This window comes from Tamandua tetradactyla, chromosome 7 (assembly GCF_023851605.1).
Source record: "Tamandua tetradactyla isolate mTamTet1 chromosome 7, mTamTet1.pri, whole genome shotgun sequence".
In the NCBI taxonomy this organism is placed as follows: Eukaryota; Metazoa; Chordata; class Mammalia; order Pilosa; family Myrmecophagidae; genus Tamandua; species Tamandua tetradactyla.
In genome coordinates, this window is record NC_135333.1 from 75,324,666 (window position 1) to 75,437,834 (window position 113,169).

General features: G+C 39.2%; 1 protein-coding gene and 2 pseudogenes across 2 annotated transcripts; 2 read left to right on the forward strand and 1 right to left on the reverse strand.

The window, feature by feature from the left end:
• The first annotated feature begins 22,822 nt into the window (after positions 1-22,822).
• On the forward strand, positions 22,823-59,686 carry DDX47 (DEAD-box helicase 47). 2 transcript variants are annotated; one of them, XM_077170115.1, is made up of 12 exons: positions 22,823-22,925; positions 23,561-23,654; positions 52,422-52,610; positions 52,835-52,906; positions 53,110-53,228; positions 53,827-53,898; positions 54,036-54,152; positions 54,712-54,858; positions 55,415-55,552; positions 56,496-56,566; positions 57,558-57,687; positions 58,964-59,686. In XM_077170115.1, exons 1-12 carry the CDS (start codon positions 22,842-22,844, stop codon positions 59,093-59,095), a joined length of 1,365 nt encoding a protein of 454 aa, XP_077026230.1. In that variant the 5' UTR covers positions 22,823-22,841; the 3' UTR covers positions 59,096-59,686. The 2 variants fall into 2 exon arrangements, with proteins under 2 accessions (XP_077026230.1, XP_077026231.1); XM_077170116.1 differs by lacking the exon at positions 52,835-52,906.
• Positions 34,896-36,673, reverse strand: LOC143691529 (natural resistance-associated macrophage protein 2 pseudogene; annotated as a pseudogene).
• A 122-nt stretch (positions 59,687-59,808) lies between the features above and the next one.
• On the forward strand, positions 59,809-61,905 carry LOC143691531 (translationally-controlled tumor protein-like; annotated as a pseudogene).
• Positions 61,906-113,169: the final 51,264 nt, after the last annotated feature.

The following is a 113,169-nucleotide window of genomic DNA, read 5'->3' on the forward strand; positions in this document are numbered from 1 at the left end:
TTTTAACAACATATAGTGACCTAATATTACCCCTTTTAATCACATTCAAATGTTGTTCTAGTTGCTAGCTGCCGGAATGCAATATACCAGAAACAGAATGGCTTTTAAAAAGGGGAATTTAATAAGTTGCTAGTTTACAGTTCTAAGGCTGAGAAAATGTCCCAATTAAACAAGTCTATAGAAATGTCCAATCAAAGGCATCCAGGGAAATATACCTTGGTTCAAGAAGGCCGATGAAGTTCAGGGTTTCTCTCTCAAGTGAGAAGGTGCATGGTGAACACAGTCACAGTTTCTTTCTCATCAGGAAGGGCACATGGTGAGCGCCGCGTTATCTGCTAGCTTTCTCTCCTGGCTTCCGGTTTCATGAAGCAACCCGGGAGGTATTTTCCTTCTTTATCTCCAAAGCACTGACTAGCAGACTCTCTGCTTCGTGGTGCTGCAGCATTCTCTGCTCTCTCCGAATCTCCCATTCTCCAAAATGTTTCCTCTTTTATAGCACTCTAGCAAATCAATCAAGACCCACCCAAATGGGTGGAGACACATTTCCCCCAATCCACCCTCACAACCACTCTGGATTGGGTTACATCTCCGGGGGATGATCTAATTACAGATTCAAACATACGGTATTGAATAGGGATTATTCTGCCTTTATGAGATGGGATTTAGATTAAAGCATGGCTTTTCTTGGGGACATATATCCTTTCAAACCAGCACAGATGTATAATTCATTGGTGTTAATTACATTCACAGTGTTGTGCCACCATCACTACCATCCATTACAAAAACATTTCCACCATCCTAAACAGAAATTTTGTGCCAATTAAGGTTTACCTCCCCATTCCCTACCCCCACCCTTGGCCTGGTAACCTGTATTCTAGTTCCTGACTCTGAATTTGTTTTTCTAATTATTTAATATCAGTGAGATCACACAATATTTGCTCTTCTGTAACTGGCTTATTTTACTCAACATGATATCTTCAAGTTTCATCCATCTTGTCACATGCAACAGTAGTTTATTCCTTTTTTTTGACTGAATAATATTCCATTGTGTGTATATACCACTTTTTCTTTCTTCATTCATTGGTTTATGGATACCTGGGTTGCTTCCAACTTGTGACAGTTATGAATAATACTGCTATGAACATTAGTGTACAAATATCTTCTAGAGTCCTTGCTTTCACTTCTTAATATATATACCTAGCAATGGGATTGCTTGGTCATATGGTAATTCTATACATAACTTTCTGAGTAACTACCAAACTGTCTTCCATAGTGGTTGCACCATTTTACATTCCCATCAGCCACAAAGGAGTGTTCCTATTTCTCTACATCCTCTCCAAAATCCTGTTGTTGTTTTTTTAATTAAATTTTTTTTTATTAGGGAAGTTGTAGGTTTAAGGAGCAATCATGCAGAGACAGGGGCAAATGGCAACTTAGTGAAGTTCGTCCTCCAGAGCAGCAAGTAAATAGGCAGGAACGGTACAGGATAACTACTGGGACTAAATCAGCAACCGACACACAGCGTACACCAGTCTGGACAAGCTGGACTGGCTGAAACCCCCCCACAGAACTGTACGTCCCCCAAGCTGGGGAAGCTGGTGCCCCTCCCACACAGGCCCAGCAGGCTGGTTCTCTGAGGGGAAAGAAAGAGACTTTACTAACAGCAAGGGCTTAGCTCAACTAGCACCATTGCAGAATTAATTAACAAATTCTGACTACTGAAAATAGAACCCCCAACACAGAGAAACCTGGAATAAGCATTAAAGGTACTTGTGTTTTTGCCCCAGCAAAGAGGGGGCAGGGCTGATGGAAAAAATAATTATGATTGCCCCAAGGCTTTTTGAGTAGAACAGCACAAAATACTGCAAAAGGGCTGGACCCAGGGTTCCAGGGGAATAGGATAGGTCAAGTTCACCCCTGCTCCGTGGAACAGCTAGAGAATGGATGGGAAGGCGAATGAGATGGAGATTCCAGGGTGTAAGTAACCTGGGAGGGTCTTCTACACCACGTAAGGAGCTCCTGGTTAGAAAATCTGAAGAATTGAGACTCAGAGAACTGGAGACCATCCAGCTGGTAAAAACAGCTTAACGCACCCCTTCCCAAGTGAAAACCTGGAGCCCTCAGGAGTGCACAGGTGGGGAAACCCTGACTAGCAATGGTCTACCTCTGTGTCCCCCATGCTGCACCCTGCTCCTGTGCTCCAAGGTCTGCCTGAGCTGCACCACATAGCTACGGCCCACGCATCACACCTCTACAACCCTGTGACATGCATCCCAGACTCAAAGGCACCAACCTAGCACCTCCAACATGTGCCTGTATTGCAACACGTCACTGCACTGTTGTGCCCCGCCTCCTACCCCGCATCCTGCTCCACATCCATCTCCTAAATGCAAAGCTTTAGACTATTGATGGAAATCAACTTACAAAGTAAACCAATCAAGATATTTATATGCTGTGAAGGCAACAGAAGATCACTAAGCATATCAAGATGCAGATAGATATAGCCCTGCCTAATGACCAAATTAAAACACCGGAGGAGACACAGACTTTGGAACAACTAATCAAAGATATTCATATAACTCTACTAAATAAAATAAGTAGGGTGGCTAATGATATAAAGGAGATCAAGAAGACACTAAAGAGCATAAAGAGGAATTTGAAAGATTAAATAGAAAACTGTTTTCTATCACAGAGATATCTGTGATAGAAACGGATGTCTAAACAGACACCTAAACAGATATCGCAGAGATTAAAAGATGCTGTAGAACAAATTAAAAATAAACTAGGGACACATAACAGCAGATTTGAAGAGGCAGAAGAAAAAATAAGTGAACTAGAGTATAGGACAACTGATTTCCAACACTCAAAATAGCAAATGGCAAAAAAGATTGAAAAAATTGAATTGGATCTCAGGGAAATGATGGACAGAACAAAGCACACAAATAAAAGAATCATCGGTGTCCCAGAAGGAGAAGAGAAGAGTTAAGGGCTAGGAAGATTAGTTGAGAATATAATGGGGAAAAACTTCCCAACCCTTATAAAGGATATAAAAAGCAATCATGCATAGGGCAGGGCAATGGTGGCTCAGATGGCGGTATCCTCATCTGCCATGCTGGAGACCCGGGTTTGATTCCCAGAGCCTGCCCATGTAAAAAAAACCAAAAAACAAAACAATCATGCATAAAATATAGCATTCCCTTATACCACTTGTGCTGGTTTGAAACTGCTGTGTACGCCAGAAAAGCCATGTTTTTATTTTATTTATTTATTTTTGCACCAGCAGGCACTGGGAATTGAACCTGGGTCTCCAGCATGGCAGGCGAGAACTCTGCCTGCTGAGCCACTGTGGACCACCCAGAAAAGCCATGTTTTTAAATCCTGATTCAATATTGTTGGGTCTTTTTGATTAAGTTGTTTCCATGGAGATGTGACCAGTTGTGGGTGGGACCTTTGATTAGGTGGTTTCCATGGAGATATATCTCTATTCATTCAAAGTGGGTCACTTACTGGAGTCCTTTAAGAGGGAATCATTTTGGGAAAAAGTTACAGAGCCCATAGAGAGATCATCAGGAGACCCAGATGTTTGGAGATGCAGAAAGAAAATGTCCCTGGGGAAGCTGCTTGAAATCAGAAACCAAAGACCCCAGCAGATGCCAGCCATGTGTCTTACCAGCTGACAGCAGCATTCTGGACCCATTGGCCTTTCTTTAGTCAAGGTATCTTTCTCTGGATGCCTTAGTTTGGATATTTTTATGGCCTTAAAACTGTGAACTTTCACCTTAATAAATTCCCTTTATAAAAGCCAACCCATTTCTAGTATATTGCATTCTGGCAGCACTAACAAACCAAAACACCACCCCACCATCAACACCTTACATTGTTGTGGAACATTTGTTACAGTTGATGACAGCATTTTTTAATGATTATACTGTTTTTTTTTCACAGTAGCTACCTTTTTTGCAATTGATGAAACATTATTAAAATCATACTGTTATCTATCATCCATAATTTACATTAGGTGTGTTTTTACCCCATATACTACCCTATTATTAACACCTTGTGTTAGTATCATTTATTTGTTATAATTCATGAAAGAACCTTCTTATACTTGTACTATTAATTATAGTCCATTGCCTACAGTAGGGTTCACTGTGCTGTGTAGTCCTATGCTTTATCTTTTAATTTTTAGTCTAATAATGTTTACATTCTAAAGTTCCTTTAACCACATTCACCTCTATAGTTTAGTGTTGTTGATTATACATGCAATAATGTGCTGCTATCACCACATCCATTTCCAAACCTTCACAATCAACCTAAATAGAAATTCTGTACAAGTTAAGCATCAACTGCCCATTCTCTAACCCCAATCTATCTCCTAGTAACCTATATTCTTGATTATAACTCTGTGAATTTGCTTATTATAATTAGTTCCTGTGACTGAGCTCATACAATATTTGTCCTTCTGTGTCTGGCTTATTTCACTCAACATAATGTCCTCAAGGTTCATCCATTTTGCCACATGAAACAGGACTTCATTTCTTTTTACAGGCGGATGATATTCCATTGTTTGTATATACCACATTTTATTTATCCATTCATTGATTGATGGACACTTGAGTTGCTTCCATCTTCTGGCAATTGTGACTAATGCCAAAATGAACATTGGTATGCAAATACCTCTTGGAGTTCCTATTTTTAGTTCTTCTGGGTACATGCCTAGTAGTGGAATTGCTGGATCATATGGTAGTTTTATACTTAGCTTCCAAAGGAATCCACCACACTGTCAACATCCACAGCAGCTGCACCAATTTACATTCCCACCAGCCATGAATGAGTGTTCCTATCTTTCCACAACCTCTCCAACACTTGTAGTTTTCTGTTTTTGTTTTTTTTAATAGTAGCCACTCTAGTACATGTGAAATGATATCTCACTGTGGTTTTGATTTGCACTTCAATAACTTGCTATTAGGAACTGATAGCAAGTTATTGCTGAGGATCTAATCATGTACTTTTAGCCATTTGTATTTCTCTTTGGAAAACTGTCTCTTAGAGTCTTTTGCCCATTTTTAAAATTGGGTTATTTGTCTTTTTATTATTGATTTGTAGGATTTCTTTATAAATTCTGGATATTAAACCCTTATCAGATATGTAGTTTTGAAACATTTTTTCCCATTGAGTAGGCTGCCTTTTCACTTTCTTGAAAAAGTCCTTTGAAGGACATAAGTTTTCGGTTTTGAGGAGGTCCCATTTATCTATTTTTTCTTTTGTTGTTTTAGGTGTGCTTTAGGTGTGATGTCTAAGAAACCATTGCCTACCACAAGATCCTGAAGATGCTCCCCCACATTTTCTTCTAGGAGTTTTATGGTCCTGGTCCTTACATTTAAGGTTTTGATCCATTTCCAATTAATTTTTGTGTATGGTATGAGATAGGGGTTCTGTTTCATTCTCTTACATAGGGATAGCCACCCCTTCCAATACCATCTATTGAAGATACCACTCTGTCCTAATTGAGTGTACTTAGTTCCCTTGTCAAAAATAAATTGGCAAACAAATAAAAAAAAATCAATTGACCATTGATGCTAGAGTCTACTTCTGAACTCTTGATTCAATTCCATTGATCAATATGTTTTTATGCCAGTACCATGCAGTTTTGACTACGGTGCTTTGCAACATGCTTTAAAGTCAGAAAGTGTGAGTGCTCCAACTTCATTCTTCTTTTCAAGATGTTTTTGGCTATTCAGGACCCCTTACTCTTCCAAATAAATTTGATAATGGCTTTTCCATTTCTACAAAGCAGGCTGTTGGGATTTTGATTAGGATTGTGTTAAATCTGTAAATTATTTTGGGTAAAATTGACAGCTTAACAATATTTCGTCTTCCAATTCATGAGCATATGTTTTAGTTTGTAAAAGCTGCTGGAATGCAATATACTAGAAATGGAATGGTTTTTAAGAAGGAGAATTTATTAAGTTGCAAATTTACAGTTCTAAGATTATAAAAATGTTCAAATTATGGCAAGGCTATAAAAATGTCCAAACTAAGGCATCCAGGAAAATATTCCTTGGTTCAAGAAGGCTGATGATGTTTAAGGTTTCTCTGTTAGCTGGAAAGGCATATAGCAACATCTGCTACTTTTCTCTCCAGGCTTCTTCAACGGCTTTCCCTGGGGTGTTTTTTATTTTTAAATTTAATGTGAGTCACTCAAATCCCTGAGACATTGCCCATTTTTTTTCCTATTCTTTACTCTATCTGTTCTTCTCTCTGTAAGATTTTGATTGTCCTGTATTCTAGCTTGTTGTTTCTTTCTTCAGCCTGTTCAAATCTACTGTTGTATGGCCTGGTGTATTTTAAATCTCTTCTATTGTGCCTTTCAATCTCATAATTTCTATTATTTTTCTATTTATACTTTCAAATTCTTTTTTATGTTCACACAATGTCTTCCTAATATCTTTTATCTTTTTAGCCATATTTCCCTTCATTTCCTTGAATTGAGTTGGGATGTTTGTTTGAACTTCTTTGATAAATTGTTTCAAATTCTGCATCTCATCTGAATTTTTAATTTGTTCCCTTAACTGGGCTATATCTTCCTATTTCTTAGTATGGCTTGTAATTTTTTTGCTAATGTCTAGGCATCTGATTATCCTGATGGGTTTACTCTGAAGGTGAGATTCTCCTTGCCTAGGTTTTTATTATTGATTGGTTTTGTGTTAAGGCTCTTCTTGATGCTTAGTCTGCTTCATTCTAGACCTTTAGAACATACCATGTTTGACTGATCAGAGTTTTTCAGCTCTTTTTCATTTGATTCTCGCCTTGCATGTGTAGTACAATTTTTGAGTTTGCAGTTTTTGTGCAATTGTTTCAACCTCCAGGAAAATCTTCCTTTCATCTGTTCCTTCTCTGGGAATCTTGATCTCTTCTGTTTGTTTTTGTGCAGGGTTTTCTCCCTATGATTTGTTTAAATTCTCTCCCTCACTCCCTGTCCTGGCTCCCTATGATTTGTTTAAATTCTCTCCCTCACTCAGTGCCCCATTTTCCTTGCAATTTTCAGTACTTGGAACCTCCTGTTTTACAGAAGTTCAATTTCATCCCCCCCTTTTGTCTCTCCCTGAGGCTTTTCTGCCTCCAGTTTCTTCCCCATTAGGGTATCCCACCCTGGGGAGCCAGATAGGGTCAACCCTGAAAGGTGGGCCATACCAGTGAAGTCCATTTGCATTTAGGTGGTCCAGACAACAGAAATTGGATTGAGTAAGTGCACCACTTTCCACCTGCAGCTCCTCACTGCCCCCTGCCTTGGAGACCCTTACGCATGTGATACTTTCAAGCAGCTTGTGTTCTGCCCTGGGTCTCTGCAGACTTGGGACCTGGTGCCTGGATATGTGTGGGGTTCCAGCATGCTACTGTGAGTGGCCTGAAGTCTGTGATTGTAGTGGGAGGAGGGATTCTGGTCTGTCTGTCTTTGAGGGACTCCCAAATGTGCGGGATCAAATGAGGTGAGGGAGTGGGACTGGTCTTCAGGAATGGCAATTTCCTACCTGATATTTATCTTTTTTCTGCTCTTCAGCATTTGTGGAGTTTTTCTCCAGCCTCTACTGTCCTCCAGAGTTTTAAGAAATGGGATTTGTCCTTTTATTTGCTGAATCTCTGGGGAAGTTTTTCCAGGGAATGTCTTATATTGCCATGTTGATGATGTCACCCCCATCCTGCTTTTTTTTTTTTTTTTTAATAGTAGCCATTCCAGTGTGTGCGAAATGATATCTCATTGTAGTTCTCCTTTGTATTTCCCTATTGGAATGATGTTACGCATCTTTTCATGTACGAGTTGGTCATCTGTATATCTTCTTTAGAAAAATGCCTATTTCAAGTCTTTTGCCAAACTTAAGAACTGGGTTGTTTGTCTTTTTGTGCTATTGAGTTATAGAATTTCTTTATATTTTCTGAATATTAAACCTTTATTGGATATGTGGTTTCCAAATATTTTCTCCCATTTTGTAGGTTGTCTTTTTACCTTCATGATGAAGTCTTTTGATGTATAGTAGCTTTTAATTTTGATGAAGTCCCATTTATCTTTTTTTTTATTTCTTTGTTCATGCTCTTGGTGCAAGGTTGGTGCCTAACCCAAAGTCCTGAAGAGCCATTGCCTAACTCAAAGTCCCTAAATTTTCTTCTAGGAGTTTAGGTTTTTATATTTAGGACTTTGATCTATTTTGAGTTAATTTTTGCCTATGGATTGAAGGAGTGGTCCACCTTCATTCTTTATATATGGATATCCAGTTTTCCCAAATGTTTTGCTCTTTCTATAGTTAATTACCAAACCATATTTGCCTGTGCACAAATTAGTAAGTTTGAAGAAAAGGCAAATATTTAATGATTTTCATCTCGAATGTTTAATATCAAACTATATGAATCAAATTTTATAAAGTAAGAAACTCATATATGGGAATTCCTTTATTTTATAGAAGTCAGACTTCCAAGAGTCTCAACGCCTTTGAACACGATTACAACCTTTGAAGTAATTGAAAGGAAACTTTGAATTAGCCATATTAGCTTTCACAAAACCCCAATACTAGAGAGGCCGAAAGGGAGGGTGAGGGGCAGCATGTACATGAGGAAGGCAAAGCTTTCCAAGAAATCTCCAGGAACTTCATTGTGCAGGTTGCTGGTCTTCACCATGCAAGGCAGGCTGAAAAAGGTAGAATTTTAGCTGAGAATATTGCTGCCCTTATATACGGAGGCATGTGTTTCTAAAGAAAAAAAGGAGGGCAGTCATTGGGTAGGATGTCCAGCAGTCCAAACAAAAAGCTTATTGTGGTTACTGCCGTCAGCCTAGAACTACTGCCCTATAGGTCTTGCCATCTAAGTGGCAGGTTCTGAGTCTCTACCTTGGAAAGTTTCCTGAGTCTGGATGTTGCAGTGTTAATGGCAAAATGGCTATGTTTGCAAGATCCTGACTGTTTGCAAAGGCCAGCCAGAAGCTGGGATCATATCTTTGCTGAAGCATATGGCATGCTTGCTGTTAACAAGCGTCCTTTTAGTTAATTGCAATAAATCTCTCCTCGCTGAGTTGACAGGAGGCTAGGGTGCTACTTTTTGCTCCTGGCAAGCTCATAAGAGGGAAAGCAAACCCTGCTGTGGTCTGGACTAGAACAAATCGTGGATCCTAAGATCTGGAAACAATCCCTTAGCAACCAAAGAGTTATTAGGAGAGGAGAAATCATACTGATGCAGCAAGACCCTTTCAGAGGCCAGGAGTGAAGATTAGGGTCCCTCAGCACCCGGATCCTGACTGGAATTAACACTGGGTTGTTGAGAGAAGGCCCTTCAAATGTTGCTTTACAGATAAAGCTTGTTATATGAAGCTGCATCTGCAGAAAATGAAGTTTAATCCAATTTTGCATTTTCAGTGTAACCCCAGGGGTGGGAGTGCAGGGCAGGTCTGTGACCTCATTTGCCCCAGAGTGTTAGCAATGAGTCACAGCCAAGGCCTTAGCCTCTCTAACAAACAGGGGCAGTCATACCATGGCTCGTTCCAGCATCTGTGCACATGTGGTTGCCAAGTTTACCAAAATAGTTGTAATTGGGAGAAGCTGTTAGTGCCTCAGATCTTTCCTCTAGGCCAAAGATTTCTCCTTCTGAATTCCCTCATTAACATGCAAACATTTGCTTCTGCTGTCACTTTATCATTAAAACTGCAACCTTAAAACACCCTTGAAGATAAAATCCAATACTATTCTTGGGACTTAAATAAAATGGCATTTAGATAATAAAGATAGAAAATAAATGTGGCATATTTAATAATAACAATGATAAACTAACATTTACAGAGAACTTACTAGGTATAGTTCTAAGTATTTGACCTATATGATCTCATTTACCTTGTAAAAGTCTTATGAGGCAAATACTATAGTTTTTCCCATATTATTAAAGAAAGTAAGAATTGAGAGGTTTCACAGCTAGCAGGAGGCACACAGGATTCGCAACATGGCAGCCTGGCTCTAGAATAAAGTTCTCAGCTACTCTGTTAGAAGTATATTCCTGACGCAAAATAACAGCTAATGATAGTAACTACATTAATCGTAACAAGCTGATGAATATAATTCTTCTAGAAAACGTTTATTGAGTACTCACCTTGTACCATGTACTGTCACTTGTGAGTAAGATACACAGGGCTCTACCTCTCATGGCACCAAGTAGCAATCTAGGTAGGATAGCCTTATGCCAGGAGAAATTAAAATGTAGTTTTTTTTTTTATTTATTTTTTATTTTTTTATTAACGGAAAGAAAAGAAAAAAAAAAAGAAATTAACACAACATTTAGAAATCATACCGTTCTACATATGCACTCAGTAATTCTTAACATCATCACATAGATGCATGATCATCGTTTCTTAGTACATTTGCATCGGTTTAGAGGAACTAGCAACACAACAGAAAAAGATATAAAATGTTAATATAAAGAAAAGAAATAAAAGTAGTAATAATAGTAAACAACAACAACAAACAAACAAACAAACAAGCAAACAAAAACAAAAAAACCCCTATAGCTCAGATGCAGCTTCATTCAGTGTTTTAACATGATTACTTTACAATTAGGTATTATCGTGCTGTCCATTTTTGAGTTTTTGTATCTAGTCCTGTTGCACAGTCTGTATCCCTTCAGCTTCAATTACCCATTGTCTTACCCTGTTTCTAACTCCTGCTGAACTCTGTTACCAATGACATATTTCAAGTTTATTCTCGAATGTCCGTTCACATCAGTGGGACCATACAGTATTTGTCCTTTAGTTTTTGGCTGGATTCACTCAGCATAATATTCTCTAGGTCCATTCATGTTATTACATGGTTCATAAGTTTATCTTGTCTTAAAGCTGCATAATATTCCATCGTATGTATATACCACAGTTTGTTTAGCCACTTGTCTGTTGATGGACATTTTGGCTGTTTCCATCTCTTTGCAATTGTAAATAACGCTGCTATAAACATTGGTGTGCAAATGTCCATTTGTGTCTTTGCCCTTAAGTCCTTTGAGTAGATACCTAGCAATGGTATTGCTGGGTCATATGGCAATTCTATATTCAGCTTTTTGAGGAACCGCCAAACTGCCTTCCACAGTGGTTGCACCCTTTGACATTCCCACCAACAGTGGATAAGTGTGCCTCTTTCTCCGCATCCTCTCCAGCACTTGTCATTTTCTGTTTTATTGATAATGGCCATTCTGGTGGGTGTGAGATGATATCTCATTATGGTTTTGATTTGCATTTCTCTAATGGCCAGGGACATTAAGCATCTCTTCATGTGCTTCTTGGCCATCCGTATTAAAATGTAGTTTTGCAAATGGCTAGTATTTGTGAAAAACAATGCGAGTGTGGTGTGAAAGTCATCAAGCTTCAAATTTGATCATAAAAAACTCATGCACAGATTATTTTGTGGTGCTGCCCCAGATCTCCTAATTTTGACAAATTTCTTGTGAGCAGGACACCTAGAGTAGAAGACCGTGATTAGAAAGAACTCTTTGTTCACTTCTGATGTGCTAGGACGAAAAGTGTCATCAGAGAGAGAGCACAGACATGAATAGTAGTTTAGCAGGCCTTTCCAGATCCTATATAAAAAACTCTGGTAAATGAAACTTCTTGAGTTTTTTGCATCAAAACTACCACTAAGCCTGTTTGGCAATTTTCTTCCTGTCAAGGGTGTGTACTCATATACTTAGTAACTATGGACTAAAACTGTTGAGGTCTGTGGGTGAGTAGATAAAGGTGAGCAGTAAGACTTTGGGTATCATAAAATTATAAAAAATAATAATGCCTTTTCTGATGATGACTTGTTTTTAACTTTGTTCCCTGAGGTTTTTGGCATAGTAGAGACAATTAATTCTTTGACATTCATTCTTTCTAACTTCTCTATGGCATTTGACATATTCAAACCCTAAAACACACTTCTCTCTTGAATTCTGTGACACCAGCCCTTCTTTTTAAATGTCAGGTGTTTCCTGAGCCTCAAATCTAGACTGCTATGTCCTCTCTCTCCATTTTTAGTCTTTCACTGAGCACGTCAATTCCCAGTGCTTCATCTGTCCTGGATTGGATGCTCAGATGTATGAAACTAGCTCCAAAGGACTTTCTTTGGTCAATTTGAATTTTGTGGGTATTTGATGAAATGAAAAAAAAAAAAAAGGAAGGTGAAGATCAATGACTGGATAAAGGAGATTTCAGGAAGAAGGCAGAGAAGGAAGTCGTAACTGTGTGCCTACCACCTGTTCCTCTTGTTGGAGCGTGATGCTTTGATTTCTAAGAGCAATCTGTCTGTGTCTCTTAGGCAGGCTTATCGCATGGTACCTTATTAAAGATATTTGTCCTACCTCAAGACTCTTAAGTACAGAAACCATATCTCAGATACCATTACATCTCTCCACAGTGTCTCTGGTTCCTGCAACAGGAGATTATCCATAAGCATTTGTTAAAAGAATGAACAAATGAACAAGTACTGTTACTGCTGAAAGATCAAGTCAGATGAAGAATTGGCCACCATTGGGTTTAGCAACATAGAGGTCATTCTGATGTTAACAAGTGAAGTTTCAGTGGAAATGGGGTGGGAGGCAAAAGTCTTATTGATGTGGGTTCAAGAGACAGGAATTAGGGTGGGCCATGGTGGCTCAGCAGGTAAGAATGCTTGCCTGCCAAGCCTGAGAACCCGGGTTCAATTCCCAGTGCCTGCCCATGTTAGAAAAAAAAAGAAAGAGACAGGAATTTGAGGCAGCAGCTATGGATGACTCCTCTGAAGAATTTGTCTGTAAGAAGAACAGAGGAGGGGTTTGGTAGCTGGAGGGGGATATGGGATCATAAGAAATAGGTTTGAAGTTGGTGAGAAATAATTAACATGATTTATATGTTTAGTAGTAGAAAGGGAAAAATTTATGGTGCAGGAGAGAAAATGATGATTTTAGAAAAGCATCCTTGAGTGAGAAGGGATGGATTTAGCCCAAGTGCACAGGGGAAGGGGTTTGCCTTACCTTAGTAGGAACACTGATAGCACATCATCAAGAACAAGAGGGAAGGTGGGTAGGTGGTAGGACTGGTGGTGGGAACTTATGGAAGTTCCCTGCATTTTCCAATGGGAAGCAATGTCATCAGCTAAGAGTGCTGATGGGAGAGGGGGTTTGGGATGTTTGAAAGGAGATGTTTCATAAAGAGGGAAAGTGAACTGCCTAGGGAAAAGCCCTAGGACCACCAGGCAGCACAAAGGACCACACAGAGGAATATTTCCTTTTGCAATGAGGTAAGGACAGTTTGATAAATGTGTTTTATTTGAATTATATACATATTTTGTTTTATTTGAATTATATACATATACATAATTTGGGAAACCTAGTTTATTTTTCTTAGCAGAGCTATCTAGTTAAGTTTTTTTTTAAATGTAAACAACACAACTGATTCCAGATAGTTAAGCAGAAACACATATTAAAGCCTATTAGGAAGATCACAGAATCTTCAAGAAGGTGAAGTTAGGCTTGGGGCAATGCAGTTGCAAACTATACCCAATCCATGTTGTGAGATCAGTGCTTCAGAGAAACTCCCCTGCTGCTGGCAGTAGAGGTAAATGCCTCTTACTGCATGTCTGACTCAGAACTTTTGCCACTCCTGCCCCTTTGAGCTGGATACCTCTCCCAACTCCAGGGTCCACTTCCTCCAGTTGCTTTTTTCTGAACTAATCTCTTACATGGTTGTGCCTATTTATTAGAGTGCAAGTCACATGTCATCTCCCTAGATGCAAGGGAGGCTGGGCTTGGTTTCTGCTTTAGGGAGTTGAACTTGTATGGGGAAAATTTGCCAATCATTAGAAAGCTGCTCAAAAGACTTTGGAAATTGGAACACTTATTCACTGCTGAAGAGAATGTAAAATGGTACGGCTACATGGAGGACAGCTTGACACTTCCTCAGGAAGCTAAGTATAGAGTTGCCTTAAAATTGGCAATCCCACTACTTGGGATATGCCTGGACCATCTGAAAGCAGGGGCACGAGCAGACATTTGTACCCTGTGTATCCATAGTGGCATTATTCACAGTTGCTAAGAGATGGAAACAACCCCAGTGTTCACTAATTGATGAATGGATAAACAAACTGTGGTATATACATATAATGGAATATTATTCAACACTAAGAAGGAATGAAGTCCTGATGCATGCGACAACATGGATGAACCATGAGGACATTATGTTCAGTGAAATGTGTCAGACACAAAAGGACAAATATTTTTATCATTTCAGTGTTAGGAATGAATTTTAATATGTAAATCATAGACAAAAAAACATAGATTATAGGTTACCAGGATATAGAATGAAGCTAAAGAATGGAGAGTAGTTGCTTATTATGTGCAGAGATAATGGTAGCATGTTATTGTGAGATAGTTAACAGTGCTGACTGGTGTGTGAGTGTGGAGGGAAGGGGAAGTTTAGAGTCATGTTTGTCGTCAGAAGGAAAGTTGGAGGATAAAACATGAGAAGGTATAACACAGTGAATCTTGTAGTGGACAATGCCCATGATTAACTGTACAAATATAAAAAAGTTCTTTCATGAACTAGAGCACATGTACGACACTATTATCAGGAGTTAAGAATTGAGGGGTATATGGGAATACATGTACCTATTTTGCAAACTATGGACTTTAGTAACAGTAATATTTTAATACTCTTCCATCAACAGTAACAAATGTATTACCACACCAGCACTATGGGTCAATCCTATGGGGGCTTAAGGAGTATGGGAGGATTAAGACTTTCTTTTTTATTATTATTTCTTTTCTGGAGAAATGAAAATGGTCTAAATTTGATCATGGGGCTGTATGCACAACTATGTGATGATACTGTGAGCCAGTGATTGTATACTTCAGATGGTTTCTATGCTGTGTGAGTATATCTCAATACAGTTGCATTATAAAAAAATAATAATAAAAGAAAAGATGTTGGGCTATCTCCAAGCATTAGAAATGCCCAGGTTAACAGTTAATGTTTTATTTTATTTTACTTATTTATTTAGGTATTGCAACCCTTTAAATATCAACCTCATTAAACTTAAATTCACATGCTTCTATTTTTAAATGTGACCAGAAGATACTTTATATCACATGTATTAATTCACTGTGACATAGGTATCTGGATTGCCAAAGAATTTAATAAACATCTCCATTTCTAATAATATGTTTTAAAAAAAATTGTGTTCGCATTTAACTACACACTTGTATAAAAGGAACATGAAACAACCGGGAAAACAGGAAATGAATCAAAGCTGCCTTTTCCTTTATTATCCACCCCATAGTATGAACTGACCTTGAAACTCTAGACTTTGTGGTTTTCTACGTAAGGATTACAGCATAACATTTGAATTTCCTGCTTGTTGTTGACTTTAGGTTAACCCCACTCCTTACATTTACACCCTAGAATACTATTTGTCTTGTTCATTGTAATTCTCAGCTGATTTTGGGGGGTACTGGACCAAAAACACTCTTGTCTGAAGATCCAGGATGTTGTGAACCCTGAAGTTCCAGCAAGGTTCAAGGGGCCAAATGACATGCAGATTTGGTGGAGAAGTTTTTCCTGCCACACTCCCACACACCCTGGCCACGCTGAGCTGCCTTTAGCACTGCCTACAGGGTGGTGCCCACCACAGGAGAGGTTTCAGCTTTGTTAAATTACTGCCCTCCAAGGTTGGTTTCTCCTTTTTTTATTTCACAATTAGAAACTCCCTGTGATCTGTACAATTAGTAAACAAGCTCTGGGGAATTATTCACATAAAGCACATTCATAGGTGATTAATATGTAAACTAGTCTCATTCATTCACTGTACAACTAGTCATTGAATGCTAGGCCCTGAGAATTGCAGTGGTAAGGAAATAAAATAATAAAGTTTATTCTGGACTATCATTAGTGATGAAAAGGGAAGAGAAGTAGAGGGATCTGAGATAAAATTTGGCAGCAGAGTCTAGAGGACTTTCTTGTGGGTTCTATGTAAATGCTGGAGGAAAGGAAGAAGTGAGATGAAGAAGTGGCAGGGGAGGGGTGGGAGAGAGGTTTGATAGTCTTCTGGGTTAGAAGAAATGAGGGACTGCATTTTCCCAACTGTTGAGTGTTTTCTTATCCCTTGCTGAGGTTAACTAATGTGTTCTGGGAAAGCCCTCTTGAATACTTCTACTTATGGATCTTTACACTCCAAGTCTGAGAAAAGGTACTGGGAAAGCTGAGGTGAGAGGTGGGGAGCTGAAGGTTGGGGAAAATGTGGAGATGCCATGATCTGGAACCTGGGACCCAGCAAGGCCTTAGAAAGAAACCAGTGGGGCCACAAAACTATAGTCTCTGTAGATCCCTGAGTAATAGGTAAAGGAAGGTAGGATGCCAGCTCTGATTTCATATACACAAATGTCACATTTTTTTAGAACAGAATAAAAAGAAAGAAAGAAGGGCAGATTATTCCAAAGATATCTACATTTTCTAAACCAGGAGCAGCTGCATGCATCATAATGTACAGGATACATTGGATGTACAATATGAGTACACTTTCAAAATGCTACTGCTGCTCTCAGAACTGAGCCTTTGGGAGGTGGCTAACCACGAGGTGAGGCATTGTGTACTCTCTAATTCAGACAAACTCTGTGCTTCTCCTTGTGGTATGAAGTCTCAAGATGGTTCTTTTTTTTTTTTAATAGTGAAAAATAACATATATAGAAAAAAAGCAATAAATTTCAAAGCACATCACAATAATTAGTTATAGAACAGATTTCAGAGTTTGGTATGGGTTACAGTACCACAATTTTAAGTTTCTCTTTCTGGAGACACTGGAGACTAAAAGAAATATCAATATAATGATTCAGGAGTCATACTCTTTTATTAAATCTTCTCTTTTATAACTCCACTTTCTCCTTTGCTTTTTTTAAATTATTTATTTTTAATTGATGTACATTATATATTCACATACCATGTAATCATCCAAAGTGTACAATCAATGGTTCGCAGTATTGTCAAGATGGTTCTTAATATTTCAACTTCATAGCTCATTTAACAGAGCACTGGGTAGAGCTGGCATTGAACAATTATATGTGGAGTCAAAAAATATATTTTCTAAGTAGTGTATTGTTTGTTTTCTTAAAAAAACACACCCCAAAATATATATTATGTGTATGTATTTGTATATATGTATGTGTGTATTGTGTGTATAAATCAGTCAAACAATAAATGAATAATAAATAAAAAGAAGTATGGAGGGGAAAATCCAGGTGCTACGGTTTTAATGTTCATTGGGAGAATCCAAGCCAATTATCCACACAAAAGACTCTGGGGTGGGTAGTGACTCAGGAGACAAAATAAATTGGCTTAAGCTAATCGAATATTTTCAAAGCATAGCACTGATATTTTCATTTCCCTTCACCATATTAGGAATAGTATAGTAACAAAACAGTTTGGAGGTGAAAGTGAGGGCTGTGGAGGCAGATTGCCTGGGTTTACATCAATAGCCATTACCTTCTGAATGGCATCTAGTCCTCCATCCTTCTGCTTGCTCCTCTTCAAATGTTTTTTTAACTATGTGAATGGTTCTACTACCTTTCTACTTGCTCAAGTCATAAACCTAGGAGTCATTGACACATCACTGGTCTTCATTTTCCATGCTGAACCAATCATGAGGCTACATCTAACTTCTACACACCTCTTCACCTCTTCTCTCCAACCCATTGCCACTACTTTGGCCCAAAATACCGTCACCTTTTGCTTGAACAGCTGCTAAGTGATCTTTGTACATCCCACACTCCTACCCAATCCTTTCTCCAGGGAGCCAACAGGGTGATCTATTCAAATGCAAATGTGGTCTTGTAAACCTCTGCAGAAATCTCACTAATGGCTTCATGCCCAGGTCCCCAGCAAGGCCTGTACAGCCTTGAATAGTCTCTTCTCTACTTCCACTTCCTACTGCTTCATAAATCATGACCTTATAGCCTCTGTAAGCGCCATTTGATTTTTCCCATTGCAGGGCCTTCTGGAGCTTCTTTCTGTCTGTAACCCACTTCCTACTCCCCACCTACTTAGTAAGTGGTACTCAACTTTCAAGTCTCAGCTTAAAGGCCACTTCCACAGGGAAAATGTCCATGATTCGTAGGGAAGATTAGGCCATACCATTGTACATTGCTCTAGCATCTTGCTTTTCTCCTTAGCAGCATTCATCTCACTTTACTCCACTTGATTGTGAGAATGGTTTATGTACATCTGTATGTGTGTACGTATGTTTGTATGCATTTATTCATTTTTTACAGGCTCTCTCTTGTGCATGGATATTGGTTTCATGAAGACAGGGACTATTTTTGTGTTGCTCATGGATGGATTCCTAATGTCTGGCCAGGGCTTGACAGTGTTTGAGAGTATTGGTTGTGTAAACAAAGAAGTAAAAACAGGTTTTCTGTATTTTAAAAACTTTTAAAATTAAAAGAAAAACAAAAGAAAAGAAATCAATCAGAACAGTTATCTTTTTCCCCCATAGGGGCAAATTGCTTAGATATCTGAATATTTTGTGCTTCAACTCTCTTTTTTTCTAGAGTCCATATAGACCATTCTGTTCTTTCTCTGCCCTCATTGTTGTACCTATGTCCTCTCTTCATTTGAACATAGACATTCATAACAGGGTTACACATTATAAGTCTAAAGACAATTTTCCCACTGATTAAATGTTATATTAGTTTCCTCTCGATGGGTAAAGAACACTTTGTTGTGAGCTTTCTCCAAATTTCACCACAGTGTATGTGACTTCTAGGAGGATTTCATGCAGAAACTGATATATAACCGATTCTTGTTGGAATCCTCCACACATCCTCACTTCTAGATTTGAGGGCCTATTTTACTTTTGGCCAGGAGCCACTAGTATGCTACCATGCCCCTACCCTACAGCCACTCAGTGTTGGTGGCTTGTTGATGGCTTCACCCACATTCCTCGTTCCTTTGCCTTCTCTGTCAGGCAAAGAAGGCACAACACTTAGTGCCCAGGAGATTTTTAGAGGCCCAGAAGCAAGGTGTTAATTTCTTTTAAAATCGAAAGAAAAAAATTGAACTTTAAGTCAAAAAAATGTTTTAATAGAGAATACTAATATATTTGTCTTTGCATCAACACAGTTGTAAAGCAAAATTTTTAATATACTTTTATGGAAGAAAGGACCCACAAAAGCAAAAGTGCCTCTGGCCCTTGAAAGCCTTTCAGGTTAAGAAGGCTTAAGTTATTTGTATCCCTCCCTCTGGAGCCAGCCAATTGTTTCAGGTTTGCTTTCCTCCCCTCATCATTTTGCATGTTTAGTTTGGATTTCCTTCTCAACCTTTCCTATTGTTCTGAAAGTACAGGATATGGCATGACTCTGATACTAGAATGGACCTCTCTTATTTCCACCACCAGAACATAAATATCCAAATTGCTCCAAACCTGGTAGGAATAGTCAAAAACAGACAATTCTCCCAGTTACCGAGGGCTTTCCTCTTTGGAACCCACCTGTGGTTACCCTGTTGTTCTGTCCTAAATCTTGTCATCAAGGTGGGTGCTGGGTGAAGACCCAAACCTTGCCGGCATGCCCTGGACCCAAGGATGGAGAGAGCTGCTGCTGGCGTCATTGGAACACCACATCCTCTTTGCATCTGCTGATGCCTTGGGGACACTGGCACCAGCGGAAGTTTTAAAAATAGCCGATGTCTGAACTATTCAAGAACAAACAGAAATGACTTTTGCTTAGCTAAAATGAACAAGGGTTTTATATTATAATAGCAGTTTAGTATTTAAATCAGTTTTCCAAATTCAGTTTCCTTCGAAAGCAGCATCAGAAATTTTATCTTATGGAATTAAAATATTTCCCCCTAGAAAGTTTACGTTTATGTGTATGTGTTTTAAATCTGTAACACATTTTAACAAGAACTTGGAGTAAAGTTCTATATTATATAAAATTGTATACAGTCCTTCCAATTGTTTCCATCTGGGTTCCCCTTTCAAGATGCTTCTCTCTGCCTCTCCCAAACCCGTCAGTCATGTTTCTCATCTCTCTGCACCTTTCACTTCCCACTCCACTCTCCTAAGTGAAATCAGGGAATAAGTCTAAGGGAAGTGTTTTAGTTTCCTGGCTGCTAAAATAAATATTATACAATCGGTTGGCTTAAACAGTGGGAATGTATTGGTACTCAAAGTTTTGAGGCTAGGAGAGGTCTAAAATAGAGCTATCAGCAAGATAATGTTTTCCCCTGAAAACTGTGGTTCTGGGGTTGGCTGCTGGTGATTCTTGGTCCCTGGCTTTTCTGTCACCTGGCAATGCACATGGTGATGTCCTCTTTTTACCTCTGGTTCTGTCCACCTCTGGTTTCTTGATCTTCTCATGACTTCCCTCTCTGTTGTGCTCTCCATAAAGTGTCTAGTAATAGAATTAATACCCACTCTGATTCAGTTGGGCCACACCTTAACTGAGGTAAACTCATTGAAAAGCCCTATTTACAATGGGTTCACACCTACAAGAATGGATTAAGATTAAGAATGTTCTTATTCTTAATAAATACTTTAGCAAAATAAATACTTTAGTGGCTTCTCTGTTTGTTTTTACAGACAAATCAGTTTGGTAGAGGAATTTGGAGTTTGTGCAGAAGACAGCTGCTTGTGATCGTATTAAATGATGTTCTCTTCAGTAAAAATAGCGGCCTGGGCCTCCAGAGGCTTGGCTTCCAGTCTTCTGTCTTGTTACTTTGCTAGTGTGACCTTGGACATGTTTCTTTACCCTCTGGGACTCAAGTTCTTCATGTGTCAAATAAGAAGGATAGAACACAAGTTCTCCAACAGGTCTACAGGACAGAGGACAGGAAGAGGAAAAGTCAAAGCTAATTTAGTACTTAGTCTTTGGGATAAATCGACTTCCCTTTTCCCCAGTGTATTATTCACTTTGGAGATGACTTAGAGTTGCTTAATTCCCAGTCCAAGGAAAACAGAGAGGGAACCATGAGGGAGATAAACAGAAGGCTGGAGTGCCTCAGAGTGCCTTAATACAAGCGTGTGCCTGTGAGTACCTGGTAGAACCAATTTCAAGGAGACCTGTTTTATACAGAATGTCTTCTTACCTTTCCTTTGAGTTGGAGTGAACTTATATAAATAAAATAAAGGACTCAGCTTATTCTGTAGGGGTGCAATCTCAAAGATAGAAAACTTCATTCCCTAAAGAAACAACCAGTGAAGTCCTTTCTGCTCTTCAATGTGCCTGAAATCCCAACAGTTTCAATTTATCCAGGCAGTATTTATTGAGCATTTATTCTGTTTCCGATACTGTGCTTAGAACTGGGGACATGAAGATCATCTCTTACCTCCTCACTGGTCTCTCTTCCCACTCTTTCCTCTCTACAATCCATCTCCATATAGTAGGTTAGAGTGATCTTTTAAATATGCAGATCATAACACTTCCCTGCTCAAAACCCTGCAGTGACTTTCCTTCTGTATTTAGGATAACATTCAGATCTCATACTGTGAGCTACAGGGCCCTGCAGGGTCTGGGCTGATTCTGCTTCTCTGACCTCACTCTACCCATTTTGTTGTGGAAAACACCACAGTGATTGCTAAATCAGGGACTTTTTTTTGGCATGCTGGTGGGGTGGACCTTAGGCACACTGAGTTGAGTTCATCATATTTCACAGGATAAGGCACATTATCACCAAAAGTCTCCTTGTTAGCTTTATTTATTCTGTTTTACCCCCAATTCCTCACTCCCATTCTTCCCCCTGAGCAAGCATTCTAAAATTTTTAATGTGTATCTTCTGTTTTTATGTGTTCTTTTATTTCTAAATTTATTTTATTATTACTGTTATATGTGTTCTTGCAGAGCGTGTCATCTCGTGGGTGTTAGAACACCATACCTGAAAGAGAATAAATGTTCACCTGATTGTGGAGAAGAAAATAATTTATTCATGATCTTGAAAGAATGGGCAACAGTCGAAAAAAGGTGGCTGGCTGGCCAAACAATACAATGCCACAGGTTATTTATATCCTAAGCTTAGTTCACAGGCCCATCTCCTGTTTCTCTGATGATTGGATACTTCAGAAGTTACTGCCTAGCCGAATAGTCCAACTAATTCAAATTTCCCCCGAAGGTTCCCCCTTTTGATTACGCTTTACATTTCAATGACCCTGGCCATCATTTATTTAAACTTTGTTTAAATTTCATGCCTATCCTAGGCTTACGTCAGAGGCGCTTTCCTTCCCTGTGCCATCTTGTGTGAAAGCTAAACTTAATTTTCTTACAGTGGCATGTAACTTAAATGTACCTAATATATTTAATTATATTTTATACTTTTCTCAGTCCTAGCTTTTGAAATCTAACCATATTGCTATGAGAACTCATGGTACATACACATTTTGTCTCCTATTTTTTAATATATTCTTTTTATTACTTTTTGTGGAGTGATGTAAATGTTCTAAAAAAGATCACAGTGATGAATACACAACTATGCGATGATATTGTGAAGTAATGATGGTATCTGTTGGATGGTCTGTCAGTGTGTGAAGATATCTCAATTAAAAAAAATAAAAGCCTATGGTTAGAAAAGAGAGGAACACAACAGGTGAGAAAGATAGGGGAAGAGTTTTAAAAGATACCTAAAGGGCCCTGGTCAACAAAAAAGGCCCTTCTGCTCTGGCTCAATTCCACAGGCCACTCGTTTGCGTCGATCCCTGACTATTTTAACTACTTTCAGCAAGGCCCCTCCTACTACTAAACCTCTAGGCGGCGTGGGGAACACGGCGGGAGCTAAAACTACATTTCCCAGCACCCCGCGCGCCGCAGACCCATTTCCGGAGATCGCGGGCAAGATGGCGGCCTCCGGGGCGCACGATTCTCCGACCGAAGCTCCCCAGCCTGTGGAGGATGAGGAAATTAAAACATTTAAAGACCTGGTGAGAATAGATGACGCTGGCCTCTCTTTGTACAACTGTCACTAAGCTCAGGCGGGGCTCGGTTGCCTTCGATTCCTGCGGTACAAAAGTAGCTCGGGGCCTAGCTTAGATTTTCCCCAGAATTTCAGAGGTTTGGTTGCGGAAATAGCGCAGCCGGGCTCTGAGAACCCTCTTTTGCCCTTTCCTGTACTTTGGTGTGTGACGCTTGTTTTTCTCCAGGAAGTTATATTTGTGGCGAATTGATCTTTTTGTAGCTTGGGTTTCGGAGTCGAATTAACTACCTTTGAATTCTGATGACAGCCACTTACTAGAGGCAACGTTATGTCTCTGTTCCTCAATTTCCACATCTGTAAATTGGGGATAATAATAAGTGCTTAACTTACATAATTTTTGTGGAAACTATATGAGATAATACATATAAGGCTCTTGGCTTTTCCCCTGGTAAGCAGAAAGTGATAAGGCTTGAGTACTGATAATTAAATAGCATGTTTTCAACAGGCACACAATAAATACCTGTTGAATCAAAGTGAAAGGGATGCACATGTTACAGGGTGGCCCTGAAAAAGTCATTTAAGTACGAAGGAGGAGTGTGTGTTGTTCCTTGCTAAGATGTATTTTTTTTTTTTAATTCTAAGGGTGTGACAGATGTGTTGTGTGAGGCCTGTGACCAGTTGGGGTGGGCAAAACCCACCAAGATCCAGACTGAAGCTATTCCCTTGGCCTTACAAGGTAGGGTGAAATTAATTTTGTGGCCTGGGTTCAGAATCAATAGGAGGTTATATGCAATTAAATATTTTGAGAGCTATTGCATGCATAGTTCAAGTGAAATAAAAATAAGGTCACTAAAGATGCAAACTGTTGGCTTATTGGCATTAGTAAAAGTCAGTCATACTACAGTTTCACTGAGCTTACTTTCTGTTTGAAGGGATTTGTCTGTCACAGATACACATTTTAAGGAAGCACAGGGTTAAAGTGTACTATCAAGAAACTAGTCTAAAATTATGAGTGCAGACTTACATAAGGATGCCTGGAATATATATTAGTGTCTAGAAGAGTTGAGAGTTTTCTATTTGCAGCATGTTTATCAGATTTTCAGCGTGGTTGAAGTGCTGATTGATGAGTAGTGAGACTAAAACTAACAAGATGAACTTTAAATAGTAGAGATAAAGTCCTTGTCTTAGATTCTCCAAATGTCAGTTTTAATGGATTAGTGTGGGTAGTAAAAGAGAAGACTCATCAGTGTTCTTAACTGAAATTCCTTAAAATCCTCAGGGACAGTGAATGTAATCTTAGCCTCATTACTTTCTAAGAGGAAGGTGATATTTTAAGGGTTCTTTTTCATTTTGAGAATCAAATGAAAGTAAACGATTCCCCAGGAAAAAATGCATAAATACATCTACATAAAAATTTTTGCATATAATTTCAGAATTGCCAACCTGCCCCTGAATTCCTCTCCTGTGAGTCCCAGGTTAAGAACCCAGGGCTGATTCTTCAGAGAGAAAGAATAGTGCTTTGTGCTGGCTAGGACACATCTAGAATATGAAGCTTAGGTCTGGGGACAAGTTTTCAGGAATCCTCAGAGGGGCAATGGGTGTAGGATCAAAAATAGTCCCTAATAGTTAAAAAAAACTTAGTGCATTTGGATTGGAGAAGAGAGAGTGAGGGGGTACATTATGACAATTGGCTTTAATGACTTGAAAACCTGTTGTGTGGAAAAGGGATTAGATTTTTTTGTGTGTAATTTTGTTCACTTCTTCCATAAATAGTTACTGGGTATTTGATGTAAACATAAGACACTGAGGGTGAAGATCTGCTTTCTCCAAGAGCTTACAGTCCAGTAAGAAGATCATTTTAAATTTATTACAAGGTGAAAGGGACATAAGAAAGTTACAATCAACATCCTGAGGCAGTAGAAGAGATTAATTCTAATTAGAGTAGATTAAGAAGATTTTTAAATTTTTTTTTTGGCCAGAAAGGTAGAGAAGATATTTGAGCTGAATTTTAAAGGCAGAATAGAATTTAGACATTCAAGTGTGATGAAAGGGGAGATCCTACTAGTTATAGGGAACAGCATGAAAAAAAGCCAAGGGGTATGGAAAATATGGGGCAAATTTGGAGACCTGAAAGTACTTAACATAGAATGTTGAAAAAGTTTCGTAAAATGAAAGAGCTTAGGCTGAGAAAAGGAATTTTGTTTCTGCCATAGTCAGTGGAACACCTTTGGAAAATTTCTTAGCAGAAGAATGAAGTCCTTAGAGTTGTAGTCTGGGAGATGAGTCTGATACTTGTGTAAGATAGTTTAAGCATGAGAGACTGGAGAGAGGGAGGCCAATTAAGAGGTCATTGCAGTGATTTAATCAGTGAGTAATGGGTAAGTTGTTGATGGTCAGAATGAAAAAGGAAAAATAATAGAAAAAGAATCAACATGATTTTACAGCCAATTAGGTAAGTGGAAAGCTTGAGGTGAGGAAATCTAAGATTAGTGCATGTTTTTCAGCCTTTGTGTTTAGGATGTATTATTGGTGTACCACTAATATAAAAAGGGAACATTGAGGGTGCAAAGGTAGTTCAGTCATAGAATTCTTGCCTGCCATGTAGGAGATCCAGGTTTGATTCCTGGTCCCTGCACCTCCCCAAAAACAAGCAAACGAGTTAAAACAAACAAACAAATTCAACAAATAGTGCTGCTATAATGGGATATGCAAATGAAAAAATAAAGAAATGTGATCCTACCATGCAGCATAAAAAAAAGGGGGGGGGGAGCACAGAAGGAAAAGTAATCTTAGGAAGATGAGTTCAGTTGAAAATAATTGATTTCACCTATCAATGGGATAGAGTTGGAATCTAGGGATTGGAACTTTATTGAGAGGTCAGGACTGGACATAGAAATATAGTTATTTTATCCAAAGAGAGGGTATAGCTGAAGTTGTGGAAACGGGTGAGGTTGCCAAGTGAGGAAAGAGACCAAGAGCTGAAGGAAAGGAGAAACAAGTGGCCCAGTGGATGGAGGAAAATTATGCAAGTTCAGTTTCATGTTAATTAGGGAAGGGAGTGTTTCAAGGAAGAGATAGTGAACACTTTCAGAAGTTTAGAAGATTAAAGACCATATGAAGGCTAGTTGGGGAAAGATATATCAACCATATCAGTTGCTTTCAGATAGCAAGTGAAGAGTTGGCATCTTTTGACTTTTCTCTGTATGTCCTACAGCAGTGGCAAAAAAGAATAAAATTAATTGGTGGTAGTCATTCTAAAATTATTCCACTGTTTTCAGTCAAGAGTTTGTATTTGGTGTTAAAATAAATTTAGTAGATTGAAATGCTAATGATCAATGAAAGGGAGGAGTAAGAGGTATGGTATGTATGATTTTTTTTTTCTTTTTCTGAATTGATGCAAATGTTCTAAGAAATGATCATGATGATGAATATACAACTATGTAATGATATTGTGAGTTATTGATTACATATCAAGAATGATATGGTAAGTATATTCGTGTTTGTATGTTATGTTTAATAAATAAATAAATAAATAAAAGTTTGTATTTGGTACAGAGAAAAATAGGGGTCAATGGAAGATTACTAGCAACTGAGTAACATGATTGAGATGATCACCTTGAGAAATGTTTTTATTTTGGGGGGGAAGGCGTGTCCCATTCTAAGCATAGTGTACAAATGCTGCATTTGAACCTGTAGATTCTAGACCTAAGCAAATGACTCAGATAACTTGTTCTTTTTTGTTTGTTTGTTTTCTTCTATTTAGTTAACTTTTTAACTTAAAATTGAGTACTAATGATGGTTTCAGTTTTTACGAAATTAGTACCCCGAGCATGTCATTTGTACTTTCTAAAAAAATATTTTTATTGAGACATTTTCATGCACATAGAATCCATCCGAAGTATACAGTCAGTGTCTCACAGTATCATCACATAGTTGTGTATTCACCACCATGATCATTTTTAGAATATTTGCATCACGCCAGGAAAAGAAATAAAGAGAAAATATAAAAAGCTTATATATCCCTTACCCCTTACCCTTCCCTTTCATTGACCACTAGTACTACAGTCTACCCATTCTTTTTTATACCTAATCCCTCCGCCCATTATTTATTTTTTGTCATTTTTTTACTCAGCTGTCCATACCCTGGATGAAGGGAGCATCATCCGTAAGGTATTCACAATCACAGTCACTTGTAAAAGCTATATAGTTATACAGTTGTCTTCAAGAATCAAGACCACTGTAAAACAGTTCAATAGTTTCTGGCACTTCCCTCTAGCCACTCAAATGTATCACAGATTAAAAAGGGATATCTGTATAATGCATAAGAATAACCTGCAGAATAACCTCTCGACTTTGTTTTAAATCTCTCAGCCACTGAAGCTTTGTCTCATTTCTCTCTTCTCCCCTTTTGTCAAGAAGCCTTTCTCAATCCCATGATGCCAGGTTCTGGCTCATCCTGGCTCATCCCGGCCGTTCTGTCCCACGTTGCTAGGGAGATTTCCAACCCTGGGAGTCGTGTCCCATGTAGGGGGAGGGCAGTGAGTTCACCTGTGGAATGGCTTAGACAGAAAGGCCACATCTGAGCAGCAAAAGAGATTCTTTGGCGTAATTATAAGTAGGCTTAGCTTCTCCTTTGCAGGAATAAGTTTCAGAGGGGCAAGCCACAGAAACGAGGGCTCAACCTATTGAATTGGTGGTCCCCACTGCTTGTGAGTATAACAAAAATTTCCCAGATGGGAAAGTTTAGTATTTCTTCCTTTCTCCCCATTTCCCCAAGGGGACTTTACAGATACTTTTTTATTCTCTGGGATGTACTGGGGTATTACACTACCCTATACAAATCAACAAGATCTCACTCCCTATTCAAGATTCCATGTAATTATGGTATTTGAGTAAACTGACCTTACAAGTTAAATTAGATAATGCACTACCAAAAATATAAATTTTGCACCAAAGAAACATTTCTTCCTTTGGTCTCACATAGAAGTTGAAGTTGTAAAAGACAGATCATCCTTGACCTTGTATTCTGATTTACCTTAATCCTATCCAGATCAGCTTCATTCATATCTCTAGTCAGAGTCTGATCACTTTTTCATCCTTTTCAATAGTTGTTGTATGGGGTAACACTGACTTTCATAGCTTCAGAGCTCTAACTCTGATTCTTAAGTATCACACAAATAAATACCTGAAGTTCCAGGGAATGACCAGATTATACACAAATAGCCTAGTATCTCAGAACTTAGAAATAATAGTTATAACTCTGGAATAGATGTGACTGCTATAAGAGCTTACAGTCTAGGGATCTTTACAGTAGGCCCCAACCTGATAACATTCGCTCTTGCCTTCAGTTCTCCAGGTTTGTATATTGTAGTTATATAATTGAGACATGATGGTATTTGTCTGTTTGTTTCTGACATTTCATTCAACATACTGTCCTCAAGGTTCATTTACTTAACCTATTTGTTGCATGCCTCACAACTTCATTTCTTCTTGCAGCTACTCAGCAGTCCATTGTATGTATACACCGCAGTTTCCCTTTTCCTTCCTTAATTGATGTATCCTTAGGCTACCTCCATCCATTACAAATTGAGAACACTGTGGCCATGAACACCAGTGTGCAAATGTCCATTCGTATCCCCACTGTCAGTTTCTCCAAGTATGTACCTAGCAGTGGGGTTGCAGGATCATATGGCAACCCCACCCCTAGCCTCCTGTGGGACCACCACACTGCCCTCCAGAGGGACTGCACCTCTCAGCTTCCCTACCAACAGTGAATAGGTACATGTCTTTCGTCAGATTTTCTCCAGCACTTGTTTATTTTTTAACAGTTTTATTTGCACATCATATAATCCAACCTGAGTAAAAAAATCAGTGGTTCCTGGTATAATCACACGGCCGTGTCTTCACCACTACAATCTATACGAGGATATTTCCTTTTCTTCCACAAAGAATCCCATACCTCACTTATTGACATTTAGTTTTGCGTATTGCCTTTGTTACATTCAATGGAAGTGCCATTACAGTGTTACTGTTAACTATGGACCCTAGTATGTATTCCCTGTATACCATCTGTTCTTTCTAGTTTGCTAGCTGCCGGAATGTGATATACCAGAAACAGGAAGGCTTTAGGAAGGGGAATTTATTAAGTTGTAAGTTTACAGTTTTAGGCTGTGAAAGTGTCCAATTTAGAGCAAGTCTATAGAAATATCCAATCTAAAGTATCCAGGAAAAAGATACCTTGGTTCATGAAGGCTGATCACGTTCAGGGTTTCTCACTCAGCTGATAAGGCACATGGCAAACATGGTGAAATCTGCTAGCTTTTTCTCCAGGCTTCTTGTTTCATGAAGCTCCCCCAGGGGCGTTTTCCTTCTTCATCTCCAAGGTCTCTGGCTACATGGGCTTGTGGGCTCTTGTGGTTCTCGTGGCTCCAGGGACTCTCTCTAAAATGTTTCCTCCTTTAAAGGACTCTAGCAAAGGACTCCACCTGGAATGGGTGGAGTCACATCTCCATCCAGTCAAATTTAATACCCACAATTGTGTGAGTCACATTTCTGTGGAGAAAATCTAATCAAGTCTTGAAACTACAGTACTGAACAGAGATTAAAAGAAACATCTGCTTCCACAAGATGGATGAGGATTAAAACATGGCTTTTCTAGGGTGTATAATCTTTTCAAACCAGCACACTGTCCCATTTTCAACACCTTGCGATGTTTACATTTGCTCTCCCTCATGCAAAAACATTCTTGTATTTATACATATAGTCACCACATTGTCTACTCTAGGCATCCTTAAGGTATACTGTCTCAGTCATTATCCTCTATCTTTCCTTCTGATGTTATACATACTGCCAGCCCTTCTCCCTCAACCATACTCACATTCACCTTCATTCAGTGTACTTATATTATTGTGCTACCATCAGATAATATTGTGCTACCCATTTCTGAATCTTTACAGTCAGTCTTGTTGCACATTCTGTAGTCCTTCAGCACCAAATGCCCAATCTCTTACCCTTTGTTCTATTTTGCTAGCTGCTGGAATGCAATGTACCAGAAATGGAATGGCTTTTAAAAGGGGTAATTTAATGAGTTGCTAGTTTATAGTTCTAAGGCCGAGAAAATGTCCCAATTAAAACAAGTCTATAGAAATGTCCAATCTATGGCATCCAGGGAAAGATACCTTGGTTCAAGAAGGTCAATGAAGTTCAGAGTTTCTCTCTCTAGTCAGAAGGTACATGGTGAACACGGTCAGGGTTCCTCTCTCATCTGGAAGGGCACATGGCGAACACAGCATCATCTGCTAGCTTCGTCTCCTGGCTTCCTGTTTCATGAAGCTCCCCGGGAGGTGTTTTCCTTCTTCATCTCCAAATGTCGCTGACTGGTGGACTCTGCTTCGTGGTGCTGCTCTCTCTGAATCTCTCATTCTCCAAAATATTTCCTCTTTTATAGGACTCCAATAAACCAATCAAGACACACCCAAATGGGTGGAGACATGTCGTCCCTTAATCCAGTTTAACAACCACTCTTGACTAAATCATCCAGGGAGATGATCTCATTACAGTTTCAAACACAGCATTGAATAGAGATTATTCTACCTTTTTGAAATGGGATTTATATTAAAACATGGCTTTTCTTAGGGGGCATACTTCCTTTCAAACCAGCACACCCTTTATCTCCTGATAACACGTGTTCTTAACTTGAACTCCAAAGTTCACTCATTAATGTTAAAGCAGTGATACCATGTAGTATTTGTCTTCTTATTTCTGGCTGATTTCACTCAGCATAATGTCCTCAAGGTTCATCCATGTTCTTACATGCTTCATGATTTATTCTTTTTTACAGCTGCCTAATATTCCGTCATATGTATATGACAGAGCTTTAATAGTCTCTTGTCCATTGATTGGCATTTGGGATGTTTCCATCTCTTAGCAGTCGTGAATAATACCACTATAAAAATTGATGTGCAAATGTCCATTCATGTATTTGCCTTCAGTTTCTCTGAATATAGACCTAGTAATGGGATTGTTGGATCATATGGCAATTTTATACTTAGTTTCCTGAGGAACCACCAAACTGCCTTCTTGAGTGGTTGCACCATTTTATATTCCCACCAGTGTAACAGTGAATCAGTGTTCCTCTGTCTGCACGCTTTCTCCAGCACTTATTTTCAGATTTTTTGACAATAGTCATGCTGTGGGTATGAGATGATATCTCATCGTGATTTTGATTTTGATTTCCCTAATAGCCAGTGAAGTTGAGCATCTTTCCATATGGGTTTGGCCATTTGTGTTTCCTCTTCTGAAAAGTGTCTGTTCATGTCTTTTGCCCATTTTTTAATTGGGTTGTTTGTGTTAAAACCACCACACACTTAAGTTTATTAAGTCCCTGCCACATGTCCCTGCCCAACACCTCTGCCCCATGCTCACAAGCCTGACCCAGCTCTCACAAATAACAGTTACCGCTTTGGAGTAAATGTGTCTACTATAAGAGCTTACAATCTAGGTCCCTGTTTTCTTGTAATTATTTTCTAAATAAGACCATACAGTAATTTCTTTTTTGTTTCTGGCTTATTTTGCCTCACCAAATGTCCCACAGTTTCATTTACAATGTTGCATGCCTCACACCTGATGCATGGACACATGTGCAGGGCTCAGGACAGGGGTGGGTGGGGGCAGGGTTGCACAACTGTATGGGCTGGGGGCAGGTGTGGCCTGGATATGAAGGTGAGCACCTGCAGCCTGGATGCGCAGGCAACTGCCTGCAGGAAGCAGGTAGGGGGAGGTGTGGGTTGAGGGGCTGGGTGCAGATATGTGGGTTGCGGGGGTGTGGGCAGGGTGAGACTATACACTTCCTTATGTGGTGTAGAAGACCCTCCCAGGTCACTTAAATCATGGAATCGCTGTCACAGTCACCTTTCTGTCCCTTCTCTAGCTGTTCCTTGCAGTAGGGGGTGAACTTGACCTTTCTTATTCCACCATTTTCCAGAAACCCTCTCCCCAGTGATTTCTTTTAGCAGTTTCTTGTAGTTTTCTGTGTATAGATCTTTTGTGTCCTTAGTTAAATTTATTCGTAAACATTTGATTCTTTTGGTTGCTATTGTGAATGAAATTTTTTTCTTGGTTTCCTCCTCAGGTTGCTCATCACTAGTGTACAGAAACACTGCTGATTTTTGTGTGTTAATCTTTTACCCGGCCATTTTGCTGTACTCATTTACTGGTTGTAGTAGCTTTGCTGTAGAATTTTCGACATATAGTATGTCATCTGTAAACAATGAGAGCTTTACTTTTTTCCTTTCCAATTTGGATACATTTTATTTCTTTCTCTTGTCTAATTGCTCTGGCTAGAACTTCCACACAATGTTGAATAACAGTGGTGACAGTGGGTTTCCTTGTCTTGTTCCTGATCTTTGAGGGAAAGCTTTCAATCTTTCCCCATTGAGTATGATACTTGCTGGGTGTTTTTCATATGTTCCCTTTATCATGTTGAGGAAATTCCCATCTATTCCTATTCTTTGAAGTGTTTTCATCAAGAAAGGATGTTGAATTTTGTTAAATGACTTTACTGTATCAGTCGAGAGGATTATGTGGTTTTTCTGCTTTGATTTATTGATATGGTGTATTACATTAATTGATTTTTTTGTGTTGAACCAGCCGGGCATACCTGGAATAAATCCCACTTGGTCATTTTGCTGAATTTGATTTGTAAGTATTTTTTTGAGGATTTTTTGCATCTATATTCATTAATAAAGAGGTTAGTCTGTAATTTCTTGTATCTTTGTCTGGCTTTGTTATTAGGGTGATGTTAGCTTTATAGAATGAGTTTGGTAGCTTTCCCTCCTCTTCAGTTTTTTTGAAGAGTGAGCAGGACTTTACTAATTCTTTCTTGAATGCTTGGTAGAATTCACCTTTGAAGCCATCTGGATCTGGATTTTTCTTTTTTGGGGAGCTTCTTGATGACTGATTCAATCACTTATGATTGGTTTGTTGAGGTTGTCTGTTTCTTCTTGAGTCAGTGTTGGTTGTTCATGCCTTTCTAGAAAGTTGTCCATTTCATCCATATTGTCTACTTTATTAGCATACAGTTGTTCATAGTATCCTCCTATTAATTCTATTTCTGCAGAATCAGTGGTTATGTTCTCTCTTCCATTTCTGATTTTATTTGCATACTCTCTCTCTTTTTTTTTTTTGGTCAGCCTAGTTAAGGTTCTATTGATTTTACTGATTTTCTCAAAGAACCAACTTCTGGTTTTGTTGATTTTTCTTGATAGTTTTCATATTCTTAATTTCATTTATTTCTGCTCTAATCTTCGTTATTTCTTTCCTTTTGTTTGCTTTGGGGTTTGCTGTTCTTTGTCTGGTTCTTCCAAATGAACAGCTAATTCCTCAGTTTTTCTTCTTCTTTTTTAATATTGGCATTTAAGGCAATAAATTTTTCCTCTCAGCACTGCCTTTGCTACACCCCATAAATCTTGATATGTTGTGTTTTCCTTTTTATTTGCCTTGAGATATTTACTGATTTCTCTTGTAATTTCTTCCTTGACCCCTTGGTTATTTAAGAGTGTGTTGTTTAGGCTCTATATATTTGTGAATTTTCTGGCCCTCTGCCCATTATTGATTTCCAACTTCATTCCTTTATGATCTGAAGAAGTGTTTTGTATAATTTTAATCTTTTTAAACTTGAAACTTGCTTTGTGACCCAGCATATGGTCTATCCTTGAGAATGATCTATGAGCACTTGAGAAAAATGTGTATCCTACTGTTGTAGGGTGTAATGTTCTGTAAATATCTGTTATGTCGAATCCATTTATTGTATTATTCAAAATTTATGTTTCCTTTTTGATCCCCTATCTAGATGTTTTATCCATTGATGAGAGCAGGAAATTGAAGTCTGGCGACTATGGTTGAGAAGTCTAATTCTCCCTTCAGTGTTGTCAGTGTTTGCCTCCTATATTTTGGAGCACTCTGGCTTGGTGTATAAATATTTGATTGTTATGTGTTCTTGTTGAATTTTTCCTTTTATTAATACGTAGTCCTTCCTTGTCCCTTTTAATTATTTTACATTTGAAATCTAATTTTTTGGATATTAGATTAACTACCCCTGCTCTTTTCTGGTTGTTGTTTGAATGCAGTGTCTTTTCCCAGTCTTTCACTTTTGACGTATTTTTGTCCTAGGAGACTAAAGTGAGTCTCCTGTAGATAGCATGTAGATGGTTCCTGTTTGTTAATCCATTCTGCCGATCTGTGTCTTTTGATTGGAGAGTTTAATCCATTGACATTTAATATTATTACTGTAAAGGCAGTACTTTCTTCTACCATTTTGTCTTTTGGATTTTATATGTAATATCTAATTTTTTTTTTCTTTTTACCTTTACTGATAGTCTTCATTTCTACACTCTTCTCCAAACATCTCTCCCCTGCCTTTTCCTGTCTGCCTGTGGAGCTCCCTTTAGTGTTTCTTGTAGAGCAGGTCTCTTTGTCACAAATTCTCTCAGTGATTGTTTGTTTGAAAATGTTTAAAATTCCCCTAATTTTTTGAAGGGCACTTTTGCTGGATATAGAATTCTTGGTTGGCAGTAGGCAGTTTTTTTTTTTTCTTTTCTGATTTATCTGAACAATAATTTTTTTAAAAATGCTAAAGATTTCTCAATTTTTATATGAACTTAAAATCTTTACCCAAACTGATGTGTTTGGGTTTACACAAATATGTATATAGAAGTCAATACACAAGCCCATAGGGGTGTGTGGCCATGATAGGCCAATCATTTAACTCTGGCTGTTGTGTGACTTATGCAAGATGGGTGGTTCTCTGGCCTACACATAATAGCTGTCAGTTTTTAAAACCGTCCCCATGACGAAAGCTGTCTTTTGTTCAAAATGGTTGAACAAAACCCACCTCTGAGCCAACAAAGATATGTAACAGGACAATTGGCACAAAAGGGCTTGAAGAGAGTAGTTCTTAAATAGTCTCTCTGTCTGTCAATCATCTAGATACAAGTGAGTCAGAATCCACAGTGTTCAGAAGATAGAGTTCAGGCTGAGCTGTCAGTCCGAGATGGTATGTGTGCCCATAATCCAGGAAAGACATGCCCAGTGTGATCAAACACAGCCAAGCCAAGTAGAAAACAAAGTTTAGATAAGCCGTGCTGATCACAGCCACTACCACATACAACACCACATGCCTTAGTTTCTGGACGTAAACCACCATAAAGTACATGTTGATGGGACAGATGATAAAGGACCAAGATCCTGCCTGTAATCTTGCCAGCTTATTTCATTGACAAAGTCACTCATTACTGGCCACAAGCTGGTAAATATGAGGATGGCTATAAGAGCAAAGGTAAGCTGTAAGGTCTGCAGCACATTTAGGAAGTCATTTATCCCTGTCAGATGCTCTATATCTTTGGAAGATAGCAACAGGTAGAATGGGGATGATGGCAATAGAGCAGATCAGAATCACTTGGGCAAAACTTGACCATTTTAGATTCAGGAATCCCTCCATGACAAACTGACCAGAATAGGTTCCTTTCATGGTGGAGCTCTGTCTTGCAGCCTGGATCCCCACTGCCCAGATGTAGAGTGCTGCAGGCCCAAAGTAACATCCCAGCACACCACCCCCTTTGTAGATGTCAGCAGTCACCATTGAGTTATTGTCAGGAAAGAGGTTGGTATGGGGACTGCTGCTGTTTCTACACTTTACAACCATTAGCTTGTTGGTTTTCCCAAAAAAAGCCTCGGCAAAGACTGAAGCGGCAAAGACATTGATGATGAAGGAAACAGAGAGCAATGCAAGATTCAATGAAAAAGTATTTATTGGCTTCTTGAACGTCCCACTTATTGGCCTGGTTAACTTGTCTGGATTTGACTAAGGCAGAATGCAAATACATGATGACAGCTCCCACAGTGTCTACAGCCTGCTTGATTTGTGGAGTTTGACAGTCTGAACAGGATAGCATGAACACACCCTTGAGCACCTGCTCTTGTCATATTTCACTGTAACATACTCATATCCAAATGTGAAGGCCATAATGGTGATGAGAAATCCAAAAAATGCTTCTAGTTTCTGCAAGCCATATTTGCCCAAAGAGAGAATACGAAGGTATCTGCAATGGTGATAAGAACTACACCCCATAGAGGAACACTTCTCATAGACAGGAGATTGATAGCAATGGCTGAGTCAATGACTTCTTGCATATCTGATCCGATGATAGCTAACTCCACCATCAGCCACAGTATAATTTGTGGGACCTTGGGATACTGTCAGTGACACATTTTAGCAAGATGCAGCCCAGTGACTACTACCAGTCTAGCTGCAAGGCACTGGAACAGGAGCCCCATGATAGTGGCCAACAGAAGGATCCACAGCAACTTAAATCCAGCCACTGCTCGAGACTACAAATCAGATTTGATGTTTCCTGGATCCACATAGGTGATGCTCATAAGAAAGCCTGGTTCTGTGAAAGCCCAGAGTTTATGAAAGCTAAGACAAGAATACTCCTTCTCAGGAATGGGGATCTTCTCATCAAAGTAGGTGGTGAAGGGCTCCTCTGTGGGCCCCATGGACTGTGGAAGAGAGGAATTACTGTAGGTAGGGTTGATGGCACCAAGACTGGCAGTGTTCCCATGATGTCCAGAAGCATCATCTGGTTTCTTCTGCTCAGGACTCAATACCATGGTGGATTCCTGAGTGCCTGAGTTCTTAGAATAGGATTTTAGCTCACGGTATGTTGCTGCTTCCATCTTAAGCTGTTTCTTTTTCATTGTACAGAACTGGTTTGACCTTTTTCTAGGTTGGCGGTTTTTCTCTTTCAGAATATTAAATGTATTGAACCACTGCCTTCTTGCCTCCATGGTTTCTGCTGAGAAATCCACACAATCATATTGAGCTTCCCTTGTATGTGATTGATTGCTTTTCTCTTGCTGCTTTCAGAATTCTGTCTTTGACATTTGACAGTCTGATTAGTAAGTGTCTTGGAGTTGGTCTATTTGGATCTCTTCTGTTTGGAGTATGCTGTGCTTCTTGGATCTGTAATTTTATGTCTTTCTTAAGAGATGGGAAATTTTTAGTGAGTATTTCTGCCATTAGTCTTTCTGCGCCTTTTCCTTTTTCTTCTCCTTCTGGAGCACCCATAACATGTATATTTGTGTGCTTTGTGCTGTCATTCAGTTCCCTGAGGCCCTGCTCATATGTTTGCATTCTTTTTCCTATCTGTTCAGATGTCCTGTCTTCCAGGTCATTAATCCTTTGTTCTGCCTCTTAAATCTGCTGTTGTAGATCTCCATTGTTTTTTCTGTGCCTTTCATTCCCATAAGTTCTGCCATTCGTTTTTTCAAACTTTTGAGTTCTTCTTTGTTTGCCTAATTCTTCTTTAGATCCTTCATCTGTTTTGCCATATCTTTCCTCATCTTGTTGATTTGATTTTTGATGTGGTATCTGTTTGAACATCCTTAATTTGTTGTTTTAACTCCTATATCTCATTTGAAATGTTGGTATGTTCCTTTGACTGGGCCATATTTTCAGTTTTCCTAGTTTGTCATTTTTTGCTGGTATCTAGGCATTTGATTTCCTTAATTAGTTTATTCTGGAGGTCATTTTCACTTGTTTACCTGGGGTTTTCTAGTCAGTTGGCGTCGTTCTCTGTCTTTTGTTTGGCATTCAGTTCAACTTATCTATAACTTTAGCATTGCTTTTGTTTAACTGATAAGAAATTTTTAGTTCTTGTTTTTCTGGTTCTTGTCCTGCCTATATAGAACCTTTTTTTTGAGGAGGGTCTTCTCAGATGTGATCGACCCCAGTCAGATTTTCTCAGATCAGACAAGCCCACCTCTCAGGTGGAGACAATAACCAGTATCAAGTTTCCCTGAGGGTGATACCCAGCAGGTTGTCACAGTTTCCTATGAAGCCTCTAAACTCTGCTTTTCCTGTCCTGCCCAGCATGTGGCACTTGTCTGCCTGCAGCTTCCTACTAGCATAAAGTAATGATTTGCCTTTAATTCTCATCAGCTTCTCCCTGCCAGTGGTGTGGTTGAGACAGAGGCTGAGGTAGAGGGTGGGTTAGGTCGCTTCTGTTTTCCTGCCTGTGGGGCCTGAATTCCTGAAGGATGGCTGCCACTTGACCTGGGTCCCACCCCCCTTTTCTTGGGGAAGACATACCCTTTAGGGAATTATCCCCGTTCACCTGACTAGTTACTTTGTCTCTCAGACATACCTTAATTCCACCCTTGCTGGGGCAGTGCTGAAACCTGAGAGTGTTTGCAGTTCTATCTAATGAGCTGTTAAGAAGAGGAAATAAAAAAAAAGCTTTTTCAGAATCTGACCCAAGAGCTGGAGTTGGTACATGTCTCTATGTATCCCCTATTCTTGGGGTTCAGCCCTTTTCCAGTATTTTGTGCTAACTCAAAAAGCCTTTTTCCCCCCATCAACCCCACCCCCTCCCTGTGGGGCAAAATCTCCTGATTCCTTTAATGATTACTCCAGGTTTTTCTGTGCTGGGGGCCTGTTTTCAGCAGTCTGAATTTGTTAATTTTGTAGATGAAGCTTGGTTGCGCTAACTTCCTTGCTACTAGTAGAGTCTATTTCTTTTCCTCTTGGGGAACCAGCCTCCCGTGCCCATCGGGGAGGGGCACTGGCTTCTGCAGGTTGGGAGACTTACAGGTCTGTGTGGAATCTCAGCCATTCCACCTGTTCCAGACTGGTATGCAATATGTGTCTGGTCACTGATCTCCCCTTGATAGTTGTTTGATACTGTTCCTGGCTATTTACTAGCTGCCCTGGATGACAGACTAAATTCTGTACCTCCCTAAACTGCCAGCCTTGCTGGCAGTAAGATATACCTCTTGAGAAGTCATGTCACTTGTTCTTAAACCTTATTAACAGTCCTGAAAGGTTGGAATGCTTATTTTATTTGTGAGGTGAGTGAGGCTCAGAGCATTAAGGAACATGGCCAAAGTCATGTCTAATTATTGCCAGACCTAGAATTTCAATATAGATTCTTTGGCTCAAAAAAAACTATATTCTTGACCTTATATCAGAGAATGTTACTATAAAGAGATCACATTCTTTTTGACGGTTTTTGTATTTGACTTCTTTCCCATCTGTTTCTTGTATTAAGTTTATTTCCATTTCAGAGAGCACTCTCAATTCTCTTGGAATTTCAGACAGTTTATTGAATGGTTGCATATACCAAGTGTTTATACTAGGTGCTGGCAATATGGCAAGTGAATATGTCAAAATTTAATCTGTTATCCTGGAGCTCATGCATCCTAATGGATTTGACACAGATATGAACATCAAAGGCTTAGGGGATTTTGGAGGAAGAAATGGTGCTGCTCTGTGGGGATCATAAAAGAACTGAAAGAACAGCAAACCTTAGCTGTTGACAGTGGACTTTGCTCACTGCTACATGAATTGAGTTCCTTAAGCTTCTTTTACGTTCATAAATCTTTCATATGTACTCTTTCTGAAAAATAAAAAATTTCCCTTAACAAAGAAAGGAGGAGAGATCTTGCTTTTTTTAAATTCTTGATGTCATGGTGTGGTCATAGGAAAGGCAGATTTCCTGAGGAGGTGGGGAATAAAAGGCTTTGGAGTTCATTGACTGACTTGATCTTTATTTTATTTCTCAAATAGATAGATGCTTTTGCAATTCATTGTCATCAATCTGCAACCAGGGGGAACATTAACATTAGAAGATGAGGTAGAAATATTATCCTTGGATTGATATTTTTTCCTATAACCTTTATAAAATTAATCTATTGTCTGGTCTGACTTTTAATACATTTCTGTACACATACTTTTGTATGGAAAACACTGATGTAAATGGATAGAATCTAAAGTGGTAAGATTCACTAGAATATACTATTACATACTATACTATTGGTCTGGCAAATCTCAGTTTAAGTTATTACTGTGTATGAGATGGATATTGAATGTCCCATTCTGCTTAATCAGTGATATTAAACACAACTGATCACTCACCTTTCTTGAAACTCTCCTTAACTCTCAAGGCAGTACTTTTTTCTCCTTTTCTAGTGGTTCTTCCTCATTTTTTATCTGCTTCCTTTCCCTTTGTCTTGCAATGTTGATTCTCTCCTCTTTTTTTTTGTAACTCTGAAACCCTTCCTAAGAGATCACATCCAATCCTGAAGCTTTTATAATATCTGCATTGAGGATTCTCAGTCTGGTGCTTATCAGAATCACCTGAGGAACTTAAAAAAATAGAGATTTCTAGACTCCTAAATCTGTATTTCTTGCCCCTACTTTTCACCTGAGCTCCAAACAAGTATATCCAATTGTTTGTTTTTTTCTTTTCAGATTTTTAACTTTTTTATTGTATGGTATAACATATATACAACGCAAAGAAATAAAAAAACAAAATTTCAAAACACTCTTTAACAAGTAGTTACAGGACAGATCTCAGAGTTTGTCATGGGCTACCATATGATCCTCTCAGAATTTTCCTTCTAGCTGCTCCAGAATATAGGAGGCTAGAGGGCTTAATTATTTTTTTTATCTTTACAATAGACTTTTTTTCCTTCTTTTTTTGTGAAAAATAACATATATACAAAAAAGCTATGAATTTCAAAGCACAGCACCACAATTAATTGTATAACATGTTTTAGAGTTTGACATGGGTTATAATTCCACAATTTTAGGTTTTTGCTTCCAGCTGCTCTAAAATGCTGGAGACTAAAAGAGATATGAATTTAATGATTCAGCATTCATATTTATTTGTTAAATCCTCTCTTCTCTGTATAACTCCACCATCACCTCTGATCTTTCCATCCCCGCCCCCACCCCCGCCCCCCACCTTTAGGGGTGTTTGGGCTATGGCAATTCTGAATTTTTCATATTGAAAGGGTCTGTCACCAATATGGGGTAGCGAGATGAAACTATCTGATGTTCTGGAGAGGCTGGGCTAGGTTTCAGGACTTATCTGGACCAGGGGCCCCATCTGGAGGTTGTAGGTTTCTGGAAAGTTACTCTGGTGGATGGAACCCTTGTGGAATCTTCTATATTGCCCTGCGTGTTTTTTAGGATTGGATGGAATGGTCCTGGTTGGGGGTTGGCAGGTTATAATAGGTAGCAAGGTGTAACTGAAGCTTGCATAAGAGCAACTTCCAGAGTAGCCTCTCCATTCCATTTGAACTCTCCCTGCCATTGATACTTTATTAAATATACTTCTTTTCCCCCTTTTGGTTGGGTTGGAACTGTTGATCCCATGGTGCCAAGTCTGGATTCATCCCTGGGAGTCATCTCCCACATCACCAGGAAGACTTTCACCCCTGGATGTCATGTCCCATGTAAGGGAAAGGGCAATTATTTCACTTGCAGGGCTGAGCTTAGAGAGAGTGAAGCCACATCTGAGCAACAAAAGAGGTCATCCAGAAGTAACTCTTACAGGCATGCCTATAGGTAGTCTAAGCTTCTCTGCTACTTACATAAGCTTCATAAGAGTAAACCTCATGATCGAGGGCATAGCCTATTGATTAGGGTGTCCCTAAAGTTTGACACATTATCAGGGGATTCCCTGTTGGTAAGGTTTAATACTTCCATATTTTTCTCCTATCCCTCAGGGGACATTGCCAATACTTTTTGATTATCTGCTTAATATACTCTAGGATACATCCTAGAGTATATTACAATAATCTATACAGGATTAAAGGACCACTTTCTTATTTTGTGCTGTGTTTCAGTTATTCAAGTGAGCTATACAGATAGATTCTGTTAGATTATGCACTACAGAAAATTTCAGTTCTAGACCAAATAAACCTTTCTTCCATTGGTCTCAAAGAGTATGTGTGGTTCTAAAATATAGATACTGTCTTCCTTTCCCCTATGTTCTGAGTTACTTAAATCCAGCCTGTTTGGCTTTGTTCTTATCTCTAAATATCAGGTTGTATATATATATATAAAACAGTCTGTCAAAATCCAGAAATAAATCAAAAGTTAAGAATGTTTACGTTTGTTTGGTGTTTTTGGTATTTAAAAAAAAAAATCCAGAAATGAAAATCACCACTCCGGACTTTGTGTGTTTGCTCTAAAAGCTTACAATCTAAGCCTGTTTTCTTATAAGCATTTTTTCTAAAGGTGACCATACCATGTTACTGATTTTTTTTTTTGACATAGGCAGGCACCGGGAATTGAACCCAGGTTCTCTGGCATGGCAGGCAAGCATTCTTGCCTGCTGAGCCACCGTGGCCCACCCTGTTACTGATTTTTGCACGTTAATTTTGAATCCTGCCACCTTGCTGGATCTGTTTAATAGTTCAATTAACTTTCTCAGGATTATCCAAGTATAGTGTCATATCATCTGCAAATAATAAGAGTTTTACTTCTCCCTTTCCAATTTGGATGCCTTTTATTTCTTTGTCCTACCTGATTGATCTAGTTAGAACTTCTAGTACAATGGTGAATAATAGTGGCGACAATGGGCATCCTTGGAAAGGTGTTCATTCTCTTCCCCATTGGGTATGATGCTGGCTATCAGTTTTTAAAATATTCCCTTTATCATATTGAGGTATTTATCTTTGATTCCTATGTTTTGGAATGTTTTATCAGGAAAGAATGCAGCATTTTGTCAAATGCTTTTTCAGGATCAATCGATGATCATGTGATTTTTCCCTTTCAATTTGTTAATGTGCTATATTACATTAATTGATTTTTTCGTGTTGAAGAATCCTTGCATTCCTGGTATAAACCCCACTTGGTCATGGTATCCAGTTGGTTTTAGATATTTCTCTCTGAGCTTATTGCAGGAACCTCAAGTTTCCTAAATTTGAACTATAGAGTCATTATTTTCCTCACTATAATTATTTTTTCTATAGCCCCTACCTCGGTTTATGGTTTTGGGTCTCCCACATTAGAAACCTGTGTGTAACCCATATTACTTTCTAAATCTTTCTTTTTTTGTCTTCGTTTCCATGCTTCCATCATTATAACTCTCCTCATTTACATCCGATATTCTAACTGAGCTCTCATTTTCCTCATACTGGCCATTTAGGTAATTTTATACTGCAGGGAACTGAGTCATGATCAGGTACCTCAGGAAAAGTAGGTTTATTGTAGGGTTGTTTTCTGGGTCAGGAAACCTCACCAGTTGTACAATCATGAACAACAGCAGTGGAGGTTATTACCCACAGGAAACATTCACAGTGGGCATTGTTCCCTTGCACAGCCACCCTACAGATGGTGAAGTTAGCTTGGGAGTTAATTTCCAAATCTTATCAGTATTGCTGGAGTGGTGATAATAAACCATGGTGAACTATTCTTAAGGAATTACTTATGGCGTTCTTCCCTCAGGAGGAGCACTGTAAGTATTATGCACTGTTAAACTCCTTGACTCTCCCTTAAGCTATCAGACCTAGAGTTTTGTCTTCTTAATATTGATTATAATATTCCTTGCTTAAAATCCTTCAGTTCTTCTCTCTTATGGAAAAAAAAGATCATGATTCTTTAGAATGGTTTATGAGTTCCCTTTCTAGTCTTACTCTTTTCTCTCTTTTCTCTTACACTGTTGCAGCCACTTTGCATGACTCATTCCTCCTAAGCATGCTATGTTCTTTAGTCACCGCCCTTCTTTTCTAATACAGGAATGGCCTTCTTTCCCTCTTTTTTTTTTTTTTCTTTAACTTTTTTTATTGTTCTCAGGCTGTGGAAATGTCCTGACTAGAGCAGATTTATAAAAATGTCCGAATTAAGGCACCAGCTAGAGGATACCTTCACTCAAGAAAGGCTGATGGAGTTCAGCCTTTCTCTCCAGGCTTCTTGTTTTATGAAGCTCCCCCTCTGACTGTGAGGGCTCTTGTGGTTCTTGTGGCTCTCTCCAAAATGTTCCCTCTTTTAAAGCATTCCAGTAAACTAATCAAGACCCACCTGGAATTATATATATAGGTATAAGATGGAGCTATATCTCCTTCTAATCAAAGGTTAATATCCACAATTGGGTGAGTCACGTCTCTGTGGAGATAGTGTAGTCAAGCTTCCAGCCTTACAGTACTACAGGATTAAAAGAAATGGCTGCCTCCACTAGATGGATCAGGATTAAAACATGGCTTTTCTAGAGTACATAATCGTTTCAAACCAGCATAGCATGCAATAGCAGTTTCCCCCATACCCTGAACTTATACATTCTTTTTATAAGAATCATACCTTCGAGGTAGTTCATGCAAAAACTTATTTATATTTGTAACATTAGCCAGTGAGACACATGTGTCTGTACAATCCCTTTCAGTCATATTCACCTTCAATATGGTAATATTACTTATAGACACACTAGTTGAACTGCCTTCACTTCTATTACCTTACATTTGAGTTCAACCTGAATAGCTAACCTTTCACCCATCTCGAGCTTGCATGTATCTCTAGGTCCTCTGTGTCCTCTATTATAAGCCTCCAATTTTACCTTTACTGTGGTCATAAAAGTGGTATCCTACAGTGTCTATCCTTTTGTTTCTGGCTTATTTCATTCAGCATTATGTCCTCAAGGCTCATCCATTTTGCAATGAGCTTCAAGATGTCATTTTGTTCTTACTGCTGTATAATATTCCATTGTATGTTGTGCTGGTTTGAAAGGATGCATGTCCCCTAGAAAAGCCATGTTTTAATCAAAATCCCATTTCGTAAAGGCAGAATAATCCCCATTCAATACTGTATGTTTGAAACTATAATCAGATCATCTCCCTGGAGATGTTATTTAATCAAGGGTGGTTGTTAAACTGGATTAGTTGACGACATGTCTCCACCCATTTGGGTGGGTCTTGATAAGTTTCTGTAGTCCTATAAAAGAGGAAACATTTTGGAGAATGAAAGAGATTTGGAGAGAGCAGAGAATGCTGCAACACCACAGAGCAGAGTCCACAGCCAGCAACCTTTGGAGATGAAGAAGGAAAACACCTTCCAGGGAGCTTCATGAAACAGGAAGCCAGGAGAGAAAGCTAGCAGATGACGCTGTGCTCGCCATGTGCCCTTCCAGCCGAGAGAGAATCGGTGACTGTGTTTGCCATGTGCCTGCTCACTTGAGAGAGAAATCCTGAGCTTCATCGACCTTCTTGAACCAAGGTATCTTTCCCTGGATGGATGCCTTTGATTGGACATTTCCATAGACTTGTTTTAATTGGAACATTTTCTCGGCCTTAGAACTGTAAACTAACAACTTATTAAATTCCCTTTTTAAAAGTCATTCAGTTTCTGGTATATTGCATTCCGGCAGCTAGCAAATAGAACATATGTATATACCACATTTTGTTAATTACTTGCCTTTGGTGGGCATTTGGATTGTTCCATCTTTTGGTGATTATGAATAATGCTGCTGTGAATATCATTGTACAAATATCTGTTTGTGTCACTGCTTTCAGCTCTTTTGGGTATATATCGAGTAATGCTATTGCTGGATCACAGAGCAGGTTGATACATAGTTTCTTAAGGAACTATCCCTAACTGTCTTCCCAAGCAGCTGTACGATTATATATTCCCACCAGCAGTGCTTAAGTATCCCAGTTTCTCCACATCCTCTCCAACATTTGTGGTTCTTGTTTGTTTAATAACAGCTATTCTTATAGGTATGAGGTGGTATCTCATTGTAGCCTTGATCTGCATTTCTCTCATATCCAATGAAAATGAGCTTCATGTGCTTTTGAGTCATCTGTATCTGTTCCTCAGAAAGATCTTTAGCCCATTTCATAATTGGGTTGTTTGTTCTTTTGCTGTTGAGTCGTATGATTTCCTTATATATGTAGGATGTTAAACCTTTGTCTAATATGTGATTTCCAAATATTTTCTCCCATTGTGTTGGCTGCCTCTTCACCTTTTTGACAAAGCCTTTTGAGGTGCAGAAGCATTTGATTTTGAGAAGTTCCCATTTATCTGTTTTCTCTTTTGTTGCTTGTGCTTTGGATGTAAAGTTTAGGAAGACCAATTACTGGGTCTTAAAGATGATTCATTTTCTTCTAGAAGCTTTATGGTACTAGTTCTTATGTTTAGGTGTTTGAGCCATGTTCTAGTTTGCTAGCTGCCTGAATGCAACACACCAGAGACGGATTGGCTTTTAATAAAAGGGGATTTATTTTGTTGGTTCTTCAGAGGAAAGGCAGCTAACTTTCCACTGAGGTTCTTTCTTACGTGGAAGGCACAGGATGGTCTCTGCTGGTCTTCTCTCCAGGCCCCTGGGTTCCAACAACTTTCCCCGGGGTGATTTCTTTCTCCATCTCCAAGGGCCCGGGCTGAGCTGCAAGTGCTGAGATGAGGAATGCCAAGCTGCTAGACTGTGCTACATTGCGTTCTCTCATTTAAGCACAAGCCAATTAAGTTAAATGTCACTCATTGCAGCAGACACGCCTCCTAGCCGACTGCAGATGTAATTAGCAACAGATGAGATTCACCTACCATTGGCTCATGTCCACAGCAACAGAACTAGGTGCTTTCACCTGGCCAAGTTGACAACTGAATCTAACTACCACAAGCCACTTTGAGTAAATTTTTGTATAGAGTATAAGATTTTTGTATAGAGTATAAGATAGGGGTTTTCCTTCATTTTTTTGGCTATTGATATCCAGTTCTCTTATGCCCATTTATTGAAAAAACCATTTTGTCCCAGTTCAGTGGATTTGGGGGCCTTGTCATAGTCAGTTGACAGTAGGTTTGGTGGTCTATTTCTGCACTCTCATTTTGATTCCATTAGTCAATACTTCTATCTTTGTGCCAGTATTATGTTGTTTTGACCACTGTGGTTTTATAATAAGTTTTAAAGTCGATAAGTGTTATTCCTCCCACTTGGTTCTTTTTTAGGATGCTTTAAGCTATTCAGGGTCTCTTTCCCTTCCAGATGAATTTGGTAACTAGCTTGTCCAAGTCTTCAAAGTAGATTGTTGGAATTTTGATTGGTACTGCCTTGACTCTGTAGATCAGTTTGGGTAGAATTGACATCTTAACTATATTTAACCTTCCTGTCCAAGCGCAGGGAATGTCTTTCCACCTATTTAGATCTTCTTTGATTTCTTCCAGCAATGTTATGTAGTTTTCTGTGTATAAGTCCTTTATGTCCCTAGTTAAGTCTATTCCTAGGTACTTGATTCTTTTAGTTGCTATTTTGAGTGGAATTTTTTCCTTAACTGACTCCTCAGTTAGATCATTGCTTGTGTATAGAAATGTTACTGATTTTTCACACATTAATTTTATATCCTGCCACCTTGCTGAATTTATTAATTAGCTCAAGTAACTTTCTTGTAGATTTCTCAGGATTTTCCAGGTAAAGTATCATGTCATCTGCAAATAATGAAAGTTTTACTTGCTCCTTTCCAATTTGGATGCCTTTTATTTCTTTTTCCTGCCTGATTGCTCTAGTTAGAACTTCTAATAAAGGTTGAATAATAGTGGTGACAGAGGGCATTCTTGTCTTGGCCCCGATCTTAGGGGATAAGATTTTAGTCTCTCCTGATTGAGTACGATGCAGGCTATCAGTTTTTCATATATGCCCTTTATCATATTGAGGAAGTTACCTTTGATTCATATCTTTTAAAGTGTTTTCATCAGAAAAGGATGTTGAATTTTGTCTAGTGCTTTTTCATGTAATGGAGATGATCATATGGTTTTTCCCTTTCAGTTTGTTTATGTGCTGTGTTACATAATTGATTTTCTTGGATTGAACCATCCTCACATTCTTGGTATAAACCCCACTTGGTTGTGGTGTGTAATTTTTTTAATGTGTTGTTGGATTCGTTTTGCTAATACTTTGGTGAAAATTTTTGCAATAAGTTCATTAGGGGGATTGTTCTGTTGTTTTCCTTTCTTATAGCATCTTTACCTGGTTTTGGTATTAAAGTGATGTTAGTTTCGTAAGATAAGTTAGGTAGTGTTCCTTTTTCCTCAATTTTTTGGAAAAGTTTGAGCAGGATTGCTGTTAGTTCATTTTGAAATGTTTGATAAAATTCCCCTGTAAAGCCATCTGACCCTGGGGCTTTTCTTTGTGGAAAGATTTTTGCTAACTGAATCTCTTCACTTGTGATTGGTGTGTTGAGATCTGTTTCTTCCTTATTCAGTGTAGCTTGTTTATGTGTTTCCAGGAATGTCCATTTCATCTTATTTGTCTAGTTTGTTGGCATATAGTTGTTCGTAATATCCTCTTATGATTTCTCTTATTCCTTCAGGGTCTGTGGTAGCAACCCCCCCCTCTCATTTTTGATTTTATCTGCATTCTCTCTTCTTTGTCAGCCTTGCTAGTTGTCCATCAATTTTATTGATTTTCTCATAGAGCCAACTTTTGGTTTTATTGAGTCTCTTGTTCTTTTGTTCTCCCATTCATTTAACTTTGCTTTAGTCTTTGTTATTTCTCTCCTTCTATTTGCTTTGGGATTAGTTTGCTGTTCTTTCTCAAGTCCTCCACGTGAGCAGTTAAATCTTCAGTTTTGCTCTTCTTTTTTAATATAGGCATTTAGGGCATTAAATTTCCCTCTGAGCACAGCCTTTGCCATATCCCATAAGTTCTGATATGTTGTATTCTCATTTTCATTCGTCTCCAGATAGCTACTGTTTTCTCTAGCAATTTCTTCTTTGGCTCCTTGGTTGTTTAAGAGTGTGTAATATAATCTCCATGTATTTGTGAAAGTTCTTGTTCTTTGGTGATTATTGATATCCATCTGTATTCCATTGTGATCAGAGAAAGTGCTTTGAATAATTTAATTGTTTTAAAATTTATAAAGACCAGTTTTGTGCCCCAGTGTATGATCTGCTCTGGAGAATGTTCCATGAGCACTAGAGAAGAATGTATATCCTGGTGTTTTGGGGTGTAATGACCTATATATATCTGTTAGGTCTAATTTATTTATCAAGTTGTTGAACTTCTCTGTTTCCTTGTTGATCCTCTGTCTGAATGTTCTGTCTATAGAGGAGAGCGGTGTGTTGAAGTCTCCTACTATTATGGTTGAAACATCTGTTGCTCCCTTCAGTTTTGCCTGTGTCTGTCTTATATACTTTGGAACTTCTTGATTGGGAGCATAAACATTTATGATTGTTATTTCTTCTTGGTGAATTTTCCCATTTATTAATATAGAGTGTCCCTCTTTGTCTCTTATGATGTCTTTACATTTAAAGTCTTTTTTGTCTGATATCAGTATAGCTGCTCCTGTTTTCTTTTGGTTACTTGTATAGAACATCTTTTTCCATCCTTTCAGTTTCGATCAGTTTGTATCCTTGTGTCTAAAATGAGTCTCTTTTAAGCAGCATATAGCTGGATTATATTTGTTAATCCATTCTACCAATCTGTATCTTTTTTTTTTTTTTCCACAAATAAAACTTTTTATTTTTCACTTTTTCCTTTTTTTTTTTTTTTTTGGCATGGGCAGGCTCTAGGAATCAAACCCAGGTCTCTGGCACAGCAGGAGAGAATCCTGCCACTGAGCCACCGTTGCACCACCCTGTCACTTTTTAAAGTAACAGTTTTTTTTTTTTTTTTTTTATTAATTAAAAAAAGAATTAACAAAACAATTAGAAATCATTCCACCAATCTGTATCTTTTAATTGGTACATTTAGTTCATTCACATTCAAAGTTACTATTGAAAAGGCATTTCTTGAATCCACCATCATTTCCTTTGGATTTTGTTTGTCAGATCTGTATATTCTTTTCCCTCTTTTTCTTTTTATCCTTTAAATTACCCTTACTGGTATTCTTCAATTCTGTGCCTTCCTCCAGACTTCCCTTTCCTGTCTTTTTTTTCCAGCTGGTAGAACTCCCTTTAGTATTTCTTGTAGGGCCTGTTTGTTGTTGCCATGTTCTTTCAGGATTTGTTTGTCTGTGGAAATTTCAATCTCTCCCTCAGTTTTGATGGATAGTTTGGCTGGGTACAGAATTCTTGACTAGAAGTCTTTCTCTTTCAGGATCTTAAACACATCATCATACCACTGCCTTCTTACCTCCATAGTGCCTTGTTGAGTAGTTTCAACTCAGTCTTATGTGGTTTTCCCTTGTATATAGTAGATTGTTTTTCTCTTGCAGCTTTCAGGAATCTGCCTCTTTTCAACATTTGACAGATTAATTAGTATGTGTCTTAGAGAAGGCCTATTTGAATTTATTCTATTTAGAATTCGTTAGGCTTCTTTGGTTTTACATAGTTATGTCCTTTATAAGGGTTGGGTAGTTTTCCCAGATTATATGCTCAACCACTCTTCCTAGCCCTTTACTCTTTTCTTCTCCTTCTGGGACACCAGTAGTTTCATATTTTTGTGCTTTATTTTGTCCATCATTTTCCTGAGATCAATTTAAATTTTTCCATCTTTTATGCCATTTGTAGTTTTGAGTGTTTGAAATTAGTTGTTCTGTCCTCTAGTTCACATATTCTTTCTTCTGCCTCTTCAAATCTGCTGTTGTGTGTCTCTAGTATATTTTTTATTTGGTCTGCAGCACTTTTAATCTCTGTTGTTATATCTGCTAGTTTTCTATTTATTCTTTCAAATTCCTCTTTATGCTTTTCTAGAGTCTTCTTGATCTCCTTTATGTCATTAGTCATCTCATTTATTTTATTTAGTGGAGTTATATGAACATCTTTGATTAGTTGTTTCAAAGTCTGTATCTCCTCCAGTGTTTTAATTTGGTCATAGGCTGGACTATATCTCTCTGCATCTTGATATGCTTAGCGATCTTCTTTTGTCTTCGAGGCATGCAGATATCTTGACAGGGTTATTTTGTAAGTTGATTTCCTTTGGTAGTCTAAAGCTTTTCATTTGTGGGATGGATGTGGAGCAGGATGCCAGCTGTGGGATGGGTCACAACCGTGCTGCGATGTGTTGCATTGCAGGTACAGTCAGAGGTTAGGGACACTTTGCTGGTGCCTATGAGTGTAGGGTACAGGTTGTGGGGCTGTGGAGCTGTGGTGCAGGGGCCATGGGGATGGGGTGCAGCACAGGCAGGGCTTGGAGTGTAGGAGCAGGGTGCAGAATGGGGGACATAAGGTAGGGTGCAGTGGGAGGCAGATGGGGGGCTGTATGGATGCACAGGGGCTAGTGTGCAGGTAGGATGTAGGTGGGTGCATGGGGCATGGGGTTCAGGGTTGTCAGGGTATAGGGGAGGTGGCACAGAGGTTGGGGCACTGAGGGTGCAGGGTGCAACTGTGTCCTTGTGCAGGGGGAAGGATCCATGGGGCCCAGTATGCGGATGTGGGAGTGTGAGAGGTGGGATACAGGTCACAGGAGTTGTGGGACTTGAGTTAGATGGTATGACATTGGATGGGCATGGCCCTGGCATGGCTGCCAGGTGTGGATGGGTTTGGAGCAAGTGTGCATGCCTGTGCGGGGCAGGGCTATGTAGTATAGATGCATACGTGAGCATCTGCCTAATGTGGGAGCAGGGCGCTTGTGTCGGGGCATGGGGCAAGGGTGCCCATGTGCGGGGCAGGTGGTTGGGATGCAGGAGTCAAGAAGTCAGTTCTGGGGTTGTGTATGACAGGGATTGTGTGTGCGCGCAGGTCTGGGAGGGCTGTAAACTGATGTACACTTGCACAGAGCTCAGGGTGGCGGTGTGGAAATGTGTGACTCTATGGGCTGGGTGTGTGTGTGTAGCCTAGGTATGAAGTTAAGTGCTGCCTGGCAGCCTTGATGCGCTAGCTACTGTCTGCAGCCAGTAGGAAGGGGGTGGGTGTTGAGGAGCTGGGCATGGATGGGAGGGTCTAGGGAGGGGTTGGGCAAGACTTTGTGCTTGTGCAGGAAAGATGGGTTGGGCTGGGGCAGATGTGCATGCACTTGTGGGGGTATGGTGCGGGTACACACAGGTGGGGATTGGGCAGGGACGCTTGGAGCATGGGGGAGGGGTGGGTGGTGGTGGGCGGGTGATGGGGTTCAGGTGTGTGAGGTGAGTTGAGGGTCTCTGGGTTGCATGGGTGAGGGTAGTGTGTTTAAGGAATGTGGCACTTCCTAGTCCCTGTCTCCTTGTGCGTACACTCCTGAGGGCTCTGGACTTAGATTTGGAAAGGGGCTCGTGAGGCTGTTTGCTGTAGCCAGACGGTCTCCGGTTCTCTGTGTCTTAGTTCTTCAGCTTTTGCAACCAGGGCCTTCTCATGTGGTGTAGAAGACCCTCCTAGGTCACTTAAACACTGGAATCGCTGTCTCAGTTGCTTTCCCATTCTTTCTCTGTTTCCATAGAGTAGGAGTGAACTTGACCTATCCTATTCTGCCATCTTCCTTGAACTCCTCTTTCCCTTTCTTTCTTCCAGATTTATCTGACTTATCACCTCTGTTACCCTTTCCTGACTCCTCCAGGCAATAAGTTACTCCTTCCTTTGTGCTTTCATGATATTTTATAGGGGATTATATGAAAGTCCTTCTCACATTATAATTTTATTTTTTGTCTATCTCACCATTGGGTTTTGAACTTATCTAGGATAGAGACTATACCTTTTGTGTTTATTCAATTATCATTCACCAAATATTTATTTGGTGTCTGTTTTGTGCCCAGCATTATGTCATTGTACAAATGTGAAAACAGTACAAAAAGAATTTTTTTTTTTGTTTTCTTTTTCTTCTAGGTCGTGATATCATTGGGCTGGCAGAAACTGGCTCTGGAAAAACAGGGGCTTTTGCTTTGCCCATTCTAAATGCCCTTCTAGAGACGCCCCAGCGTTTGTTTGCCCTGGTTCTCACCCCCACTCGGGAGTTGGCCTTTCAGATCTCTGAGCAATTTGAAGCCCTGGGGTCTTCTATTGGAGTGCAGAGTGGTAAGTCTGAGAGGAAAGGAAAGAATCTTAAGAGTTGAGAATGTGTGCAAAAGGTGCCTGTAAGAAAGTATTCCTAGCATAAGTTCATTAAAGTAAAGAGCTGATTTGGTGTCTTAGTTTTGGAAGAAGTTTTTATTCTAAGAGAAGAGCAAATTTAAGTAAAAATCTAGAATTTACTTTAAAAAATTAAGGATCTCTTTTCAATGTTCTTTTTATTTCTGTAGCTGTGATTGTAGGTGGAATTGATTCAATGTCTCAATCTCTGGCCCTGGCAAAAAAACCACATATAGTAATAGGTGAGTATTGACTAACATAAAAGATTCTGGCAGTAATGAATTAGAGAAAATATGCCAAGGTTGATTGTAACTTATTTGTATGGAAAGACTTTGGTGAAAGAATTTTTGTAACCCTGTTTAATTTTTAAAATTTCTTTCTTTCTATGTGTGTGTGATAGGTAGCTTTCTTAAACGTTGTCCTTTTTCCTCACCTTTTCTTGTAGCGACTCCTGGTAGATTGATTGACCACTTGGAAAATACGAAAGGTTTCAACTTAAGAGCTCTCAAATACTTGGTTATGGATGAAGCAGACCGAATATTGAATATGGATTTTGAGACAGAGGTAAGTTCTCACTTTCTTTCCTGTTAGGGCATAGCAGATACCCTGTTTCAAACTTTGATTCATTGCATACCTGTTTTATGTAGTGCACTGAATTCATTTTAATTTAAGATCCCTGCTGCTTTTTTTGCTCTTGGTGCTCTTTACATTGTCAGTACTTAACAGAATATAGTCTGATCAGACTTCTACACTACATGAGAAATATCAAAATCAGATTTTCTTTTCTATTTAATTTGATTTAGGCCTCTTCTACATACTTTGAACTATCTTTATTTTATTTGATGACCCAGTCATCATAGCCATTTAGTTGATTTATATCATTTAGTTGATTAATACTTATTCTTCACTTTTCTCTTGGAGTAGCTCTAATCTAATCCAAACTATTTTTTTTCTCTGAATGGCATTTTTTTGGATAGTGTCTGGTATAGTATCAAACAATAAATATTCCAAAAGTTTAGCCTAGTTGAATTGAGTTTTTGAGGCCCCAAGTCCCCACAGTGATGTGCTTAATGTTTGTTGTTCTCCATCTCCTTTGCTGTGGAGGAGCTGCAGGTGTCTAGTCTAAATGTTATGTTGGTATCCTTTCCTCTTTGGATTTTAGGTAGACAAGATCCTGAAAGTGATTCCCAGAGATCGGAAAACATTTCTCTTCTCTGCTACCATGACCAAGAAGGTGACATTTGCTAGGACTTCTGTTTTCTTCTTTATAAGAATTGATAAGTAACAACAATAACAATAATAATAGCAATAATAAATAAAAATGGAAAGCACTTAGGAATCAGTGTACTATTCTAGGTTTTCTTTCTTCAGGTACAAAAGCTTCAACGAGCTGCTCTGAAGAATCCTGTGAAATGTGCTGTTTCTTCAAAATACCAGACAGTTGAGAAATTACAGCAATATTATCTTTTTATTCCCTCTAAATTCAAGGTAAAGTATTTACTTTGACCATTCCTACCTCTCTCTCTCTCCTTCCTCCCTAAGGCATCTAAAAATGTGTCAACTCTAGATTAGCTAAGAGCTGTGGTGCAGACTGGAGTCTGTTCTGTTTGTTTTATAGTTCATGCCTTGCTTGTGTTTATCACTAAGACAAACATTCTGAGAATTCACAGCATACTAAACCATAGTAATGAAGTCATGTTGTAATGATATAATTCTTTCTTAATCCATCCTGGAGGCAGTTTTTCCTTTGTCCAATTATTATGTGGCTTATTATGGTTTTCTTTGGAGAAGGGGACCCTGGTTTTGTGCTTTGATTTCAAGGCTTTTCGGGATGGCTGAGTACATACCTCCTTGTACTTGGCTTTAGGCTGAATATGAAATGCTTGGTTCACAGAAATGGTAATGCCAGTAAAGAAATGCAAAGCTGGTAGCTGGGGGTCAGGATAATTGAGAATCAACTGTAGGCTTAGTCTTAGTTTTTATGCTGAGGTCTCCAACCCTTTCTTCTAGGCTCAATTACTTATATTGTTTTGGGTTTGTAATTTAGGATACCTATCTGGTTTATATTCTAAATGAATTGGCTGGAAACTCCTTTATGATATTCTGCAGCACCTGTAATAATACTCAGAGAACAGCTTTGCTACTCCGAAATCTTGGATTCACTGCCATCCCTCTCCATGGACAGATGAGCCAGGTGAGGATTCTTTGGCATCATTACCTGTGAACTGTGGCTTGAGAAAGATAAAACTTACCACAATGGATTTGCATAGAAAGGATAACATGGCATTAACGCCCATTTCTATGATTATTCCCATTTTGGGGGCTTCAAAGTGTTGCTCTGGGTAAATGAAAGCATACTTCCTCCTTTCATGGTTCCAAGAGGCTCAAATTAGAATATTCCATAAGTATGTGGTTTGGGAGCTGGTGAGTTGATTTATTCAGCTAAAGTGTTAGTAGTGATTCTCTGTCTCCAAAGACACAATAAATTATTTTCCAGTTACCTTTCTATCATCTGTGGAACAATTCCTGTTTCAGGTTACTATTTTCTCAGTATTTTTTGTTGCTGCCATGTTTCTGTTTGGACGTGTGAAGCCCTTGTCTCAACTTAGTGGGGAAAAAAAAAGTCCCTTTGAAAATTTATTTCTCTTGTATGTAGTGTGTCTGTTTTGTATGGCACAGTCTAGGATCCCAAGATTTCTTGGTTTTTCAAGATTAAAATTCTTATTGTTTCTTCTTTTTCATCATATCAGAGCAAACGTCTAGGATCCCTTAATAAGTTCAAGGCAAAGGCTCGTTCCATTCTTCTTGCAACTGATGTTGCAAGCCGAGGTTTAGACATTCCTCATGTGGATGTAGTTATCAACTTTGACATTCCTACCCATTCCAAGGTGAGTCCTGTTGCTGACTTAACTTTCTAGCCCCCAAACATATTTCTAAATAGAATGTTTCCTATCTTTCCTTAGTTACAACATAGTTTTGTTGTCCTTGCTTAAGTTTAAATATTAAAAAAATGGAACAGCTCTTGATTTGTTAATTCTCATCATTTTGCACATGCCTGTTTTATGTAACATTAATAAATGTGAATGAAAGTAGACAAGGAGAATTATTAGAAATTCACAGTCAAAAGGGATAGCTGAAACCTATGTCTGTTTCTTTAGACAGCTTATGGTTCTTTGTGAATCTTAGGATTTCTTAGCCTTAGCAATTTGAACATTTTGGGCTGAATACTTCTTTGCTGTGGGAGCTGCTCTGTGCATTCTAGGTTGTTTAGCAGCATTCCTGATCTCTACCCACTAAATGGCAGTATCATTCTACCCTCCCAGTTATGCCAACCAGAAATACCTCCAGGCATTGCCAAATATCCTCTGAGGAGACAAAATCGCTCACGATTAAAAACAATTGGTGAATTTCTTGGCTTTATATTTAACTGCTGTAGACAAGGTGCTGTCTTACTTGATTTTCATAATAACTTGAGTTTGGGCATGAATTTCTGTGGCTGTTGTCTAGATAAAAAGCAAGGTTCAGTGAGGTTATGTGACTTGCAGACAGTTGTGTAGCTGGTAGTTGGGTTATCAAAGCTGTAACCCAGATCTGACTCTGTATCTAGTGCTGTATACTACGTAGCCTGTAAACATGTAGCTATGCTTTGTGGATTTGTTTTTCTGTAAAAGAAAGGAAAAATTGGGTCAATTGTGTATAAAAGTGAGGAGAATAAAAAGTTGTTCCAACATTAGTCCATTTTGTCTTAAAGGTTTGAAGTAAGACCTTTGCATATGTAATTTTTTACTTGTATTCTGTATAACTTAAATTTATTTATCTTTTTTGTTTTAGGATTATATCCATCGAGTAGGTCGAACAGCCCGAGCTGGGCGCTCTGGAAAGGCTATTACCTTTGTCACACAGTAAGTAAATCAACTCTAGAGGCAGAAAAATATAAAGACAAAAGCAGAACTTTAGAGACAGACTGACGTGGAACCTGGCTTTACCACTTACTATAGCAATCACTTAACCTCCTTGATCCTATTTTCATGATTTGTAAGTGGAAATAATACCTATCTACCTAGCAGAGTTTTGGTGAAGATGCGATATTATATAAATGATTTAGGATAGGGTCTAGCATTTTAGAAGCATAAAAACTGGTAGTTATTAATTCTTTCAACTGCTAGAGTCAGAGAGTAATTAACTGTCAAGTATTAGAATAACTATTTCTAATACTTCTTTTTTAAAAAAAGAAACAAATTTTTATATACTCAAGATTTTCTGTGATATAGAATACATTGGGCAAGAAATGAAGTGCTGATACATGCTACAGTGTGGATGACCCTTGAAGACGTCATGTTGAGTGAGCTAAGCCATACAAAAAAGAATAAATATTGTATGATTTTTCTTATACTAAATACTTAGAGTAAGCAAATTCACAGAGATGGAAAGCAGAACAGCAGTTACCAAGGATTGGGGAGGGAGAGGGGAATAGAGAGTTATTGCTTAATGTATATCAATGTTGGTTGGGGTTATGAAAATATCCTGGAAATAGACAGTGGTGAAAGTTACACAGTATTGTCAATGTACTTAATGTCACAGAATTGTCCACTTAAAAATGATTAAAGTAGTTATGTATATTTTACCACAATTAAAAATAAATTAAAAAAAGAATACATTGGCTGATTTTCTCATTGGTTATTGCATCGAAGAATGCATTTAACTAGTATTTAGAAAAGGAATAATAGGTTCAATATTAAAATAAATATTTTTTATTTATTTTATAATGAATATGTATTAAAATAATACAAAACTGTGACTCCTATGGCATAACATATAATATCATATAGTTTGGGAATGGACAGGCATTTGCATTATCAGCCAGCCAAAGCCAAGCCAATGTTCCTTCCTCAGATATGATGTGGAACTCTTTCAGCGTATAGAACACTTAATTGGGAAGAAACTGCCTGTCTTTCCAACACAGGATGATGAGGTTATGATGCTGACAGAACGTGTAACTGAAGCCCAAAGATTTGCCCGAATGGTATGTAACTTTTCTTTCTTACAAGCTACTATGCAAATGATATTAACTATGTGCCAGATACTTTATTACATTAATCCTCATGGTAAACTACACGAACTTGGATGTTTTTTTATTCCAAATGTAAGATGAGAAGACATAATCACAGAAATGGTGGATAATTTTCTTTATAGGTAAATGGTTGAACCAGGGTTTAGACTCAGAACTTCTGAGCAGTTTTCTAATCTCTCAGTATCAGATCCTCTCCTGTAAATTGGGAATATGAAACTTGCCTTGAGTACCATACAAAGTTGTATGAGTACCAGATAAGCCAATATAAACTGTATAGTTGCTAGTAATAATAGTAATGGTAATTATAGTAAGAGTAGTAGTTGTGACGAGAAGAGTCTAACATAAAATCCTCAGAAGTGCTGTTTGCTACTTGGAGTTCTAGTTTTAGGGATGGAGAAACTTGCCTGTTGGAATATTTGTAGAGCAGATGAGGTGTGGAGTCTGTCCACATGGAATTCTTCATTTGGTATTTTTGCTTATAAAAATATTGCATGTGCATTGGGGGAAAAGTTCAGAAAATACAGAAAGGATTAAAGTAGTAAATAAAAATAGTGTAAGCTACTCCTCAGAGAGAATTATTGGTAAGATTTTACTGTTTTTATTTCTTTAACCATAATTATAATTATCTAATTATGTATGGTTAATGTTTTCTATTTCAACAAATAAAGACCCATGTGGTCATTTCTTATTGGAAACAACAAAGTATTGCATCATGTATGTATAACATGATTTACACTGGTAGCTGTTTATGCTTTTTCCAATTTCTTGTTACTCTAACAAGTATGTGTTGAACATCCCGGTATGTACAGCTTTGCATACTTGTAGAATTGTTGGGCCAAAGAGTATGTAATTAAACTTAAGTTTATGTAGAATGACAAGTTGCACCCCCCCCACCACCACAAAAAAAAAAGTTGTATCAGTTTGCAAAGTCAGCAGAGTCAGCAACAATATATGTAAATTTCCCACATCTTAGCCAATACTAGATATTACTTTTCTTTTAACCTTTGCCTGTCTGTCACGTGACAATGATAATTTACTGTTTTAATTTTCCTGTCTCTGAGAACTAATGGGGTTAACATTATTTATATTGGGAATTCAATTCTAGTCCTTTCCTAATGGCAGGTAATAGGTTGTTATTCAGTATTTGGTCTTATTGAGGGAGACTAGCCAGTTTCATTTTCAGTAAAAGTAATTCATTTTCAATCTGTGCCTTTCTGTTTTCTTGTAGGAGTTAAGGGAGCATGGAGAAAAGAAGAAACGCAAAAGAGAGGATGTTGGGGACAATGATGATACAGAGGGCGCTATTGGTGTCAGGAACAAGGTGGTTGGAGGAAAAATGAAAAAACGGAAAGGCCATTAATCATTTTTTAAAAGACTTGAGTTTTTTAAAAAAAAAAGATTTGAGTTTTGCTTTCTGTTCTGTAAAAGAACATTGAAGGAAGGAAAAAAAAAAAAAAAAAAAGAAACCTTCTCCAACAGAGTTCCTCGAACTGAAATCTGTCAGAATTATGTCCAGAATCTGCTCAGCTAATTCAGTACTAATTCCCCTTTCTATTTGTTGGAGTATAATTACTACAGAATATTTTTTTTTACTGTGGCTCATGTCCACTTTATTAATGTTCTCCAGCCTTGATTCCTTACTTATAATGTGAGGAGGACATGTTTGTCTATGACTTCATGCAAACATTTTGCCTTTTTCAGCTGCAACTCAAGGATTAGGTTGCTGAAGTACATGATCTATAAATGTTAAGAGAAGACTGTTCTACATTTATCAGATAGTGATATTTAAGCTATCTCAACTTGTGCTTTGTTAAAACTGAAGTGGAATAATAAATTGAGTATTATTTTTATGAGATTCAAACTCCCTGAAGACTTCGGTATTGAATGGCTTTATGGATGTAAATACATTCTTGCTAATAGGTAATAAACTACAGTGACAGTTAAATGGCAAGTTCATTGATTGTCCTTAATTTAATGTTATCATAAACTTTATAACTTAAAAAATAAGCAATCTAGAAGCAAAATGATGGATGGTTTTTGAAAGGGAAGCCCTACTTAAAAGAGGGAGGTTTTTTCCCTTGGGGATGGAGCACAGCCCATCAGAAAATATTCAAAGGTCTTTCTTGTAGATCTCTAAATCCCTGGATTCACTTCCCCGGCTCCTGGGGATAATCACTGTGTCATTAGGAAAATTGGTTTCTTGAGTAGACTCATCCCCAGATGACTAGAGTAAAATTAGAATGCATCAAAATATAGGGTAATTCTAAGAAGCATCAGAAAAATGGGTAATTGCAAGATCTAATTTCATTGACTTGTCATCAGTGCATTGGCCACTGTCTTCTTTCTCTTGTCCCCATTTATTGGATGATTGACTGTAGGAGGTATAGAACTGGGTAGTCATTCAACTCCTAGGGAGGAAAGCAACATTGGCATTGTAAGGAGTAGGTGTTGGGGGTGGGGAGAACTGAATGTAAGCAAATTTGAGCTTCCCAGCCTCCTGGCTCTGAGTACTTTTGCATATCGAAATTACCTAGTAATTTTTATTGAATGGAACACTTTCATTAGAAAACAATGTGTCTGGAATGGCAGAAACAGGGTGAAGAGATTATAAAGAATGGAATGGTTTAAGATTGGTGATGGTTTTTGGTAGAAGAAAAACTTTTCATATACCTTGTAAATGGAACATGCATGTTCCAAAGATTGTGTTTCATAGAGGTACAGTATCTGGTGAGAAGTGAAAAGTAGATGTCAATAAAATTCTCTGTGGTAGTCAGATGTGGACTGTTCATTACAGGATATCCCTAAATAATAGGGGTGGGGTGCTTTCTACCACAGATGAATCCTAAAAGGGGTGGCCATGCCTAAAGTATTTGTAATTAATTGAAATCTAACACATGGCTTATTTTGTTGTTTAATTTACTCTAAATTTCACTGCTGTTCATTATGATACATTTGAGTAGAGGACAGTGTAGAGGAGCAAGGAGATAAGACAAAGGAAGGGGGAAAGCGGAGATGAAAAGGAGAGGCTAATAGATGAGTAGGGCCGTACTTTTCTGTGACTATTAGTTGTGTCTACCACTGGAGGGTAATTCTGTGTTAACATTGTACTTTTCTTGTGAGACTCTCCAGAAAGGTTTAGGATAGCATCTCTGAGCCAGTGGGTGAAAGCAAATGAATGGTTGCTGTTTCAACTCACTGGAGGACCTAAGGAAGCTGAAATTGAATTGGGATATGGGTGGGGGTTAAGGAGGATAAATTAGAATTATCTTGAAGTCCATCTGAACTTTTTAAAACAGGCAGCGGTCTTTAACCTGAAGTCTATGGACCCCTAAGTTATATGTATATTTTTGGGGGAACTGTAAAAAGGTTAAAACTTGCTCTAAAAAAATATGGAACTATTACCTGCTTCCCCCTCCCCCCAGCGCTGCTCTGTGCTCTCTCCCAATTCTGGGCTCCTGCCACACCAGCACTGCCACTGTTGTCACCCTCCAGCTGCCATCAGCCATGAGATGTTCTCTGACATTTACAAGATCTGGGAGATCGAGGAGGGGCTGTGCCTGGAGGTAGAGGGAAAGATGGTCAGTAGGACAGAGGTTGGCTTGATGATGCGCTCATTGGTGGAAAGCCTCCACCAAAGGCCCAGCGCGTGAAGGTACCGAAAGCACAGTCATCACCTGCGTTGATATTGTCATGAACCATCACTTGCAGGAAACCAGCTTCACAAAAGAAGCCTACAAAAAGTACAGCAAAGATAACATGAAATCAATCAAAGGCAAACTTGAAGAACAAAGACCAGAAAGAGTAAAACCTTTTATGACTAGGGCTATAGAACAAATCAAGCACATCCTTGGTAATTTAAAAAAAACTACCAGTTCTGTATTGGTGAAGACGTGAATTCAGATGGTATGGTTGCTCTCCTAGACTACCAGAGGATGGATGACCCATATATGATTTTCTTTAAGGATGGTTTAGAAATGGAGAAATGTTAACAAACTTGGTGATTATTTGGATTTATCACCAATCACCATAACTGACTGCTGCTTTTCATCCACCCAATACCAGGACTTAGACAGATAGACTGATGCCATCTTGAACTCATTTATTTTCACCTTGATTTATTTGATACATTGTTTTTAAGAAAAACATGTCATGTAGGTTGTCTAAAAATAAAAATGCATTTAAATTAATTTGAAAGAATGCCTCTTAGTTTAATATATTTAAACTAAATTTATCCTATAGTGTTCCTGGAGAAGCTAGAGCCTGTTTGTAGATAACTACTATACAGCATAAGACTATCTTCATATAGCATCTACAATTAACCTACTTTTGGGTCTGGAATATAAAACAAGAAACAAAAGTCTTAATTCTGAGTTAAGAGAGGAGACCATGTTCATAGCACTGCTAGCATTTGAAGTGGATCTTTATATATTAGATCATCTACAAACGGAAGTAGTTAACTCTGGAAATTTTTTGTTGTTTTTAATATTTTTATTGTGAAATCTTCACACACATACAGTCCATCCATCAATCAGTGGCTCACAGTATCGTCACATAGTTGTACATTCATCACCATGATAATTTTTTAGAACATTTGCATCACTCCAGAAAAAGAGCAAGGAAAAAACCATGCATCCCATACCCTTTACCCCTCCCTCTCATTGACCACTAGTATCTCCATCTACTTAGTATATTTTACTCCTTATCCCCCCTATTATTTATTTATTTATTTTATCCATTTTTTACTCATCTCTGGGAGAGTTTTATCAAAAGAATAAAGATACTATAATACAGTTGAGGAAAAAAAAGGAACTATTAAATTTTATCACCAAGGAAACCCCTGATACTGTATCAAACATTAGGGACTCCCAAGTCAACAGGCCAACCCCTTATTCTTGAGACTTGTTCTTTTGAAGCTTCTTCCTATAGCAGAAAAGCTAAGCCTACCTATAGTTATGTCTAAGTTACTTCCAGAAAACCTGTTTTGCTGCTCAGGTGTGGCCTCTCTCTTTCTAAGCCCAACTCTGCAAGTAATTCATTACCTTCTTCCCTACATGGGGCATGACAGCCAGGGGTGAAGGTTTTGGCAATGTGGGACATGACTCCTAAGGACAAGCCTGGCCCTCGCACCATGAGATCGACAACACCTTGACTAAAAAAAGGGGAAAGTAGTGTAACAAAATAAGGTGTCAGTGGCTAAGAGAGTTCAAATAGAGTTGAGAGGCTATTCTGGAGGCCTTGAGCTTCAGCTAAATATTGCTGATTACCACAGTTTGCCAACCCCAAACAGCGTTCCTGTTATCCCTAAAGAATACCTATGACTGTATCTGAGACTCTGCAAGTAAAGTTTCATTCATTAAAGATTACTTTCCAGAAATCTAAAGCCTCCAGATGGTTCCTAGGCCAAATAAGTCATGAAACCCAGAGGGGCAAGCCTCTCCAAGAACATCAACTAGTTCTATCCTGCTTTCCCTTATTGTCAACACCCCTTTCCAACACAACAAAACTACCAAATAGCCCTAAAGATCGAAATAAGGATCAAAGGAGAAGGAGGAGTTATAACAGAGAAGACAGAACTTAACAAATGAGTATGACAGCTGAACCATTATATTGACAGTATTTCCATCTACCCAATATATTTTACCCCTTATCCCCCCTATTATTTATTTATTTTTTACCCATATATTTTTACTCATGTGTCTTGGAGCAGCTAGAAGGAAAACCTAAAATTGTGGAACTGGAACCTATACCAAACAACTCTGAAATCTGTATCTACCTGTTGCAATGTACTTCGAAATTTATTGCTTTTTTTTGTGTTATACTTCTCAATAAAAAATGTTAAAAAAAACTATTGTTCTAAAGGTTAACTATTGTTTGAATAGTATAAACATAATTGTACTTCGCTAGGTTAGAAATTGTACTTTGCTAGGACACTTCTGGAAGAACTATGGATAATGTATGTGTCTTTAGTCATATTAATTAGTAGGTCCAGATCTTAAAACCAGCAACTCAACCAGAAGGAAAGATTCCGTTGTGAGGGCAGGGGCACGGAAATACGTGGATATGTGATCCATTAGCAAATGAGACCCAGGCCATGGGTTTCTACCTTTCATCAAAACTGTTTCCAAGCTCCCTTGACCTCTCAGGCAAGGTTGTGATATCTTGTTGCTGAGACCCTTATTAAGGTATCGTTCTGACTCTGCTATGTTCTTTGGGCTTTAAGAGTATGTTGTGGAAAAGTGATGGATAGAGTTGATTACAAAGAAAGTGGAGATAGGACATGAGATAAGTCTTCAGGAGTAGTAGGGGTAGAAGTATAGAAGTTGAAAATGGCATTTTCTTAAATGTAAATTGGCTTTGCAGCCAAGGTTCCAAAGGCTTTTGATTTAGTAGTGGGGAAGTAGTCTCTGACCATCTCTTACTTCCTTCTCGATATATTTCCTTAGTTCTGCTTTCCTGATTTAAAAAAATGGAGAACTTCAGAACAAATATCCCCCCTCCTATCGCATACAATTACAAACAAACCTAACTTTTATGACTTAATAAAGGGACAACTGGAATAGTCGTATAATGCTGGCCCCAGAGAATTTCTTCCCCTTACTTCTCAGCTGAATCATCAAGTCAATTTATATAGTATTCATTATATCCAGTTGAAATAGAAGTGTCTTCATGGTACTAACTTGTCTGGTTTTTAATTCCTCACATTCTATACGGAGCTGAAAGTGAGAATGAAAAAGACACCTCTCTGTCTTAGAAAGGAGTCCTAGGGTCCCAGCAGTAGGATTTCAGTCAGGTAGGCTATTCCAGACTTGAAGCAGGACCAGAATTCCAGAGAACCCTGAAGAAATTTAAGGACCCTCTGGGGGGATTCTAGTTACTTGGGGTGTGGTTCTAGGCTGAACTAGATCATGATTATTTTTGCTCAGTCTCAGGAATTTGATGACTATCTCAGAACTTGGTTGGCTCTTTAAAGATATCTGGCATATAGCCAGAGTGCTTTCCAGATGCTTTCTGCCTGCAGATGTATTACCAGACCTAAATCAGACTTTTATCTACCCCAGGTCTCAAAGCCCTGGGGAGTGGGACCATAAAGAACAGAGGGCATGCTATTGCTTATAGAAAATGGAGGGATCCAAGTTATCAAAAACAGGTAACAAAATAACATCAAGAAAGTGTGTCCCTAAGACTTGAAAACAAAAATAGAGAGTATACAAGAAGTTCTTAAAGTAAAATCTAGCCTCAGAGCAGATAATAAATCAGGGTGTGTGTCACCTCACTTTAGCTGGAATGACAAGAGACCAAGACCCTGGCACTAGAGATTCAAGGGTTACCTATACCCACATTCCTTTTTATGCCTCACCTGTTCCAGGTATGCACTAACACTACAGCTAAAAATAACTGCAGAAACTTGAACTCTGGAAAATAGGAGTAAATAGTCTTAACTACAATAAAAAGCTGGCTTGTGCCAAGTGGAAGAGAGACAGGAAAAAAAATGGGCTTTGTAGACCATGTAATCCTAGGACGTTGGCCCTAGTGTCTGTATTGAAATTTTTGTCTGCTCATAGCCATCTGTCCATTTGATACCTTCCAAATACAAAGAGTGTCTCCTGCCACTATCACCCTTCACTAACTTGCCGCTGCTACCTAGGGCTGGAAAGAGTGAGGAAGGGAGAATGCAGCAGAGTGTAGGAAAAAAGCATTAGTCATGATAAATGTTCACCCTACGGCTGTGTGACCTTTGAGTTACTGAACCTCTCTGAGCCTTGAACTTTTTATTTGTAATATAGAAATAAGAGAATTATCCTATCTGCTGCACAGCGTCTTGAGCCTGTATTAGGCACTAGGAGACAGTATTGAACAAAAATCAGATATTGTCTTAGCTGAACTTAGTTTCAGCACTTTTAGCGTTGTGTTGTGATTGTGCTTGCTTAGAGGCGGGGACTGTGGCTTATTCGTGGATGTAAGTTAATCACCTTGCAGGATACAACACATAGTGAATGTTTACTATCTAATTTTCTGAGACCTATTATGTGTCAGGAACTTTACACATCTTGTTTCTAGCTCTGTGAACAATTCTGAAAGGTGATTATTATAGCTTCCATTATGAACTAAGGAGGCGGATTACCACATCAACCTCTTGGTAGCTGTGAGATGACTTGATAAGTTACTCAACCTTTTTCTGCTTTAACATTCTTATCTGAAGAAACACAGTAATAGTACCTACCTTATAGGCTTTTAGGTCTAAATGAAGCATACTGTGACTCATCATAGTGGTCAATAAGTATTAGTCGTAATTATCCTTATAGTTACTATTATTACAGATGAGGAATGTTTTGAGTAACTTGCTCAGGTCATATAACTGAGGGGCTAATTAAAAATTGGAAGTTAGAATGGTGCAACAGTGGCTCAGGGGCAAGAACTCTTGCCTGCCAAGCTGGAGACCTGGGTTCAATTCCCAGAGTTTGCCCATGCCAAAAGGAAAAAAAAAATTGGAAGCTAAATTTGATTGAATCACTATTTATAGTATTTTTTTTCCTTTTAAAAAGTGTGTTTCATATAACAGATAAATATTACTTAAACGAGCTTTCAGACTCCTATTTGCAAATTGACAACAGCCAGATGAGAGAATGTGACATTTTCATTTTCACCACCAGATGGCAGAAGGAAGAAATGATTAACAGTGAGCAGTGACTGAGACACAGTGGCAGATTAAAAGGCTGTTTGTGTAATATTTGGCCCATCGTGACTAAGGGGTGGGGCTTGGGAGGGGTGTGAGAACTCCCCACGGGTATGTGGAGGGTATCTGCCTTCAGGGTGACCTGCTAAGTTGGCCCAGTCCATGGAGGCTAAGAGAACTGAAATAAACTAAAGGTCAAGATGTAATAAGAAGAAAAACTTGAATTGCACTATCATCTCTCCTTCATAGTCTCAGTTTGCATTCCCTCCTGTTAAGGCAGCTTTGTTCTTTTCCAGAGTTTATCCTTCCCTCCCGGGATTTTGATTAAGCCTCTTGCCCACTGTCTTGTGTGTCCTCCCCCAACCCCCAACCCAGTCTATAGCTTAAGAATGATTCCTCCTGTACATACCCCGACGCGTATTGTTTATGTTTAAGAATGTAACTTGCTCTGAGCCATTGATCCCCTTCCATGTGTATTCCTCTCTCTCTACTCATACGGTAAGCTTCTGTCTAGCCCTTATGTCTAGCCCTTATTCCTCCTCGTTTTCCTCTTCCATCAAATGAGCTTGGTGCTGGTTAGCTGATGAGTCACTCTCATTCATTTCTGTCCCAAAGATGTGTCCTTTGGTTCAAAGTGATGAAGAGTTGTCCTTCTGGGTCCAAAAGAGTGGTAGCAGCTATCAGTTGTGGTAGTCAGACATTCTGGAGTAACTCCACGCCCACCAATTTGTATGCTGGCTCTTTTTCCCAAACGTTCCTTTGGGACAGGAATCCACTGGCAACTCCTGTCCAACATGTTACATCTCAGAAACTCTCCAACTTAAGCTATTAAATTCAGTGCCAACTTAAAACCAACATCCCTGTTGTGTTTTCTGGGTGGGGACTATCAAAAGGTTTCTTATTTGACAATTTCTATTCTTGTACATTTGCAATGTTTTTGTTTGTTTGTTTTGGTTAGTTGGTTGATTTTTTAAAACAAAAGATTCTTTATGGTAAGGCTGTGGAGAGTCTCCTGTGTGCTAGGCATTTGCTATGTACTTGACAGTTATTATCTCATTTACCTAGAGGAATTGAGGACTGTTCAATTCCTGAGGAAATGGAAGAGCAGAAAAGCTTTTTGTGATATTTTAAAATCACAACCTGGTCATTCCTTATTCTATGTCTTCCATGATTTCCTAAATGCATCTGAGAGTATTCAGGAATCTTGAAGGTTGGTGAGTTTATGCTGACAAAAATGAAGTAGAGATTTCATCATATCATAGTTAATTTGTGGCTCCTGTTTGCTTTTCATTGATGTTGGCAGAATGCAGAGGGCTGTGGGGATGGCGGCAGGGGAGTGGCAAAGATGCCCTTTCCCTCCAGGGTTTGGTATTTTCACAGTCTCTAAATAATGAACAAATCTTCACATTTGATCTTTGCCATAATATTCATTGGAAAAAATATATATATTCTTGTAAAACCTCACACACAAAATCAGAATGTTAGGGTTAAGAGGACTTTCGACATCAGCCAGACTGTATTAATTTTCCTTTGAGGATATTTATAGGAAATTTGTGTATATTTTATAATATGTACGTTTGTGTATGTTTTATAATGTGCCCACAAATTTACATAGCTATTTAAATTTAAAATTTATTATTTTTAGAGAAATTGTAGATTTACAGAAAAATTATTCATACAATACAGAGTTCCCATGTATACCACCCCATCCACCCCCACTGAGGTTTCCTTATTATTAATACTTTAAATTAATATGGGCTTTTGTTGCAATTAAAGAATATTGGTATAATTATACTACTAAATATAGTCCATAGTTTATATTAGGGTTCACTCTGTTGTAAAGTCCTATGGTTATCTAAAATTTTATTCCAGTAACATATATACAATCTAAAATTTCTCCTTTCAATTTTCTAATAAATAATTCAGTGGAGCCAATGTTGTGCTACCATTCTTCATCACTCCAAACAGAAATATTGTATCAATTAAGCTTTAACTCCCTATTCCTTACCTCAGCCCCTGGTAACCTGTATTCTGGTTTCTGACTCCATGTGTTTGTCATTTCAATTATTTTATATCAGCGAGATCATACAATACTTGTCCTTCTGTACCTGACTTACTTCATTCAACATGATGTCTTCAAGGTTCATCCATGTTGTTGTATATATCAGAACTTCATCCCTTTTTATGGCTGAATAATATTCCATTGTATTGGATTGCGACATTTTGTTTATGTGTTCATCTGTTGATGGACATTTGGTTTGCTTGCAAACTTTTGGCAAATGTGAGTAATGTTGCTATCAGTATCATTGTGCAAATATCTGTTTGAGTCCCTTCTTTCAATTATTTTGGGTATATACCTGGAAATGGGATTGCTGGATCATATGGTAGTTCTATACTTGACTTTCTGAGGAATCACCAAACTGTCTTTCACAGTGGCTGCAACATTTTACATGCCCAGCAACAATGAATGAGTGTTCTTATTTCTCCACATCCTCTCCAATGCTTTTTATTACCTATTTTTTGAACCAATAGCCATTCTATTGGTTGTAAAGTGGTCTCTCATTGTGGTTTTGATTTGCATTTCTTGATGGTTAACGATGTTGAGCATCTTTTCATATGCTTTCTGGCCATTTATTTATCTCCTTTGGAGAAATGTTTATTCAAATCTTTTGCCCATTTTTAAATTGGGTTGTTTGTCTATTTGTTGTTGAATTGAAGGCTTTCATTATATATTCTAGATATTAGACCATTATTGGATAAGTGGTTTCTAAATATTTTCTCCCACTGTGTAGGTTGTCATACTGTCATAATAAAGTCCTTTATTATTATGGATTTAATTTAATAAATTAAATTTAAATAAATAAATAAATTTAAATTTTAAATAATAAAAATTAAAATTTAAAATATGCATAGATATTTTAAATTTTGATAAGATCCCACTTATCTATTTTTTCCTTTTGTTGCTTGTTCTTTGGATGGAAAGTCTAAGAAACTATTGCCTAACACAAAGTCCTTAAGATACTTCCCTACATTTTCTTCTAGGAGTTTTATAGTTTCAGTTCATATATTTACAGCTTTGATCCATTTTGAGCTGATTTTTGTATATGGTGTGGGGTAGGGATCCATCTTCATTCTTTTACATATGGAGCTCCGATTTCCCTAGCACCATTTGTTGAAGAGACTATTCTTTCCTCATTGAATGGACTTAGCACCCTTGTCAAAGTCAATTTGTCATAGATGTGAGGTTTGATTTCTGAACTCTCAATTAGATTCCATTGGTCTTTATGTCTTTTCTTGTGCCAGTACCTTGCTGTTTTGATTATTGTAGCTTTGTAATAAATTTTAAGATCAAGAAGTGTGAGTTCTCCAAATTTATTCTTCCTTTTTTAAGATGGCTTTGGCTATCTGGGGCCCCTTATCCTTCCATATAAACTCGATGATTGGCTTTTTCATTTCTGCAAAGAAGGTTGTTGGAATTTTGATTGAGATTGTGTTGAATCTGTAATTCACTATGGTAGAATTGACATCTTATTTGGTCTTCCAATCCATGAACATGGAATGTCCTTCCATTTATTTAGGTCTTCTTTAATTTCTTTCAGCAATGTTTCATAGTTTTCTTTGTACAAGCCTTTTACATCCTTGGTTAGATTTATTCCTAGATATTTGATTCTTTTAGTTGGCTGGTATAAATGGAATTTTTTCTTGATTTTCTTTTCATATTGTTCATTACCAGTGTATAAAAACACTACTGATTTTTGCATGTTGATCTTGTATCCTACCATGTTGCTGAATTTTTTATTAGTTCTAGTAGCTTTCTTGGGGATTTTTCAGGATTTTCTGTATATGAAGTCATGTCATTTGTAAATTGAGAAAGTTTTATTTCTTCCTCTCCAATTTGGGTGCATTTTACTTCTTTTTCTTGCCTAGTTGCTCTGGCTTGATATCCCAGTACAATGTTGAATAACAATGGTGGCAGTGGACATCCTTGTCTTACTCTTGATCTTAGAAGGAAAGCTTTCAGTCTTTCAACATTGAATATGATGGTAGTTGTTGACTTTTCATATATGCCCTTTATTTTTTATTGTTTTTTAATTGTGAAATACAATATGTATACAAAAAAAACCCAATAAATTTCCAAGTACATTTTTAATAAGTAGTTACAGAACAGATTTTAAAATTTGGTATGGGTTATAGTTCCATGATTTTTCATTTTTTTCTTCTATCTGCTTCAAGACACTGGAGACTAACAGAAATATCAATGTAATGATTCAGCAGTCCTATTCATTTGTTAAATCCTATCTTCTCTGTATACTCCTCCTTCTCTTTAAATAATATATATACATAAAAGCAATAAATTTCAAAGTACATCACAACAATTAGTTGTAGAACAGATTTCAGAGTTTTGTATGGGTTACAATTCCACGATTTTAAGTTTTTTACTTCTAGCTGCTCTAAGGTACAGGAGGCTAAAAGGAATATCAGTATAATGATTTAGCAGTCATACTCATTTGTTAAACCCAACCTTCTCTATATAACTCCACCATCATCTTTGATCTTTCTCTCACTCTTTAGGAGCATTTGGGCTATGCCCATTCTGACATTTTCAGGTTGGAAGGGGCTGTTGATAATATGGGATCAGGGGGTGGAACTAATTGATGTTCTGGAAGGGCTGGCCCCTCTGCATTTTAGGACTTATCTGGTCCAGGGACCTATCTGGAAGTTGTAGGTTTTGGAGAGTTACCCTAGTGCATGGAAGCTTTGTAGAATCTTATATAATTCCCTAGGTATTCTTTAGGATTGGCAGGAATGGTTTTGGCTTGGGTTTGGCAAGCTATGTTAGGTAACAATGTCTAACTGAAGCATGTGTAAAAGTGACCTCCAGTGTAGCCTCTTGAATCTATTTGAACTCTCTCAGCCACTGATACCTTATTTGTTACATTTCTTTCTCCCCTTTTGGTCAGGATGGCATTGTTGATCCCACAGTGCCAGGGCCAGGCTTATCCTTGGGGGTCATCTCCCATGCCGCTAGGAAGACTTTCATCCTTGAATGTCATGTCCCATGTAGAAGGGAGGGCAATGATTTCATTTGCAGAGTTGAGTTTAGAGAGAGAAAGACCACATCTGAGCAATGAAAGAGGTCCTCTGGAGGTGACTCTTAGGCATATGTATAGGTAGGCTAAGCTTCTCCACTACATACATAAGCTTCACATGAGCAAGCCTCAAGATCAAGGGCTTGGCCTATTGATTTGTATGTTCCTAATGTTTGGCACCATATCTGGGGTTTCCCCAGTGGAAAAGTTTAACAGTCCCATAATTTTTCTCCCATCCCTCAAGGGACTTTGCCAATACTTTTTGATTATCTGCTTAATGTACTTTGGGATGTATCCAGGAATTACAGTAAGCTATACAGGATTAAATGCTCTCATTATTATTCTGGGCTCCCTGTGTTTGGATTGTTTAAATGGTCTATCCAGACAGGTTGAGTTAGATCATGTGCTACAGCAAACCTAGGTTCTGGATATAAGAAAACTTTCTTCCTTTGGTCTCAAAGAGTAGGTGAAGCTCTAAAATACATGCAATGTCTTCCTTACCCCTATATCCTGATTTATCTTAATACTGACCCTATTGGCTTCATTCTTATCTCTAAATACCTGATTATACATATATAAAACAGCCCGTCAAAATCCAGAGATAACAATTACCACTCTGGACTAAATGTGACTGCTATAGGAGTTTACCATCTGGGGCACTAGTTTTCATATAAGTATTTTCTAAATGAGATCACACAATATTTGCTCTTTTGTTTCTGGCTTATTTTGCATCACCAAATGCCCCACAGATTCATTCACAGCTTGCATGCTTCACAATTCCGTAGTTTTTCATATATGCCCTTGATTGTGTTGAGGAAGTTTCCTTCTATTCCTGGTGTTCTAAGTGTTTTTATATTGAAGTGGATTTGAATTTTGCCAAATACCTTTTCTGCATCGATTTAGATGATCATGGGGTTTTTTTCTCTTCATTCTTTTAATATGGTATATTACACTAACTGATTTTCTTATATTAAACCACCCTTGCATACCAGGAGCTCCCACTTGATCATGGTGCATAATTCTTTTAATGTGCTGTTGGATTTGGTTAACTGGCATTTTCTTGAGGACTTCATCTGTATTCATGAAGGGTACTGGCATGTAATTTTCTTTTCCTGTTATCTTTATCTGGCTTTGGTATAAGGTTGATGTTGGCTTCTCAGAATGAGATAGGAAGGATTCTCTCCTCTTCACTTTTTTGGAAGAGTTTGAGCAGGATTGGTATCAATTCTTAGAATCTTTGGTAAAATTCTCCTGTGAAGCCATCTATTTCTGGGCTTTTCTTTGATGGGAGTTTTTTTTTTTAATGTACATAATACATATTTATACAGTATTCATTAGTATAGAGATTTATTTTTTAATATAAATATATTTCTAGGACAACACTGTAGGAAATCATAGCTGTATCATGTGCAAAAGCATTCTTCCCCCCAATCTTTCTACTTTCCTTATTGTTTTTATAGTATTGTAGCAAATCCTATGATTTGTATCATGTGCACAATTGTTCTTCCCCCCCAAATCTTTCCACTTTCCTTATTGTTTTTACAGTATCACCCATAATGCATCCTTTTATTTAACATATCGTTTACTCTTATTTTGTTCTAATCTTGTAAGAACAAGCCTGTAGTCATATGTCACTCATACTTATAATGGTATTCCTACATTCCTGGTCTCCCTGAAACTGATGTTAGTAGAAAAAGATTCATCAATCTAACCATTTTCCATGCCATTTGCTCTCAACACACTTCTGTAATTGCTGCAATTACTTGCTTTGATTGACTATACTTGTCCATCTTGTTTTTTATTTGACTTCATTTAAGGTTCTCAAGAGATTTCCTAGTATTCCTAAATTGTTTATTGGAAGAGAGGGAGCAAAGAAAGAAGGAAAATCATGTTTACTCCAATTCCATACTGCACTCCAACCAGGAGAGTGTCTCACCAAGCACCAAGAAGGTGGGAAGACAACCACTGCCCCATTCCACTAATTCCAGCGGCCAGTGAGTCCAGATAAGCCTGGGAGCTGGCCCCATCCTTTGGGGGAAAAGTTTCTGATAATCACTCAAGATGCTAAAACAATGGAAATGCGATGGGAGGGTCTTGTGGCTCAGCAGAGCCAACAATCAATATGCTGCAACAAATAACCTGGCTGGGAAGGATTAAAAGATAGCTGAAAAGTAGGTGCCATTATTTTTCTTTAAAAAAGATAAATTGGAATAAGAAACCAGAAGCAGTGTAGCAACTAGATAGCATCTGGGTGTCAGAGATGACAACTCTAGCTTTGAGATGTACAATTTAATGCCTACTTCCTTTAATGTTTATTAGGATCACCATTTTGGGATTGAGTTCAGGGGAATAAATAGTTCACACCCAGAACAAAGGCATCCCTTTGTCCCCGTGGAACACTTTTTAAGTTTAGTTAAAAAGGAAGCCAAACTAAGAAAATCACAAAACATAAACGACATGAAATATAATTTGGGGGCACAAAACTGAATATTGAGAATGTCATTAATGAAATTCCAACCAGTTAGCCTGTTCTACATTTCAAAAACCCAGCTTAGTTACAAAATACGGGTTTTAAACATCTGTAAAGTGACAAAGTCTAAACACAAATCAAAATGTTCGGGATGAAGGTTAAAAAAAAAAAGAAAACTTCATTTAGAGGCCAAAACATAGCCTTTAGTCTGTTCATCTGCAAAGATGAAAAAGGAAACCTGGGTGATTGTGGCCTGCACACCTGTGGAGACTCTGGCCAAGGGTGACAAGATGGTGGGGTCCTCGGCCTGAGGTTCTGACTTACCAGCTTCAGGCACCGCTGGCAGGGAGTCATGTTCTGACCTCCCTGAGGACCGCAGCCATGACGACAGCACACCAGAACCTGGGTCCATCATTTGGCTCCTCAGCAGCTTTTATAGATGTCTTTATACTGTCTTCTGCCCACTTTGGTTCACTCAGACTGGCCTTGAACCTTCCAAAACACTGTTTCTCTGGTCTTTTATGGTGTCAGTAGTAAGTAAATGACCTTAGTTAGTCTAACTAATTTTCTTAATAAATGCCAGTGTTGCCCCTTACCAACTGTGGGTCTAGAGGCTAAGGGAATATGGATATCATACTTTTTATCTTACCTCTTCCAGAATCTTTGTCTTGGGGGTACAGATTAATGTGTGACCATCAAGGACAGTCTTGAAGGAGACAAAAGGCCCCACAAGGTCAAGGTTCAGGCTAAGTGGTTTATGTAGAAATGAGCAAAAAGGCAGTCTATGTCCATATTGATTACTGGGTGTAGGTGCAAGGAGAGGAAAGGGAGAAGTGTTTCATGTTGAAATTTCACATAAATTTCAGTTTTATGTTACTCGGTGGTATAGTCATTTCCTGTCCCCTTTCCTCCACTCTCAACTCTGAATCACTCAGAGTGGCCAGGGCTCATTTCTCTTCCCCGTGGCCTACATGAGTGTTTCCAAAGCAGGCACATACATCCCAGGAAAGTGCAAGATAATCTGTTGGAGTGCAGGAGGAAAATACTAGAATTTACATCCACTTTTAACTCATCCTTTTAAAATTTATATTTTTGTGTTTATTTTATAATGTACAAATTATACTATAATATACAAATATTACTGTAATGATAATTTACAAATAAATATATACAATGCTATATTGATTAGAGGTGCACTGTCAAAAAAGTTTAGGACTACAGCCTTGGGGAGTCATTCTGATAAAAGTTTTTTAAAAGAATTATTTTATATTTCATTCTGAAATTAATTTTCAAACAAAACTCTAATGAAGGCTTATGTTTTTAGAATTATAGATTGTTAGAACTGATTAAAGCCTCTAAATTCTGGTTTCAAACCTGGGATTTTCTCCTAATTCTCTAGGAGTTCATAGAAGGTTTATGAGCTATTTTCAGTATTTCCAGAGCATAATAGAAATCTTTTATCTGCCCAAAGTAAGACCACACAGGCCAACTTAAATGTCAAGTGCTTTGTGTTGGTTATAAATATAAAGAACTACTGTAATCCTCATGCTCATCAGAAGATGTGGTTAGTAGTTATGTGTGTGGAGTTGACATCTGCTGCTTTGTTGACTTCCCATCATCCAACCTTCCTCCCGTTTTGAGAGAGCTCCTCAGGAGGATGAAGGGGTGGCACCATCTCTACGGAGAGCACTTTAGACCTGGACAAGTGAGGTGAGGCCCTCCCTTTCTCTGTTCCTCAGAAATCTCCACAATTTGAAGTGTTTTTCCTGGAATTTTCTAAGTTTCCCTTTCATGCTTGGGACATACCAGTGCCTGGAATGCTGTTTGGGAGGGGTACCTCAAGCAGGGCTCAAGACTTGCACAAGCTCTGGACCTGTTTCTCTCCTTTGGGGCACTCCAACCCTCTACTGCTTAACCCAGTATATAAGGTCAATCAGATGTCTGTCGAGGAGCTTTGGAACTTGCGTCATCTGGAGTCGCGCAGCAGGACTCTGGAACCAGGAGGGCAATTTGATAAACAGATGGTTCCTTCTGGCTGATGCAGCATTTCTTTTGTATGATTGTGAGGCAATTGCTGTATTTTTTTCCAACTCAACAGAATGTTTTTGAAATTCATCCATGTTGTTGCATATAGCAGGAGTTTTCTCTTACTAATTGCTGAGTAATATCCCTTTGTATAAATACATATCCTCACCCCCAGGCTTTGACTCCCCTTGCTGGGCCACTATCATGCAAGGTTACATTCCTACTCTTGTTTGGGCATCAATACCTTATGCTGGGCTCTTCTACGTTGATGCCCTCTTCACCCTACAAGGGCTTCAAACCAACCCTATACCAGGAAACCCACATGTGGATATTCTCCTCACTCCAATTAAATTCCATTCCCCATTTCTAGTTGCCCTAATTGCAGGAACACCTTTTTAAATCCACCTTGAACTCTGAGATGCTGTGCCAGTCTGACCCCACATGTAGATGTCCCCCTTACCACACTTGGACTTTGACACCCGAGCTGCACAGCTGCCCCATATACATGCCCATCTCATAATGCATGAGCTCTGATACCCCATGCCAGTTGCCTTTCACATGTGTGGACACCCTGCTTACCCCACTCAGGTTCTGACAACTTGCACCAGATTGCCTCCTATTTCCCCCCCCCCCCCGACTCTGCTATGTGGGTACCCTCCTCACCTTTCTCAGGCTCTGACACTTCAAGCCAGGCTGTCCTCCTGTGTGGATGCCTTCCTCATCCTACTCAAATTCTGATACCCTGCTCCACACTGCCTGCCTGCCCAAATAGACATGCTTCTCACCCTGTTGAACCTCTACAGACTTTCCCCTCAAACTGTCCTCCCACCCCCACCGCAACCCCCCCAAAAACCACATGCACATTTTAGAAGTTTACTTCTTTTTTTTGTCTGCACTTAATGGCTTTAAAACCAACGTTTTTATAAAGAGAATGAAAGCAAAAGAATAAGGAAGAGGAATCCTTATTATTCAACATGATATCCCTAGCTCCTCTTGTACATTTTCTCCCTCTGCTCTGGGATCAAAACGCTGGCTCCTTATAGTAAGAAATGGTATTCAGAGACCAGTCTGAGCCTAGAGGTACTTGTTGCTCCTGGGCTGCCATTATTACTTCTGTCTAGACTTTTTAAGTGGACAGAGTAAGAAAATTACATATAATTTTGTAAGGAAGGAAATGTCATGTTTTTATCCTGCTATTAATTTAATAATATAAAGTTTATACTTAATATCTTAAGATTTGTATTTATGAATGTCTTCCATGATGCTGAAAATCTTGGTTCAGAATGTAACTACTTACAAACTTTATCCTCCTGTTTACCTGATTCAATACAAGGGGTAGAGACATTCATAGAATCCCTTGAGGCGGGACAGGGGACATCAGGACAAAAAAAAAGTCCACCAGATTACGCATCTCCACTTATTGAAACCTCTGGATGGGTTCTATGTGGATTCTTTATACTGAGGAAAGATATCAAAATATATGTTTAAGCCTTCCTAATGATCGTGATATGACAATATTACAATACTAGAGATCAAAGACAATAATTGTATCATTTAGGTGAGTTCCCATTGAGATAGATTAGGATAGTAAATTATGTAATTCATTCACTCAGAGTGCATATGGTATGTGTCAGTCATTGTACTAATAATTGAGGTCACACCTATTGACTGCTAAGCATTGGGCTAGTTGCAAGTATGGCTGAGCGTTGTCCGTAACCCTCCTTCCCTAGCCATAACACCAAAATTTAAGGGAAATAACATAGTTCTATATTTCTGGTAAGATTATCACCCCAACCCCAAGCCTTACTGTCATGAACCTCCCAAGAGACCAGTCCTGGTAAGCAGACTGCAATTAGAACCGATTAGCCATTTTCACCTTAGAGACCAATAGAATTAATTCCATCATGCCTTTCCTTGTATACCTCAGTCACGCTACCTAAAGTGGAAACAGGGTACAGACTAGAGTGCATGATATGTGTGCTGGTTTGAATCTGCACCCCAGAAAAGACTATGTTCTTTTAATCCATTCTTGTGGTGACGGACATGTTGTGGGTGGCACCCTTTGCTTAGGTTGCTTCCATGGTGATGTGTGACCCAGTCCATTCAAGGTGGGTCTTAATCTCCTTGTTGGAGTCCTTTATAGAGGATGAAAGGCAGAGACATTTCGAGAGAGAAAGAAAAATGCCCAGGAGAAGCCAGAAGGACCCACAGGAGCTGACAGAGCCTTTTTGAAACCAGAACCCAAAGAGCAGGACCAGCAGACCTTGCCATGTGCCTTCCCACGTAATAGGGGAACCGCGGTTGCTACCAGCCTTTCCTTAGGGACAATGTCTTCTTCTTGATGCCTTAATTTGGGCATTTTCATGGCCTTAGAACTGTAAATTAGTAACCTAATAAATCCCCTTTGTAAAGGACAATCCATTTCTGATATATTGCATTCCAGCAGCATGCTAGCTATCACTACGGGTTATGGGGAAATCATGCCTAAAATATAGGGTTCCCATATTCCTGTATTATTATTATTCTTATTTGCATGCTGTATGGCAGAGGTCACATTTCATTCTTTTTCCATGTGCGTATTCCCCTATTGTAGCACCATTTGCTGAATTTTTGTTTGTTCGGTTTTTCGTTTGTGTTTTGGGAAGTGCATGAGCCAGAAATTGAACTCAGGTCTCCTGTATGACAGGTGAGAATTCTACCACTGAACTACCCTTGCACCCCCTCCTGTATTATTAACACCTTGCATTGGTGTGGTACATTTGTTACAATTGATGAAAGCACATTTTTATAATCGGATAATAATTCAGTGCATGGTTTATCTTAGGGTCTACTGTTTGCTGTACAGTCCTATTTTTTTTAAACCTATTCTAACATATATACAAAACATATACAACTTAAAATTTCCTCTTTTAACCATATTCAAGTACATGATTCAGTGCTGTTAGTTACGTTCACAATGTGTGCTACTATTACCACCATCACCACCAAAACTTTTCCATCACCCAAAATAGAAATTCTATACATTTTAAATCTTAACTCCCTATTCCTTATTGTCATCCTACCCCCTGGTAACCCTACTAGATTCTGACTCTATGAGTTTTCTTATTCTAATATTTCATATCAGTGAGACCATATAATATTTGTCCTTTTACGTCTGACTTATTTTACTCAACATGATGCCTTCAAGATTTATCCATGTTGTCACATGTATCAGAACTTCATTCTTTTATGGCTGAATAATATTCCATATGTGTATATAGCATTTTATGAAATGGAATTGCAGGGTCAAATGGTAATTCTATACATAACTTTCTAAGGAACTGCCAAACCATCTTCCACAGTGGCTGCAGAATTTTATATTCCCACCAACAATGAACCAGTGTTTCTATTTCTCCACATCCTCTTCATCACTTATATTTTTCTTTTTTTTTCAATAGTAGCCATTCTATTGGTGTAAAATTATATCTCGTTATAGTTTTGATTAGCATTTCTCTGATGGCTAATGATGTTGAGCATCTTTTTGAATGCTATTTGGCCATTTGTGTATCTTCTTTGGAGAAATGTCCAAGTCTTTTGCCCATTTTTAAATTGAGTTGTTTGTCTTTTGGTTGTTAGGTTGAAAGATTTATTCTTATGTTCTAGATATTAAACCCTTGTTGGATAGTTGGTTTTCAAATATTTTTCTCCCATTGTGTAGGTGTCATCTTACTATTTTTGTTTTTTTAATCTTACTTTTATAATTAGGTCCTTTAATTCATAGATGCTTTAAATTTTGATGAGGTTCCATTTATCTATTTTTCCTTTTGTTGCTTGTGTTTTGGGTGTAAAGTTGAAGAAACCATTACCTAACACGAGGGCCTGAAGATGCTTCCCTACATTTTCTTCTAGGACTTTTATAGCTTTGGCTCTTATATTTAAGACTTTGATCCATTTTGAGTTGATTTGTATATATGGTGTGGGGTAGGGATCAACCTTCATTTTTTGCATATGAAACTTCAATTTTCCCAGCACCATTTGGAGAAGAGACTATTCTTTTCCAATTGAGTGGTTTTCACCCTCCTGTCAAAAAAAGGTTAGTCATAAATGTGAGGTTTGATTTTCGAACTCGCAATTCAATTCCACTAGTCTATATGTCTTTCCTTATGCCACTACCATCCTGTTTTGATTGCTGTGGCTTGATAATAAGTTTTAAGATTACCAAGTATGAGTCCTTCAACTTCATTCTTCTTTTTCAAGATGGTTGGCTATTCAGGACTCCTTATCCTTCCATATAAATTTGGCGATAGCCTTTTCTATTTCTGTATAGAAGGTTGGAATTTTGATTGAGAGTGTATTGAATCTGTAAATTGATTTGGATAGATTGACATCTTAACAATATTTAGTCTTCCAATCTATGAACACAGAATGTCCCTCCATTTATTTAGATCTTCTGTGATTTCTTTCAGCCATGTTTTGTAGTTTTCTGTGTACAAGCCCTTTACATTGTTGGCTAGATTTATTCCTAGATATTTGATTCTTTCAGTTGCTATTGTGAATTTTTTTCTTGATTTCTTCTTCTGATTATTGTGGGTTTTTCAGGATTTCCTGTTTATGGGATCATGTCATCTGCAAATAGGGACAGTTTTATTTCTTCTTTTCCAATTTAGATGCCTTTTTTTTTTCTTGCCTAATTGTTCTGGCTAAAACTTCCAGTACAATATTGAAAAACAGGGTGACAGTGGGCATCCTTGTCTTGTTTCTGTTCTTAGAGGATAAGCGTTCAGTCCTTCACCATCGAGTATCACGTTAGCTGTGGGTTATATATATATATATATATATATATATATATATATATATATATATATATCCCTTCTTACATTGAGGAAGTTTCCTTCTATTGCTAGTTTTCTGAATGTTTTATCAAGGGGTGCTAGATTTTGTCAACTGCTTTTTCTGCATCAACTGAGATAATCATATGATTTTCCCCCTTCATTCTGTTAATGTGATATATTACATCTATTTTCATAAGAGATGTTCACAGTTTTCTTTTCCTGTGGTCTCTTTACCTGTATTTGGTATGAGTATGGTGTTGGCCTTATAGAATGAATTAAGGATTATTCCCTCCTTGTTTTAGTTTGTTAATGCTGCCAGAAATGCAATATACCAGAAATTGGTTGGCTTTTATAAAGGGAGTCTATTAAGTTACAAGTTCACAGTTCTAAAGCCATAAAAATGTCCAAACTAAGTGTGCCATAAAAATGCCACCTATGGGTGAGGTCTTCTTGATTAATTGTTTCCATGGAGATGTGACCCACCCAGTTGTGGGTGGGATCTTTTGATTAGGTGGTTTCCACAGAGATGTGTCTCTACCCATTCAAGGTGGAGGTGCCTATTAGAGTCCTTTAAGAGGGAATCATCTTGGAAAAGGCTTGATAGCAGACCCAGAGAGCTGATGTTTGGAAATGCAGAAAGAAAATGCCCTTGGGTAAGCTGTTTGAAACCAGAAGCCAAAGGACCAGCAGATACCAGCTAAGTGCCTTCCCAGATTGACCTTTCTTAAGTCAAGGTATCTTTCTCTGGATGCCTTAGTTTCAACATTTTTATGGCCTTAGAACTGTAAACTTGTAGCATAATAAATTCCCTTTTTTTTTTTTTTTTTTTTTTTTTAGAGGGAGGAAGGGAAGGAAAGACAGAGAAGGAAGGAAGGATGGAAGGAAGGAAGGGAGGAAGAAAGGGAAACATTTTTAAACATTTTCTTGTTTTATTATATTTTGTTTGTTTGTTTGTTTTTTACATGGGCTGGGGCCGGGAATCGAACCGGGGTCCTCCGGCACGGCAGGCAAGCACTCTTGCCCGCTGAGCCACCGCGGCCCCCCCTAAATTGCCTTTTTTAAAAGCCAACTCATTTCTGGTATATCGCATTCTGGCAGCTTTAACAAACCAAAACACTAAGGCATCAGAGAAGGATATCTTGACTCAAGAAAGGTCAATGTTTGTCACATGAGAAGGCATATGACTGGCATCTTCTGGTCCTTTTTTCCTGTTCCATTGCTTCCAGCTTCTTCTATGGGCCTTCACTTAGCTCCTCCAGGACACACCTCTGGGATCGGGCTTTCTTAGCATCTCATGGGAAGACACATGGCAACATCTTCTGGGCTCTGCATTTCCAAGGTCTTTCTTGGCATCTGCTCTCTCTCTGTTAGTACTCCAAGCATCTCCAAATGTCTGTATCTCTCTGAAGATTTTTCCAAAATGGTTCTACGTTTAAAGAACTCGAGTAAACTAATCAAGACCCACATTGACGGGCTGGAGTCACACCTCTATCTAATAAAAGGCCACACCCACAACTGAATAATTGCATCTCCATAGAAATAATCTAATCAAAAAGTTCCACCCTACAATATTGAATCAGGATTAAAGAAGACCTTTTCTGGGACACATAACCTTTTCAAACCAGCACACTCCTCTTCAATTTTTGGAAAAGTTTGAGCAGGATTGGTGTTAATTCTTCTTGGAACATTTGGTAAAATTTCCCTGTGAAACCATCTGGCTTTTTTTTTGGCTGGGTAATTTTTTATTACTGATTCAATCTCTTTTCTATTTACGGTTTACTGAGGTCTTCTATTTCTTCTTCAGTCAATGTAGGTGGTTTGTGTGTGTTCCAGTTTGCTAGAATGTGATATACCAGAAATGGAATGGCTTTTAAAATGGAGAATTTATTAATTTGCAAGTTTACATTGCTAAGGCCATGAAAATGTCCCAATTAAAGCAAGTCTATAAAAATGTCCAAATTAAGGCACCAATAAGACGTAACCTTTACTCAGAAAAAGCTGATGAAGTTCAGGGTTTCTCTCTCAACTGGAAGAGCACATGGTGAACATGACTACATTTGCTAGCTTTCTCTCCAAGCTTCTTGTTTCATGAAGCTTCCCCAGGGGCATTTTCCTTTTTCACCTCCAAAGGTCTCTGGCTGTGTGGGCTCTCATGGTTCTTGAGGCTCTAAAAAGGGACTCGCTCCAAAATGTTTCCTCTTTTAAAGGATTCCAGTAAACTAATCAAGGCCCACGTGGAATGGGCAGAGCCACATCTCTGGGGAGATAATCTAATCAAGCTCCCAACATATAGCGCTGAACAGAGTTTAAAAGAAACTGCTGCCTCCATAAAATTGGATTAGGATTAAGCATTGGCTTTTCTGGGGTACATAATCCTTTCAAACAAGCACAGTGTGCTTCTAGGAATTTGACAATTTTACCTAGGTTATCTAATTTGTTGGCATGTAGTTTTTCATTGTATCCCCTTAAATTATCCCCTTATAGTCCTTTTTGTATAGGTGGAGATAGTAGTAGTGTCTTCCTTTTCTTTTCTGATTTTAGTTGTTTGTGTCTTTTCTTTTTCTTCATCACTCCAGTTAAAGATTTATTTTATTTATCTTTTCAAAGGGCCAATTTTTAGTTTTGCTTATTCTATTATTTTATATTCTCTATTTCATTCTCTGCTCTAATCTTTGTTACTTACTTCTTTCTGCTCTTTCTAAGTTTAGTTTTCTTTTTTTTAGTTCCTCCAGTTTTGAGGTTAGGTCTCTGATTTGAAATCTTTATTATTTTTTTAATGTAGGCATTCAGAACTATAAATTTCCCTCTCAGAATGCCTTTGCTGCATAACATAATTCTGTTAATGTCTGTTTTTATTTTCATTTGTCTTAAGATCTTTTTTAATTTCTTGTGATTTCTGCTCTAATCCACTGGTTGTTTAAGAATATATTGTTTAATTTCCACATATTTGTGATTTTTCCATTTCCCTCTCTCTTATTGATTTCTAGCTTCATTCTGTTTTGGTCAGAGAAGATAATTTTATGTATACTTGTTTTGTGCTTTGTCATAGTCCATCTTGGAGACTGATCCATGTGCACTAGAAAAGCTATGTGTTCTGTTGCGATTGGTTGAAATATTCTCTATATATCTATTAGGGCTGGTTGATTTAGAGTATTGTTCAAGTCTTGTATTTCCTTAGTGATCTTCTGTATAGATGCTCTATTCATTATTGAAAGAGTAGTAGTTTATTAAAGTCTCTTACTATTACTGTAGAGCTGTGTATTTCTCCCCTCCAATCTTTCAATATTTCCTTCATATATTTGAGGACACTGCTGTTAGGTACAATTATATTGGTAATTATGTCTTCTTGTTGAATTGACCCTTTATCAGTATATAATGACCATCTTTGTTCCTTGTAACATTTTTTGACTAAGGTATATTTTATCTGATATTAGTATAGCTACCCTTGCTTTCTTTTGTTACGACTTGCGTGGTATATATTATTATCCCATCCTTACACTTTCAACCCTTATGTTTTTGAATTTAAGATGAGTCTCTTGTACACAGCATATAGTTGGGTCATGCTTTTTTATCCATCTGTTTTTTGACTGGAGAGTTTAATCCATTTACATTGACAGCAACTTTTGCTGGATTGGGTTCCTAGGTTCTTGGCCATGCCTTGAGAAAGAATTCAAGGTCACAGCATAGGTTGAGCAAGCAGGCAGAAAATTTATTAAGTACATTGCAGAGAAGGAGCATGTGAACACTCTCACAAGATGACAGAGGCAAGAAGCCAGAGGCCCCAGCACTGTGGGACAATCTGCTTTTATACTTCTTGTTCCTTTAATAATTTTTATTAACTATTTTACTACCCTCCCCTTCTCTCTTCTTTGCAGGTGCTTGATTGTAGATGATTCACTCAGGCAGGGTTGGTTGGCCCCAGGTGCTGTTTTTTGCTTAGCTTTACTTACTCCCCCTCCCCTTCCTTGTTCAGGACTCTTCCTTTTACCCTCCCTTCTCTCCAGGATGCTGCCTGATGTTAGATAGTGCATTTGGGTGGGTCAGCTGCCTCCAGGTGTTTTGCATAGGCGGGTAGCCACAGGCAGTTGTCTTTGCAGTACAGCCCCAAAGGATTCTTCATAGCATCTCCTCTCCCCTGTCAGGTCCTTGCACTAGCCTGTTTTATAACTACTGACTATGCAGGACTTTCTTCTGCCATTTTCCTATTTAGTCTTCACAAGTCTTATACCTTTTGTGTCCCTCAATTTCTCCATTATTCCCTAAGATGTCTGTTTCTTGCATTTGTATCCAGTTAGTGATATGACAGAGATCTTCTTCAAAGTCTGGAACTAGTAAAACCAAGCAAACCTGAGTAAAGCACACCTTTTACAGTCTTTGCAAATTGGCTTTGTTTTGGCCAGTGTTCTCCTTTGGAGTTCAGCCCTCCTATCAAGAAGGTCAGTCTAAGGCAAATACAAATAGAGGATCCTCCCTGTTTTTTCCAGGCCTGTGTCTTGTCTGGGCTTGTGCTTGTTAGTGGCTTAGGAATTCCGTTTCCAGGAATGTGAATGCCCCCTCTCTTCCCCAGGAAACAGACTTCATTCTCCCTGGCTGTCCCTCTGCAGGACTTAATGCAGGTAAGCCTTTGCCCCAGGCCACCAGACTAAATATTTCTCAGTCTGTTTTTGCTGTCTCAAGCTGCTTTTGAACAGAGGACAAATTCTAAGGGAAGGGGGAAGGCTTACCAGAGAGGAGTTTCCCAAGTCAGTCTTTCTCAACCAAAACAAGGCTAGGGACCCACGAAGGGAGTGTGGGTGCACTCCAAACTGCTGCCCTGCAGAGGGGATGAGCCAGGGGCCAGGAAAGGTGCTAGGAGCTGCCCTCACAGGTCCCCAAAGTTACACTTCCTCGTCTTGGCACCTGCCAAGTGAATGCAGCCCTTTAGCTGTCTCCTGTGCTGCCTCTGTCCAGGGTGGTTTGGAACAATGACTGCACTCACAGTCGGGTCCCCAGTGATCTGAAGTAGATCTTCAAAAGCAGTGATCAGCGCTCAGACTTTATTCTCCTGGTCCTTGGAGAACTGAGACTTCATGTCCCACTCTGGCACCAGGAAACTGTGGCAGTAACTTGAGCAACGGTTGCTGCCATCAGAATGTGCAATTCAGTGGTATTTACTGCAAATTACCAGCCTCTTCTTCTTTTCCATGGATACTGTATGTTCCACTGGGCTCTAGAGTTTTAAAATAGCTGATTCAGACAGTTCCCCCCCCAACCCCATTTAAGAATTGTTCTGGTAGAGAGAGACTGATTCCTGGAACTTCCTACTCTGCCATCTCCCCACAGTTCTCCAAAGGTTTTATTAGTTAAATAAAAGATAGTTGAACAGTTTATTGAGGTATCATTTATGTCCCATAAAATTCACCCATTTTAATTTTACAGTTTGATGAATTTTAATAAATTTATGCAACATCACCATAAACTAGTTTTATAACACTTTCATCACCCCAGAAAATCCCTTATATGGTTTTCTTTCTATTCTTAGTGTTTTGTTTTTCTTATATTTCTTAATGAGAAAGAAGAACCAAATTGAGACTGATATTTTCAACCCAGGTCTTCCTGTCAGTGGAATAATCTTTTGCCATACCTTGTAAACCTAAGACTGGTTTGGTTCATGTTGAAGCTGAACATGGGATTTGCCACCACATTTTATGACCCTCCCACGTAAACTTTCTTTGGAAAGTTGGTGCTAACAATATTCATTCATCTTCTCCTCTCACTCTGCCAATTCAACCTGGAGTGGCTTGGCTCAATTTCCTTTTCCCCTGGTTTTGAAAAATAACAAGGATGATATGATAAGACATAAGATGAGGATCTATCCTGCAAGTTAGAAGCCAAAATAAATGCAGTGATATCACATTTAAGTTTTCTAATTTAACTTTTATCAGATGCCAGAGTGCACAGAGTACTGTATGAAGCACAACATTAAACAGTCACTAGCTACAGGGGGTACAGCTGAACACAGAAACCTGCACACTTCAGGAAACATATGGCACAGAACCTTGTCTGACCCCAACCCAAAGGATGTGAGGAAGTTACTAACATGGAGATGTTAAGATCAGCTTAGTCTAGGTCTTCTACACCTGTGGCTCAGGCATGATGCAGGAGAGATGACAAAGAAACAGGGAGAAGGCTAAAGGCTATACTGCTTAGGCAGAAATGCCTGAGTGACATTGCTACGCTGCTTGTGAGTTATGTCATACTAGTAAATTAAGCTCTCTGTACCTCTATACCATCCTAAAATGGGGGTAATAATTGTAACACCCTCATAGAGCTATTGTGAGGATTAAACAACTTAATTTGTGTATTGCTAGTAGATTCTTGTTAAATGTTAACTCTGATTTTGTTTCTAATGTTTGTTTCTGGGTCTTGAACCAGATCAATCAAACTCTGAAGTTCAACTTTCATAAACAGTCTGTTTTGATTTGCTAAAGCTGCCAGAATGCAACATACCAGACGTGGACTGGATTTTACAATGAGGATTTATTAACTTAAAATTTGCAGTTCTAAGGCCATGAAAATGTCCAAATTAAGGCATCAAGAAGATACCTCCTCTGAGGAGAGGCTGCTGGGGGAAGGCACAAGGCTGGATCTGCTGGCCCTTGTCCCCTGGGTTCTGGTTTCAGTGGCTCTCTCCAGCTCCTGCGGATCCTTCCTTGTTTCTTCTGGGGCATTTCTCTTTAAGCCTCTGGGCTTTTATTATCTTTTATCCTCTTCACAAGGGACTCCAGTAAAGGATTAGGACCCACCTTGAATGGCCTGGGTCGCATCTGGGTTGAAGTAGGCTAACCAAAAGATCCCACCTGCAATAGATCTGCCCCCACAGGAGTGGATTAAAAGAACATGGCTTTTGTGGATTACATAACAGCTCCAAACCAACACAGAATCAAATGATTTTTCTCCTACCTCTTTTCACCCACTCACATCATTCCCCTACCTTCCTAAACTGCCTTCATCATTCAAAATAAATGTGAGCAGATGCAGATCAAACTCTGAAGAACTAATTAATGAATAAATATTTAGATCAGCTGTGTGCTGGAGGCTGTGAGATCTGTTTTTGTGTGTGTGTGCTTTTAAGGAGAGGCAAGATGAAGAAGTACATAATTAAAGAAAGGGCAATTCAAGAAAAGTGCTGATTATATGGCATAAGTAATTGAAAAGTAAATCAGTAGATAATATAATGCGTAAGATGTGATAAGAAAATAACAACTAATATTTCTGAGCCCTTGCAATGTATCAAATGTTTTGCTAAGTGCTTTATATGCATGATTAATTAACTTAATTTATACAAAATTCCTCTAGGGCAGCTCCTATTAGCATTCCCTTTTTCAGAGAGGCAGTTAAAGCTCAGATAAATAGCTTATCCAGGGTCACTCAGCTGGTAAATTGAAGAAGGAGGGACACAGCACAGAGTAAATGAGTTCAGAGGAGGCAGATGTGACTATCAGCCCAAGTAGATATGTGCCACCAATTCTGGTCTTTCCCTAAAGCTCCCCACTAGTTGAAGCAAATCTTGTCGTGTTACCTCCCCTCAATGACCAACCAACCAGCTGCCCCCTTTGTGTCCCCTCCCCATGTTCTTAGAAGAAAAAATAAAGATAAAACCCATTAGTAAGGCCGACAGTGGTTTCACTAACTTCTCTAGCTCCTCTCTCACCTGCTCTCCCTCATCCACTGGGCCTCCTTTCGGTCCCTAACCTGCCACCTGCCACAAGGCCTTTGCAAATACTTATTCTGTTACCTGTTTGCTCATCTGCCCCCTTCAATTAGGTAAGTTCTGATCCTTCAGATCTCAGCTCAAGAAAACCCTTCTCCAACCTTCTTGACCGAAAGGGGGAAGAGAGAAATGAGACAAAATAAAGTGTCAATGGCTGAGAGATTCCAAACAGAGTGAAGAGGTTATCCTGGAAGTTATTCTTATGCATTATATAGATATCACCTTTCTAGTTAAGGTATAATGGAGAGGCTGGAGGGAACTGCCTGAAAATGTAGAGCTGTATTCTAGTAGCCATGTTTCTTGAAGATGATTGTATAATGATATAGTTTCTGCAATACGACTGTGTGATTGTGGAAACCTTGTGTCTGATGCTCCTTTTATCTACCTTATCGACAGATGAGAAAAACATGGATTATAAATAAATAAATAATAGGGGGAACAAATGTTAAAATAAATTTAGTAGATTGGAATGCTAGTAATCAATGAAAGGGAGGGGTAGGGGGTATGGTATGTATGCATTTTTTTGTTTTCTTTTTATTTCTTTTTTCTGAATCAATGCAAATGTTCTAAGAAATAATCATGATGATGAGTATACAGCTATGTGATAAAAAAAGAATGCTCATATTGTATGCTGATTGGTTCTATTAATAATAATAAAAAAAGAAAACCCTTCTCCAAGGATACCTTACCTGACCTCCCTAATTAGGTCAAATCCTCCTATTAGCAGCTTTCATTGCATGCTGTGTCTCTACTTTGCAACACTTGTCACAATATAGTATTTGTTTATTTGATTAATGTCTATTCTTTCACTAGACTGTAAACCCATGAGGAGTGAGACTGAATCTGCTGTTACTATCGTTATATTTTCAGCACTGTGCTGGTTTGAAAGTATGTATGTACCCTAGAAAAGCCATGTTTTAATCCTAATCCCATTTTATAAAGGCAGCCATTTCTTCTAATCTCTGTTCAGACTGTATATTTGAAACTGTAATCAGATCATCTCCCTGGAGATGTGACTCAATCAAGAGTGGTTGTTAAACTGGATTAGGTGGAGATATGTCCCCACCCTGGGTCTTGATTAGTTTGCTGGAATCCTATACAAGAGAATGAGAAGAGAGAAAGCCAGGAGATTCAGAGAGGGCAGAGAATGCTGCAGCACCACGAAGCAGAGTCCACCAGTCAGTTACCTTTGGAGATGAGGAAGGAAAAAGCCTCCCGGGGAGCTTCATGAAACAGGAAGCCAGGAGAGAAAGCTAGCAGATGATACTGTGTTCACCATGTGCCCTTACAGATGAGAGAGAAGCCCTGACTATGATCACCATGTGCCTTCTCACTTGAGAGAGAAAAACCCTGAACTTCATTGGCCTTCTTGAACCAAGGTATCTTTCCCTGGATGCCTTTGATTGGACATTTCTATAGACTTGTTTTAATTGGGACTTTTTTTGGTCTTAGAACGGTAAACTAGCAACTTATTAAATTCCCCTTTTAAAAACCCATTCCGTTCCTGGTATATTGCATTCTGCAGCTAGCAAATTTGAACAAGCACCATACGTTGTGCCTAGAACATAGTAAGTATTCAATTGGTATTCGTGGAATGAATTGAAGAATAAGTAAGGGAGACTCCACAGCAGATCTAGGACATGAAGGGGGCCTAAACATAGGAAAGGCTTGAAGTGGTGAGAGGAAGCATTCAAGGTGGAGTAATTAATAAGGCAACCTGCAAGCAGTCCTGTAAATCAGCTCAAAACAAACAAACAAAACTCCAAAGCTGCAGTTCCGGTTGGGTTTTGTTTCCTTCTCCCGTACTTTGGGAGTTATATCTATTGCTAAAAGCATTTCTACATATAGACTGCTACTCACTAAATTATGCCTCTGCTCAGGACTCTGCAAATTCTTTTCCACCTATCATTTCTGCAAAGTATGGACAATCTCTCAACCAAAACATGGAGATTGGTTGTAGGAATGGCAGCCCCAGCTTGCCCATTTATCAGCCAGTCCTTTGTTAGTGAGGTAGGTGCCGCACGTGGCATACTTCAAGGAAATAGAAGGAGAAGTTGATGCTCTGTCGAGGCAAAGCTGCGCTAAAAGTGCAAACATGAAAAATCATTTATGATACAAATGAAACTATGGCTTTATTCACCAAGTTTCTGAGCCCAGAGCAAACAAAAGTGTGATGACAAAATAGAACTCTAGAAATGGCAGACACTCTTGATTTTGGGGACTACAGCCATTGTTAGGGTATCTCCATATGATACCCATAGGTTCAGACTTTTAAAAAATGAAATAGTCAAGGAAATAGGAAGAGGCTTGGTTGAAATGATATCTAGCTCGATAAAGCATCTGGGTAGAACTGTGATGACAGGGCCATATGAAAACACCAAGGAGAACGATGACATTTTGGGATCTGTCTTCAAACTTTAAGGTTGCTGTTGGCCAGGGTGAACTTGGCCACCTACATCCTGCTTCTTTGTACCACTGTCAGAGACAGAGCCCTGCTACAGAGGTCTTATCAAGAATAATCCTGATTGTAGACTTTTGGAGTAAGAGGAAAAGAGGACGTGTCTATTCTTTTTTCCATATAGAGAGTCTTTCATTTCCTTTCCTATATGGATGCTGTGCCAATTATTAATTTATTGCCACTCAGCTCTGAATCAGCCTTCAGTAACTGCTCTGTGATAATAGACTGGACTCTTTAAACCTTCTGCTTAATGGTAAGAATAATGTTAAAAGTTTTGTCAGTAGAAAAGGATGGAGGGAAACTGCAGAAGGAAGAGGGCTGCTCTTCCTGGCTTGCTGTTTTTTTTTAAATTTTTCTTTCCCTGTGCCTATTGCAATAGTGGTGCAGGTGTGCGTGGGTATCAGGGGGTACATGGCCCCGGGCGCGGAGTGCACAGAGAGCGACTGGGCCCTGGAACTACCTTCCTGCGGCCCTTCTGATGCAGATGCTGCACGCTCCAAGCCTCACGCCTGCAGCAGCGCCCAACTCTCCTTGTATATTTGTCCATCAGCCATGGTTTGCCCAAAGACTGGTTTCCTTGACCACCTTCTCGCTGCCCTCTCAATGTGAACACTGCATCCTCTAGGCCTCGTGCCAGCAGCGGGGCCCAACTCCCTCTGTGCATCTGCCCACCAGCCTCAGTTCACCTGCACCCTGGAAGGTTGTTTCTGGCTTGCCTGACAATTGTGGATGAACTCTGGCCTGGGCAGCCCACTTCTCTGAACCTTTTACAAAGAAGTCTGAATTTCAGGAATTGCAACTAATAATATTCTTACAGTGGTCTATATGCATGGCCCTCATTTTGCTGCTGGACAGCTATCTCTGCTATACATCTTCTACCAGCCTATCTAATCTGTCAGATGTTATTCATATATTTATGTAATGACTAAGTGATAAACTTTGCCTGTGTAGCAGCGAGAGTCTTCTCCCTGGTCAATTAAGACAAGCCACACTTTTCCTTTCTGAAAAAGATCATCCCTGTGTCCATGCTATAAGTAGTGTTAAACAAGGTGTTGAATCCTGAAGAGATTTTAATCAGAAATAATTATGTTGCCCATACATAGGGTGGTTGTGAGCAGTAAATAAGACACTCTGTGTAAAATGCTCACCTTAGCTCTGGCTCTTTGTCCAGGTTCAGTTATTGTGAGCGCTTCGTCTTATCACGCATGTTATTCATTCATTCAACACATGCTTAGTGAGCAACTACCATATACCAGGAGCTATTATTTGCATTGGAATATGAGGAAGAACAAGACTCATTTTCTGCTCTGGGGGCATGACCAGGTTTAATATAAGCCACAGGAACAAGTCCCCTTTACATCCTTTTCTAATGGTAGGGTTTTCAAGTGAGTGAAATGTAATTAATGATTTAGTCAGAAAATCTACAACTCGGAGATAAGTTCACATGTCACGTTAGTTTGATGTGAACTCTGACAAGTCCAGATTATTTGTTGGACCATATTCTTTTTCTGTAATTACTGTAAATATGTTTATTCATGTGTAGTCTATACGTTATATAGAGGATGTAACTATGTAGTCATGTAATCATGAACAGCTTTAAAGTCATTTCTTAGGTTTTGAATTTTATCCTAGAATAAATGAAGACATAGTGGAGGTATTAAGAAGGGGTAAATTGACCAGATTTGGAGTTTTAGAAAGATTTGGATATTAAAGGTATCCAGGATGAAGAATGCTTTGAGGAGGAGAAAAAGTAGACATGGGATGTATTAGTCAGGGTTCTCTAGGGAAACAGAACCAACAGGAGATAACTGTAATTAGTATGAGATTTTATAAAAGTGTCTCACTCAACTGTGGGGACACATGAGTCCAAATTCCATAGGGCAGGCTGTAAAGCTGGCACTTTGATGAAGATCTTTGATGATTTCCCCAGGAGAGACTGGCTGGCTGAAGTAGAGACAAAAGTTCTCTCTTCTGACTTCTGAAGCTATCAACTCCCCCTTAAAAGCCTTCAACTGATTAAATTAAATGTCTCTCATTGTGGAAGACACTCTCCTTAGCCTGTAGATGCAATTAGCCATAGACGCAATCAACGTAATGATTTAAGTTCATGAAATGTCTTTGCAGCAACAGAGAGACCAGTGCTTGCTTGACCAGACAACTGGGCTTCTCTAAGCTCTCTGAGTTTCATTTGTCTTCTATCCTCTCATAGAGGACTCCAGCAAGGGGATTAAGACCCACCTTGAATGGGCTGCGTTGCATCTCCATGGAAACAATCTAATCAAAAGTTCCCACCCAACAATAATTCTTCCCCCACAGGGATGGATTAAAAGAACATGGCCTTTTATGCAGTATGTAACAGCTTCAGACTAGCACACAGGGTGATCAGTTAGAAGCTACTGTAGTGGTTCAAGAGAGAGATGGGATGGCCTGGTCAAAGGTTCTGGTAATGAGGATGGAGAGAGGTAGATCTGCTAAAGGTCACAGTGCTGTTTAGACTGGAGTCGCTGACTCATGACACAGGAATTTCCTGCCAGGAAATTAACCTTTTTTTTTTTACTTGTTTATTTAGGTATAAGTTTAATATGTGCTATTTGATATAGACATAAATAGCTGTAAGTTACTAGGGAGAGATGGCTTAGCTGGGAGGTCCTGTTTCCATTTCTATTGCTTATGCTTTCAGTTACTGATAAATCACTGCACCCAAGTGAAACTGTGCAAGGTGCAAGGTGAGCCATTCATTCTCCTTGAAGGAGAGTTTTTTCCCAGCTCTACTGGTTTATGTTCATTGGGTCATACCCCATCTTCATATAACTGCCTCACTTGTTTTTCCTTGTTTGGCTACTCTGTTGGGGGCATCACTGGACTTCCAAGCTGTGTTTCTCAAACATTTTCTGTGGATAAAGTTGGTTGGTTGCCTACAGTTTTTAGAAAGCTGGGCCTGGATTCAGGCTGACAGGTAAAGATGAGCAGCTAGCGAGAACTTGGTAAGACGAGAGCGACTGGTGACAGGTGACTTCAGAAGCTGATGCTTGGGGCCGTGGGATTCTGAGACAGGAAGAGCAGCTGCTTCTTGGGGCAAAAAATGAGCCTTGGACCCAAAGAATTGAAAGCAGGGACTCAAAGAGGTATTTATTCACCAAAGTTCATAGCAGCATTATTCACAGTAACCAAGAGGTGGAAGCAACCCAAGTGTCTTATCAACAGATGACTGGCTGAACAAAATGTGGTATGTATAAATATATATAGAATTCGACCACAAAAGGGAATGAAGTTGTGATACATGTGACAACATGGATTACCCTTGAAAGCATATGCTCAGTGAAATAAGCGAGATGCAAAAGGACAGATATTGTCTGATTCTATTTATATGAACTACCTAGAATAAACAAATTCATAGAGGCGGAAAGTAGATTAAAGGTTACCAGGGGGTTGGGGGAGGAGGGAGAGAGTTATTGTTTAGTGGGCACAGAGTTTCTGTTTAGGGTGATGACAAATTTTAGTAATGAAAGATGGCATTGGCAGCAAAATATTGTAAAAGAAATTAATGCTATTGAATTATACACTTAAAAATGGCTAAAATAGCAAATTATATATACATTACCACAATTAAAAAAAAAAAAAAAGAATGAGCCTAGTTGTGTTCTCATCCACTGAACTGGGTGGCCCTGAAGCTTCTGTCCTGGTCTCAGATTCTATGCTAACTGACCCCTGACAGCATCTGCTCTAATCGCTTGGTTTGTTGGCGAACACCCCGTTCTTGTTCCTGCCTCCGTGTGTGGCCTTGACACATAGAGTCCTACACATTCTTTGAGGCATGCCTCGGGGCCCGTCTCTATGGGAAGCCTCCTCTCACTATTCCTGCCCTTGTAGGTTACCGTCTACCCCCAGAGAAGAAATCAGAGGAAGACTTGGGGCCAAACAAGTGAGTGCTAGTGCAGGTGCTGTGCTGTGTCATTCAACTACATGCTGCCTGTCCTTTCTCCCAGCTTTTCTGGAAGTCCTCTGATAGCTGATGGTTTTCACTTCTCTGTGTCCCCATGACACCTCTCAGAGTTTTAAGGCAACCTTTGTTGACTGGCAGAGCCTGATGTATGAAGATGTATTAGCCTTAATTTATAGATTGGGCAGCTGAGAAGGAAGGGGTTAAATCCCATGCCCAAGATTGTGAAAGCTGCATTTATCCAAGAACTAACCAGGAATAGTCTCTGAGCTAAACTCTTTATGCACATTGATTATTTAATTCTTCCAACAACCCTAAGAGGTAACTACTATTACCTCCATCTTACAGCTGAGAAATTTGAAGCCTACGAATTTTCAGCAGTGTCACAGCACTTATGTGCCAAGGCTGGAACTAAAGCCCCGAGGGTCTTAGGCTCAACTGTTTTTTAATTTCAGCACTTCCTACATTGTATTGCATGTTTATCTACTTGTTTTCTCTATGAATTAGATGATTACCTTTTCTAAGGCTGGGGTACTGCTTTCGTTTTTATCTGAAATTTGGTAACCCCAGGGCCTAGCATCAAAGCTGATGCAGTTGATTTTCAATAAATGATAGTTAACTAAATGTTAGGTCCAAAATAAACGTATTAGCTTTCATAACAATTTATCACAAACTGGGTGGTGTACAACAATAGGAATTTATTCTCTCACAGTTCTGGAGGCCAGAGATCTGACATTAAGCAGAATTCGCCTTGTTCCCTCCAAGCCTCTAGGGAAGGAATCTTTCTTTGCATCTACCTGGTTTCTGGTGGCGCCAGGTAATCCTTGACATGCATTGGCTTGTAGCTGTGGCATCCCAGTCTCCTCCTCCATCTTGACATGGCTTCCTCCCTCCATCTGTGTCTCTTTGTGTCCTCTCCTCTTCTTATAAGGACAGCAGTCATTGGATTTGGGGTCCACTCTGACCCAAGATGACTTAATCTAACTTGATTACATCCGCAAAGACCCTATTTCCACAGAAGGTCATATTTACAGGTACTATGGGCTAGGACAGTTTTGGGGGGCACACAGTTCAACCCACTACAAGGAATAAAACGTCAGTGATAAACTTTACTTCTGGTTCTGGTCGGCTCTGCCTCCCTTCGAAGTCTAGGCTGACCTGCCGGGGCTCAGAGTAGAATCTCACAGGAGCCACTTATTCTCGCAAAGCGACACCATCACGATCCTGCGTAGGGAGTCCTCTTTCTTCTGTCTTCCTGGGCCTTTTCTTAAAAAGCCCTTTGGAAAGGGGCTGGTGCTGTGGTTGGTAAGCTCCCTGGAGAGTGGAGGGTGTCTCTTGAGACCTGAAGGTCTGGGGCCTCCCTCCAGCTTCCCTCTGTGGCAGAGAGATCTAGTTTGGATCCACAGAACCTCCTAGAGAGAGTGACCATTAACTTCAACCACAGGTGGTGATACAAAGCCAGGTCTCTGGCCCCAGAGAGATTTGGGGTTGATCTTGGCTCTGCCCCTGACTAGGTTGGTGTTCTAGTTTGCTAGCCGCCAGAATGCAAAATATCAGAAACAGAATGACATTTAAAAAGGAGAATTTAATAAATTGCTAGTTTACAGTTCTAAGGCTAAGAAAATGTCCCAGTTAAAGCAAGTCTATAGAAATGTCCAATCTAAGGCATTCAGTTTAAGATACCTTGATTCAAGAAGGCCGATGAAGTTCAGGGTTTCTCTCTCAAGTAGAAGGGCACGTGGTGACACAGTCAGGGTTTCTTTCTCATCTAGAAAGGCACATGGTGAACACGGTCAGGGTTCCTCTCTCATCTGGAAGGGCACGTGGTGAATGCGGTGTCATCTGCTAGCTTCTGCTGGCTTCCTGTTTCATGAAGCTCCCTGGGAGGCATTTTCCTTCTTCATCTCCGAAGGTCACTGGCTGGTGGACTTTGCTTCTCATGGCTGTGTCATTCTGTTCTGCTCTCTCTGAATCTCCCATTCTCCAAAATGTTTCCTCTTTTATAGGACTCCAGTAAACCAATCAAGACCCACCCAAATGGGTGGAGACATGTCATCCCTTAATCCAGTTTAACAACCACTCTTGACTAAATCATGTCATCCAGGAAGATGATCTGATTACAGTTTAAACATACAGTGTTGAATAGGGATTATTGTACCTTTATGAAATGGGATTTTGATTAAAACATGGCTTTTCTAGGGGGCATACTTCCTTTTAAACCAGCACAGTTGGTGACCTTGAGTCAGCTTTTAACCTTAGTAAGTCTCAATTTCCTTCCTGTGAAGTGGGGATAAAAGTAACATCCACTTTATGGGGCTGTTGTGAGGACTGAAAGAGAAAATGTGAAGGCAGCTACTGTCACTGGCTCTTTAAAGACCTGAGGTAGGAACGTGAAAGAGTAGCAATGATGAAGACGTGGGACAGTTGAAGAATGCTTTGCAAATATGGGGTCTCCCCCACCCCACCCCACCCCGCCCCATGCTCTTTCCTTGAAGGGTCCTTATCAAGGGCCTTCCCAAAACGATATTCTCAAACAGTTGGAGTTTATTTCCCAGCCCTTTCCGTTTTCCCTTGCCTGCTCCCTGGTGCAGAGCCTCCTCTGTTCCTACTGGCTCGGTTCTATCCCTAAGGAAGTACCAAGGAGGATATCAGCGGGGAAGGTCAGACAGGGAGGAAGCCAAGCCAGACTGTGACCTCTTGCAGAGGTCAGCTGATCTGCCTGGAAATTGGGAGTAGGAGTAAGGAGAGTTAGTCCAACGTGAACAAGAGAGTTGGAGCTTCCATCCTTCTGCTCCAATTACTGCAGGGGTCACAGTCAGTGGTCAGTCAGGGGACTGTCCATGGAGGGGGACATAAATTACCAGGCATTGCTGGATTTTCACACACGCAGGCAAAGTTGGCTCCAACAGCCCAAGTTCCCCAGAAAAGGGCCGCAGGTGCTGGCTGTTAGAAGCAAAAGTACAGGGGTGTGTGTGTGTGTGAGAAATATCATAAAAGGATATCTGAGGGGATCAGCATTATCCACTACATATCTCAACCACTCTTCAGACTCCAGAGCACTGAGCAGTAGGGATACAAAAGAACTATGACATGGACCTTGACCTTTGAACTTACTGTCCAGAGGGGCCATCACTTTCTGTACTGTGGCTTGGGGTCCACCATCCCTCATTCTTGATCACCCTGAAATCCCCTCCCTTGCAAGAGGATCTCTGGCAGCTATTAGGAGAAAAGGATTGGGTTATAATTTACACACATGGAGTGAATGTAGGACCAGATGAATATATTAGAAACGGAGTATTTCAAAATAAGATTCTGACTAATGCTTATGGTTCACCCTCAGACAGGCGATAGGCTTCTTGTAGATTTGGGGTAGGACGGAAAGGCCTGTTTTCACTTAGCAAAAGATAGGAATATACTTTAACTTTATTTGTAAAGTGCCCAAGTTCAAGAACCCCCTGTTCATAGAGTGCCCTCCATTCCAGCCTGGATGCTTGCAAAGCAAATTGTCTTTCTCACTCTGGAGAAAGGGGTAAGGAAGCGAACACCTTCTGGATGATTTGTTATCACAGGGTTGAAGGCTGGAAGGTAAGTCTCTAATGTTGCTGCTGTCACTTTTATATTTTGAATGACAATTTTCAGCTTTGCTAAATGTATCATATTGTCCTATGCTTAAAATCCTTCCATAGCTTTTCTTGCCAAAAGGCTGATTGAAGAATTCTGGGTCTGGCCTCGTCCTACATTTCTGGCTTTCTCTCCTGGTACTGAGTTACTTGTTCCCCCACAATGAGCCCCACTTCCCTCTGTACATTAACCTAAATAAATTAATCCATCCACTCATTCAACAAGTATTTTTGAGCATTTTCTATCACTTTCTATATCTCAGTACTACTTTAGGAGCTGGGGATAAAAGTTGAATATAGAGTGCTGCATGTGGACAGGAGACAAATACCAAACGACAAATTACAGGGAAGTCTTGTCTCATTGTCCATAACTGTGCAAGATAGTACTTGGCCTGTGAGAGGTGTTGAGTTAGAATTCACTGAGTGAATGAGTGCAGGAATGAAAGGCAGCCCTCGTGGAGGGAACAGTGCATGTAAAATGTCTTCCTTTTTAGGTCTGGTTTTAACCAATTTAGTTCTAAAGTCATTTCTACTTGGATATCTTTTCTGCATCCTTTATCCCTCCAGGAAAAAGTGTTCCCCCCCTCTTTCTTTTGAGTTCCCACTTTTATATAATTCCTAGCATATAACTCACTGTACTGTAATCATGTGCTTATACGTCTGCCCTCCTATTAGACTGTGAAGGCCTTAAGGACAGGGCCCTACTTTGTTAATGTCCTTAACTCCAGGGCTGGTTCCAGGCAGGATAATAAACGCTGATTGAATGTATGAGTGGGTGAACCAGTGGCTAAGCCAGATGTATGTTCTCTTAAATTACATATATGTATATGCGTATGTGTATATGGAAATGGATGTGCTTGAATTAGTGTACATACATATACGTGCAGAAAATAGTTTATATTGGTGACTCCCTTCACTCAAGCCAAATCCAGCCAAGGACACAAACTAAATAGTTGACTTATCAGGAGTAACAGTAAGAGAACACTAAATAGACAAGGTTAAACATGACAGTGGTCAGTTCCTGGGCCTTCCTATTTTAGCCAAGCGCCTCTGGGCAGCTTAGAAAACCCTCATCTTAGTCTTCCTTTGAGCCCAGATTGATGCTATTTAAGCGGAAGAGAAAGTGTAGGTGGGCAGAGGGTTCTTTCGTTCCTGCCTCACAGCATGCCTCTGTAACAAGTGGCATGATGTTCATTCTTTTTACACGTGTCTTAACATCTGCGGAACTTATAACTTAAACCCATAAGGCAGCCGTTCTTAGCCTTATTGAGTTGAAGAACCCTTTAAAAATCTCAGAAAGATCTGAAGACTTGCCCCTGAAAAATGCCTGGAGACTGACTTTTCATACAATTTCAGGGGTTTGGGAGTTTCCTTTTTTTGCAGCCCATTTTGCATAATATGTGGAAGTAAAGTTTTCCTTTCAAAATGGTGGTTGATAAACACTTTCCCTGCACATTCCCTCCTATGTGTATTTGCTTGGCTGTTCTTTCCATTTGGTATGTCTCTCCAAGCCCTAATCTGCTCCAGTCAATATATCACTTTCTTTAAGGTCCAGACAAAATGCTATATTCTCAAATCTATCTTTCCCTGTTAGAATCTAGCACTCTCCACTCTCTGCCCCACCATCAATCATCATCTCAATTATAGTGTGATTACAATAGGCCTGGTATGATTAAATTAGCTTTTGTTCCCCTAGACCTTTCAGGCAATGGCCAAGATCTTTGTATTTTAAGAGCAAACATCTTTGTATTAGAGTACCCTATACCCAATAGGTAGTTAATAAATACAAATACATTGACCTGCACTGAGTAATGATTCTAGGCAACGGTCTTGCGAAAGAGTGGAATAAGTGCACACCTGATAACATGATTCATGGTCTTGAGAAGACACCTCTGGTTAACCAAATCAAATCAAACCATACATTTCCTTCCTCACCTGGCTTACTAATATGCTTACATTTGTAAAGATAGACTCATGCTTTGACGTGGTTCTTGCTACTAAAGTGCCCTGGGATTAACCCATTAAATCTTATCTGTCCTATATACCTGGCCATGAATGTGTTTATCAGCTTCTTCCTGGGAGAGGAAATTTGATTGAGATAATGACTACAAAGCAAATAACACAGAAGTAATAAGGGAAGTGCTCAACAGATGTTAGTTTGAAAAAGAAAAAGATAAAAGAACAGATTGGTGGTGGGAGGTGTTTGGAGGACAGAGGAGATTTGGGGAAGAAGATGGAATTAATGGGGTGGGAGTGGGGAGTGTGGCAGGAGACCCAGCTTGTCCTAGATGAGGGTGGCCTTGCCTGCAAGAATCTCTTAAGATCACTGGTGAGCTGGAACCCAAGAAATGAGGCAATGTCCTTGTCTAGTACCAAATAAAGATATAGCCATTCAGTAATTCTGCTATGTAGTTTAGAAGATAAAAAATGTAATAAAAGTAGCACCAAATCCAAATTATGGAAAACAAGTTGTGAATGGAGACAACTGCTAAGAGATGCCAGCCTGGCCCCTGGGAAATCAAACTGTCAGCCAGTTTCACTTGGAAAAGAGAGATTAAGGGAGGAGCTACTAAGACCAGGCCAAATTTAAATGCCTAAAAAGCGAACTAATTTAGCAGGGCCTCAGGGCAACACCAGCTGCAAATGAGCTCAGAGGGGTGAGGTCTACAGAGAGGCCATGGCAGAGCTCTCTGGGGAAAACACAGCAGAGGGCACAGCCTGTGAAGTCCCTACAAAGTCAGCTACAAATAGGGCCAACGGGCCTCTCAGGGTTGGAGGATACAGTGAAGAGCGGCCTGGTCCTGGAGTTAGGGTCTGAGCTGTGCAGACGCCGGGCCCCTCCCTAAAGGTTCCACTAGGTACTTGTTACTTACCTCTCTGAGCCTGTTTTCTCATCTGTCAGGTTGAAAATGAGGCAAAGCAAACACAAGTGCTTTAGAAACCATACAAACTATATAGTATGATCTGATTTATATGAAATAATTAGAATATGCAGCCAAAAACTAGAATACAGTTTACCAGGGGCTGGATGGAGGTGAGGAATGGGGAGTTGATGCTTAGTTGGAATGGGGTTTCTATTTGAGGTGCTGAAAAAGTTTTGGTAATGTATGGTGGTGATGGTCACAAAATGTGAACATAATTAACACCACTGAATTGCATAACTAAAAAGGGGTAAAATGGGAAATTTTAGGTTGTATAAATGTTATCAGAAGAAAATTTAAAAAATAAAAAACAACCAACAACCACAGAACCGTACAACACAAGGAGTGAACCCCAATGTAAACCATGCACTCCAGTTAATAATATAATGATAATATTGTTTCATCAGTTTTAACAAAGGCACCACGCTAAAGCACAGTGTTATTAATTGGAAAAACTGTTTGTGAGGGAGGTGTTTGGGAACAGCTGTGTGCTTTTTTTCTGTAAACCTAACACTGCTCTGTGAAAAACAAAAAATTCCACTGAAAAAAAAAGATTCCATGGACGCCAGTTGTCAATATCATGAAAAAGAAACTAAAATGGTAAAAAGAAACTATTCTTCTGATGACTATTGAATAATGTATTATACTGAGATATAGATTTTTGGGGGGGATGGAGTAAGAAAGTGTTTTTCAAGTAAAATGCCAAAATGGAGAAATATTTATTCCTCTGGACCGCTCCTGCCTCTCTCAGCCTGTTGCGGCCATAACACTCCTGTACCTCTTTGTCCCTTGCAGAGGTTTCCTTTTATTTTTTAAATTCAACTTTATTGAGATACAGTCACACAGCATAGAAACCATGGAAGTATCTAAACACTGGCTCACAGTATTATCACATAGTTGTGCGTATAGCTCCAGGATCAAATGTAGAAATTTTTCATTACTCCAAAAAAGAAATAAAAATAAAGAATGAAACCCTAATCCTCCCATGCTCCTTAAGCCCCCATATTATTGACCCATAGTGTTGGTGTGGTAGTACATTTGTTACCGCTGATGAAAGAGTTTAAAATATTATTATTAATTACAGTCCATAGTTTGAGATAGGTACATTTTTCCCCATATAGCCCTCTATTATTAACTCTTTATACTAGTGTCATATATCTACTCTAGTTCATGAAAGAACTTTTAAATATTTGTATGGTTAATCCTGGACATTGCCCACCACAAGAATCACCGTGTTATACGTTCGCATCCCTAACCTCCAACTTTCTTTCAGGTATCATACATGACTCTGAACTTTCCCCTTCCCACCACACTTACACACCATTCAGCCCTGTTAATTATTCTCACAATAATGTACTACCATCTCCTCTGTCCATTTCCAAACGTTTAAGTTCACCCAAGTTAAATATTCTGCACATATTAAGCAACTTCTCTCCATTCTCTAGCCTCATATTGTATCCTGGAACCTATATGATAGATTTTATGTCTATGAATTTACAAATTATAATTAGTTCATATCAGTGAGATCACCCAATGTTTGTCCTTTTGTGTCTGGCTTATTTCACTTTACCTAATGTCCTCAAGGTTCACCCATGTTGCTGTATGCTTCTGGCAAAGACGACCTTTTAATATAGAACCAGATGCACCCCTTAAGGAAAACTTGATCAATACAGGGGGCAAATACAAATGTGAAGAGATGCAGGCTAATAGTGGTTCTAATCTCTTTTCTCTCTATGGATTCCTTTGAGAATATGATGAAAGCTATGGACATTTTTTCAAGGAAAATGCAAACATTTTTGACAACAACCTACAGGGGTTCTTGACTTGAAGCCTGTCTTTGGATCTTTGGCTTGTATGTCAAAGGAATGACAGATGGCCCATGGACTTCAGGTTACGAAGCCCTGCACTATAGAAAATAGGGAACATTGATGGTAGGTTTCCTTCATTATTTTGTGAGAGTTAAAAAAAAAAAAAGCAAGATGGCACAAAGACTTTGCTACCTAAAATATTAATGAAGATAATGAAGTGAGAATTATGGTGAAGGTGGGACTGGATGCCTGAAACCAGAGTTTGGAGATCTGAATTCCAGTCTTGGCTCCACCTACTAACCAGAATACCTCATAAGACACAATACCTGGTCTCTCTGAACTTCAGTTCCCTCTTTGGTTACTGCTTATTCCCATAAGGAGCTACTAAATTATTCACTGATGCCATATCAAGGGGATGCTATGTTAGATGTTTGCCCTACAGTTATTCTTATTGCTAAGCTAATCTGTTCAACAACACCTTAAAGCAGGTATTATTTTCATTTAACAGATGAGGAAACTGAGTCTTAAAGAGACTAAATAACTTGCCCAGGGTCATGTAGCTAGTTGAAGAATAAGGTGCAATTGGCTGTCAGGCCCAGGTAACTCTGTGCTTTAACTGTACATGGCTGCATTGATATTATAGTCATGCTGTGAGAATTACATGGGACAAAAAGTAGAAAAGTACTTTGAAAACTGTGAAATGTTCTCTCTTTCTACACACACACATGATAGTGTAATGATTTCGTGGAAAGAAAGCCGTAATTCCCTACAGTGGGAAGATCAAGTTCTCATAGATCTCAGTTCCGAAGTTTTTTTTCTCAAGGGATCTAGGCTATGCCTTGGTTATGGGAAACCAAGCAGTCATATCGAGAAATACCTGAAGCCTTCATCTTTAGTGGGATGAAGGTGGTTTGGTCTTCTCCATTTCCCCCTTCAAATGGTCTTCTTTTCTCAATACTCACCTTTGTCAGTGCCTATTTACAGTGTTCCCTCTCAAGGTCACACCCATTTGTTTCTTGAAATGATGTTCAAGGAGTCGTGGTTTGGCGTGGCACAAAAGAAATAAGGAAATGACTGGTGGGCAAGCCGCAGTCCAATAGCATCATTGTTCTGCTGCTTACCTGCAGCAGGATACCATGGTTGGGAGCTGCCATGGCAGTGTGTCCTGGCACTGGGGAGTCCTAGGGTGTTTCCTGAGCACCAGCCCAGAATCTCCTCACTGCAGTTTCACTCTGGGTTTGGGTCTGTGTTATTCTTGGAATTGATCAGATTCATCAGACTTATCCTGTGTCCACTGGTCCCATTGACTCAGTTGTCCATCTCCAAGATGAAGCCAGAACTAGATTCAGATGTGACTGAGGACTGGGAAGCGAACTGGGGACTTCCTCATCCCACCCCCTGTAGAACAATAGCTCTAGTTCTTTCAGTCATGTTCTTGGAAACTTCCACCAACACAATGACTAAACTTGGCAACTAAAGGGACAGGCAACACAAGGTCTCAGTTGTTGATTCTCTAATCCAAGAGAAGAGACCAAGGACATTTCGATGCAAAGGTGATTTGGTGTTTTAGATAAAGCCCTTTTCTTTGTTAATTTGGTTTCATCTGAAATTTTGCACACATCTGCCACACAGTAAATGGTTTGTACAAGTTTGTAGAGAGAATGCATAGATAGTTCTCTTTAGTCCTTCTGCACCAAAAAGAGGAACTAGTATATAGTAGGTTTTCAAATGATATTTGGTTCTTACCTTTTTCTTCCCTCAGGTGCTTCATTCTTACTTCCCCCAATAACTTAGAATATCATGAGTGAGGCAGTATTAAAAATCATATTAAAAACCTCAGGGAAGTCTATATTGGAAAGCCAGGTGTTTCTCCTACACTCAGGGGAACAATTGTCTTTACTTACCAATCCTCTTATCTTGACAGGTTCTCTGGTTCCCACTGTCTCATTAAATAAATTTTGGACAAGTCATTTTTCTTCTATGGGTCTCAGCCCAGCCCAGCCCTTTAGGGACAGAGGGAAACTTGGGCATTTATGAAGTACATTGATTTGAACAGTTTCATACTCCTGACACTGTCTCAAACATTAGGGACTCCCAAGTCAATAGACCAAACCCCTGATCTTGAGGCTCACTTTATGAAGCTTATTTCTGTAGCAGAGAACCTAAGACTACCTATAAATATGCCTAAGAGTTACTTCCAGAAAACCTATTTTGCTGCTCCAATGTGGCCTCTCTATTTCTAAGCTCAACTCTGCAAGGAAAATCATTACCCTCCCCCCTACGTGGAACATGACTTCCAGGGGTGAAAGCTTCCCTGGCAATGCGGGATATGACTCCCAGGGATGAGGCTAGCCCTAGCACTGTGGTATCAGCAACACCTTCCTGACCAAAAGGGGGAAAAAGAAATGTAATGAAATAAGGTCTCATGGCTAAGAGAGTACAAGTAGAGTTGGGGGGCTATTCTGTAGGCTGCTCTTAGGCAAGCTTCAACTAGATGTTGCTAATTACCATGGTTGGCCAACCTCGAATCAAAATCATTCCTGTTAACCTTAAAGAACACCTAGGGCTCTATCTGAGATTCTACAAAAGTTTCATACACTAAGATTACTTTTCAGAAACCTACAACCTCCGGATGGTTCCTAAGCCAGTTAAGCCTTGAAATCCTGAGGGGCCAGCCTCTCTAAGAACATCAACTAGTTCCATCCCCCTATCGCATATTATTGACATCCTATTCCAACATGAAAAATTTAGAATGGGCATAGCCCAAACACCACTTAAGTTTGGGAGAAGGATCAAAGGAGAAGGAGGAGTTTTAACAGAGAAGATAGGATTTAACAAATGAGTATGACTGCTGAATCATTATATGGATATTTTTTTACTCTCCAGTGTCTTGGAGCAGCTAGAAGGAAAAACCTGAAATTGTGAGACTGTAACCCAGACTGTGAAATCTGTTATAAAATCTGTTCTATAACTACTTGTTACAAGGTACTTTGAAATGTATTGCTCTTTTTGTATATATATTTCACAGTAAAAAATTTTTTAAAAAGAAAAAAAAAACAGTTTCATAACTGAAGGTCTTTCTTGCCCCCTAAGCTGAAACTCTGGGATTCCCCAGTCAAAGAAAGTAAACATTATTATTCATTCCTCTCACCTTATTCTATTTGTTGGTGAGATAAATGTTGCGGATTGAAGGGAGAGGGTGGAATTTGTGGTTCTATACTGAGAACTTAAATGAATCATCACCCATGAATAATTGTGAAAACAAAAATTTTATGACTTCAAAGTTGTGGAGGATGGCAGTACAGAGGAGAAAAACAAGATAGAAAAAGTTATTTATGCTCCTGTGATAGATAAATGATGATGACTGACTTATTTTAGACCACTCTAGGAATTGAAAAATTTTATGTTTATTTCTAGATCTTAATGTTTGATTGTGCCACCCAGTTTCTGCTTATCCATGAAAGTTCAAAGCCATTCAATTTCACTTTATCAGTGAAAATTATTTGACAATGAAATAAGAAAAAGAATCAACAAGAAAGCATTTCCATAATTCTATTTCGGAAAGTAAGGGATTATAAGATCATTACAGTTTCAAATATTTATCCCACCACTGACCCCATAAGCCTTTAAAATGGCCTTGAAATTTCAGTGTTTGTGTGTGACACCAAAACTGATGGTAGTTCACATTATTTCATTCATTATTTTGAAAATATGATTATGTAACTCAAAGGAAAATAATTCCTGGATAACAAATGTAACATAACAATTTTCTTTTTAATTATTTCCAAAGCCTCATACCTTGGGATCACCCTTTCTTTCCTGTCTCCTATTCAGTCCATTAACAAATTCTGTTGGCTATATCTTCAAACTGCATTCAGAATCTGGCTCCTGATTGCCTCCACTGCTGCCACCTGCTCCAAACAGCCTTCCTCTCTAGCAATGGCCTCTCAGCTGGCCGTCCTGCTCCCAGACTTCACACTGCTCCACCCCCCGGTTTATTCTTAAGGCAGGGAGCGTGAGCCTTATAAAAGGTTAAGTGGCTCACGTCCCACTTCACCCTCCATTGGCTTCCCATCTTGCTCAGGGAAAGCCACAGACCTCACCATGCTTTACAAGGCCCCACTTGATCTGTACCCTCCCCCTTGTCCACTCTTCTCTGGCCTTATTTCCTTCAACTCCCTCTTGCACATCCTCCAGCCACGGGCTCCTTGCTTTCTGCTGTGAACATGCCATGGGCAGGGTTCCCTTTGCCTGGGATGCCTTTTCCTTGCTTTTCACAGGCCCAGTCCCTTCCCGCCTCCAGGTCGCTGCCTGATGGGGCCACCATGCAGAGGCCCACCCTCTGTGAAACAGCACCTGCTCCCTCCAACCAGAACTCTTCATCTCCCCTTACTCCGCTTGCTGTAACACCATCACTGGATTATTGCTTTCCTCCTCCGTTAAAATGTAAGCTCAATGAGCAAGAGAGACTTTGACTTGGTTTGCTGCGGAATCCCCATCTCCTGGAAGAGTGCCTGGCATGTTCAGATATTCAACATGTGTAAATAAATATCCAAGGGGAGAACCAGGGAGTAAAGAGCAAACAGGTGTGAGTGTGGGTAATCAAAGAATCTTAAATACTCAGGTGACTGAACCACATTTTCAGAACAGCCTCTTATGCCGGGAAAGGATACCAATAAATTTTGTCAGGCTTTCTCCTAAGAGAGCGTTCATCATTCTGGTTGCTTTGTCCTTTAGCTTCCTTAGAATTCTACCTTTTAGAGATTAGTGTTTTAGTATTAAGTGTCAGCCTCTTTAATAGGCTCTTTTTTTGGAGAGGATCCAAGATGGCGTCTTAGTAAGGTACATGCGTCTTAGTTCCTCCGACTCCAAATCAACTAATAGGTGAACAGAAACAGTACAGAACAGCTCCCGGGGCTACAGCAGGGAATGGACACACAGCGTAACCCAGTCTGGGCTGGTTAGTCTGACTGTGAAACTCGGCTGCGGTGAGTGAGATCCCCGAGCGGCGGGCGATTTCCCGAGCAGCCGCAGCTGCGGCGGTCCGAGCTAATCCCTCCCTCCTTCCCGGGCTGGCTGAGGGACACGGAGAGACAAGCTTCCCAGCCAAGGCGGCCGGCGCCACACTTTTGCGGGCGGCTTCGAGTCTCGGCTTCGAGTCCGCGACTACGAGTCTCGCATCAGAGGGCTATCCAAAATCTGGGCTGGCAAGTCTGATTGCGAGACTTGGCTGCGGCGAGACCCCCGAGCAGCCGCAGCTGCGGCGGTCCGAGCTAATCCCTCCCTCCTTCCCGGGCCAGCTGAGAGTATCGGAGAAGCAAGTTTCCCAAGCCGAGGCAGGCGGCGCCCTTCTTCTGCGGGCGGCTTCGAGTCTCGGCTTTGAGTCCGCGGCTACGAATCTCAGATCAGAGGGCTATCCAAAGTCTGGGCTGGCTAGACTGACTGCGAGACTAGGCTGCGGTGAGACCCCCGAGCGGCGCGTGATTTCCCGATCAGCGGCAGCTGCGGTGGTCCGAGCTACTCCCTCCCTCCTTTCCGGGCCAGCTGAGAGTATTGGAGAAGCAAGTTTCCCAAGCCGAGGCAGGCGGCACCCCTCTTTTGCGGGCGGCTTCGAGTCTCTGCTTCGAGTCCGTGGATACGAGTCTCGGATAGGAGGGCTATCCAAGCAGCGGTAGCCTCCCCCACGGGAGGCTTCCTGGTCCGGTGGGGAATCCCCCAGGCCCGCTGCGGCCCGCAACCAGCCACAGGGTCCCCTCAAGCCGCGGCAGCTGACGCCCCCACCACGCGCGGCCCCTGAACCAACGGAGAGAATTGGATCCGAAATCCCCAGGCCGCGGAGATCGGTGACTGGGGGAGACCCATTCCAAACACTTGAGACAAACGTGTGCCACGTGCGCCACATACTGGGCAAGATAAGAAAAACAGATCCCAGAGATTTCACAGAAAAATATTACAACCTTGCTGGGTCCAACACCAAGAGAAATCTGAATAAATGCCCAGACGCCAGCAGCAGAAGATAACTGTCCACGCTCAAAAGATTGAGAATATGGCTCAGTCAAAGGAACAAACCAATAGCTCAAATGAGACACAAGAGCTGAGACAACTAATGCTGAATATACGAACAGAAATGGAAAACCTCTTCAAAAATGAAATCGATAAATTGAGGGAGGACATGAAGAGGACATGGGCTGAACATAAAGAAGAAATAGAAAAACTGAAAAAACAAATCGCAGAACTTATGGAAGTGAAGGATAAAGTAGCAAACATAGAAAAAATAATGGATAGCTACAATGATAGATTTAAAGAGACAGAAGATAGAATTAGTGATTTGGAGGATGGAACATCTGAATTCCAAAAAGAAACAGAAACTATAGGGAAAAGAATGGAAAAATTTGAACAGGGTATCAGGGAACTCAAGGACAATATGAACCGCACAAATATACGTGTTGTGGGTGTCCCAGAAGGAGAAGAGAAGGGAAAAGGAGGAGAAAAACTAATGGAAGAAATTATCACTGAAAATTTCCCAACTCTTATGAAAGACCTAAAATTACAGATCCAAGAAGTGCAGCGCACCCCAAAGAGATTAGACCCAAATAGGCGTTCTCCAAGACACTTACTAGTTAGAATGTCAGAGGTCAAAGAGAAAGAGAGGATCTTGAAAGCAGCAAGAGAAAAACAATCCATTACATACAAGGGAAACCCAATAAGACTTTGTGTAGATTTCTCAGCAGAAACCATGGAAGCTAGAAGACAGTGGGATGATATATTTAAAATACTAAAAGAGAAAAACTGCCAACCAAGACTCCTATATCCAGCAAAACTATCCTTCAAAAATGAGGGAGAAATTAAAACATTCTCAGACAAAAAGTCACTGAAAGAATTTGTGACCAAGAGACCAGCTCTGCAAGAAATACTAAAGGGAGCACTAGAGTCAGATACAAAAAGACAGAAGAGAGAGATATGGAAAAGAGTGTAGAAAGAAGGAAAATCAGATATGATATATATAATACAAAAGGCAAAATGTTAGAGGAAAATATTATCCAAACAGTAATAACACTAAATGTCAATGGACTGAATTCCCCAATCAAAAGACATAGATTGGCAGAATGGATTAAAAAACAGGATCCTTCTATATGCTGTCTACAGGAAACACATCTTAGACCCAAAGATAAACATAGGTTGAAAGTGAAAGGTTGGGAAAAGATATTTCATGCAAATAACAACCAGAAAAGAGCAGGAGTGGCTATACTAATATCCAACAAATTAGACTTCAAATGTAAAACAGTTAAAAGAGACAAAGAGGGACACTATATATTAATAAAAGGAACAATTAAACAAGAAGACATAACAATCATAAATATTTACGCACCGAACCAGAATGCCCCAAAATACGTGAGGAATATACTGCAAACACTGAAAAGGGAAATAGACTCATATACCATAATAGTTGGAGACTTCAACTCACCACTCTCATCAATGGACAGAACATCTAGACAGAGGATCAACAAAGAAATAGAGAATCCGAATATTACTATAAATGAACTAGACTTATTAGACATTTATAGGACATTACATCCCACAACAGCAGGATACACCTTTTTCTCAAGTGCTCATGGATCATTCTCAAAGATAGACCATATGCTGGGTCACAAAGCAAGTCTTAACAAGTTTAAAAAGATTGAAATCTTACACAACACTTTCTCGGACCATAAAGGAATGATGTTGGAAATCAATAATAGGCAGAGTGCCAGAAAATTCACAAATACGTGGAGGCTCAACAATACACTCCTAAACAACGACTGGGTCAAAGAAGAAATTGCTAGAGAAATTAGCAAATACCTCGAGGCGAATGAAAATGAAAACACAACATATCAAAACTTATGGGACGCAGCAAAGGCAGTGCTAAGAGGGAAATTTATTGCTCTAAATGCCTATATCAGAAAAGAAGAAAAGGCAAAAATTCAGGAATTAACTATCCATTTGGAAGAACTGGAGAAAGAACAGCAAGCTAACCCCAAAGCAAGCAAAAGGAAAGAAATAACAAAGATTACAGCACAAATAAATGAAATTGAAAACATGAAAACAATAGAGAAAATCAATAAGGCCAGAAGTTGGTTCTATGAGAAAATCAATAAGATTGATGGGCCCTTAGCAAGATTGACAAAAAGAAGAAGAGAGAGGATGCAAATAAATAAGATCAGAAATGGAAGAGGAGACATAACTACTGACCTCACAGAAATAAAGGAGGTAATAACAGGAAACTATGAACAACTTTACGCTAATAGATACAACAATTTAGAGGAAATGGACGGGTTCCTGGAAAGACATGAACAACCAACTTTGACTCAAGAAGACATAGATGACCTCAACAAACCAATCACAAGTAAAGAAATTGAAGCAGTCATTCAAAAGCTTCCTAAAAAGAAAAGTCCAGGACCAGACGGCTTCACATGTGAATTCTATCAAACATTCCAGAAAGAATTAGTACCAACTCTCCTCAAACTCTTCAAAATAATCGAAGTGGAGGGAAAACTACCTAATTCATTCTATGACGCCAACATTACCCTCATACCAAAACCAGGCAAAGATATTACAAGAAAAGAAAACTACAGGCCGATCTCTCTAATGAATATAGATGCAAAAATCCTCAATAAAATTCTAGCAAATCGTATCCAACAACACATTAAAAGAATTATTCATCATGACCAAGTAGGATTCATCCCAGGTATGCAAGGATGGTTCAACATAAGAAAATCAATTAATGTAATACACCATATCAACAAATCAAAGCAGAAAAATCACATGATCATCTCAATGGATGCAGAGAAGGCATTTGACAAGATTCAACATCCTTTCCTGTTGAAAACACTTCAAAGGATAGGAATACAAGGGAACTTCCTTAAAATGATAGAGGGAATATATGAAAAACCCACAGCTAATATCATCCTTAATGGGGAAAAATTGAAAACGTTCCCCCTAAGATCAGGAACAAGACAAGGATGTCCACTATCACCACTATTATTCAACATTGTGTTGGAGGTTCTAGCCAGAGCAATTAGACAAGAAAAAGAAATACAAGGCATCAAAATTGGAAAGGAAGAAGTAAAACTATCACTGTTTGCAGATGATATGATACTATACGTCGAAAACCCGGAAAAATCCACAACAAAACTACTAGAGCTAATAAATGAGTATAGCAAAGTAGCAGGTTACAAGATCAACATTCAAAAATCTGTAGCATTTCTATACACTAGCAATGAACAAGCAGAGGGGGAAATCAAGAAACGAATCCCATTTACAATTGCAACTAAAAGAATAAAATATCTAGGAATAAATTTAACTAAAGAGACAAAAAACCTATATAAAGAAAGCTACAAAAAACTGCTAAAAGAAATCACAGAAGACCTAAACAGATGGAAGGGCATACCGTGTTCATGGTTTGGAAGACTAAATATAGTTAAGATGTCAATCCTACCTAAATTGATTTACAGATTCAATGCAATACCAATCAAAATCCCAACAACGTATTTTTCAGAAATAGAAAAACCAATAAGCAAATTTATCTGGAAGGGCAGGGTGCCCCGAATTGCTAAAAACATCTTGAGGAAAAAAAACGAAGCTGGAGGTCTTGCACTGCCTGACTTTAAGGCATATTATGAAGCCACAGTGGTCAAAACAGCATGGTATTGGCATAAAGATAGATATATCGACCAATGGAATCGAATAGAGTGCTCAGATATAGACCCTCCCATCTATGGACATTTGATCTTTGATAAGGCAGTCAAGCCAACTCACCTGGGACAGAACAGTCTCTTCAATAAATGGTGCCTAGAGAACTGGATATCCATATGCAAAAGAATGAAA

What these genes read in the sequence shown, in the direction of transcription:
- DDX47 (XM_077170115.1), top strand. Translation starts at nt 22,842, where the DNA reads ATGGCGGCCTCCGGGGCGCACGATTCTCCGACCGAAGCTCCCCAGCCT. An exon ending in AAAACCACATATAGTAATAG is followed by an intron (nt 52,907 to 53,109) that starts GTGAGTATTGAC and finishes CTTTTCTTGTAG; the next exon opens with CGACTCCTGGTAGATTGATT. An exon ending in TCCATGGACAGATGAGCCAG is followed by an intron (nt 54,859 to 55,414) that starts GTGAGGATTCTT and finishes TCATCATATCAG; the next exon opens with AGCAAACGTCTAGGATCCCT.